The sequence below is a fragment of the Eleutherodactylus coqui genome, chromosome 10 (assembly GCF_035609145.1).
Source record: "Eleutherodactylus coqui strain aEleCoq1 chromosome 10, aEleCoq1.hap1, whole genome shotgun sequence".
In the NCBI taxonomy this organism is placed as follows: Eukaryota; Metazoa; Chordata; class Amphibia; order Anura; family Eleutherodactylidae; genus Eleutherodactylus; species Eleutherodactylus coqui.
This window is the reverse complement of record NC_089846.1, coordinates 67,129,151-67,273,329: the sequence shown is the minus strand read 5'-3', so window position 1 is coordinate 67,273,329 and position 144,179 is coordinate 67,129,151. Positions and strand designations below refer to the sequence as shown.

The 144,179-nt window shown below is 48.4% G+C and overlaps 1 long non-coding RNA gene across 1 annotated transcript; it reads left to right on the top strand.

Moving 5' to 3' along the window:
- The first annotated feature begins 54,760 nt into the window (after positions 1–54,760).
- LOC136580576 (uncharacterized) lies at positions 54,761–139,049 on the top strand. The gene is made up of 2 exons (XR_010786969.1): positions 54,761–55,424; positions 138,901–139,049. It is a non-coding gene; the product is annotated as an uncharacterized lncRNA (long non-coding RNA).
- Positions 139,050–144,179: the final 5,130 nt, after the last annotated feature.

Here is a 144,179-nt window from a genome sequence, read left to right as displayed (position 1 = left end):
TTTATTTTGCTAATTGACAAAAATAAACTATTAACATTTTTATTATTTTAGGCATTCTTACATTGCAGCATTAATTCCACACCTACGTGAAACTTTTGCATAGTACTGTACATTGGCCGATCCAGCCAATTATTAAATGTATATGGCAGCCTCATGATTTTCCCACTTTAGCAGATGTCGGAGGAGATGAGGAAGGATCAGACTGATGGATTTCCACTGCCCCATTCTTCTGTTCTCGGGAGATGAGCTGAGTCCAGAGTGCGCTGTGTATTTGGGGTGAGAAATAACTACAACTATCTAAGGTGTATGGTCACCTTTATTGTGATATTCCAGGTCTTATGGGTATTTCGCATTGCTAATAATCATCTGTATAAGTGTGCAGTTCTTTTTATGACATGTAGATACCCTGAGGCGGATTTCTGGCCCTTGTCTAGACTGCAGAACCTGATGTTCGTCTTTTGAAGTAGTATTGGGATGGGGGGGCTGGGTCTTCACAGGTGAGATCCAGGTGTTCTGTAGCGTCTGGATTGCATCTTTTCAAGAGTTAGTGAAAGAGAAGAAAACTTTATACAGCCTATCATCACTAGATAAACAGCCCTCATCTTCTAATAACTCAGCTCCTAATTACTTCCCGTATGTCTACAAGCAGAACAAACTATGACTACCTGGTACCCGCACTGTTTTGTGTTCACTGCTCTACTCTGACAGTTTTACTCTGCCAATGCTATCGTCACCCTATGACAAGCTCACGCTAACAAGCAGCTTATTTCATGTGCGCTCTGGGGATATCACATGCTTTGCCACATGTTACTTATTGTACCTTGCTGGAGCACACTCACTGCGGCATGCTCACACTCACTCAACACACACTGACGTTCACTTTATTATATTACATTACTTCATTATATATGTTCTTCAGTGTGGTCGGTGCATGTAATAGCATCTATCAACTAGTGCATACCTCAACTGTATTGTGCTACTGCCGTATGAACAAAGTCAGGAGCACAACCCCTGCTAATAGCTTATTAGGGCATATAACACCATAGAGTGGGGTCCCCCGCACAGGACCCCTCTCTATGATCAAGATTGGAGAGACACTCAGTAAGAGAGGCTCCCATTATGTTGGACCTTCTGCCGTACTGGTATTATAGGGACAGAGAAAAGGGAATTTGTAGGCAGAAAATGCCCTATTGTTTACAATCAAGGTTTTTTACGGTAAAGATATTTTTTTAAAATTATGATTTTTTTTTTTTTTATTTTTAAATGTCACAATCTATATTTTATAAAAAAAATCCTGTAGTTTTCACACTGACAACTGAGCCCAAGAATGCTTTCACACCTGGGCTGGGGATTCCGCTTTTCTGCTTCGTTCGGGGAGCAGGAAAAGGGAATCCCCATGGCCAACCAGTTCCGCCTCTGGACGGAACCGAACAGTGCCAGACGGACCCCGTTAATTATAATGGGGTCCACCTGCTTTCCGCCCAGCATGCAGTGCTTTTTCTTCTCTCATTTTCAGTCGTGTCTGTGACGGAACCTCTGGCCGGAGATTCGGACACAGATGTGAAACGACCCTAATAATAGTCTGACACCCCTGCAGCTTGTGGATGAGATTTTCAAAATCTTGTCAACTTTGCTGTTACTGTAAATGCAGTGGAATTTCCATGCAGAACGTCTGCTCGGAAATTTCACAGCAATTCCACCCTGTGTGGACCCCACCTCAGGGTTGTGTAGCAGATTTCTGATGTACAAAAATCACAAATTATGGTTCAGCATGTCAGATATACTACAATTTATGCCAGACATTGATGTAGGTGTAGTATATTTCAGTCTAGGGCAGTGAGGGGCTGCCTGATGTGACAGATGAATACATAGTTCGCACTTAGGCTGCCACAAACTGAACTGGCATATGAAGTGCTGGTGCAAGTAAATATTCCCCAGATTGTGCAACCTTGTCGCTTATTATTTTTCATCAATAAGGAATATTCAGCATTACTTATCTGCCCGTATTGTTACTCCTCCAGAAGTACTGCTGTCCTAGCATCCAAACTATGGACTTTGGTGGTGACATCAGCTCAATCTGAGAAATGTGATGTGCCCAAAACTAATTAGAGGACTTTGCTTTGGGTCCTAACAGTTTTGCACGCCATTACAACTTCCAGTATATCTATCTAGGTTGTGTTCTGTCTTAATATCAGTTTGTAAGTTTAAGTGTCAAATTATATTACAATCATTAACCCTATTATAGAAATAAATTTACCAATCCTTGAGGAGGACTTGAAAAGTGCTGATGATCATGGCAGATTTTATGTTGGATGAAGCTATGACGGTAATGATATATAATAATAATAATCTTTTTTTGTATAGCGCCAACTTAGTCCGCAGCGCTTTCAAAGCATTGGGAAACACAAACAAGACAATTACGTGTGGTATTTCTTATTTGGAGAGAGACGGGGTGTGGGGTGGGGTGCTGCTGCATTATGTCTCCACCGAAAGTATGGGTGGAGACATAGATGTACGGTGGTCTGGCGCCATGGAGAGCCCTGTGGGTGAGGAGTTTGAATTGAGTTTTGTAGTGGATGGACAGCCAGTGCAGCGACTGACATAGTGCAGAGGCGTCTAAGTGATGGCTGGATAGGAAGATGAGTCTAGCTGCCACATTTAAGGTCCATTTACACGGGATGAATGTTGGGCAAGCGATGCCCAACACTCGTCCCTGTGTGTCCGCGCTCCGTGCTGTCACACAGGAGCTAGCACAGCTGGCTGGTTCACAGAGCGTCCAGCAGGGGGGCAGTGTAGAAGATTTCTCTCTTCTCACTCCCCTGCCCCTCTCCATTGAGGTAACACAGCAGCCGTTCACTACGGAATGGCCGCTGTTTAAACTGAATGATGAGCAATGAGCTAGACAGCAGCAAAGCATACTAGCGAATATGCTGAGGACTGGAGGGGAGGGGTCAGGAAGAGAGGAAGTGACCAGGGGTAGGGGTGGAGTTAGCAGGGTTAGAGGAAGAAGAAGGAAGAGGAAAATCAGTCTGGACCGGGAGAAGAAGAGTGAAGACGGACCCAGAACAGCTGAAGAATAGAGGAGCTTATGCAGAGGATCAAGGACGTGGTGGACAGCCAGGGCACAACCTGGCTCGTGAAGATGGCTGAAGACCTTTCTGGGACGACAGCGGTGGAAGAAGGAGCAAGTACCAGCCAGCCAGTTTTGTCCAGCAGTGAGGAGCCACGTGGAAGACCAACCTGGAGAAGAAACCCGCCAGCGCGGCTGAGCCCCAGTCCGGTGGCGAAGAGAGGCGGACGTACCAGCAGCCCAAGACCGGAGCGACTCGGAGGGAACAGCGCCGTGCGGTTGCAGCGCGGTAGGGAAGAAGCGGAGCCAGCGGAACGCATGGGAGTCGGTGAGCCAGAGGTAGCAGAGAGGACAGCACTAACCCGTGGAGGTACGGCAGGGTCCAGGTCGGGTAAGTCCAGCACGGGAGGAGGTATCCCCGCGGCTGACGGCAGAGCGAGGAGCGAGGTCCCGGAGCGATCGCCACGTGGAGCAGCAGGCGCGCGTAGGGTTCCGCGCACAGGATATAGATCCGGCCGCGGAGATGCAGCGACCGTTAGGAGGGAGATGCCAGAGAGTGCATCTCCCTCATCGTGTGCCGCGAGTAGCGGGGGGGAAAGTGGGTGGGGAGGGAGGGAAACCAGAAAGGGCCAGCCAAGTGGAGGGCATAATATTCGCCACCAGCACTCGGGGGGGAAAAGGGGGGAATATGGTAGGGGGGGGCAGCGGCCAGAATCGAGGAGGCGGATAATTTTCGTGCTACTGCGCGGAAGGGGCGCTCATCCCATCACACAGAAGCGGCGACTTTTCGCACCACAGTGCGGGATGGGGCGGTCGCCGGGAGCGGAAAAGCAGCGCATTTTCGCGCCGCAGCGCTGAGTAGGCCGGCAGACAGTGAGGAAGAGGCGGCGAATTTTCGCGCCACAGCGCGGGGGGGCCAGGGGCACCCATTAGTGACTTCAGCCAGACGTAGTGAGTTTAGGATTTCAACCAGCAGTAGTGTAGAGAGGGACTCCCCAGAGGATTGCGCAGCGCACACTAGCTTAAGCCGCCCCCATTATAGCAGCTATAGGGATATAGGGCAGGATAGGCGCAGGCAGTTAGAGGGGGCAAATAGCAGACGTACAGCTAGGGCGCGAGAGGAGCGCAGCTGCTCATCGTCATCAGCAGAACGAGAGGAGATTAGGAGGAGCAGATTCGCACGGAGTGGTCAGGCAGAAGCGGTGACTTGGAGGGATGAGCAGAGCAACCGAGATGTGGAGATGCAGGTCATGAGGCATTTGTTTTCACGGTCACCGGCTTCTTCTGCAGATATCAGACAAGGAGAGCGTGGGAGCAGACCTGGTAACAGGATGTCAGCCTGCGGGGCTACAATGTCAAGGAACCCGAGGAGCCGGGGTGTCCTCCAGGAAAGTGGCACGGCACGACACGCATGGGAATACCAACAAGCATCACTGCCCGCCCCTAACGTTCCCTTGGCTATGCCGGAGGTCAACGAGGCGGGTGAGTCGGTACAATTAAATAAAGTTTGGGATAATGTGCCCAGCGCGAGCCGAAAGGATGAATTTATGGTGGCTCTCAGAGCCTTGGTGGATAAATACGAGATGGATAAAGGGCTTCTAGTGTCCTATGATCAACCGGGGAGGTCGGCCTCGCCCGAGGTTGGTGGTCCAGTACAAGGACAAAGGTGCCTGCCCTCGGTGGCAGGGGTGAGCGAGGGTCTGAAATTAGCAGACTCGCTTTTTTGTGGTGTAGCCCCGTTGGATGCGGGGCTGGAGAACGAGGTGGTATCAAAAATTATAAATGGAAACTATGTGGACATATGGTCGCTGTTATCAGTCGAACACGTGTCAGTCGACAAGGAACGGTTCGCGGAACGTGGGAGTGAGAAGAAATCCAAAGTAGCCAAAACATTTGGGAATTGGCTACAGGCCTTTTTGATTTTGGCACATGTAGTGTGCAAGCAGCAGCCGCAGAAAGGACCTGAATTGCTCGTGTACATCAACACGATCCACAGTGCATATAAGTTGCACGGGGGATCGGCTTGGTGGCGATATGATGAGGATTTTCGTCGTAGAATTTCGGGTTCACAGCATATCAGCTGGGCGTCAAAGGCGACAGACGTGTGGATCCAGCTGATCCTGGCGCAGAAACCCGTAAAACATAACTTTCAAGGAACGGCTACAGGAGCCAGTGGACAACAGGCTGCTGTGGCCCCAAAACCGTCCGGGTCATGCTGGGCCTTCAACGAAGGCCACTGCCGTTTTTATGCATCGTGCAAATTTCGGCACGAATGTTCAGTCTGCGGAGGTTCACACACGGCGCTGCGTTGTTTCCGACGCCAACGAGCGACGGGAGTTCCCGGCACAGGGGCGAACGCCAGTGAGCGTACAGTTCCTGGAACAGTGGCTCGACCGGTACCCCCGGAGGCTGGAAGCAAACCTGCTTAGGTCGGGGTTTGCTGAAGGTTTCTTTATCCCGCATTCCCCGGTTTCGTCGGCGTCGTTTTGCCAGAATTTAAAATCCGCTCGCGATAACAAAGAATTGGTGATGGAGAAGTTGCTGAAGGAGGTAGAATTGGGTCGAATGGCGGGCCCGTTTCGGGAACCGCCTTTCGGGAACTTGCGGGTTTCCCCTTTGGGGCTGGTCCCGAAGAAGGAAACTGGCAAGTTCGGACTTATCCATCACCTATCCTATCCGTCGGGTGAATCAGTCAACGACGGAATATCAAAAGAGCAAGCGGCGGTGTCTTATGCGTCGTTCGATTGTGCGGTTGCGTTAGTTAGACAGGCGGGAAAAGGCGCCTGGTTAGCAAAGGCCGATATTGAATCGGCTTTCCGGCTTTTGCCGGTGCATCCGCAGTGTTTTCATCTGCTGGGATGCAGCATCGAGGACCAGTTTTTTGTTGACATGTGCCTACCGATGGGTTGCTCCATCTCCTGTTATTATTTTGAGGTTTTTAGTTCATTTTTAGAATGGATGTTAAGAGTGGAGACGGGCATCTCATCGGTATTGCATTATTTGGATGATTTTCTTTTTGCTGGTCAGGCAAATTCAACGGTCTGCGAGTTTTTACTTTCGTCTTTTCGTAGGTTGATGAAAAAAGCCGGGGTTCCACTGTCGGACGAGAAGACGGTGGGCCCCGCGTCGAGGCTCGGTTTTTTAGGTATAGAAATTGACACAGAGGAAATGATTTTCCACTTGCCGGATGAAAAAGTGGCGCGTTTGCGCCAAGTCGTGGAGTTGGTGGGCAGTTCTCGGAAGGTAACACTGCACCAACTACAGGTATTATTAGGTTTACTGAATTTCGCGTGCAGGGTCATTCCGATGGGGCGAGCTTTTTCCCGGCGGTTGTCGCTGGCAACGAAAGGGGCAAAGGAACCCCATCATTTTGTCAGGGTGACAAAAGGGATGAGGTCAGACCTGCACATATGGAAAGTTTTTCTGAGTTCGTTTAACGGTCAAGTAATATGTCTGGAGGAGGAGAAGCAGAATGAGGAGATCGGTTTGGTATCAGATGCAGCTGGTTCATATGGATTCGGAGTAATATTGGGTGATCGATGGTGTTGTGCTGCATGGCCTAAAACATGGATAGAAAGAAAGTGGATAAAGAACACAGCGTTATTGGAGATTTTCCTGTTAATGGTGGCAATGGAAATATGGGGCCAAAGGTTGGCCAACAGTAATATTTGTTTTTGGTCGGATAATCAATCGGTGGTGCAAACGGTCAACAAGCAATCGTCATCTTCAACGTTGGTGCTGGCAGCATTACGCCATTTGATCTTACGGTGTTTACAGCACAATGTTAAGATTAAAGCGAGACATGTACCAGGATATTTGAATGCTACTGCTGATGCTCTTTCTCGTTTTCAGATGTCGCATTTCAGGGAGCTGCACCCGACGGCGGATGTCGAGGGGGTATGTTGCCCTGCTTTCTTGTGGGAAGTGATAGAGGAGAGCTGTTAGCTCTCGTAAAAGCGTCAGTAACAAGTACCACATGGAGTCGATATAACAAAGTATGGAAAGAATGGTTAGCAGCGGCGGGAGAAATTTTTCCAACAGAAGAAAGAGCAAGGGCGGTAACGTTAGATATCCTGTCGGCGATGCGTAAAAGCGGGTCATCAGCGGATGCGGCGAAAAAACGACTATTGGCTATAGCATTTCTGTTACGCTTACACGGGTCAAGAGACGTGACAAAGGATTTCGTTTTCGGGCAAATAATAAAAGGGTGGAAGAAGGACAGGGTGACCAAGGACGGCAGGCGCCCGATCACGTTCGAGTTATTAAACGCTATACTCGACGTGGTGGAGTCAGTCTGCACGGAAGTTTCCGAAACAGAGCTTTTCCGCGTGGCCTTTTCCCTCGTCTTTTTTGCGGCGTTGCGCATAGGGGAGTTAGTATCTGCATGTAAATCGAGACCCGGGGGGCTGCGTTTCGCAGACGTGGTAGTTGACGAGGACTGTATTAAGATAGGTGTTAGAAGATCGAAAACAGATATATACGGGATGGGAGAATGGATCAGGGTAGGCAAATTGGGGACAAAGTGGTGCCCGGTGTTACTGGTAAAGGAGTTTTCTAGGAGACATCGCGGGACGGGCCCGTTTTTGTGCCATGCGACGGGTTTTCCTCTAACAAAATACCAATTTACGGCGGTCATGCGGAATAGTATAAAAAAGCTAGGTCTTAACCCCACGGAATTCGGATCACATTCGTTTAGGATTGGAGCTGCGACGTACGCTTTTTCGTGTGGCATGGGTATTGAGGGTGTTAAGAAGGTGGGCCGTTGGAAATCAGATGCATACCGGTCATATGTTCGGCCAGATCTGAGAGTTTTATAAATAATGTTTATGGTGTTGCGATTTCTGCTTTGGTTTGTTATTTTATTCACAGTGTCGGATTGGACAGTATGGGTGGTAGGCCACTCCTATATATACTGGGCGGAAAAAAGAGCCAGAAATAGGCCCATTGGCGTGAATTTAGGCCTTAATGTTCAAGTGCGTTGGCATGGTATTAGAGGCTTACAATGGCCCAGGCTGCTTCAGGAGGTTCTAAAAATCAGCAGCTGGAAGAATGACAGAGTGATATTAGTTATTCACGCTGGAGGAAATGACATTGGGAAGATAAAGGTAGCTGAGTTGATCGCATTGATGAAGGCGGACACTTTTCGGTTCAAGCAATTTTTTAGGAGGGTCATAATTGTTTGGTCAGACATCGTGGCCAGAAGAATTTGGAGAGTGGCAAGAGATAACGAAGCCATCGAGCGAGTACGGAGGACCGTTAATTTTAGGATGTCCAAGCATGTGCAAGCTTTAGGTGGGATAGCCATACGTCACTGGGAGCTGGAAAGAAGAGAGCGCGGGATGATGCGAGGTGACGGAGTGCATCTTAGTGACATAGGGCTAGATACCTTTTTGTCTAGGTTGCAGGATGGGGTAGAGTCGGCTCTTTTGCTGGCATGTGGGGGGCGGAGTGCAGCATAGTAATATGCTGCATCCTTCGTGGCGGAATTTGAGGACTTCCATGCCAGCAAGGAATGGAAGGGCTTTTCAGGCCGAGAGGGGCCTTCTTACGCCTCAGTTATACGGAAACCGTTTAGAATCGGACATTTTTGTATTTTGGCATGGAAGGAGAGAAATAGAGGATTAACGTTTTAAAAGTTTATACAGTTAAATAAAGGCTGTGGCCTACCCACAATAAGCCAGCATATAATCGTATGGTGTCTTTGTTTAATGGGGAGCGGGGTTAATGGGTAAGTCCCTCCAGTCTAGACAGCAGCAAAGCATACTAGCGAAGATGCTGAGGACTGGAGGGGAGGGGTCAGGAAGAGAGGAAGTGACCAGGGGTAGGGGTGGAGTTAGCAGGGTTAGAGGAAGAAGAAGGAAGAGGAAGATCAGTCTGGACCGGGAGAAGAAGAGTTAAGACGCCCGCCCACCCGCCCTCTGAGCTGAGGGGGGGGGGGGTAAGAAATTATTAGAGAAGGGGGGGGAAATGTTACAGGAAGTTGTCACAGCCGGTTAGGCGGAATTTGAGGACTTCCATGCCAGCAAGGAATGGAAGGGCTTTTCAGGCCGAGAGGGGCCTTCTTACGCCTCAGTTATACGGAAACCGTTTAGAATCGGACATTTTTGTATTTTGGCATGGAAGGAGAGAAATAGAGGATTAACGTTTTAAAAGTTTATACAGTTAAATAAAGGCTGTGGCCTACCCACAATAAGCCAGCATATAATCGTATGGTGTCTTTGTTTAATGGGGAGCGGGGTTAATGGGTAAGTCCCTCCAGTCTTCATCGCTCATCGTTTATGCTGCATAAAAGATGAGCTATGAGCTCATTGCTCATCGTGCAGTTTTTAATCAGCGGCTGTTCAGTAGTGAACGTCCGCTGTGTTATCTCAATGGCGAGGGGTGGGGGAGCGAGAGGAAAGAAATCTCCTCCACTGCCCCGCCCCCCTGCTGGCCGCTCTGTGAACCAGCCAGCTGTGCTAGCTCCCGTGTGACAGCACGGGAGCGAGAAAACACAGAATATGTTTGATCAAAAATGTGATCAAATAAATGTAAATGCGCAATAATCGTTACTTTAAATGCAAAAGCATTGTTTACTATTCATTTACTTTTCTTATCAATCATTTTTAAACTAGCGTAAAAATTGTTGCTGGATCGCTGACTTTTTGATGTGTGTAAATGCTCCCCCTCAGTGAGAACATGAGCACCCAACAATCGTTCCAATGACAATCGCTCCTTTGCTATTGCTCGTGATGGAGGCAAAGCGTGACAGAGATCTCTTCCAGCCACCCGCCCTCCATTCACTGTGAATAGGAAATCATAAGTGTGATAAGTCACTCATTAGTCGCTTTGTTTCAGGGAGCCATAACGGAGTGACTAGCAACTTCTGAGCAATTTGTCTCTTAGTGCTGTTACCATACAGTGCGGCATGGGGTCCCACGGTCGGCGCGCGTCGCTCCGGCGTCGGCTCCAGCAGCCTGGAGCCCTGTGTCGAGGTCATCCCAGCAGCTTGGGTTGGCCAGTGGGCGGCGGCGTGGGCGTGCCCGCCCGTAGGGTGCCGCCCGCACTCCTCTGTGCTTCTCATACAGCAGTGGGTGGAGTTGCCTCCTCCCACTCTCCGCCCCTGGGCGGAACCTTGTGGTTAAAAGACTGGCAGTGAAGTGAGCTCATTGCCAGTTATTGGTTCTGCATGCACCTAGCCAGTCTGTCTGTGGTCCCCCTCAGTCAGTCCCTAGTTGTCGGTCAGCTCCCTCTGGTCCCCTATCACTCTGTCTGTTTGTGTTGGTTCTGTTTGCCTCTAACCTGGTCTGGCCCAGTCAGTACTAGTTGCTATCCAGCACCCTGCCAGTTTGCCTGTGAGTCCCATCTCCAGCCTTGTAAGTTTTGTTGGTCTGATCCATCTGCCTCCTCTGTCGGCACTCTGTTCCCCCCATTAGGTAGTTTCCTGCTTGTCAGCCGCCAGGTCCCTAGCCAGGGCAGGGACCGCCGTCCAGTTGTCCGCCTGGGGTTAGCCAGGGCCGAGGCAAGTAGGCAGGGACAGTGGGGGTGCGGGAGATCAGGGCACCCCAACTGGCGCTCGGGGGGCAGAGTGCCGTAACAGTGCTCTGTCAGTGGCTGTGTCCCTGGGACGACTATTGCCAATAATCGGTGTTTAACATCTGGGCAATAATTTGCTTCACATTTGGGCAATAATCACCCTGTGTAAGGCTACCTTATGAAAACAAAGTGAGAAAGCAACCTTTTGATGTCAATTGGAGAGTGTATTAGGCATGACCCGGGAAGGACAGACCCACCTATGCTGTAGCCCCATCCCCAATAATGACACAACAATTTTCTTTGGATAAATTGGCCACAGCAGCCAGTTTATTACTAACAATAAATAACATTGAAATTATTACTCAGAAAAAAACAATTACGGGGGAGGGTCCTTGGAGCCACAAAATCTGGTGCAACTATACCACTCTGAAAAATACTTCGCCCCACAGCCGGACTACCAGGCTTAAGGGCAACATTAACCGCCCATTGGGTGGCTAACACTCCCATTACTTAAACTGGAGGGAGTCTACTGCCCCCTCCACCAACCAAGTAACCGCACCAGATAGCATCCAATATACTAAGGAGGGAGTCTAAGCAGGTGAGTACTTTGCCCACCCAACTCCCCCCCCCCCCCCACACACACGCACACACACACACACACACACACACACACACACAATTTCCACCGACTCCAAGGACCCGCCAAAGCAAGCACGGCTTACCCCTAAGCCTGCGCTGCCCCCAACAGACCCAAGGCCCTCTCTATCACTTCTTGAATCCCAACTACCCAAATGTCAATCCCAATATCATTGAGGTGAACACCGTCTCCAGCCCAATAGTTACCTTCCCCTTTCTCCAAATCGATATGCCTAACACTGACTCCTCCGTTCCTTGCCACAAACGCTGATACATGCCTATTGAGCTTCACCCTTGCCCTATTGATTCCTACTAAGGAACGGGCACCCCTCCAACTCTTTCTTGGTGTGATCTCCGACCATACCACTATCATCTGAGGGAACAGGCAACGTAAACGCAAAAAATCGTACTGTATGTCACGGCGCAATTCTCGCGCTGGACGATTCCCCAAGTCGTTCCCTCCCACGTGTAGTACCAAAATATCTGGACTCCTGTCCATTCTGGCATAAGAGTCCACCTGCCTCAGCACCTGGCCCCATTTCATTCCCCTCTCTCCTAGCCAACGCACTACGACCGCTTCTTTGCTAAACCCCAACTGCCTCCCCATGGGACGAACCTTTGCCCTCTCTGCAGCCCAATAAACGTACGAATGGCCCATCAGCCAGACCAACGCTGGATCTCTGAGACCTGTAAATGGAATAAAACCACAAATAATTCCACAAATCACCCGACCAACTGCAAAACCCAAATATATATATATATATATATTTTTTTTTTATATATATATATATATACATACCCTCACATTCACTGCCACTTACACCAGATCCGGACGAACATATAATTGAAATCTCTTCGACTTCCATCTCCCAATCCTCTTCACAACCTCTCCAGATAAACCCAACCGTGTCGCCTCAGTCGTAGCCCCAATACGAAATGAATGTGACAAATATCCTCCTCCAACTAAACCCAAAGCCGCCACAATTCCCTTTAACACCGCATTAACCCCTTAGTGACGAAGCCTGTTTGCGCCTTAGTGACGGAGCCAAATTTTGGAAATCTGACATGCGTCGTTCAACGTGGCATAACTCCGTAAAGGCTTTACATATCCCAGCGATTCTGACATTGTTTTTTCGCCACATGTTGTACTTCATTTAGATTGTAAAAAGAGACCGATATAATTTGTGTATATTTCTTAAAAGTACCAATATTGGAAAAAGTTTGAAAAAATTGTAATTTTTTCACATTTTCAACCGTAATATCTCAAATATGTCCAAACATACTGTACAAATTTTTGATAAGATATGTATTTCCATCTGTTTACTTTATTCTGAATGCACACTTGAAAAACTTTTGTGTTTTTTTTTTAACCATTTAGAGGACGTACAAATTTAACATTACTTTTCAGCATTTTGAGGAGCACTTTGTTTTCCTGCACCAAGCCAAGTTTGCAGAGGCTCATAAGTGTCAGAATAATAGATACACCCACAAATGACCCCATTTTAAAAACTACACCCCTTAGTGTATTCACTGAGGGGTGTCATGAGTATTTTGACCCCACCAGTTCTTTTCAGGAATTAGTTCAATTTAGGGGACAAAAAATAAAATTTCATATTTTTGCAAATATGTCATTTTAAAGACATATTTTTTTCCTATAGAGCCCATGAAAATGAGGATTTACACACCAAAATGGATACCCCCGTTTCTCCCGTGTTCAGAAACATACCCATTGTGGCCCTAATCTTATGTCTGGATGCATAACGGGAGCCAAAATGAAAGGAGTAGTCGGTGCCTTTCAGAACATAAATTTTGCTTGAAGGCGTTTTAGGCCCCATAGCACTTTTGTAGAGCTCTTGAGTGGCCAAAACCAAAGAGAACCCCCATTTTGAAAACTAGACCCCATAACAAATTTATCTAGGGGTGTACTGACCATTTTGACCCCACAGTTTTTGAATGAATTCAAGCCAAGCAAAAGGAAAAAATTGTGATTTTCATTTTTTTTGTGAATTCTGTCATTTTAAAAACAGCTTTTTTTGTACAGCACACGCATGAATGAAGCCTTTCATCCCAAAATGGATACCCCTGTTTCTCCCGTGTTCAGAGACATACCCATTGTGGCCCTAATCTTATGTCTGGATGCACAATGCGGCCCAAAACGAAAGGAGTAGTCGGTGGCTTTAAGAACATAGATTTTCCTTGAAGGAGTTTTAGGCCCATAGCACTTTTGTAGAGCTCTTGAGCGGCCAAAATCAAAGAGAACCCCCACAAATGACCCCATTTTGAAAACTAGACCCCTTAATGAATTTATCTAGGGGTGTACTGCCCATTTTGAGCCCACAGTTTTTGAATGAATTGAAGCAAAGCAAAAGGAAAAAATTGTGATTTTCGTTTTTTTGGCAATTCTGTCGTTTTAAAAACTGCTTTTTTGGTACAGCACACACATGAATGAAGACTTGCACCCCAAAGTGGATACCCCTGTTTGTCCCGTGTTCAGAGACATACCCATTGTGGCCCTAATCTTTTGTCTGGATGCACAACGGGGCCCAAAATGAAAGGAGTAGTCGGTGGCTTTCAGAACAGAAATTTAGCATGAAGGTGATTTAGGCCCCATTGCCCACTTGTAGAGCCCTTGAGCGGCCAAAACGACAGAGAACCCCAACAAATGATCCCATTTTGAAAACTAGACCCCCTAACGAATTTATCTAGGGGTGTACTGTGTATTTTTACCCTACAATTTTTGAATAAATCTAAGCAAAGCAGTAGGAAAAAAATTACAATTTTCATTTTTTTGGCAGTTGTATCAATTTAAAAACAGTTTTTTTTGTACAGCACACATAGGGATGAAGACTTTCACCCCAAAATGGATACCCCCGCTGTCCCGTGTTCAGAACCATACCCCTTGTGGCCCTAATCTACTTAAAGGACGCATGGCTAGGCCTATAATGGAAGGAGCACCCGTTGGATTTTAGGGTACAACGGAATAAATTCCAGGCCCCATTGCCCACTTATAGAGTCATTGAGCGACCCCCACAAATATCCCCATTTTAAAAACTAGACCCCTTAACGAATTCATCTAGGGGTGTACTGCGTATTTTGACCACACAGTATTTGAATAAATTTCAGCAAAGCAGAAGAAAAAAATTACAATTTTCATTTTTTTGGCAATTTCGTCAATTTAAAAACTGTTTTTTTTTGTACAGTGTACATAGGAATGAAGACATTCACCCCAAAATGGATACCCCCGTTTGTCCCGTCTTCAAAAACATACCCATTGTGGCCCTAATCTACTTACAGGAAACATGGCAAGGCCTGTAATGGAGGGAACACCAGTTGGATTGCAGGGCATAACTGAATAAATTCCAGGCCCCATTGCTCATTTGTACGGAATAAAAATTGACTCCCTAAAATCCCCCCCCCCCCCCCCCACGCCCTTTTCGGCGTTCCCCAAATCTTAGATAAAAGTAATAATGTGAACTGTGTAGTATTTCCAAAGACGGGTAATTATGGAGGCTGGTTGGGATGGGCACATGGGGCAATAAAACCGGGTATCCCCCCTCCTCTCATGCTTTTTGGGAGTCATTTTTTGACCTCAGTGGCGGGGATGGGGTGTAAAAAGTGGCCCTCTGTGAGTTTCCGTAAGCTTGCTGCGGTGCAGCGGTCTCACACAGAAGGCGCTCAACAAGCTGCTCCTGGAACTGCAGGAAGGAGAGCGTTCCCGGGGCTTCTTGTAAATTGCGTATTACAGGTAGCGGTCTGAATAACGCCGGGCTCACACAGCCGTAGGTGGATCCCGGCTGTGAGCCCGGCTGTGATCCTGCGTATGGCCGCGTAATGTACTGCGCATAACTGCGTACTTACACGGGCGGTCATGCGCAGTACACTTTTTTTTTTGTTGTTTGTATTTCCCGCACCGTCGCTTAGCGATGACACGGGTACCCGCAGTCCGTATACAAAGTAGTTGCGTATGGGCTGCGAGTGTATCCACGACCATGGAGCACAATGGGGTCTATGTTGCGGATATCCGCGGTAAAATAGAACCTGCTGCGTTCTCTTTTCTGCGAGTGGATTACGCAATTCCAACCCGCTAATGTGAGCAGAATTGTGTAATCCAATGCGATTGATCTGCGTATTACCGCTAATCAAACGCATGCGGAATCCGTAATTCCTATCCGGTCATGTGAGACTGGCCAAAGGTAGATCGCTACCATTTTTTCACGTGACCGCGGACCGCTCGACGAGGCCACCCGTCACTGCTCCAGGCTCTCGGTGACCGTTGGTCGCCGAGAGCAAGGAGATATTAAGTTTCCTGGGCTCCCCGACTTCTGCGCATGTGTCCGGTGTTTTGCCAGCGGTCGCATGCGCAGAATACGGGAAAGTTCACGGAAGAAGATTGCGTCGGGGTGCAAATACGGAGGCCTCCGGTAAAAATTTTTATCTCCTCTCACCGATCGCATCAGTGAGGGGAGATGAAGCTTCACCTTTTTTTAACTTTTACGTGATCGCCATTATTCTTTGGATAACGGCGAACACGTGATCAGGAACCGCTCACCGCGGCCCTCCGTGAAATCTCCAGGCTCTCGGCTAAGTTTTGTAGCCAGGAGCAGGGAGATTTTAAAAAACCACGGCTTTTGCGCATGCGCCTGCCACATTGGTGACGGGCGCGTGCGCAGAAGCTGGGTTGAGGTCCGCGGATAAATCCGCAGGCCTTAGGTACGTCATTTCATCCTCCCTCACGGATATGATCCGTGGGGGGAGATGAAACGCAAGCTTTTTTTAACTTTTTAAAACTTTTTTTTTTACTTTTTGCACTTTTTTTTTTTACCTTTTACCCCTTTTTTTTATTTTTATTTTTTTACTTTTTGCACTTTTTTTTTTACTTTACATGATCACTGTCATCCATTGGATGACAGTGATCATGTCCTGGTGACATCCCTCTGCTCTTGGCTACACATGGCAGCCAGGAGCAGAGCAATTTTGAATTTCCCGGGGCTCGAGCCCCTCTGTGCACGCGCCCGATGTCAATCATCGGGCGCGCATGCGCAGACAGGGATTTCGGGTCCCGGGACATCGGGACATCGCAGAGGACCGGGGGTGAGTATCTTCACCTCCCCTCATGGATCCGATCCATGAGGGGAGGTGAAACTTTACTTTTGTTTTACTTTTTAAACTTTTTCGCGATCGCCGCTATCGCAATGGATAGCGGCGATCGCGGGCCCGGGGACCGCTCACAGTGGTCCCCGGTAACACCTCCTGGTTCCCGGCTACCTTCAGGAGCCGGGAGCCAGGAGATTTTAAATTTGCCGGGGACACCCGGGCTTCTGCGCGTGCGCGTGATGTCATCGTCAGGCGCGCATGCACAGAAGGCCGCCGGCGGGTCCGGGAGGACCAGATCTCCGGGGGACACCGCCGACAAGCCGTGTGAGTATTTTCAGCTGCCGTGATGGATCCGATCCATCATAGCAGCTGAATTACTACTTTTTAACACTGTTTTCTTTACTTTTTTGCGATCGGCGCTATTCATTTTATAGCGCTGATCGCAATGCCGGGGGGGACTGCCCACATCCTGGGATGACAGCTCCATGCTGTCGGCTACCTGCGGGCACCGACAGCATGGAGCTGTCACGTCCTCAGGCCAGTGGGCATCAATCCAAAGAGGATGCATAAAACTACGTCCTCTAGGATTAAGGCCCACTTTCTGAGGACGTAGTTTCCCGATGGGGCCGTCGTTAAGGGGTTAAACTGATAGCACAACAAGAAGGCCCCATTTCTGTGACATAAAAATGGTCCCCTTGCCGCAACTCAGAATATTCCTCAAAGCAACGTACTGGACACATCAATGCACCCGGTACATGCGCCAAACACACTTTTTTACCTTTTCCAGTTTGATCTGTTTTTGACCGTCACAACCAAATATGCAACACTCTGTCTACCAAACCTACGTCTCCAAAATCTAAACCCCCTTTGACCAACTTACTGGGTGACACCAATTCACTCAACCTGAATGCCCCAAAAAATGCAAAAGAAAATGCACAGCGAAACAACCGCCTTTCGTAAACATCGGAACAAAAACTCCCCAACTCTGCCCCCATCCTCTCCAACAACTCAAAAGTAATGGGACGCCTCCTATCCTTCTCCCGCCTACCCCTCCGGAACCCTTTCAATGCCTGCTGCACCAAAAAGACTCCCGCAGCCCTCTAAACTTGAAACCGAATGCTAACCCTGCTATAAATCGATTGACTCTCGCCACAGACCACCGCATAATAGCTACGTTTCCCAACCAAGCCAATAGCGCATTAACCTGCTCATCTTCTGACAAATCCTCCCCCAAAGCCCCCAACCAACGCTGCCAGTCCTCCCAGGCTGCAAGATAAGCTGTCCATGTGACCTGTGTCAACGACCCGGCAATCAGCTGCTCCGCCACACGTCGACCACGTTCCATAGCTCCGGTGGACGTTCTGCTTCCGGCGCCAACCTCAAACGATCCCACTGAAAACGAGAAAGGGAATCTGCTATATTGTTGTCCACCCCAGGAACATGGACCGCGACCACCCACGCGTTCAACGACAAGCAAAGCAAAACTAACTGACGCAATAAATCAACTACTGGCGGCGACAGAGCTGACATGCTGTTAATCACTTGTACTACTCCCATGTTGTCACAATGGAACCGAACCTTCTTGTTCCTGAACCATTCCCCCCAAACCGACACCGCCACCACAATTGGAAACAGCTCCAATAACACTAAATTTTTCACAGCCCCGTATCGCCGCCATTCCTCCGGCCATTGACCGGCACACCATTGCCCCCGAAAAAATGCCCGAAACCGAAAGCCCCTGCCGCGTCCGTAAATAACTCGCAGTCAAAATTATCCACCTCCTGGTCTATAAACAACGACCTCCCATTGTATTTTACCAAAAAAAAAGACCAAACCGCCAAATCTGCGCGGGTCTCCGCTGAAATCCGCACGAAGTGATGACCGGCCTTCACTCCCGCCGTCGCTCCCGCCATTTTTCTGCAAAACACTCGCCCCATTGGCATAATCCGACACGCGAAGTTTAACTTCCCGAGCAACAACTGTAACGTTTTTAAGGTAACCTTTTTAGATCGAGACACCGTCTGCAAATCTAACCAAAGTGAATTCAATTTATCCTCCGGCAGGTGACATTCCATCCTTTCAGTATCAATTGTGATACCAAGAAAATTCAAACTCATAACCGGACCCTCGGTCTTTTCTGGCGCCAGCGGAACACCAAATTTTTTAGCCACCCACTGCACCGTAGACAACAGGGCACTGCACACACCGGAACCTGCCGGACCAACACACAAAAAATCGTCCAAGTAATGCAAAATAGATTGCAAACCGGACACGTCCTTAAAGGGGTTGTCCCGCGCCGAAACGTTTTTTGTTTTTTTTTCAACCCTCCCCCCCCCCCCCCCCGTTCGGCGCGAGACAACCCCGATGCAGGGGTTAAAAAAGAACACCGGACAGCGCTTACCTGAATCCCCGCGCTCCGGTGACTTCTTACTTACCTGCTGAAGATGGCCGCCGGGATCTTCTCCCTTGGTGGACCGCAGGGCTTCTGTGCAGTCCATTGCCGATTCCAACCTCCTGATTGGCTGGAATCGGCACGTGACGGGGCGGAGCTACACGGAGCCCCATTGAGAAAAGAAGAAGACCCGGACTGCGCAAGCGCGTCTAATTTGGCCATTAGATGCCGAAAATTAGGCGGCTCCATGGAAACGAGGACGCTAGCAACGGAGCAGGTAAGTGAAAAATTTCTTATAACTTCTGTATGGCTCATAATTAATGCACAATGTACATTACAAAGTGCATTAATATGGCCATACAGAAGTGTATAGACCCACTTGCTTTCGCGGGACAACCCCTTTAACAACCTACTCCAGGAAGGAACTAAATGCCTCAAAAAGGGCGCAAGAAATCGAGCACCCCATTGGCAGGCATTGGTCAACAAAAAGCGTTCCCTCCCAAACACACCCCAATAAATGAACACTATCGGGATGAACCGGGAGCAAACGGAACGCTGATTCAACATCTGTCTTTGCCAGCAGTGCCCCTCTACCGCATCTCTGCACCCATCTTGTGGCTGCGTCAAAAGACATGTAAACTACCGAACAGAGTCAGGAGCTATCCCGTCATTCACTGACTCACCTTTTGGAAAAGACAGATGATGAATCAATCGAAACTTTCCCGGTTCCTTCTTCAGAACCACCCTCAATGGAGAGATTACTAAATTGGGAACCGGAGGAGATGAAAACGGCCCCGCCATGCGTCCCAACAGCACCTCCTTCTCTAACTTATCTCTAACAACCGACGGAAATTGTAACGCTGAACGCAAATTTTTTGACGCGCAGGGCACCCGATGCGTAGGCCCCGGAATTTTAAAACCTTCAGAAAAACCCTGCAACAACAACCGGCCCTTTTCTACATCAGGATACCTATTTAGAAAGGGGGCCATCTCGTGAACCCTCACCGGCGTCCTCCCTTTTCCCGTCTGTCCCTCCGGTCTTACCCTTTCCCCATTTAAAACATTTGGAGGCCCCATGGGACGTTCCGCTACACACGGAGCAATTGTGTTTAAAACGACAACTTGCTCCAAATTTACACTGGCCTTCATTATATTGCCAGCAGAAACCCGCCTTTCGCACTCCCGACGTCCCGCCACTCGCGGCAGAGCTTCCTCCACTGCTTGCGCCGGACGGACCGGCGCTCCCAGGAAAGGACTGCCCATACCGCGTTGGGTCCATCACCCTGAGCCACAAGCCAATATCCTTGTGATCCCACCGGATATTGGGGCGCACTGCTTTGCGCTGATGAAATTGTTCGTCATAGCGCAACCACACCTGACCACCGTATGTCCTATATGCCTCTCTGATAGAGTCCATATGGCAGAAGAGGGCCGAACAATTTTCGGGCGCCTTCTCTCCAATGACCCCGGCCAAAATAGCAAACGCCTGCAACCAATTTGCAAACGTTTGGGGGATAAGTCTCCACCGTTTCTTCTCCTCCTCCTCTTTTTTTGACTCCGTTCGCTTTCCTTTCTCTAGATTAAATTTTTCCAGAGGTAACAATGAAAAGATCTTGCCGTACTCGTCTTTCCAGATCTTTTCACGCACCTCTTTCTTCAAATGGGCCCCCAGCGGACCTTCGAAGCAGACATAAACTTCCCCTTTGGCCCTGTCGTCTAACCTAACTGCTTCCCCATCCTTCTCCGTCTGCACTGCCACTGTAACCCCCCCGGCGCGGTGACCTACTGATGTACCCGGGCCGTCCCCTACCCCCGACGCACTTCCGCTCCTTACCGAAACCCAAGCCACCACCGGAGTCGGAGTTAATAAACCCGCACCGCTGTCCCTATCACAACGCTGCAACAACACCCGTAGCATCCCTAACAACTCCCTCAATTCACCCCCAAATTCACCACCCACTCCAGCAGCACTAGCACCCCCCTTTCATTCACAGCAACACAATCACGTAAAGCATTTGACATATAAGACATGACTCTATGCTCACCAGGCTGCATGGCCGCTGTGTCACCACCAGCCGGATCCACGGATGTCATCGCCTCGGCGTTGCTCCCCGAATCTTCAACTTCTCCTTCCTCCAGCCGCCGTACCTCCAGCTCGACTGCTGCACTCCTACTGGTCCCCGCTCGTTGCTCCTGACCCGGAACAAACACTGCTGACCGGACTCTGTGTGCGCTGCTCCCGCTAGCGCCCTCTGCATTCTATCGCTGACTGACCGCAGGTTGTTGCCCCTTCTTGTTCTGCCTGGTCCGACCCCTGGCCAGTACATCACCACGCGGGGCCACTGAAGGGAGGCTCCTCCTTCCACTGCTCCCCTCGCTGACACCGGCCCCAACGGCCGTTCTTCTGCTCTCTGGCTGCTTCCCAGAGGCTCCCCCAGCCGGTACATCCCTAGGGGAGACCTCTGTTCTGTCCTGCTGCCTGATGATGTCAGATGCTGCAGCCCCCGCCCGGAGCGAGGGCCCCTGCTCACCGTGCCCGCCGGCCGCCTGAAAGGATTCCTCCTGACCTGCTGCTCCCTGCCCTGGTCCTTAGGGAGAGAACCGCAGCCCCGAGGGTCCCCGGAGGGGCTCTGCAGCCGCCGGCGAGTTGGAGGGGTGACCTCATCCTCCCTCAGTCGCCACGGAGGTCTAGCTCGCCGCGACCTCCTCTCCTGTACTGCCGGAACCACCGCACCGCCACTGCTCGTGCCTAACATCCCGGCCACCTGCTCTTGCAGCCAGTACTGACCGTGGATACTGGCCGCTGCCCTGAGCTCCTGAAGAGTGTTTCTATCCCAGACATGGTAAGTGTCCCACTTGTCACTCTCACTTCTAGCTCTAAGATGGCGCTGCCTCACACCCCTTAACTTATATATCCCCCACCTCCTAAATTTTCTACCAATCACTGCCATACCACCCCTTATTCCAGAAGATTCTCTACACTCCCCTAACTCTAGTTAACCCTTTCCAACCTCCCCCCTTTCTAGGTGACCTGCCCCCCCCCCCCCCCGTGTCATGCCCGGCATCCGCTCTAAGGGTCCCTGTTCCCTTTGCTGCTGCCTTAACCTTACTCTGTGTGATGTGTACAGGGCTTAGGCTGCTTTCACATCTGTGGCGGAAGTTCCATTTTCCTGCTCCGTTTACGGAGCAGGAAAGAGGAATCCCCTAGCTCAATTCTTCTGTTTAATGATGGAACCGAACAGCACCAAACGGTCCCCATTGACTATAGTGGGGTCTGTTCGGTTTCCACTCGGCTGCCAGGCATTGAAAAAGCACTACAAGCAGCGCTATTTCTTCCAGTATTTTGTGCCGGCCTTACTCTGTTCACATGACATTTTTTTTCTACATTTGTCATGTATACCATTTAAGGTCTTGGTACATACTTTGAACGTTTCCATAGGGCTCAATCGACCTGCGCCATATGCAAGATATCAACTGCATTCTAGGGAGTAGAGAGGCTTTCTTTTATGACCCAGACAGATGAAGAAGATGAGAACTGGTTCTAATAAAATATCAGTGTGTGAACGCCAACTCAGACCTCTTTTGTCATCTATAAGACAATTATGATTGGTCAGAAATGTGTGAGAGAAAACTAATCTTAAAAGGTTATGTAGCTTTAAACAAACCAATTATCCTCTGAATAGTTGCTCGATGAAGGGGCTGTAAATGACAGTTCCGTGTAAACAAGGCCATCAACTGGGTGACGAGCGACAATTAGAGATGAGCGAGCACCAAAATGCTCGGGTACTCGAGACGAACTTTTCGCGATGCTCGAGGGTTCGTTTCGAATAACGAACCCCATTGAAGTCAATGGGCGACCCGAGCATTTTTGTATATCGCCGACACTCGCTAAGGTTTTCGTTTGTGAAAATCGAGGCAATTCAAGAAAGTGATGAGAACGACACAGCAACAGATAGGGCAGGCGAGGGGCTACATGTTGGGCTGCATCTCAAGTTCCCAGGTCCCACTATTAAGCCACAATAGCGGCAAGAGTGCCCCCCCTCCCAACAACTTTTACTTCTGAAAAGCCCTCATTAGCAATGCATACCTTAGCTAAGCACCACACTACCTCCAACAAAGCACAATCACTGCCTGCATGACACTCCGCTGCCACTTCTCCTGGGTTACATGCTGCCCAACCCCCCCCCCCCCCCCCACGACCCAGTGTCCACAGCGCACACCAAACTGTCCCTGCCCAGCCTTCAGCTGCCCTCATGCCACGCCACCCTCATGTCTATTTATAAGTGCGTCTGCCAGAGGAACCGCAGGCACACACTGCAGAGGGTTGGCACGGCTAGGCAGCGACCCTCTTTAAAAGGGGCGGGGCGATAGTACACAATGCTGTACATAAGCAATGAGAAATCCAATCCTGTGCCACCTCCATCTGGAGCTGCACATGTGGGCATAGCAATGGGGAACCTATGTGCCACACACTATTCATTCTGTCAAGGTGTCTGCATGCCCCAGTCAGACCGCGGTTTTTTATAAATAGTCACAGGCAGGTACAAATCGCTATTGTGAAGTCCCTGTGGACCGACAGCATGGGTGGGTGCCAGGAAGCCACCGGCGGTACATAAATATATCCCATTGCATTGCCCATCACAGCTGAGGTAATGTCATGTTTAATGCAGGTGGGCTTCGGCCCACACTGCATGCCCCAGTCAGACTGGGGTTCTTTAGAAGTGGACACATGCAGTTACAACTCCCTGTGGACCCACAGCATGGGTGGCTCCCTGGAACCCACCGGCGGTACATAAATATATCCCATTGCATTGCCCATCACAGCTGAGGTAATGTCATGTTTAATGCAGGTGGGCTTCGGCCCACACTGCATGCCCCAGTCAGACTGGGGTTCTTTAGAAGTGGACACATGCAGTTACAACTCCCTGTGGACCCACAGCATGGGTGGCTCCCTGGAACCCACCGGCGGTACATAAATATATCCCATTGCAGTGACCAACACAGCTGATGTTACGTCAGCTGTAATGCAGGTCGGCAAAAAATTAATTGGATTACACTGTAGGCGAGGGCCCACAAAAATTGGTGTACCAACAGTACTAATGTACCTGAAAAAAATTGCCCATGCCCAACCAAGAGGGCAGGTGAAACCCATTAATCGCTTTGGTTAATGTGGCTTAATTGGTAACTAGGCCTGGAGGCAGCCCAGTAAAAATAAAAATTGGTTGAGGTGAAAGTTTCAACGCTTTAATGAGCATTGAAATGTATAAAAATTGTTTAGAAAAATTATATGACTGAGCCTTGTGGGTCTAAGAAAAATTGCCCGTTCGGCGTGATTATGTGAGGTTTCAGGAGGAGGAGCAGGAGGAGGAGGAGGAATATTATAGACAGATAGATGAAGCAAAAAGGTCCCTGTTTTGGATGGTGATAGAGAACGATGCTTCCATCCGCGGGTGCAGCCTACGTATTGTTTAGGTATCGCTGCTGTCCGCTGGTGGAGAAGAGAAGTCTGGGGAAATCCAGGCTTTGTTCATCTTGATGAGTGTAAGCCTGTCGGCACTGTCGGTTGACAGGTGGGTATGCTTATCCGTGATGATTCCCCCAGCCACACTAAACACACTCTCTGACAAGACGCTAGCCACAGGACAAGCAAGCACCTCCAGGGCATACAGCGCGAGTTCAGGCCACGTGTCCAGCTTCGACACCCAGTAGTTGTAGGGGGCAGAGGCATCACTGAGGACGGTCGTGCGATCAGCTGCGTACTCCCTCACCATCCTTTTACAGTGCTCCCGCCAACTCAGCCTTGACTGGGGACTGGTGACACAGTCTTGCTGGGGAGCCATAAAGCTGGCAAAGGCCTTGGATAATGTTCCCCTGCCTGCGCTGTACATGCTGGCTGATCTCTGCGCCTCCCCTGCTACCTGGGCCGCGGAAATGCGCCTTCGGCCACTAGCACTGTCGGATGGGAAGTTTACCATCAGTTTGTCCACCAGCGCCCTGTGGTATAGCATCATTCTCGAACCCCTTTGCTCTTCGGGAATGAGAGTGGAAAGGCTCTCCTTATACCGTGGGTCGAGCAGTGTGTACACCCAGTAATCCGTAGTGGCCAGAATGCGTGTAACGCAAGGGTCACGAGAAAGGCATCCTAACATGAAGTCAGCCATGTGTGCCAGGGTACCTGTACGCAACACATGGCTGTCCTCACTAGGAAGATCACTTTCAGGATCCTCCTCCTCCTCCTCTGGCCATACACGCTGAAAGGATGACAGGCAAGCTGCATCTGTACCCTCAGCAGTGAGCCAAGCTGTCTCTTCCCCCTCCTCCTCCTCCTCCTCCTCCTCCTCCTCCTCCTCCTCCTCCTCCTCTGGCCATACACGCTGAAAGGATGACAGGCAAGCAGCATCTGTCCCCTCAGCAGTGGGCCAAGCTGTCAGGAATGGTGACGCTAATGATTGCAGCATCTCCGCTCAGCATCTGGGTAGACTCCTCAAAGTTTCCAAGGACCTGGCAGATGGCTGCCAACCAGGCCCACTCTTCTGTAAATAATTGAGGAGGCTGACTCCCACTACGCCGCCCATGTTGGAGTTGGTATTCCGCAATAGCTCTACGCTGCTCATAGAGCCTGGCCAATATGTGGAGCGTAGAGTTCCACTGTGTGGGCACGTCGCACAGCAGTCGGTGCACTGGCAGATTAAACCGATGTTGCAGTGTCTGCAGGGTGGCAGCGTGCGTGTGGGACTTGCGGAAATGTGCGCAGAGCTGGCGCACCTTTCCGAGCAGGTATGACAAGTGTGGGTAGCTTTTCAGAAAGCGCTGAACCACCAAATTAAAGACATGGGCCAGGCATGGCACGTGCATGAGGCTACCGAGCTGCAGAGCCGCCACCAGGTTACGGCCGTTGTCACACACGACCATGCCCAGTTGGAGGCTCAGCGGCGCAAGCCAGCGGTCGGTCTGCTGTGTCAGACCCTGCAGCAGTTCGTGGGCCGTGTGCCTCTTCTCTCCTAAGCTGAGTAGTTTCAGCACGGCCTGCTGACGCTTGCCCACCGCTGTGCTGCCACGCCGCGTGACACCGACTGCTGGCGACGTGCTGCAGCTGACACATCTTGATTGCGAGACAGAGGAGGAGGAGGAGGGTGGTTTAGTGGAGGAAGCATACACCGCCGCAAATACCACCACCGAGCTGGGGCACGCAATTCGGGGGGTGGGTAGGACGTGAGCGGTCCCAGGCTCTGACTCTGTCCCAGCCTCCACTAAATTCACCCAATGTGCCGTCAGGGAGATATAGTGGCCCTGCCCGCCTGTGCTTGTCCACGTGTCTGTTGTTAAGTGGACCTTGGCAGTAACCGCGTTGGTGAGGGCGCGTACAATGTTGCGGGAGACGTGGTCGTGCAGGCCTGGGACGGCACATCGGGAAAAGTAGTGGCGACTGGGAACCGAGTAGCGCGGGGCCGCCGCCGCCATCATGCTTTTGAAAGCCTCCGTTTCCACAAGCCTATATGGCAGCATCTCCAGGATGATCAATTTGGCAATGTGCACGTTTAACGCTTGAGCGTGCGGGTGCGTGGTGGCGTACTTGCGCTTGCGCTCAAAGAGTGGCGCTAGCGACGTCTGGACGCTGCGCTGAGAGACATTGCTGGATGGGGCCGAGGACAGCGGAGGTGAGAGTGTGGGTGCAGGCCAGGAGACGGTAGTGCCTGTGTCCTCAGAGGGGGGTTGGATCTCAGTGGCAGGTTGGGGCACAGGGGGAGAGGCAGTGGTGCAAACCGGAGGCGGTGAACGGGCATCGTCCCACCTTGTGGGGTGCTTGGCCATCATATGCCTGCGCATGCTGGTGGTGGTGCCTCACCAGCTGATCTTGGCGCGACAAAAGTTGCACACCACTGTTCGTCGGTCGTCAGGCGTCTCTGTGAAAAACTGCCACACCGTAGAGCACCTTGACCTCTGCAGGGTGGCATGGCGCGAGGGGGCGCTTTGGGAACCAGTTGGTGGATTATTCGGCCCTGCCTCTACCCCTGGCCACCGCACTGGCTCGGCCTGTGCCCACACCCTGACTTGGGCCTCCGCGTCCTCGCCCGCGTTCACGTCCTATAGGCCTACCCCTACCCCTCAGCATGGTGTATTACCAGTAGTGCAGAAACAGAACGCTGTAATTAAATGTGCCGCTTATTGGCCTGTGGTTGGAGGCTGACTTCGTTTACGGAATGCCAGGAAATAATTTGGCGCAAGCCTGCTGTAACACTTAGCTGGCTGCGTATGATTTTGTAGAACTACTACACCCAGCACACACAGACCCAGAACACTGAGCACAGTGACAGGCAGGCCAAATAGATTTTTTGCCCAAATTTTTTTAGCAAAGGCCCACTGCCTATAATCATTGAATATGTCTTCTGTCCCTGCCTCCACACTTCTGTCCCTGGAGTATTACTGCAGGGCGCAATGCTCTGCACGGCCAATATACCAAAAAAAAAATGTGCAACACTGCAAAAAGCAGCCTCCACAGTACTGCACACGGTTAGATGTGGCCCTAAGAAGGACCGTTGGGGTTCTTGAAGCCTAAAATACTCCTAACGCTCTCCCTGCCTAAGCACTTCTGTCCCTGGAGTATTACTGCAGGGCGCAATGCTCTGCATGGCCGATATACCAAAAAAAAAAAATGTGCAACACTGCAAAAAGCAGCCTCCACACTACTGCACACGGTTAGATGTGGCCCTAAGAAGGACCGTTGGGGTTCTTGAAGCCTACAATAACTCCTAACACTCCTATAGCAGCTCCAACACGATACCACTGTCCCTCAGCTATGTCAGAACGCATCTGTGGCGAGCCGCGGGAGGGGCCGATTTGTATACTCAGGTGACACCTGATCTCGCCAGCCACTCACTGCAGGGGGGTGTTATAGGGCTTGAACGTCGCAGGGGGAAGTTGTAATGCCTTCCCTGTCTTTCAATTGGCCAGAAAAGCGCGCTAACGTCTCAGAGATGAAAGTGAAAGTAACCCGAACATCGCGTGGTACTCATTACGAGTAACGAGCATCTCGAACACGCTAATACTCGAACGAGTATCAAACTCGGACGAGTACGTTCGCTCATCTCTAGCGACAATCCATTTGCTGTTCACTTAGTTTCAGCTTACATGAAAATAGTTGTTCGTTGATCAATTATCTGGTGAAAACAGGTAATCATTACCTTTTAACTACTAGCCAACAACTTTGCAGACTGGTGTACACTTGTTCTGCAAGCACCTCCCAATGAATGCTGATTTGGCTCTCACATTTTTGAATATTTCCCCTCCCACTGAATGCTGATTGTCTCCTGACTTTTTTAAAATAAATATTTAGCCCTCCTACTTAATGTTCACTGGTTCCCGAAAACACATGTATACGTGCCAGTGATCCTTGACTGAACAGTCCCTGCTTGTCTTTGAAAGGAAGATTGGTATCTTATAGTGTGCCATCTGTAACAGGCAGTGGAACCGGTGTGGCGTTATTACTTCTGCCTGGTTCATTTGGTTATGCTTTGAACTCTGCTGTTTGCCTCTTACCTGTCGCTGTAAAGGTCCCTGTGAAATACTTGGAAATACCTCACTAGGGCCTTCCTCGTCACTCTGCTGTAACATCTCCTATGGTGTATGGACTGATTGGTGGACAGGGAGTTTTGTGTCCCCTGGCTGGCCAATCAGCCCTAGTGTGAGTATATTTAATCAGGTCACACCGATTCTTGGGTGTGGATCATTCTGTAGTCTACTTGTTTGTGGGAAGATGGCTGCAGTGCAGCTCGGTTTGGTGTGTGAGTCTAGTGCTATGTTGTGACAGATGGGTGTAATCTGTTGGGGTTGTGGCTAGACGCGATCTCCTGTCAGTGTCTGCCTGATTTCAGATTGGAATCCATGTCCTATTTGGTGTTGAATGTATGCTTTACATCTGTAGGTGCGGATATGCCCTACCTAAATGTATCCCCTCCGCGCGTCGCTGTGCGGACGCCTGAGCCCCCTCCGCGCGTCGCTGTGCGGACGCCTGAGCCCCCTCCGCGCGTCGCTGTGCGGACGCCTGAGCCCCCTCCGCGCGTCGCTGTGCGGACGCCTGAGCCCCCTCCGCGCGTCGCTGTGCGGACGCCTTTCAGGATGAGCCTCCTGCTTGTGGGCAGGGTCGAACCCCCACCCCTCCCAAAAGTTAGTTAGGGATAACTTTCCCTGTTATGTATGTAGGTGAGGTCTATCCTGGACCATTATGTCTTGGTGTGACGTCTTTCTTAGTTCATCCATGCAATAGATAATGCTGCTATGGTCTCTGGCTCGTTTTCGCCCAGCAAGAGACCGCAGCTGCAAGCCTTCACTGAAAGATCGCTCGCATATATTTATGTCTGTCCAGTGGACTTAGCAACCAATGAGCTTGAGTTGGGGAAGGGTTGAAATTTTAAATACACGCTTGCCAAAGTACCTCACACCCCCAGCTAGTCAATGATATTTCGGCCTGTGTAAATGCTCCCAGGAATTCATTCAGCAATAGCAAAATTGAATAATCGCTCTGTGTAAGAGCATACATGGGCATTTGCACGCTTTAGCGACTATTTCAAGTAACTATTCAGACAATACTTATCCTGTGTAAAATCATCCTTGTTCCTAGATAGCTACAAAGCAAGTAGCGAGGGAGCAAGGGACTGGGGGGCGGGATGTTAGGACAGGAAAGGGTAGGTAAGCGACCGGAGTAGGTAGGAGGAGTTAGTACAGGAAGAGGAGAAAGGAGGAGGAGGAGGAGGAGGATCGGTCATTCCACATGGAGCAAAAGAAGAGAGAAGACGTGCAGAGGACAGCAAGAAAGAAGCAGTTATGGATCAGCTAATACAGCAGATAAAAGAAGCGGTTGCCAGCCAGGGACCGGAATGGCTGATGCGGATGGCGCCGAAGTTGGAGCGACGCCGACAGGAGAAGCCGGGGCAAGAAGGGACCCTCCGGTACAGGCCGCGAGTAGTGAGCCCCGCGGAAGACCCCAGAGGAGAAGGATTCCCCCTACCAGGCTGAGCCCGAGTCCAGCCGCGAAGAAGGGGGGCCAGAACGAGAGCCCGAGACCAGCGAGAGCAAGTGCCGGCGGCGGAGCGCGGTCGCAGCGCACAACGGCGGGAAATAGCCAGGGCGCTACCGGAAGAGGCGCCGGAGGGACCTTTGAAGAATCCCCAGGACTTAGCAGGAGCGGAGCGGCGGTATCCGGGACGGGTAAGTCCAGCGTGGGAAGGGCTTGCCCCGCAGCTGTCCAGCGGCCGTTAGAGTGCGAAGTGAAACGGCCCTCGCGCCGGCGGAGGGCGGATGGATCCGCGGGCCGGAAGAAGTTCCAGCGCCGGGACTCTCGAGCATCGGGAGATTAGTGACAGCTGCGGGAGCGAGTCCCTCAGCAGCGCGGGCGTCAGTAGCAATCGCAGTAGGGGACATAAGAGCAAGAATGCAGGGGGGGGGGACAGTTAGGAGGAATAGGCTCATGGCGGGAAAACAGAGGGGAACCGGGGGGGGAGGGGGGGAGATGCAGCTAGCACGGCTTCAAACTCGCCCCGGGGCTCATGCCCTGATGTGAGGGGCACGCCAACACGGCTTTATGAGGTCACTACAAGCCGGCAGAGGGCTTACGGGGCAACGCAGAGGGAGCAGACTAGGCGGAGGATGATAAGGGGGAAGGGGGAAGCTACACGCCCGGTAGTCAAGGGGCCAGTAGCGGGACAGTTAGAGGATTAGAACACAGGCAGGGTGAGTTTAATGTGGCAGGCAGGGAACGGCGCAGCGAGGCAAGGCAGGGCAGTTCGTCGTCAGCGGAGTCAGGAGAGTTTTGCGCAGGCCGGGAGGTGCCCCCCTTTGGCAAGGGGCGCAAGCCATCAGAAGCGGTGCAAAGGAGCAATAGGCGTAGCGGCCAAGGGGCATCGGCTTGGGCTACGCGGCAAGCTTTACCATATTCACCGGCTTCCTCCGCAGATGAGAGACGGGCCGTCCGCACCAGCAGGCAGAGCGAATCGGTCGCGGCCACCAGAGCTTCACATGGCTATAGCTTGCTTCCCCGTGGTGTCTCCCGCAATAGGGACAGGGTACGACACGCGGTGGCGAGTCCGTCGCGGAGCCAGCCTGGACCGAGTGACCCGTCTTTTCCCTCGGCAAGGCCGGAGGACGAATTGGAGGATGAGTTATCATGTGATAGAGTGTGGGGTGACTCGTCGCCCGGTAATATGAATAATTTTATGGTAGCGCTGAGAGCGCTGGTGAATGATTTTGAGAAAGAAAAAGTAACAGTGTCCTATGGTCATCCGGGGAGACGAGACTCGCCCGTGGTTGGTAATGTGGCTCACGCTCCCGGGTACTCGTCAGCGGTGGCGAGCGGGAAAAGCGAAGAGTCGGTAAAAGATGGTTTACGGTTTTCTGGTTCACTGTTTTGTGGACATTTGGTCGCTCCTGTCGGTGAAGCATGTGGCAGTCGACAAGTAGCGCTTTTCGGAACGTGACAAGAAGCCTAAAATAGCAAAGACTTTTAGTAATTGGTTGCAAGCCATGTTGACCCTGGCTCACGTGATATGCCAGCATCAGCCGTGTAAAGGTCTGGAGTTGCTGGTATATATAAATACGATTCATAGCGCTTACAAGCTGCACGGTGGTGCAGCATGGTGGCGTTATGACGAAGATTTTCGTCGTCGCATTTCGGGATTAAAAGAGGTGAGCTGGGCGACGAAGGCGACGGATGCCTGGATCCAGTTAATTCTGGCACAAAAGCCGGCGAAGCCGCTTTTTCAGACCAACACCACGGGAGCCGGAAATGGGCAACAGGCACCCGTGGTACACAAGCCCTCGGGGTCCTGTTGGGCATTCAACGAAGGGCACTGCCGGTTTCTTGCCGCTTGCAAATTCCGGCATGAATGTTCCTTCTGCGGCGGCTCGCACGCAGCAGTACGTTGCTTCCGTAGACAGAGACAAAATGCGCCTTCAGGCACACCCGTGCCCGGGGGCAACGCCAGTGAACGCCCAGTTCCTGGAGGAGTGGTTAGAGAAGTACCACAGGAGATGGGAAGCAAACCTGCTTAAAGCAGGTTTTGCTTCGGGTTTCATAATTCCGCATAATCCAAGTTCCGCGTTAATGCTTAGTCGCAACCTAAAATCGGCATACGGCCAAGGATTTAGTGCATACGAACAAGGATTTAATGATGGAGAAGCTGCTAAAGGAGGTGGAGTTGGGTCAGATGGCGGGGCCTTTTCAGGAGCCGCCATTCGAGAACTTGCGAGTTTCACCATTGGGCTTGGTACCAAATAAGGAAGCGGGCAAGTTCCGGCTTATCCATCACTTATCCTACCCGGCGGGCGATTCAGTAAACGACGGGATCACAAAGGAACAGACAGCCGTATCGTATACTACTTTCGATAGGGCGGTTTGCCTAGTCCGGCAGGCAGGAAGGGGTGCGCTATTGGCGAAGGCCGACATTGAGTCAGCTTTCCGGCTACTGCCGGTGCATCCAGATTGTTTCCACCTGTTGGGCTGCCGCTTGGAGGGCCTTTATTTCGTGGACATGTGCTTGCCGATGGGATGTTCCATCTCGTGCTATTACTTCGAAGTTTTCAGCTCGTTTTTGGACTGGATGCTACGATACGAGACGGGCATACGATCGGTGTTGCACTATTTGGATGATTTCCTTTTCGTCGGGCCCTCAGATTCGGAGGTATGCGGGTTTTTACTTTCTTCATTTCAGAGTCTGATGAATAAAGCGGGAGTGCCGTTATCGCGTGAAAAAAACGTCGGTCCGGTCACATGCCTAACGTTTTTAGGTATCGAAATTGATACAGTGTCAATGGTCTTCCGGCTACCTGAAGAGAAAGTAGCGCGACTGCGTCAAGAAGTAAAGCTGGTCGGCAGTTCTAAGAAAGTTACACTGCACCAGCTGCAAGTACTCCTAGGCCTGTTAAATTTTGCATGCCGGGTCATTCCGATGGGCCGCCCATTCGCGAGGCGGCTGTCTTTGGCAACGGCAGGAATAAGAGAGCAGCACCACTTTGTCAGAGTGACAAAGGGCATGCGGGGGGACTTGCACGTATGGCAAGTCTTCCTCTGGGCATTCAACGGACAGGTGATTTGTCAGACAGCAGAGGTTGCGAACGAGGAACTTGGCCTTTTTGCGGATGCATCGGGCGCGTGCGGTTTTGGCGTAATTTTGGAAGACAGTTGGTGCAGTGCATCATGGCCCAAAAAATGGGTTGAAAAACGGTGGGTGAAAAATATAACACTTTTGGAGATTTTCCCATTGATGGTGGCTGTGGAGATCTGGGGTTCGGTTTTGGAAAACAAGAACATCTGTTTCTGGTCGAATAACCAGGCAGTAGTGACAGCGGTGAACAAACAGTCATCCAGATCTCCCTTGGTTTTGGCAGTGATACGCCATTTGGTTTTGAGATGCTTGCAAAATAATATCAAGCTGAAGGCGAGACATGTATCCGGAACAAATAATAATACGGCTGACGCTCTTTCTCGTTTCCAGATGGAGAGATTCAAGGAACTTCACCCGACAGCGGATGTTGAAGGGGTATGTTGCCCGTTGTTCTTATGGGAGATAATTGAAGAGAGCTCATAACTCTGATTCGCAATTCGGTTGCGGAATCGACGTGGAAACGTTATAATGCGATATGGAAAGCATGGTTGGCCGTCGCGGGGGGTCATTTCCCCGAAGTAGCGCGGGCGAGAGCGGTTACGCTGGACATATTAGCAGGGCTGCGGCAACGGGGCGCATCGGCAGATGCGGCACGCAAGCACTTATTGGCAATCGCCTTTTTGTTGTGCATGCACGGTCGGCACGACGTGACAAAGGAATTTGTCTTTGGACAGATCATAAAAGGTTGGAAGAAAGAGAAGTCGTCAAGAGACGACAGGCGGCCGATAACTTTTGAATTGCTGAATGCGATGTTGAGTGTTTTGGAGGCGGTGTGCAAAGACGAAGGAGAGGTGCTGCTTTTTCGGGTCGCGTTTTCACTAGCATTTTTTGCGGCGCTAAGACTGGGCGAACTGGTAGCCCCCAGCAGAAGGAAGCTGGGGGGGTTGCTTTTCGAGGATGTGTTGTGCGGCGAGGCGGACATAAAATTACGTATTCAAAAGTCTAAGACGGATGTGTATGGCGCAGGCGAGTGGCTGCGCTTAGCCGCGTTGGGGTCAGCTTCATGCCCAGTTTCATTGCTAAAAAAGTTTTTGGCGCGTCACAGCGGAAAAGGACAGCTGCTGGTGCACGCTTCCGGGGCCCCGCTAACTAAGTTCCAGTTCGGGGCGGTCATGCGCGCATGTCTGCAGAGGTTAGAGTTCGAACCCAGCGAGTTTGGCACGCATTCTTTTAGGATTGGTGCAGCAACGTTGGCATTTGCATGCGGATTGAGAGTAGACGAAGTGAAACGGGTCGGACGCGGGAGGTCGGAGGCATACAAGTCGTACGTCCGACCTGACTTGCGAGTTTTATAATGGTTGTAGATAACTTTAACCGTTGGTGTTCCGTTATTGTGTTTGTTTTGCAGGTTCGGAATGGACAATATGGGTGGTGGGACATTCATTTATACACTGGGCTGAGAAAAGAGCGGGGACCAGGCCTATTGGCAGGAACCTGGGCCTGAGAGAGGTCCAGGTAAAATGGCATGGTATAAGAGGACTGCAATGGGCCAGGCTGCTTCATGACATTTTGTGTGTCAGCAGGTGGTCCCAAGGAAAGGTGATTTTAGTAATTCACGCAGGCGGTAATGACTTGGGGAGGGTAAAAGTTGCGGAGTTAGTTGCGCTCATGAAAGAAGACATGCTGCGGTTCAGGAAGTTTTTTGAGGAGACCATTCTGGTATGGTCTGACATAGTCGCAAGGAGAGTTTGGAAGGATGCGAGGGATGTGGAAGCTATTGACAGGGTCAGGAAGAGCGGTAACTTTAAAATTTCGAAATTTGTTAGGGCATTAGGAGGGGTAGCCATTAGGCACTGGGAGTTGGAGAAGAAGGTGCCAGGGATGTGGAGGAAGGATGGTGTTCATTTAAGTGACATAGGTATGGACACATTCCTATCGGGGCTGCAGGACGGGGTCGAGGCGGCTCTGTCGCTGGCATGTGGGGGGCGGAGTGCAGCGTAGGTAGGCTGCATCCTTCGTGGCGGTAATAGGGGAATTTCCATGCCAGCTGGGGAATTGAGGGTGTTTACAGGCCGTAATGGGCTTTCTCACGCCTTGAAAGAATTTGAGCGTTAGCAAGTTAAGAATAGTTGATAGGCATGGGAAGAAAGCAAGATAAGTTAAGGTTATAATAATAAATAAATAAAGCTGTGGCCTTCCCACATAGTTTACGCCAGCATTAAACAATTGGATGTTTTTTCAATAAAAGAAGTTTTATCAACAAGAAGTGGTCCTGTGTATTTATCAAAGGGAGCAGGTAAAAGGGTGGGGAGTCCCCCCAGTCCAGAACTGACCTTTTGTCATCTATTCACAGGGTAGAAAAAGTGATAAAAGTCTGATTCACCTTTTAGACGGCCACTGATCCTGAGAATGGGCCTCCCGTGTCCCCCTCTCCTGCTCACTGCACCCTCTGGAGTGTTGGTCAAGTATCTGCACTGCTAATCTATTTATTTCATTGGGGCTGATGGAAATAGTTGAGTACAAGTTGGCGAGATCTCCAACCAATCAGACTTTTATTACCTATAATGTGGAAGACAAGTGATGTCAATTCAGGGGAGTGGGATTCTCTTTACATCTTGTAGATTAAAGACCTGAGAGGGGGAGCCATTCCTGGCGCTGCTGATACAAGATAAACGTTGATAAAGTAATGTGAGTTCATTTCTTTAGCCAGTAACAATATGTAATGCTGAAGGAATTCAGGGGTCCGCAGTGCGGCTATGATATCTTTTCTTCATATTTGTTGGTCTGAAGCCATCACCTACAACTCAGTGTGCTGAAACTGCCAATCCTCCTCGCCCTTCCTCTCCCTCCTTTCATCCAGCAGCGGGTGCATTGTTTGGAGAGGTATTACACTGCCCCTCTTAGGTGGAGGCCCTCCAGCAGTAATTAGAGAGATAGCTTCCTGTAGTTAGCTGATGAAAGGTGGCTGAAAGCAGCCCACCCAAGTACCTGCAGGAGGTTGATTTTTAGCCAAAAGGCTACAACAATATTTTCATACCGTGACTCCGTATAACAGTCCTCACCTTTATTTTCCATAGCAGAGGTCACACACTGGAGCTTGCACTGCAAACTTCATTTTCAACCACTTATTACTTCATACTCTCTTTATGTTTAATACAATGAGGGAAATTTACTGAGCTCGGCATATTCCCGGGAGCACAGTGCACTGAATACATGAGGAGGGGCACTCCGCTTTATGTATTCAGCGCAGCTCTATGTGCCAATACAGGTTGGACCTGATGCACATTTCTGGTATAATTTACACCAGTTTCTGTCATAATTTATATATAAATCTGTTGGTCTGGGATATCTAAGCCCCATCCCAACAAGGCCTTCTCACTTTTCGAAAAAAGCGAAAGGGTTAGCGCAGAAAGAAGTCACAAATTTTTGTGCAAATTCATGTTTGTGCAAAAAATTTTGTATGCCAGAAGCTTCTGTAAAAAGCATCATAAATGTGTCCCTATGTGTGTAAAATTTCTATTTTTCTCAATCACTAGCTATCGCCACTGAAAAAACGGAAATTGTCATTTGTGGTGCTTCAATGATAAAATTCTTGCTTTTCCTTGGGATGCTATACAGCAGTATACACAGTAAAGAGGGAGGCCTGTGGTTACCATCAAACTGGGCTATTGAAGAGATACCCCAGGCAGGGGGTCTCTCTGACAGGGATATTGTTAGATTTGCTGCAGGGAGGGGTCCGCAGGGCTTAGCAACCCCTCTCTTCTCCTTATGTGAGTAAAAGAAATGAAAAAGGAGGGTGGAGCAAGACCCAGTGAGGGTAGTGGAATATTTATGGAGTACAAAGAGTTTTCAATGATTGAGTATTTTGAATGGTGGAGGTGCTGCCAACCAGATGACGCTCCACCAGTGTGGGCGTAAGTGTAGCGAAAAGGATGTGAAAAGCACTTTTTTATCCCCTGTCCTCCTGCAGGTTAAAGCACTTTTTGCTCCCCTGTCCTCCTGCACACAGGACCTCCGACACATCCTATACATCTTTGGAATCGTGTCACCCCTAGGCATCCTGTTGTCCTATCCAGCCGAACTGACGAAGGGGTTCTTCCCCGAAACGCGTATTCCATTGCTGGTTTTTAATTTCTGAAAAAATAATAAAAAAGAAGTGCTTTCACCATCACACATTGGACTTTGATCTACATCTTCTAGTAGCTTAGAGTGTTGCGCCTCCATACCAGTTCTTTTCACATCCTTTTTTCTTCTCCTTATGACCTCAACAGGGATGCACTTGGCAAAGGCCCGGTCACAGCCTTTTCCAAGAATTCAGCAGCAGGTCAGTCCATCACCACCGACAGACCACACATTTGCTGAAATAACGTTAACTTTTATTCAACAGGAACAAACACTGGCACTTTATTGCGGTAGGCAATTTGGATCATCCAGTACTGCACTTGCGTAAACGGATGGTGCAAGGCTTTCAATCACTGGCAGCATAGTACTTGGTTATACTTTTCGGTCCATTGACATTCAGTTACACCACTTGAGTTAACAACACTGGTCTTTACAAATTTCTGCAGCCATTGGGAGTATAGATCATTACTTTCTGACCAGACCAATTACTGCTGCATCACTACACTTACTTTTGCTACTCCGCGGAACTTTGCAATCTTGTTGTTAGCTAGTAACAAGAGGTACCACCTCCCTAGCTCCCGCTCTGCACCATCAAGCCACTCGTCCAGCACCTGGGGGCACATAAATTTAAAGAAACAGTTTCACAAAAAAGTAAACATTTACTTATCAAGTATTAAAGCATATTGGGTGGACAGATGCTCCAACTATATAGACAATAACACTGTGTATATTAAGCGGAATTCGGTATAGGATCAGTCTAGAACTCGTCAGAAAGTAATTACGTTCCAGAACAAGAACCTCCATCAGGCAACAAGGCCCCCAAAACCCCATTACACTATCATTTATGATGTTTGGCTCCTCCACCCTCTTAGGCCAATTCCCCATCTCCTTTCTTGATAACAACACAGTTCCTCTAGAAAACAGAGTCCTAGATAGGTTCTTGCGACTAAATTCCAAAGGGATTGGAACCAACCAAGAGTAGACCTCTTTTCTCCAAGTCCGCCATAGCAGCTGTATGGGCTGTCTCCGTGGTATGTGCACCCTTGGGGCTATATAGCAGCATGGTGACTCAGTGGTTTGCACTGTTCCCTTTGTATATTCCCCATGTGTTTGTATGGGTTTCCTCCTGGCAATTTGGTGTCTCCCACATTCCAAAAACCTACTACTAAGTGAATAGAGATTGTGAGACGGCACCCACTGTAAGTTAGGGAAATCTGCGTATGGTGTTGCAGAATATGTATGGGCCACATAAATAAAATAAGTATGACTATTGTTCCAGTAAACAATAAATGTATGAAGATTAGCTAGAAGGGGTGCAGAGGGAGCAGCTGAGCAAGAGCCCTGTGTGTGGCGAGACCTAGAGCCACTGCCACATAAGGGGGACTTTACACTGACCAATTATTAGCCGAAAAATCACTCAAATTAGTATTTTTAAGCAAGAGTTGTCCCATGGAAATGCAAGACCCGACAGGGTACTGGGCCTGAAATGGCTCATTAGTCGCTAGTCGCTAGCTCACTGAAATGAAGCAACTAGTGAGCAACTCTCACTCAGTGTAAACAGGCAGTCGTAAATGACTACCTGTTCACAGTGAATGGAGGAAGGCGGCCAAAAGAGATTTTGATCACGCTCTGCCTCCATTCACTGAACACCTGCCTCTCCTGTGTAAAAAGAACAGCAGCGATAGTCGTTGGACAACCGTCGCCCGCAAAAGCACCCGACAGTCACCCATGTAAAGTACCCCTAAGAAGACAGCAGTATTATAAATGGTAGGTTGGGGACCTGTTAGGGATAATTCAGACAGGCGTAAGCTTATTTCATTAGAGTGTGAACGCTGTATATTTATGCAACGGAAAATCACTTCTGCCTGCATATTTTGCCCTGCGGTCTTTTATGCGTGCAAATATAGTGCAAGTTTGAGCACACAAAAAGTACACAGAAAGACCCATGTATTTGTGCCAGCCCATTCACTTCAATGGCGTATGACGGTGCGCAATACACACAAAATTAGGACATTTCGTATATTTTTTCATGTGATTGAATGTCGCATGAAACAATAGAATCGTGATCAAACCCATTGCACTCAATGGGTTCTGTTCACTGCATGTTACGCACACAAAAACTGCACACATAATAAACTGCACAAATACGCTCATGTGAATGGACCCTTTGAGATTTAGCTTTAGGGCACTGTATCTTAAGCCCCATTTACACGCAGCGATTATCACTCAAAATTTGCTCAAACGATGGGTTTTGAGCGATAATCGTTGCGTGTAAATTCTACCATTGTTTGATTTTTGTTTGAACTATGATTTTTAGTTGAGTTTAAAATCCATCCTTTGGACGGAGAGCTGATAGCAGGCACACTGTGATTCTCCATGGGAGCGCTGATTAAATTGTATTCAGCGGCAGAACAAAGGGGCTGTATGCAGATAACAGACCACCTGCTGTTCTCTGCATACAGCACATGGAGGCTCATTTACATGCAAATGAAGGTAATAAGCTGCTAATGGGCATTAGTGCCCATTAGTAGCTTATGCAAAATTATTGCTCAAACTATCATTCTCCCTATTTTTTAATGAATTTTGAGTGATCATCTTTGCGTGTAAGTGGGGCTTTACAAGCAAGGGTCCTTTTACTTGTGCCAATTTTTGGTCTCATATAAATGAACGCTGATTGACAAGCATGTCAATTTGTTTTCTTTTATTTTACATGGGCCGAGAATCACTGCTGAGGACGAATGATCATTAGTATGATTAATAGTCCTCATAGGCTGGCTGGCTCATATCTCTCTGTTCATACTGGGAAATGTACCACCAATCAGTGAGCAATTTTATGTTGCAGTAGCTAAAAATCAACAATTAGCCAATGAATTAGTGCTCATTTGTTGGCTGTTCGTTGGCCCTTTTAGGTGGCCCAATTGTCAGGCAAACGAACATTCGGAGCAACATTCAGGCCTGATAATCAGGATGTGTAAAAGGACCTTTACTCCTCTGGCCTGCAGGAAACCTTTATATCTGTGTCTACTCAATGCAATCAATCCTGAAAGAACATTTTGGCTACAATTGATGAATCTGTTAGTCTGCAGATTTAATATGTAAGTGATCCCTGCACTGAACACCAGAGGGCTCTGCAAGTGTATGAATGTCAGTGTCCTGGCTCCAGCCCACAGCCCTGGTGTCTGTAGTATTGGGAAGCTGAACTTCGGTTCCGGTTAATAAAATGTGCTTCTTGTTAATTATTTTATTGTTGGCTTCAGTTAGGTATTTTATCTGTATTCTGATATAATTGGTATTTACTCCTCAATTGCCGTGGAGATACAGCATGACGCAGGTATGTATTCTAGGTAAAAGCCGCTTCTAGTTTGGTTAAAAAAAATCTATATATGTTTTACACCTCACCTAGAAATTCATATGGACTCTGCTTGTCTCCTGTGGGACTTGTTAAACTAAAATCAAGCTGAAAAAAAAAAAAACATCAATTCTTTACCCCATTAATTTCAATGGGCTTTTAAAAACACGCAAAGGCTTCTGTTTGCGTTCAATCTGTCAGGTTTCCTTTTTTTGGACAGAAAAATAGCGCAGCCTGTGGGCCTACATGTGCAAAATTGAAATGCTGTGTAACTTGAAGAGGCAAAGGGCTCCTCTGAGCACGCGGTAGAAGAGCAAGGTGCACCATGTTTAATTAGACAGAGTAAAGCCTGGTTTAGACACAACGATTATCGCTCAAAAAAACCTTTTGAGCGATAATTACTGTGTGCTTTTTACAGTGCAAGATGATCGCTCAGACATTGAGCGATCACCTTGCGCTCCGAGTGAGGGATGCAGAAGACAAGCGGGGCCGCTTGTCTTCTGCATCCAGCTGTTCCTCACTCCGAGCGCCCGCTGTGAATTCCTGATAACTGATCATGACTAGGTACAACGAAGTCGTCGCTGTGACCTCTTACCCCCCTTTACCCCTTTTAAGCTAGCTTATCTAAAATAAACACCGACAACTTCTTTTTGGATTAAATTTGGCCACAGCAGCCAATTTATTATAACATACAACAATAAATCCTGAATAACACTTTTTAACCCTGATCCTAACTACTATGGAGAGATCCTTGGAGTCCTAACAACACTATCTGTCGCCTCAACAACCAAGGAAAAAATAGGTGTAACTGTCTCCCATCTCCTACAACTCCTGACTCGGGAGACCCTATTTTTTCCAACCACGCCTCCCGTCTCCAATCACCTGACTCAGGAGACTCGCCATTTACCTCGAGTCACCAACCTCCCGACCCCGAGGTTATCTAGCCATACCACGGCTATCAACAACTACAACTTTAGCAGGTAACCCCCTGCCAAAAACAAGAGGCGACAGACCCACCTACAATTTAAAACTAACCAGAAGGGGGGAGGAGGTAACTCTACTAACCCCTGCCTCCCCCCTTACCCCCTCGTATATTGACTCCAAGGACCCCTCCCTAACCGCCACAGCCAGCACGGCTTGAAACCTCAAGCCTGCGCCGCCCTCCACAACACCAAGGCGCGCTCCACTCCCTCCTGAACTGCCTCTAACCACAAATCCAAACCTATCTCATTTAAATGCACACCATCTTGTCTCCAATAATTCCCCCTGCCAGACTCCAGATCTATATGTCGCACCGCGACCCCCCCATTCCTTCCCACAAAGCGAGATACTTCTCTATTAAGCTTTATTCTCGCTTTGTCTAATCCTCTTGCAGTCCGCACAAACTTCCATATCTGCCTAGGCCCAATCTCCGACCACACCACCACCATCTTCTTGTGCGCCGCTAACAATCTCAGGATATCATACCTGATATCCCTCGATAAATCCCTAAACGGCCTTTTTCCCAAATCATTCCCCCCTGCATGAATAACAACTATGTCCGGGGCCCTGTCTAAACCCACCATCCTCTCAAACTCCTGCAACACTTTGCACCAAGACATCCCCCTAATTCCCATCCATCTCAAGACCGCCTCCGACCTAGGAAACCTCAACTGTCTCCCATCCTGCCTTACGCTAGCCCTCTCCGCCCCCCAATAAACATATGAGTGGCCCATAATCCACACTAACGCCGATTGTGGACCTGAAACAAAAAGGGAAAAAACAAAATTGACCAACACCCTTTATTATAATTAGACCCCCCTTTTCCCAACGCTTTTACAGCAACTGGGGGCGAACATACAATTTTTATCTCCCAGATTGCCACCTGCCGATTCTTTTGATCGACTCGCCCGACAAACCCTGCGCCTGTGCCTCTGTAGCCGCCCCCACCCTAAATGAGTGTGTCCCAAATTGCGACTCATCTAAACCGAGCTCCCTCAGCGCCTTCTTAAAGATCACTGTAAACTGGAAGCGCGACAAAAACTGGCCCCCCTCATGCTGCAATAAAGGACCTAATCTCTTGCCCGCTACCCCAATATAGTCAACCCACGCCGTCACGGGGCACATTACTGACCCGCGAACCCTACCCAATCTAAACAACTGTCCCCGCCCGGCCTGATCAGTTTTAGATCGGCGAATTACCAATTCTAATTGGTCATCATCAACTTTCCTTACATCCCCCACCTGCAAACCTCCCCCAACTAATTTACTAGGGGAAACCAACTCCCCCACCCTAAATGCCCCAAAAAATGCCAGTGAAAAAGCAAGCCTGAATAACGATCTTTCGAACAACGCATCGCAGAGAACTACCAATACCCCCCCAATCTTTTCTAACAACTCAAACGAGACTGGCCTACGCAAATCCCCACTCCCTTTTCCTCTCTTAAAACCCTTTAACGCTTGTCTCACTACAAAATTCTTTGTTCTATCCCCCACCCCCCTTAACTTGCACCCAAACGCTACCCCTGCCATAAATCGGTTAACTCGTGACACCGAAACATAATCCTGTTCTACCTTTCCCAACCAACTTAACAACACCCCCACTCTATCCTCCTCCCTCTCTCCTACCCTAAGCTGTGCTACCCAGCCTTCCCACTCTTCCCACGCCGCGATATACGCAGCTCTGGTACCCCGAGCCAGTGACCAGTCGATTAGGTGCCCCACTGCTCTCTTACCACACTCCAAAGATGAGACGGGCACGTCCTCCCTCGGTCCTCCGTCTGGGGGGCCAGGGTCCTGAATCGCTCCCACTGAAACAGAGAAAGAGCATCCGCGATTGAATTCTCAATCCCCGGCACATGCACCGCCACTATCCAAATATTCAACTTCAATGTTTCCAATACCAGGTGGCGCATCAAATTCACCACCGGGGGTGATGAGGCCGTCAAAGAATTAATCACCTGCACCACCCCCATATTGTCGCAATGGAACCTCACCTTCCTGTTCTGAAGGCGATCGCCCCAAAGCGCCACCGCCACCACTATTGGAAACAGTTCCAACAATACCAGATTCTTTGTCCAACCTTCCTCCCTCCATGCGTCCGGCCATTCCCCGATACACCATTGCCCTTGGCAATATGCCCCGAATCCTGCACTCCCTGCCGCGTCCGTGAATAGCTCATAGTCCACGTTCTCACTTACTTCGGAGATTATCATGGACCTCCCATTGTATGCATTTAAAAAGGATGCCCAGACTCCTAGGTCCCCTTTTAAACTCCTCCCCACTCTGATGTAGTGATGCGGGGCTTGAATCCCCGCCGTGGCCGACGCCATTCTACGACAAAAAATTCGCCCCATAGGCATTATTCTGCAAGCGAAATTCAACTTGCCCAATAATGACTGAAGCCCCTTTAGCGTGACTTTCTTAACGCTCCGTATCTTTTCCACCTCGCATTTTAGGTCCTGCAACTTATCTTCCGGTAGCTGACATATCATCGCCTCCGTATCAATCCAGATACCCAAAAACTGAAGGGAAGTTGCGGGACCCTCTGTCTTATCGGGAGCCAAAGGCACCCCGAACCGGTCCGCCACCCACTGTAACGTTCCCAGCAGAGTCGCACATGTCGGCGACTCTGCTGGGCCAATACACAAAAAGTCATCAAGGTAGTGAATTACTGACTGCAGCTTTGCAGTGTCTTTCACTACCCATTCCAAAAAGGTGCTAAAGGCTTCAAAGTATGCACATGAGATTGAACATTCCATGGGCAGACACCTATCGGCGAAATACTTACCTCCCCAAAAACAACCAAGCAAGCGAATACTATCCGGAAAAACCGGCAAAAGACGAAATGCCGACTCAATGTCAGCTTTCGCTAACAGCGCCCCCTTCCCGTACCGTCTTACCCATCTTAGTGCTGCATCGAACGATGTATAAACCACCGAACAGAGCTCAGGATCTATACCATCGTTCACTGATGCCCCTTTCGGGTAAGAAAGGTGGTGTATTAACCGAAACTTATTCGGTTCCCTCTTAGGGACTACTCCAAGAGGAGACACCACGAAGTTCCGGAAGGGAGGCTCCTGAAAGGGGCCTGCCATCCTTCCTAAACTAATCTCTTTTGCGAGTTTCTCCGAAACAACTTCTGGATTCCTCAGGGCCGAAAGTAAATTCTTTTTTGAGAAAGGAATTTTGTGCATCGGGGGAGGAATATGAAACCCCTCCCGAAAACCCTCTAACAATTTTGCCTTTTCCCTGTCAGGATACCTATTTAGGAACCTGACCATCTCTCCCAGTCTCACCGGCGTCCTCCCTTTTTCCACCCCCCACCCCCCCCTGCGGCCTTTCCTTTTCCTTTCTTGAAGCATCTAGATGCTCCATGAGACCCAGCATTACAGTGTGAGCAGATATGCTTAAATCTGCAGCCTGGCCCAAATTTGCATTGGCCCTCGTTAAATTGCCAACACAATCCGACTCTGTTACCCCCCGTCTGACCCCCCTGGTTTCCCCCCTGTGAGGTAGAAGCCAGGCCTGATGGCCCGGCTCCCCCGTGAAAAGGCTGCCCAAATCGACTAGGTGCCATAACCCAAAGCCATAGACCAATATCCTTTTGGTCCCACCGGATTGACGGCCTCACCGCCTTACGTTGCCTAAATTGTTCGTCATACCTTAACCAGGTTTGACCCTCGTAAAACCGATACGCCTCGCCTATAGAATCTAGATAACAGAAGAGGCCGGAACAGTTCTCCGGCGCCTTCTCCCCTATTACGCTGGCCAATATAGCGAACGCCTGCAACCAATTATTAAATGTTTGAGGAATTAAACGCCATCTGCGTTTTTCTTCCTCTTCCTTCTTATACTCTGTCCTTTTGCCTTTGTCCAAATTAAATTTCTCCAAAGGCAAGAGGGAGAATATCTCTACAAATTCGTCCCGCCATATCTTCTCCTTCGTTTCCTTCTTAAGATGTGCTCCTAATGGGCCCTCAAAACACACATATACCTCCCCTTTCGCCCTATCGTCCAACCGCACTGCTTTGCCATCTCTTTCCGTTTGTACGGCAACTGTCACCCCCGACGCCGTTTCCTCCGCCCCCCCCCCCCCCCCCGAGCTGACCCCTAGCGTACTTACCCTACTGGAAGGGGTTGCCATTGAAGTACTCCATGCTGCCACCGGCGATGGCCCCGCGCCCGGCCCTCCCGCTCCCCTTGCCTGCACTCCCCCAGTCGCCCCAGCGGGGGAACCCTCCCCCCCAGACGACACACTACCCGGCGCGTTGAATGCCGATCCAGGCAAAGCGACCGACCCCATTTCCTGCCTTCGCAGAAACTCCCACATACAACCTACAAGTGCCCTCAAATCGTTATCCCCCCATGCGCACCGGCAAAACCGACCGCACCACTACCTATACCCCCCCCTACAGGCACAGATGTAGCAATAACATTTAAAGTGTTTTGTGTGGTAAACTCACCGGGCTGCGCAGGTGCTGTGGGCCCACCAGCCGCCGCTCCGTCTTCCTGGCGTCTCATCCTAGGATCCATCCATGTCCCGCTCGGTCCATCTAATTCCTCTGCCGACTGCCGCCTCTCTGCTGCGCGCGCAGCCGCCCCGCTGGAACTCAAAAAACCGGCATTAGTAACATCCTCCGGACCAGCCTGCTGCTGTCCCCCTCTTTCTCCGAACACCTGCTCCGATTCCCCCCCCCCCCCTGGTCCCCCGGCTAACCCTCCCACTGAGTCCACACTGCTCACCTCCAGCAGCTCTGGACCCTCTGCTCTGTCCTGCCCCGGATCCTCTCGACGAACTGGGACAAGGGCGCTCCTCTCTGCTACCCTCACCGCTGGAGCGCCTCCCCCCCCCCTCTAACTGCTCCTAGAGCCGACTGAGCAGCCGCAGGTCCCGGCCCCCTCGCAGCCCGGGTACCTGCGCTGCACGCAGCGCCACACCGCCGATTAGGATTCCTCCCAGCCCTGGCCCCCCCGCCTGCCGCTGCAGGGGCTGGCCCGGCTGGAGGTTCCACGGATGGGCTCCCTGTGCGGCGCCGGCGCACGGGAGCGTGCTCGGGGCTAAGCCTCTCCGGCGCACGCGCCCGACGCGGCCTCCTCTCCCTCTCCGGAACTGCCGCCGCTCCCCCCTCTCCCTCACTTGCCAGTCTTTCGAGCCACCCGATTCCTCGCTCAGCTGCCGCTGCCCGGATCCTCTCCATCAGCGCTTCCATCTCTTCAGGCTCTTCTTGAACGGCTGCAACCTCCGATCTTCACAGGGGCGGTCTTCTTTCCTCCGGTCTTCTCCCAAGCAGTCCTCTTCCTCCGGTCTTCTCACCAGCGGTCTTCTTGCTCCGGTCTTCTCACCAGCGGTCTTCTTGCTCCGGTCTTCTCACCAGCGTTCTTCTTGCTCCAATCTTCTCACCAGCGGTCTTCTTGCACCAGTCTTCTCCCCAGCGGTCTTCTTGCTCCGGTCTTCTCCCCAGCGGTCTTCCTGCTCCAGTCTTCAGGTAAGTCTTCTAATTCTTCTGTCTTCACCCGATCGTCCTCTGCTTCAGGTCCTCCCGTTCTTCTTCAGCTGCCACGCTTCTATTCTTATACTGCTGTCTTCCTTCTTCGGTCTTCACTCTTCTCCCCGTCCAGGCTCCAGGTCCGTCTTCTTCCTCTGCTGGTCCCGGAATGACTCCTCCCCCTTTTCTTCCCGCTCTTTCTATCCCATAATCCTTCTGCTCCCTCATTACCCCCTCCCTTTTAACCTCCACCTCACCTTATTTACGTTTAAAATTATTAACCCTTTCCTCCCCGTTAACCCCGTCATGTTCGCCTTAACCTACAGCCCTGCGGGCCCCGGTTCCGGCCTCCCTCTCATCTTTCAGCATGCTGAAAGACACCGATAAGCGACGGCCTGATGAAAACTGAACGATGTCAGCGCAGTTACACACAACGATTAACGCTCAAAAGATGGCTTTGAATGATTTTTGAGCGAAAATCGTTGTCTAAATCAGCCTTAAAGGGGTTGTCTCGCGAAATCAAGTGGGGTTATACACTTCTGTATGGCCATATTAATGCACTTTGTAATATACATCGTGCATTAAATATGAGCCATACAGAAGTTACTCACTTACCTGCTCCGTTGCTAGCGTCCTCGTCTCCATGGTTCCGTCTAAATTCGCTAGCGGCTTGCTTTTTTAGACGCGCTTGCGCAGTCCGGTCTTCTGCTCTGAGCACGAGCCGCTTCAGTGTGCTCGCCGCTACAGCTCTTCTGCGCATGCGCAGACGAGCTGTATCTTCTCGGGAGCGCGCTGGAGCGGCCACTCTGCTACCATCCTCTGTCAGAGGAAGGTGGAGAAACTGGAGCCGCCCAGCCGAGAAGCCCAGCCGAGCCGCCCAGCCCAGCCACCCAGGTAAGTGATGGGTGACGGACTGACGGGGGTGACACGTGACTGACTGCCGCTGTGGCCCCGGAGCCTACCGCTGGGCCCTGGAGCCTGCCGCTGTGGCCCCGTAGCCTACGGCTGGGCCCCGGAGCCTACCGCTGGGGAGCCGGGGCCTACCGCTGGGCCCCGGAGCCTACCGCTGGGGAGCCGGGGCCTACCGCTGGGGAGCCGGGGCCTACCGCTGGGCCCCGGAGCCTACCGCTGGGGAGCCGGGGCCTACCGCTGGGGAGCCGGGGCTAGCGCGGGGGAGCCGGGGGCTAGCGCCGGTTACCTGCTGCCTGGCGGTGGGTGACTGGTCGGCCGCGTTCAATCCCGGGGTCCGGTCGGCGGCTGCGGGGTGTCTGGTTGTCAGGGAGACACAGCTGGTAGCGTCTTGGGAGCGCGCACGTCGGGCTACAGCAAGCGACGGGAAAAGAGCTGGCGGCCATCTTGGGGAAACTTTTTATAAGTTGCTGAAACGCTGGAACTGTAAGTACAAACCAGCTAGAAAAGTCATTTACAGGGGGGCTTAGTATTGTATGCTTATTTAGGGGGACTGGGCAAAAAAAAAATTTCACTGCTTCCTCGAGACAACCCCTTTAAGAGAGGACACCTACCAAGCTGGACACATCATGCTTTTTCTCTCCAGGGGAACACAGAATACACCTGTTGACACCGGCTACTCTATGAGGGAACCGTGGTATACTTTGCTTATATCGAACCAGAAGGTGGGAATGTAATATACAGACAGTGTCCCAGCCTTATGGCAATAGGAGTGCTGCTTCTGTGCATATACTTGTCCTAATATACAGCCCAATGATGTGCCAAGTTCCATTTGTTTAAACTGTGTTAAAGTTGAGTGTATATGTGTTTCTGTGATTCTGGTCAGCAGCCCCTGCACTGGGAATGTGATGCTGGAGGGACACACCCCTATGAGGTCAGCCTGCCTGTCTGCAGACACAGTATGAGAAGGAAGCAGGATGTGACGACAAACAGAGAGCAGCAGCCATCTTTGCAGAGAGAGAACCAAGTGTCTGTGCTGCATGGAGAGTGTGTGGGGATCTTATAGGACTTTCCTGTGCAGCTAACCTGTGTGTAATTCAGTCCAGAGGCAGACAGAGAATAAAGAGACAGTATGTTCAGTGGAGCCATGCTGAAAGGACTGTGCCCAGTGGCTAACCAGTAATACTGACATTGTGGCTGTGGACATTGCCACCAAAGTTAAAGACTGGCAGTGCTGTTGAGTACCGGACGGTAACTGCACAACCCTGGCTTATATCACCCCGCGGTGTATGGATTCTGCAGGACTGTTAGTGTGCTGAGCTACTTGCTGTTGGATCCCATTTCATCCATTTTGTTTTCCTGCCTGCTGAGAAGGATCTTATTGCCTCGGATGTTGTGATAACCGTGAGGAGAGGACGCTTCGCTATACAAGGAAAGAACGACATTGGGCCCCAACGCGCGCTTCTACACACTGTAAGCAGTCCACCCGGACCACTGGTAAGAGGGGTGCGCACCCAAATGTGAAGTTAGGGTCAGTTAGGGTTAGTTTTGGGACTATTGTTCTTTCAGTGTCCGTGCTGTGGAGGTGGACATAGTAAACGTGGAATATATTGTGAAATCTAACTTGAATTGTTCCAACTATACTGTGTATTGTGCTTGTCCTTATTCCTGTTCTTTTACCACTAACTTTGCCTTTATTAACCTGTAGTAAATACATTTTTCTTAACTTGACCACCCCGTGTGCGTCCTTTCTGGTTGCGGAGACCAAACCACCTGCCTTGCTCTCGGTTCACAAATTGGCGTTAGTCGGCAGGATCCGCTTTCCAGAATGGACGGCAACGCACCAGTTAGAGGGGATGGTGCCATAGGAGGAATGCCAGCAGGAGCTATAGTGAGTCAGTTAGTTAAATTTGATGGCAATAATATGTCTGTGAGTATGTGGGTGGAGCAGATAAGAATGGTCCAGCGAATGTACCAGACCGCACCAGAAGTACTAGTAGAGCTAGCAATATTGACGTTACAAGGTGATGCTAAGACCACAGTGATATTAAGGCCATTCGATCAAAGGCAGACATTTGAGCAAGTGGTACAGATTCTAGAAACCATCTACGGGGAAACAGCATTGCTGGGATCCCTGCAGGCTCGATTCTTCCAGAGAGTGCAACAGCAGAATGAAAGTCTCCCCCAATATGCAAATGCTCTACAAGAACTGATCCGAGATATTCAAGGGAAGGAAAGAGGCTCACCGGCCTTCTGTAACCCTGATCGGACTCTCCGTGACCAGTTTGTTCTGGGGATCCGCGACGGCAGTTTGACTGTTGCTATGCAGGACTTTATACGACGAGAGACTAATGCTAAATTTCATGACGTGCAGGTAGAGGCCATCTCACATGCCAATAGTATTGTCCCAAAGCCCCAGACCGCAGTTGGAGTCACTTTGTCGCAGGGGGCTAGCTCCAGCCTAGAAACAGTAGAAAGAGTGCCAGCTAAAGAAATTCTAACAGTAATGCAGAAATTGCAAGAGCAAATGGAACGCTTGCAAACCTGTTGTGATGAAAACTCTATGAGAATTGCAGACTTCCAGAGAACTAGAGATGAAGGAGTGGGCCGTCCACACCAAGAAGGTCAGAACCACCCACAACCCCGCTGGAGGGATGAGAACAGGACCTACCGAAGGGCTCCCAATAATTTAGTACAGTACTCAGGAGAAACCGAAGGGGCTTACCGAAGGGGCCCAAATCGATGTCCAGAACGACGGGAAATACGTTGCTGGGAGTGTGGACGGATGGGCCACGTTGCTGCCAGATGTCCAGACCAGTGACAAGCTTATGAGAGACTGCCGTTAAACTAAGGTCCCCTGCTGCTGTAGGGCACGGAGTAGGGGAGACTGAGAAGGAGATTATGTGGGGAAAATGCCCTGATGATGACCTAATTGCTGCAAGTCCTGTCATCCAAATGGAATTAGAAGGTATTCTGGTTATCGGGATGATTGACACGGGTTCTCAAGTAACGACTCTGAGTAGAGATTGTTATGTACCGTACTTCCGACAACATGTGAAATATGATCCCCATACATTCGTACGAGTGGTTGCAGCCAACCAGTTACCAGTCCCAGTAGTGGGAGTGACCTGGATGAATGTCTGGTTATGTGGTCAAGATCTAGGTAAGAAAGGCATTGTGGTGGTACAGGAGCCACATGAAGTAAAGGCCCCTGTCATTTTGGGGATGAATGTGCTAAAAGAATTGGATCAGATCCTCTTTGAAAAGAAAGGTCATGGTTATTGGAAACAAACTACCACCCATCGGCCTACTCGAGCAGCGCTCCAGCGGCTGATCCGGATATGTGGCTTACAGGAAAGCTCGGATGCACAGCGTCGTCTGGCACGAATTTCTGTCCCTATGCATACAAAAGTTACACTGCCACCCCGTCGGGAGATGATAGTGTCCATGCCTGTAGGCACCTGTCGGAAATTAGAAGGCATAGCTGTCTTGGTAGAACCACTGCCGGCAGCCGAAGGAGGTATTGATCCGCTAGTAGCCCGTTCCTTGGCAATAGTTCGCAATGGGAGAATACCACTCCGATGTGTAAACACCCAGGACCAGAGTGTAGATCTGACACCAGGAAGGATGCTGGCTAACATCTATGTAACTCTGGAAGAAGTAAAGAACGTAACGCTGATGCATCTGAAGCCGGCTGAAAGAGATGAGTGGACCATAACCGTGTCTATGGGAGAAGATGAGGGTACCTCCTCTGAATGGAATGGCTGTGCAATTCGAGAACAGATGAAGATGGAGACTTATTCGTGTTCTCCAAAACAGGTCCAGAAGATAGATGAGCTGTTGTGGGAAAACAGAGCCACTTTCACACGTTACGCTGAAGATTTTGGATGTACAACTGGGGTCTGCCATGAGATTCCCACAGGAGACACCCCTCCAATTAGAGAGCACTACTGACAAATTCCTCCATGGTTGTATCAGGAAGTGAAAGAACTGTTGACTAAGATGCTGCAAGGTGCGATAATCCGAGAAAGCTAAAGTCCCTGGGCAGCTCCAGTGGTGTTAGTAAAAAAAAAAAGGATGGGTCTCTTCGGTTTTGTGTAGACTATCGGAAGTTAAATGCCTGCACCGTGAGAGATTCCTACCCCTTACCCCGGATTGAGGAGTCCCTCTCGGCGCTAGGGAGAGCTCGGTACTTCTCCTCACTAGATCTGGCTAGTGGGGATTGGCAGGTGCCGATGGCTGAGAAAGACAAGGAGAAGACAGCTTTCATCTTGCCCATGGGACTATATGAATTTAACCGGATGCCCTTCGGGCTGACAAATACACCCGGAATGTTCCAGAGATTGATGGAGAAATGTCTCGGTGACTTCAACTTTGAGTTCACTCTCATCTACTTGGATGACATTATTGTGTATTCTGCAACCTTTGAAGACCATCTCTACCAACTGGGTCAAGTATTTCGACGATTGCGGGAACACGGGCTAAAATTAAAACCCAGCAAATGTCGGTTGTTCCAATCTGAAATTGATTACTTGGGTCATCGCGTATCAGGAGAAGGGGTGAGACCGTCGAGGGACAAGATAGCGGCTATTCAGGATCGGCCGACACCATCTACCCTGCGAGAAGTGAGGGCGTTTCTTGGAGTAGCCGGTTACTATCGGCGGTTTATTAAGGATTTTGCCAGGGTAGCAGCACCACTAAATGCCCTCCTACGGGGCACATCCGGTGGTCCGAAGAACCGGCCTGTGAAATGGGGATCTGAACAGGAAAAAGCCTTCCGGGAATTGAAGGATGCTCTGACAACGACCCCAATCTTGGCGTACGCTGATTACCACTTACCGTTCCAGCTATATACGGATGCGAGCCTGTATGATCTCGGAGCAGTGCTTTCTCAGGTTCAGGATGGCCAGGAGCGGGTTATAGCATACGCCAGCCGGTCTTTGCGGGATTCTGAAATAAATCCTGAGAATTATAGTTCATTTAAGTTGGAGCTGTTGGCACTAGTATGGGCCATGACTGAGAAATTCTCTGAATACTTGACTGGGGCTGAAGTTTTAGTACTGACTGACAACAACCCATTAGCTCATCTGGAAAATGCCAAGCTTGGGGCTTTAGAGCAGAGGTGGATAGCCCGAATGTCTAAGTTCAATTATCACATTAAGTATCGGTCCAAGACAGAGAATCAGAATGCTGATGGACTTTCTAGGGTAACTACCCAGACCCCCACAGGAGATGTGGATCACGAGTTGGTGCATGTGGAGGTGCCTGACTTCAGCAGATTTTCACAGGCCCTGGCCACTGCTAATCAGTGTGAAATGGAAGGGACTGAAGTGGCTCCTTTCTGTGGTCCCTCAAGACAGGAATGGGCACAGATGCAGCAGGCCCATGAGGGGCTGGCACGGATGATCAAGTTTGTTGAGGAAGGCAAGAAGCCCTGTAGAGAGGAAAGAGAATGACTGACACGGGAGATATTATCGGTTCTGAATCAGTGGGAGAAGTTGGAGATGAAAAATGGAGTTCTATGCCGAAAGGTTTATCTACCTTCTGAAATCGATGTTCGATACCAAATTGTGGTGCCTAGTGAACTGGCTCGCTCATTGGCGATGGAGGCTCATAACAAGAATTGTCACTTTGGTCACGAGAAGACCTTTCGTTGGTTACAGCGTCTGATTTACTGCCATGGTCTCCGTCAAATGGTTGAAGAAGTATGCCGCAGCTGTCGAACTTGTGAGATCCATAAGGCAATAGAAGAGAGGGCTCCCCTGCAAACCATAGTGACCCAAGAACCTTTGGAAATCGTCACGATAGACTATCTAATGGTGGGCCCATCCAACAGCGGGCATCAGTATTGCCTCGTAATGGTGGACCACTTCACCAAATTTGCAGTGGTAACTGCCACCAAGGACCAGACAGCTGAGTCAGCAGCTCAGGCTCTGTGTCAAGACTTCATTCGAGTGTATGGGTGTCCTCAACGCATCCACTCCGATCAGGGAGCCTGCTTTGAGGGCCACGTAATGAAGGAAGTTCAACGTATCTATGGAATAAAGAAGTCGCACACAACTCCATACCATCCGCAAGGGAACGGGGCCTGTGAAAGATTCAACAGAACTCTGCTACAGATGATGCGGACGCTGGAGGAAGACAAGAAGTTACAATGGCCTCAGTTCTTGTCTGAGATGGTCTGGGCCTATAATAATCAGGTCCATTCTACAACAGGGTACTCCCCTTATACTCTCTTCTTTGGGCGTTCTGGGCGAAGTATGGGAGAATTACAGCTGACTGATTTGGATAGGTTCCCTCCAAGGGATCCAAACTCCTGGGTACGAGCACATCGGCAGAGACTTGAGACGATCCATCGATTGGTGCAGCAGCGTCTACGAGAACATTCTCATTCTGATAACACCCCAGTGCAAGAAGCACCATTGCAGTCAGGCGACCTGGTTCTGGTGCGTGTCAAGAAGCCCCAAGGGAAGCTGGAAAGCAGATGGGAGGCTGTGCCATATCGTGTTGTTTGCCGCAAGTATGCCAATGGGCCAGTGTACCAAGTCCAGAAGGAAGGAGCTGATTGTGTTCGAGTACTTTCCAGAAATATGCTGCGCCTATGTCATTCTGAAGAAACAAATTGTACCAGAACTGCCAACATCAACGAGCTCCCACAGTCAGAGACTGGTGGTGTGGAATGGGCCTATGACGATGAGGATGATTGCTGGCCGATCCTTGCTCCTGAGGATGTTCCACCGGTGACTACTGAGCCTCCAGCCTGTGCCCCCACTGGTGCGAAGTCTGCTAGTACTTCTCAGCCCATGGCTGAAGTGCCCCAGAGTATTTCACAGGTCCTCAGACGGACCACTAGGACAAATGCTGGCACCCCCCCTGTTCGGTATTTGCAGGATGAGTTTGTTTGGCCTGCCATACAACGGTACACTACCACTTTGCGCATAAAAGTACAACCCTCTGGATATTCAGTCATTGGCAGGGACTGCCAATCTTAAAGGGGGGGGGGGCAATATGTAATATACAGACTGTGTCCCAGTCTTATGGCAATAGGAGTGCTGCTTCTGTGCATATACTTGTCCTAATATACAGCCCAATGATGTGCCAAGTTCCATTTGTTTAAACTGTGTTAAAGTTGAGTGTATATGTGTTTCTGTGATTCTGGTCAGCAGCCCCTGCACTGGGAATGTGATGCTGGAGGGACACGCCCCTATGAGGTCAGCCTGCCTGTCTGCAGACCAAGTATGAGAAGGAAGCAGGATGTGACGACACACAGAGAGCAGTAGCCATCTTTGCAGAGAAAGAACCAAATGTCTGTGCTGCATGGAGAGTGTTTGGAGATCTTATAGGACTTTCCTGTGCAGCTAACCTGTGTGTAATTCAGTCCAGAGGCAGACAGAGTATAAAGAGACAGAATGTTTAGTGGAGCCATGCTGAAAGGACTGTGCCCAGTGGCTAACCAGTAATACTGACATTGTGGCTGTGGACATTGCCACCAAAGCTAAAGACTGGCAGTGCTTTTGAGTACCGGACGGTAACTGCACAACCCTGGCTTATATCACCCCGCGGTGTATGGATTCTGCAGGACTGTCAGTGTGCTGAGCTATTTGCTGTTGGATTTCATTGCCTCTATTTTGTTTTTCTGCTTGCTGAGAAGAATCTTATTGCCTCGGATGTTGTGATAACCGTGAGGAGAGGACGCTTCGCTATACAAGGAAAGAACGACATTGGGCCCCAACGCGCGCTTCTACACACTGTAAGCAGTCCACCCGGACCACTGGTAAGAGGGGTGCGCACCCAAATGTGAAGTTAGGGTCAGTTAGGGATAGTTTTGGGACTATTGTTCTTTCAGTGTCTGTGCTGTGGAGGTGGACATAGTAAACGTGGAATATATTGTGAAATCTAACTTGAATTGTTCCAACTATACTGTGTATTGTGCTTGTCCTTATTCCTGTTCTTTTACCATTAACTTGCCTTTATTAACCTGCAGTAAATACATTTTTCTTAACTTGACCATCCCGTGTGCGTCCTTTCTGGTTGCGAAGACCAAACCACCTGCCTTGCTCTCGGTTCACAGGAACGCAGTTACGCTGAACCAAACTTTAGAGCAAGTTTGTGTCCAAAAGCGGCGTCCTCTCTATCACATATCCTTTGTGAGTCCTGCTCCTTCGCTCAATAGCATTGCTAAACATCAACGCTCTGTGCCACATTACTCAATGGATGGGTATTCCATCCAGAGACTGTGTTACACTGTGAATGCTGCTGCATTGATCTTGTTAAAGGACCGAGATCAACTTGGCATTGCACCCATTGTGCCTACTGAAACATTATTGTTGATGAACTGTGCCCCGGTAAACACACCGGAGATACCCAAGCTGCCTTGTTTTATTTGTTTGGGAGATAAAGATCTGTGGTTTAAGAGCAATTATGCACTCGCCTAGATTAATTTCTCTCACTAAGCAAGAGTTAGCCAGTGCTCCAGTTCATGAAGTGCAGCTACCCTGACAAGGTTAAGGCCACGGGCGAGCTGAGGACATGCCACCAGTTATCCCACCAGCATGTGGCTAGCCCGCCTCCAGAAACGGCTGTGCCCATGCTGAACCACTGCCTTAGGTGCCGTTTCATTTTATACTATTGATGACCTATCTTTGACAGGGGGTCTTTTGCCCGGGACCTGTGCCAATCAGCTGTTTGCTGGGCTGCTGTCACAGAGTACAGACCCAGAAGCAGACAGCTCCCTACACTTTGCAGTGGCCTAGCAAACAGCTGAACAGTGTAGGTCCAAGCGGTGGACCCCCCTGATTAACTAATGATGACCTGTTCTGAGGATCAATAGTGCAAAGCTGAACAACTCCTTTAAATTTAGAGATCCTACAGGAAAAGATGATTAATAAGTGAGCCACTCAGAATAAAAGATTCCTGAATTACACTGTAATGAGCTATGTGCTGATGACTGCAATCTTCAATGGTCACTAACATTTCAAACAATTGTCCTTATATGGTAGCCACTGTGATAACTGCTATTTACTGTATTTATGATGTTTTTGTGCTAAAAAATCCCTTCCTTCCTTCCTCCTAATTTGCTATCCACTGTCTGTTGTCATGTGATGCTTTTCTCCAGTAACAGTGATAACACAACATGGAACAGTAGAAGAGGGTGGAGACTCATGCTGCCCATAGGAGTCTTTAGAGAGGAGAGAGTAGGAGGGAGGAGGAAGGAAAGAGAAGCAGAAACTCACACACAGATGTTGCAGCAGCTAATGTTCAGTTATTTAATGCCTTACAGCTAGTGCAATCACATCTACACTGCTCAGTACTACTATACTGTCCATCATGTCCTTCACGCTGTGTATTGCATAGATTCATTGAGCTGAATATTCTGTTTTCTCCATGTGCAGTGTATAGAAGACATCATAGAAGCTAGTCTACACCCACCAGCACAGAGAAAACTGAGAATTAGAAATACATTCTTCAGAGGGGAAAACTGGTGATAAATGCAGGAAACAAGCCAGATATACTGCATACCTCATGTAAACGCATGGCAATTTATTTTAAAAAGTCATCTGCAAAGCTCACATTGGATGATTATTTGCTATCTGCGCAACGTCTACATATTTAGGTAACAGTCGTTACATCTATGGATAGCATCACACACTTCTGGGCCAATAATTTGGAAATAGGCAGCTAATAGGGGAGTTGGCGGAATTGGGATTATTGTTCCAGTTTTAGTGTTCAATTAAGTGGTTCCAATCCTGACTGGTCACAGGGTAATATATACAGTACAGCTCTAAGGTTTGTCCAAAGGATTTTACTCTAAAGAAGGATAGAAAATTGGTTCTCCACAGTAAACAAGATTATCTCCAGACCCTGGGAAAAAGAGCTTTGCTAAGCAAACTGATTTGCAGTCTGCAGTATTTGAAATTGTGGAGGGCCTGGGTCCGGCTTCATGTCAAAACTGCTGTCACCTGTCAGTTGCGTAGCTTTGACATGTGCCCCTGTTGACGTGTTGCAGATATGCCGCCAGCTTGGGTGGTGGATTATATACTGTCAGCCCTCCACATAGAAGGTGCTGATACTGTTTACACTCGTGCCACACATGGTCACTGTTTGGTCGTGGGTGGTTTCTGACCTCTGGCTTGATACTAAAGGGACAGGTCATAGTTTGGAAAAACTTCGATGTGAACCCTGAGTGAGGCCTCCTGTCACCAACTCCGTTAGTCCACATTGTTATCATAGAGCAGAATGTACTTTGCTCATACATGTATACAAACACATTTTGCCTGCTTTTCCAACCTTTATCACGCAATATCCATTGCAGATTATTTACCATGCTAGAAGATGCCAACCCTGGGAATATTGTGCCCTAAACCAAACAGCACAGACACTTTAGCAATCTTTTTATGTAGGATTATGTTTGTGCCTTTAGCTCAAAACTTTATGGTGCCCATACAAGGTGCATCCCAGCCACATGTATTTTACTGCAAATTGTCGGGCTGCACCTGTACTTGCCATTGTTTCCATTTTGCAAATACAGATGGAGTCAGGCAATCAACACTTGCACTACCTGCAGCGGGATGCATCGTGTTAGGGCAGCCTTTGTCTGGATTTATTTTTGCTGCAGTCTTCTGAAATTGCAGCAAAACTACGTTTTTTTTGCAGCGATTTCCAAAACCTGTGAACATAAGGGGGCTAAGGTTTGAAGTGGTTTTCCAGAACAACACTACTATCCTCAGGATAGTTCATCAGAAGTAAATCAGCATGGGTCCACCACAGGGAATTCCCACCGTTCAGCTGATTGAAGTGGCCATTGTCACTTCAGTCCTTACCCAGCACAGCACTGTACATTGTATACTGACTGTGACTGGTATTCTAGCTCTATCCTTTTTACTGGAATGGGACTGAGCTGCTCTCAAGCCATGTGACTGATCAACATGACGGGAGGCCAGAGAAAGGGCAACAGAGCTCACCTGAGCGCCATTGCCTCTTCAATCAGATAACCAGTGGTGGAACCATGAGGCAGACCCCGCTGATCAACTTCTGATGACCTACGCTGAAGATAGGTTATCAATGGTGTTGTCCCAGAAAACCCCTTTAACCCATATTCAAACTCGGGAAAGCAGAATAATTCATCCCGAAATGGAAAAAATACTGTTCTGATCTGGCACTGTGAAGGTCATAGACTTTGACAGCCGTAGCCAACAGAAGATGGAGTGGAAACCACATAGCTATAGCTCATTTAGGCTGGAAATCATGACTATTGTGTGCGTGGTAACTGAGCGGTTTGCTGGATTTCCCACTGGCAACCTTGTGGAGGTCTAAATGGAAAATAACCTTCTGGCACAGCTACGTTGGGAGCTTTAGAACAGATTTGGGCAGTCAAAGAGGTTTCGAATGTATCATCTGCTACAAACCCAGAAGAAAGAATATAAGAGCAGATGAGTTAGGGGGACACACTCTGGTCTAAAACCCATAAGGACTGACACCCTTACATTTTCATTCAATGAATCATTAGGGCTCCAATTTTTGTGTGTAAAGTTGGCCATACATGGGAAAAAAATCCTGCAGATGAGATTAAAATTGGAAACTGTAATTTACTCTAATTAACCCTGTGCGGCTCACAATCTAACTTCCCTATCTCAGTACACACTGCATTAACTTATTAAGGTGCTCATACACTACTGTTCGGCTGACCGCTGTTCCTCCAGCTCCGTCATAGGCCTCAACGTTTGGCTCGCCCAAAGATTCACATATTTAGGGAGGTCTGGTTTTCGTTTATCTGTCAGGGAGCAAAAGGTTTATGCAATGAACATAGCATGCTTGCTACAGGCCGCCAATCATGGGAACTATCTTGGTGTGTATACCCACGTAATACGCCAAGATAGACCATGCTATGATTTATCTTGCACTTGTATTTCACGCAATATATGTGAGCAGCACAATGTAAGTGTATGGCTTCTTGCTATAGTGTATACGAAATATGCGGAGGTAATATGCAATTACAATATGGTCCTGTGAGAGAGCCTTAAAGGAGATGTCCCGCGCCGAAACGGGTTTTTTTTTTTTTAAACCCCCCCCCCGTTCGGCGCGAGACAACCCCGATGCAGGGGTTAAAAAAACCACCCGCACAGCGCTTACCTGAATCCCGGCGGTCCGGCGTCTTCATACTCACCTGCTGAAGATGGCCGCCGGGATCCTCTGTCTTCATGGACCGCAGGGCTTCTGTGCGGTCCATTGCCGATTCCAGCCTCCTGATTGGCTGGAATCGGCACGTGACGGGGCGGAGCTACACGGAGCTACACGGAGCCCCATAGAGAAGAGGAGAAGACCCGGACTGCGCAAGCGCGGCTAATTTTGCCATCGGAGGGCGAAAATTAGTCGGCACCATGGAGACGAGGACGCCAGCAACGGAGCAGGTAAGTATAAAACTTTTTATAACTTCTGTATGGCTCATAATTAATGCACAATGTACATTACAAAGTGCATTATTATGGCCATGCAGAAGTGTATAGACCCACTTGCTGCCTCGGGACAACCCCTTTAAGGCTGCTTTCACATCTGCGGTGAAGGTTCCGTTTCTCTGCTTCATTCGGGGAGCAGCAAAGGGGAATCCCTTGGCCAAACAGGATCTGTCTTATGACGGAACCCAACAGCACTGAACAGGCACCATTGACCGTAATGGGGTCCGTTTTGTTTTTTGGTTCAGGCGTCCGGCATCTTGCCGGAAGGAAAAGCACTGATGTGAAAGTGGCCTAATACAGGTTATCGTATGCATATTCACTGCATTTAGACTGATGGTTAGAAATGTGTTTGTCTGCCAGCTGTATACTTCTGCCCATAGGTCTTCTGGGGTCATAAATGTGCGTGCATTATTCATCTGTTATCACCGAAGGTCCTATCTTGTTGTGCTTGTGAACTTCAGCTCACAAGTAAATAGGGATCAGGTGACCATCTGGACACGTAGACACCAGGACAAAGTGACTTCATAAAGATTACAGTCATTGCAGAAAATTTGTTCACTGGTGCCAAGATAAAGTTATGCTAAGATCCGGATGGCGTCTATTACTGAGTAATTAACTGAAGAATATATATATATATATATATATATATATATATATATAATAATTTTTTTTTTAATTATTTTATTTATTTTATTTTTTTTAAATCATCAGGAGAAAATGTTTTCGGAAAATATAAATTCAATAACAGAGGCTCATAAATAATGTCAGACAGAGGCTACCGTAATAAACAGTGCCAGCTACAGTGTATCCTCAGTACAGGAGTTCACACTAGCGTTTAGTCTCTATTCAGGACCTCCGTCACTGTGTTCCTAATTTACTAGAGCAAAAAACGTAGTCTCCTGTAAAACTTGATAAATAAAACAGAACTGAAGCAAACCAAGTATTCAGGGTTTTCTTTGTTTTTTTTAAACCCATTGAAATCAATGGGGAAAAAAACCTAAATTGTCTATTTCAGTTTCACTTCCATTTCTCTGCTACAGACAACCAGAAACTGCTTCCGTAAGCATGTCGGGAGAGACTAACCCATTAACGGTACGTTCACGTATGGCATAAACAGTATGGCTTTTCCACAGCGGAAATCCACACCAAAAGCTGCAGCAAAAACCACGACAAAATGTGCATCAAATGGTGCAAGCTTTGACACGGTTCTTGGTGCAGATCCACACAAAAATCTGCATGGCAAAATATGCTGTTGATGAACCGTATCAAAATCCACACCATTTTATAATGATTTTGATGTGATTTTTTTTCTGAAGATCCACAACAGATTTCACCCTTTCAATTGAAAATGTGAAGTCTGCTGTGGATCCGCGGCACATTCCACCCTAATGATGTAGATTTTGACGTATTTTTAATTGTGGAGTTTGTTGTACATTTGGTGGAGATTTTTTCCACTGCAAGCCAGAGGGAAACCCATAACCAGCGTCAATAAGAGATTGTCCCAACAAACAATGTCAACAGTAGCATCCAGACTACCCCATATGCTAGGAAAAGACTATCTCCACTAGCAGTGCAAGCTACATTGTACCTTCATTTACAGGGCATGCTAAAGTGTGCTCCCATGTGCAGTGTCCACCAGGGACTGCCTCCATAAAGAGTGCAAGACAGAGAATGCCCCAATAATATTACAAGTCACTGTATATCCTAATTTACAGAGCAAGACAAAGTCTTCCGCCATATGCAGTGTCAACCAATGCCCCCATGACCAATTCCCCCATAGGCAGTGGAATACAGAGTGTAGTCTCATGTATAGATGTTAAATACTCTTGCATAAAAAAGACAAAAGTATTATAGGTGACACCCTTATAGGCCTACCAGAAAAATGACATTAAAGCTTTCAAAAATGTTTAATGCCCTTTCATCAGGCTGCTGAAGACGTCTAAATAGCCTTAAAGGCTTGACTATGTCATTTTTCTGGTTGGCCAAAAAAAGGTGCTTAGTGCAGGTTGCAGATATTCTAAGGCCCTAGTTAAAAACCCAGATCAGCAGTACGGGAATAGGTAGAGAGGCAGCAGCATTTCCAGCCACCATCTTCAAGCCTGGATCTGAGAGACTGGACTGTGATGCATCTTAACTTTTCACTACCTAGATGCTGAAGGATTGTGGATTAAAGGGGTATTCTTGGTATTTTCAGTTGATGACCTATCTTTTGGGTAGGTGATCAGTAGTTTATGGACGTGAGTATTTAATAACATAGATTTTTTTCTGGATAAAACATAACCGTGCTATTTTTGCTCTCATTTAGGGCTCAAGCAGACGGCCGGGTCGGATCTCGCTGCAAGAATTCTCACATCCTGTGGCATCTCCTACTCCGCTCTGCTATGCTCCAGCTGCCACACATGCGCAGAGCTGGCGCGTCAGCCATAACGTTTCTGTGCGAGCCTCTACGAGGCTTGCACAGAAATAGGGCATGCCGCAATTTGTTTACCCCGCGAGTTCTCACGCGGTCAAATCGCGGCCGTCTGCATAGGATTGCATAAACTAATTTCCGCCTGTGTGCTTTCACACTTACAGATTAAGCCAAAGTGTGTCACCCACAGTCTAATAGTAATAATAATAATAATGTATTGGGCCATTTTCTTTTATGACTTTTTTTATTTGCCAGTTAAAAAAAGCTGCACTTGTTAGACGAAAATGTCAAGAGTTGATCAATAGGGTGACCCAGAGTTGGCAACAACTGAATCGTTAATCATCCTCAGTCACCCAGAATGGTCACTATATAGTGCTAATATATTTCTGGGAAAAGAGGGTATGTGTCTTTAAATGTGTGCCTTTAGTTCTGTTATATATTGTAAGGATGCTATTTTAGTTGTGCTATATACTGTAAGGGCCTAACTTTTATTGTTACGTATGTAAGGGGATGGCGCTTATAGCACTCCCTCTTACTGACAACGGCATGTGGCTGCTCTGACAGTAGCAACTGACACCTGCTCTGTGCAGCCCCCCAAACAAGCAATTAGGGGCGACTGTTGCCCCGTATAAACATAGGACCCAGCAGGGCAAGTGAGTGAGAATCGCCCACTTGTTAAGAGTTGCTTGGTTTTTAGTTCACCTAAAAATTGAGCGACTGTCAGCCGGTGTAAACAGGCAGCCATTCAACTATGAGCGACTACTTGTTTACTGTGAATAGAGGCAGGCAGTCAGAAGAGAACTCAGCTGCACTCCACCTCCATTCACCGAGCGATCATCACGCCTATGGGAAAGCACAGGATACATAATTGCTGGGACGACTGTGGGGCACTGAAGCACCTGACAGTCATCTCATGCAAAAGTATACTATGGTGATTAGCAGAGCGAAGAGCACGACTAGGGTGGTAGGCAGAGATGAGGGAGGAGATATAGGATGGTGCCGCACTCTGGGGGGCTTTATGGATGAGATTGAGACAGGTTTTACACAGGCGATGTGGATTCCGCATGTGAGAGCCTGCAGCAGAATCCGGCTCTGACCCCAGCCGGCGACCTCATGTTCCTGCTATTTCTTTACTGCGGATGAACATGGACGCTGGTCATTGGTCATGTGCAGTAGAGTTTTTTTTAATAAATATTTGTATTTCTGTCTGCAACGTCAATTGCAGATAGGCTACGGGTCAAATGGCCTCCATTGACTTCATTGGAGGTCGTCCGCAGAGAGTCTGCAGCAAAATAGAGCATGCTGCGATTTTTCCTCTACTCGCTTAAATTGCAATTTGTTTCTATGAATGTGAAGGAAAAAGCTAAAGTTAATACCTTTCAAAGCATGCTGTTTGCTGCGGATCCTTCTCCAGTCTGAGAAGTTTAAATTGTATTCTATATTTGATGGGAAATCAGTACAGTGACTGGCACAGGATTGAGGCATCGGTGTAGTGACTGGCACAGGATTGAGGCATCGGTGTAGTGACTGGCACAGGATGGAGGCATCGGTGTAGTGACTGACACAGGGTGGAGGCATCGGTGTAGTGACTGACACAGGGTGGAGGCATCAGTGTAGTGACTGGCACAGAGTGGAGGCGTCAGTGTAGTGACTGGCACAGGGTGGAGGTGTCAGTGTAGTGACTGGCACAGGATGGAGGCATTGTTGTAGTGACTGGCAAAGGGTGGAAGCGTTAGTGTAGTGACTGGCACGGGATGGAGGCATCGGTGTAGCGACTGGCACGGGATGGAGACATCGGTGTAGCGACTGGCACAGGATGGAGACATCGGTGTAGCGACTGGCACAGGATGAAGACATCGGTGTAGCGACTGGCACAGGATGGAGACATCGATGTAGCGACTGGCACAGGGTGGAGGCATCAGTGTAACGGGTGGACAAGAAGATAAGCCTGGCTGCTGTATTTAGGATAGATTGGGAAGAGGAAAGTTTAGTGAGGGGAAGACCGATCGGCAGTGAGTTGAAGTAATCAAGCCAAGAATGGATCAGGGCAACAATAAAAGTTTTTGATGTCTCCACAGTTAGGAGAGGGTGAATTCTGGAGATGTTTTTGAGGTGCAGGTAACATGAACGAGGAAGTGATTCAATATAGGGAGTGAAAGAAAAATCGGAGTCAAATATGACCCCCAAGACAGTGGGCGTGCTCCCAGGAGTCTGGAGTCTGCCAAACTCATGTAACTCATGTGCTCCATATACTGAAGGGTTGTTTGCTTTCCTTGATTTTCCTTATGGAATAAGACTACTCCCGTGTATACTAAACACTCCCTTCTGTACACTAGGATTAATTGTCTCCTTGGTCATGTTAATAGCTGCATGATGTATTAAACTACTGTTTTGGGCAAACAATCAATATTGTGGCTTTCACTATAATTAATACATGTAAATATTTAAAGAAGGAGACGTCTGTCTACAACAAATTGTCTTCTGAGGGCATCCATTAAATTAGGTGAAAGTCAAGCTAATGATGGATGAGTGGCGAATAGGATCACGCTGCATGTCTACTGTACATGGTGCATATAGGGTGAGCACAATGCATTGTGGTTGTCGCTCTGTGGCCCCAGGCGAGAGAACACTACCTGCATTCTCGCACATCTTCCACCCTGCCAGAGGTCGACACTCTATAATCACCGCAATTCTGTATCCTTAAAAAGCTTTCAGTGCTGTGTTTTGGCCCGCGGGCTCGTTACCTGATGTACAGCCATCCATGTGATTTTTATGGTTTCCTACGAAAGCGGCGTACGGTACACAGCGATCTGCCCTTTGTAAAACTTTTTGAAGTTTAATTAATTCTCGTCCCTTATTATTACGTCTTATTACATGTTTTATGTTCTGAGCGATTTCTAATAATGGAAGAAAGACTTTTTAATTACAGACTGGAATATGTTAGTCACATAAAGGAACTGTGACATGCGGTTTCCCGAATCTTTCTCTAAAGCTTTCCCATTTCTGACTGCTGTAAAATTCCTTTAAAGGGGTTGTCTTTCATTAGAAAAAAAGGTCTGCTTTTCCCAGAAACAGCACAACGCTTGTCGATAGGCTGTGTCCAGTATTGCAGCTCAGCATTATGCAATTCAATAAGGCTAAGCCGCAATACCAGACACAGCCTATGCACAGGAGTGGTGCTACTTTGGAAAAATAGACAGAATTTAATTCCAATTCCAGACAACCCCTTTAATCCAATATTAGTGCTACTGATTCCAGATTATCAAATATCCTTTTCTATGGCAGTCCAATAATCTAGAATAGGAAACGGATCTAAGAGGATCTTAAAGTGCTGTTCATCTAGATTTTTCTGGTACATAAAAGAATTCCAGAGTAAAAATAAAAACTGAGGGTGCCCATGCACATTAAATGAAAGTCGTACAAATCCCACCAACTATTTTAAAGGGGTTTTGCCACGATTAAAAGTTACACCCTATCCACAGGATAGGGAATGGCTATTTTACAGTGGTAGTCCAACTGATAGGACCCCAACCAATCACGAAAACAGGGTCCTGTCTCCCCCTGTGTGAATGGAGCAGTGACCGTGGTATTCATGCTGCCACTCCACCCATTTCATTGGGACTGACAAAGATAGCTAAACACTTGGTAGCCCCACTGAAATGAATAGAGTAGCAGGGCATGTGCTCATCTCTCGCTTCATTCATTCCCAAAGTGATAATGAATGGAGTGTATAACTGTTGCAACCATACAAATTCTAGATGTAGATGGTGTTAAAGAAGTTTGATTGGACAGGTGCAATGCGTTTCCGGCCAAAACTGGGCCCTTCATCAGATAAGTATGTATTGGTATCCATAGGCTGTTTACCCCCATCTGCAGTTGCAACACCCCAGAGGGATACCCTTGACTCTTGACTAACGCGAAGAGCTGGGAGGGATAAGTGTTGGCTTGTCGCAGCGGCACTTACCAGGCTCTCTTCCCAGACTAATAATATGTAGCCAAGGCCAGAGCTGGATTGCAGGCCACCTTTGACACCCCTATGATAGGGAATGCCAATAAACGGGAAGATGGGGGTAGTAGTTATCACTCGTGACGCCACAGTTTCCACAGCTACACAGCTGAGAATAAACACAGACACTTGTGTATAGTACCTCTGGTCCCCAGGAACGGTTAGGGCCAGTATAATTTTACTTGCTAAATTTGAGCAAACAATTATCCACAGTAATGCAGGTACAATTCTTCCCAAAGAAAACAGAACAGATATTAAGGAGGATACACAGGATGACACCAGCCCTACAGTCCACGTTATCTGTACAATACCACTACTGAATTGGGAGCACTCCGGAGGAGTAAAAGGGGTAGGGGTCACTCCACAGACACTCTGTAGCAATTATTTACTCAAAAGATTAGTCCCAACACCCCGCACGGAAGACGCGTGGGTGTGACTTGTAGCGTACTTCTGCGCGGTGATCCAAACTCTGGACGGCCGCACAGGAAAAACTTGTAATTTGAATTTGTACCTGTACGGTGGATCTCTATATACAGAATAACTTATGAATGCTCTCTCTAGGGTCTTGGGACTCACTCCTCTCACATCCAGATTTCAGTTGCTACGGGATATCTCTCCTTCTCCTCCATCTTCACCTACATGGAAGCTGAAGGTGAAGGTGCTTCCATGAGGCTCTGTGTTAGGTCAGAAGTTACCACTCGGGTTGAAGACAGAACTTTCTTCCCGCCCTCAAGCACACTTATTTATACCCTCTCTCATACCACATGACATGACAGACTGTTACATTTACACGCAGGTAATGATTTTATTGAAGTTAACCTCTCAAGCTCCACAGCTGTGCAACACACACACTGGATATGACAAGACAAGCCTTGCAAAGTGCATTAACATAGGACCAACATGTATGAAATTTATGGAGGGGACCAGGATGGTGTTTTGGGCCACTACACAGTAGATCTGGACTCGATGTGGTTGTGCCCGATATTCGCTCCATCCATTCTTGCATTGGGACTCCATATAACGACTGGTCACCAGTGACTAAACCCTGAGATCCCCAGATACAGTTAAAAAGCGCAATGTATGTTGCGTCTAACACAGCTTAATAAGGTGATCAGCCTTGACCTACCTATTAACTACATTATGCTTTGTGGTTTGCACATGAAATGCCTTTTTTATTTCTTTATTTTGCATGCTCCATTAATTGGGAACCCCTGTTCTTGTGATCTTGAGGGTCCCGGTGGTTGGACCCCCATCGATCAGATAGTAATCCCCTATTCTTTAGATAGGGGATAACTTTTAATCTTGACAAAACCCTTTTAAGGTAGGGTTTGTCCGACTTTCATTTAATGTGTATGAGCAATTCTTCCTGAATGGTAAATGGCAGAAGACAGACCGATTGAGCATGTTGGATTTCAACCTTGATAATCCTTACTTCCTTCAGAAACTCCAGTGGTTTCTAGCAGCAGTTTCTTCCCTTTCTCCCATCGAAAAGAGGGCGTCAGAAGGAATAATTGATGGCTAAATGAGCATTCGGCCAAACACTATTGTAAGTGAAATGGACAACTTGACACATAGGAAGAAGAGAGGAAGTAGTGGGTGGTGTAACTGCATACACAATGCAGAGCTACATGCCCTAGGGCTAGGGTAAATTGGGTGACAATCCCTATTGGAGCTATAATGGGTGGTATTAGAAGTTGTCACCTGTAGTAAGTAACACCAGATACATTATTAAAAGACTTCACACAAGAGAAGCACTCAGAAACTTTATCAATATCAATGCCGTTTAACAAAGCTGAATGGACACATTGTTTTCAGTGTGTGTACATTTTCATGGTTGGCACATTGTGGCGCTGTGCCTGTTATCTATGGAACATTTCCTCCATGTTCTAGTTGGCTTGTCACTTTCCATTGTGCTACAGATGAAGGGGGAGGTTGTATTATCAGTAATTAACTGATAACATTGATGGCCTGAACCAAGCTGATTGATTGAACACAAGTGACTTGGCTGGCTATAATTAACTTTTCTCAAGACTCCTGTAGATATGGTGTGGGCCTGTACACATACAATAAGGAAGAACTGTTTGCAAATGTCTTTATCTTTACGGTGCTACTGGCATAAATTAAAGAACTATATAATGTAGTAAACCAGATTGGGGTTGATATTTTGGATGGATGGTGTTTAGCCCCATGATGGCCAAACAGCTGCACTACAGTGAAATTTGGAGGTGATGGTAAAGTGCTGGTCTCTGCTCTCTGGTCTGTTGCTGTGGTGTAGTGTGATGCCCCCTGTGAAAAGAAGATTCCAGAGAGTCAGGATGAGAGTAGCAGCGTAACTCACATTGGTACTATTGTATCTTGTCACCACCGGAAGTAGTGGTGGAGACAAGATTGAAGGTGCTTGATAGGCCAGTGATGTCCCTTGTTCCTGATTGGCTGCACGGCTGGCTCCCCTTCCTCGGCCTTACAGGTCCTGGCACTCACCACTTTAGTCTCTGGTGAGAGTGTCCCGCTGCCTTTCACAAAAGCTGCAGATGTGAGTGTGCCGCTGCCATCTGCTGCTGCTGTTGCGGGGCTGCTACTGTCTCTGCTCTGACTGTAGCCACTGGTTGTGCCCTCCCTGCAGCGCTGCTGTGACTGCATCTCCCCTTACCGGCCCCGCTGTCACTCTCGTCCCTGCTGCAGTCTCCCACCTCCGCTGCCCTTACCAGCCACCCCGCTGTCAGTCTCCCACCTCTGCTCCCAGCGTGGCCAATGATTTATTGCTGGGATGGAGGGTTACGGTTAGGGTTAGTTTCTGTGTAAGGCTTACATTATTTGCTGTGAATACTTCGATGTTACTGCGGCCGTACAGCTAATAATGTAAGCCTAACATTGAAACTAACCCTAACCCTCCATCCCAGGCATAACTACATCCCCACACTGCTAGGATCTTCCTGCAGGCAGCCAATGATGACCTTTGGGGGCGTACCCCAGGCCTTAGCTCTCAGTGTAGGTCTCCACCCATTATTGTGGTGGTGACAAGATACAATAGTACCACTCACATTTACTTGATCCAGAAGCACAACAGTTAAACATCTAAATGATGAAGGCATAACACTTAGTAATCCAGTTTCAGTGTCAAGTCCTGAGGATGGTGGCTTAAACAAGTACTCTCTGCTACAAACTGCTTGTGTGGGCTTCTCACCACAGCCCTGGAGTATGTAGCCAACTGTAGCTCCATTCTGCTGATGTGGATTTTTCACCATGACCCTGGAGTCTGCAGCTTTCCCCATACAACACTTCTTCTGTGGGGAATAGATCCAGGAATGGTTGTGAGCTCCTGTTCCCTAAACTAGCTTACTAATTTACACTACATTTTACTTTCTTCTTCTGAATTTTTCAGAAGGCTTCAATAACTTTTTATAACTTTTGCTCCTCCCACTAGCTCAATGCTGATCGATTTGGATATGCTCCATCAGCATCAGTATCCCCTAATAAACAGTCTATGTTCACAGTTACTTTTACACTACCCAAGTTCTCGGCACAATTTAATGAATGCCAATCAACAAGCATGTTGATCGGAGCTTGTTTAATTTTATTTTACACGGGCCAAAAATTATTTTATGAGGACAAATGATTGCATGATCGTCTGCCCCATGGGTTGGCTGTTTATTTCCCCACATGGGAAGATGTACTGCTGATCAGCAAGCATTTGCTTGCTTGCTGAAAATCACCAATCATCTGACAAACAGGTGTTCGCTCATTTCTTGGCAGATTGGCGTCACTTTTACACAGCCCGATTTAAGGGGTACAAATGTGTTCATGAGATGCGTTAAAGGGCCTTAACCCTTTCCAATCCACTGTCTGACCTCTGAAGACATTATGATTTAAGGCTGTACAGCTCCGATGTTGGAAGACGTCCGTCGGGGTTCTCTTACTGTATACTGCCAGCCTCTCTGCTGTCGGAGCCTATCCAACGTGTCACCTCATGCAGTACTGGCTTTAGCCAGCAGATAGCTCTGTTCTATAACAGCAGAAAAAGAGTAAGCCCCCTAGGAAAACCAGGATACTAATTGGATTGGAAAGGGTTAACAATCTGATTATAGATACATTGTAGTTTCTGTTAAAGACAAGGACCACAATGTAGTCTCGGTATGGATACCATTGGTGCGCAATGGACCCTACTGACTTACAGTATTATGGGGTCTGCTCAGTCCGGTCGAGGTAACGTCATTTTAAAGGTCAAAATAGTGCTGCATAGTGCGGTCAGAAACAATGGAATTTTTTAAATGCGCACATACACAGATGTTTTCTGTCAGGCTTCAGTTGGTCTGTGACAGACTAGCATAGCAAGCTGTGGTAGCAGCAAAAAAAGAAAAACTGATACTCGACAGAAACATACATGATCCATCAAATAAATGACAACTCATCATGACGGATTATAATGTTTCATCTGCCATGACTATTGTAAACTCATGATGCCAGTGTAACCCAAGTGGTTGAAATGATTACCTGTCCATTCCTTGGATTCCAGTCATGACAAAAAATGCCAGAGATGTTTGGCAGCCACTTATCTCCTTTCCCTCCTATCTCTTCATATCCAACTGAGCCTTAGGATAGGCCATCGATAGTAGATCAGGAGAATCCACCACTCGGGACCTCCGTGCGATCAGCTATTTGCTTGGCCCATGAGCTACTGACCGGATGCTATTGATGACCTATGCTGATCAGGATAGGTCATCAATAGTTGATCGGCTGGGGTCCGTTGCTCGGGACCCTGACTGATCAGCTGAGCGGGCATATGCTGTCAGCGGCGCAAATACACAGAGGTTGGTGCGGAGACTTCCGCTGCTTCAGCTCCGACCTCTGTGTATTTGCGGCGCTGACAGCATCCTGAGGATAGGTCATCAATAATATTTTCCACGGTAGACCTCTTTAAGTCACAGGCTGCAGGCAGACAGGCGGGTGCTTACCTCTTGAGGAGCAAAAGGATTGGGTGTTGAAATTTAACATTCGCTTTACTTCTTTCCTTCAACATTATATGTTGGGTGAAGTTGAGCCAACCCAATACATATAAGAGAGTTGTCCTACAATGCTGTTATCAGTGAGTTCAAATAACTTAACTCCGAAATGTATGTGGGCCTTTACATGCAGAGTTCCTATTCACTTTAGTGGGCCCCTACTATGAGGATAGGCCAGTGATAGTTTCAAAGGGCTCTCTGATTTCTAGTTATTGATGACCTATCCTCAGCATAAGACATCTATAGCAAATCGGCGAGGGTCCGCCACCCAAGACCCCCAGGGATCAGCTGTTTTCCCGGGTTGGTGTCTTTGTGTACGGAGCTGTTTTGATGCAGGAAGCAGACAGCCCTGTACATTGCGCAGTGGTCCAGGTTGGTACTGCAGCCTGAGTCCTCTTGAAGTGAATGGGAGTTAGCTTTTGCAATATCAATCCAGGCCGCTGTGCAATATACAGAGCTGTCTGCTTCCTGCAGCAAAACTGCTCCGTACACAAAGACACTAGCCCGGGGAAACAGCTGATTGCCAAGAGGTCCCGGGCAGTGGACCCCCACTGAATTGCTCTTGATGACTTGTCATCAATAGCTAGAAGTGGGAGAACCCCTTCAAACTAACAAACGTCACATGGTCAAGTTTGTATATTTTCTTATGTTTGAATGGGTTTCCTCCAGGCGCATACTTGCGTTAGTCAATACAACCCCTGTTCATATCAGGACACTTGGCATCCCCTCTATCATCCAGAACAGAACGCTGCTAAGTAAGAGTCGGTGGATTAGGCACTTTATAAATAAAGGGTAGTGAAAAGCAAAAATTAAACATACATGATTTCTATAAGTTCAGAAAGCAAGGCTGGTGCTGCGGCAGCTGAACGGCTTCGGGGGTTAAAGGGCTTGTTGTGTTCTATATAAATAAGGTGAATCATTGCGTAATAAAATGTTATGCAACTTTATAATGAACGCAGTTTATATAGCCGGGAGGAGAAAAGGGAAAGGGGGCATAGGATTGGTATGTTCCAGGTTTACATAAGGTTCAGGAGTGCTCATAGAAAAAGTACTGCAACCTTCTGTGAAGACTTCTTACCCGATAAGAAGTGAGGAATACAAACTCCCTATGATTCGGTTTGAGTACATTTCATAGAGTTCAGGAGGGAAGAAAGTAAAGACTCCTCTGTGAGAAGTATTAGCTCCGTACAGGCTATATGCATCTGAATGCATCAGGAATGTTTCCATTCATCAACAGCAAGCAAAGGTTTTGGAAGGAGTGAGACATTGAAATACTAAGTATATTCGAAAGTTGTGTAACTTTTCGTTACATAATAAGATGTTGGGCTGCACTTGTGTCTCCGCTGATGTAGAACATGAAATTCTTCATGTTTGTAGCAAACGTCGCGGTGCGGAAGGCAGGAGCTGGTGCTGACGTCCTATGTATGTAAATACAGGGTTTGATGGACTTGGTTAAATATTAGGACATGTTACAATTTGCAAATAGCTCTCAGGTAGACGAGGAAAAATCTGGGTTATGTTCTCTGACGGAAATGCACCAATAAGCAAAACTGATTGCATTGCTGCTGGCTGACTAGTAATGTGATGTATGGAGAGCAGGTTGTGTGGGTCGCAGCTGGGTGGCTCTTAGGGTACTACAACTCCTAACGTCCTACTTTCACCACTGCTGTACAGTGAAGGGGTTAATGGTAGGGAGCTGTGAGATCACAGGCGCCTCTCTCCGGCTTTATAGTTGATCTGTGATATCACAAAGGGTAAAGTCACAGTCAGGCAGAGCCAGCAAGTACAGGCTTGTTCCCAGCACCGAGGATCTAAGCAGGCCTGTGAAATAGCCACACCCAGAAACGCAAGGCGGAGAGCGGCCGCTGACCTTTCTGTTGCACCAAACTGTTGATTTCATTGTCCACACACATTTACAGGAGAATTAGGACAAAGCCGCTCTTCCTCCGTGCCTGACCCATTTTTTTTTTCCACATTCGATGTTTTCCTCGACTGGTTTTGCATTCATTAGAACAGTTGCAAAGAAACTGAAGAATCACTTTGCTCTTTGCATCCGTCGTTGTTTTTAGAATATTCTTAAAGGGAACCACCACATTTTTCTAAAAGGGGTATTCAAAGTGAAAGTTATACATTTCATAAGGCGTTAAAGTAATTTTGCAATATAATGTTCTGACTTGTTTTACAAGCTGCAGAGATATTGCTTTTCCTGTGGCCTCCCCTCCTGGTTAGTTCTCCATTGGTATCCATTGGTTACGTCCTGTACGCATCACTGTTTTACTGGTCGGGCATGCTCAGTGCCTTCAGATTCTCTAATGATGACACAGCTTGTACAGTTGTGAATGCGCACTTGTCAGTAACTACCACTCTGGCTTTGTGCAATAACCACAGAACAAACCGTGGAGGAAAAACAATACTCGTAGGGTCTGCGCTACTTTGCTAATTCAATTGTGAATATAACTGTGAATGCAGAAAATCACTTACTTAGGGCTTCTTCCCACGGATGGATTTCCGCCGTGAAACCGCTTCCCTGCCGACCACCAGCCGCGTCACATGAAGCGACCGGCACGTCATGTGATGCTGTGGGCGTGTCATATGACGCGACTGGCGCGTCACATGACACTGCCGGCGCGTCACGCGCTCTATTGCGCATGCACGCCGAAGTGTCATGCGGGACGTAGGATGCCGGATCCGGAGGTAAGTATTGGGGTCTCTGGGGGGGCGCCGTGACGGGCTCCGCCGCAGAATTCCGCGGCGGAGCCCGTCACGGCCATGTGAAGCCGGCCTTAGAAGAGGGTCTTCAGGATAACCCTCCCCCCCCCTCCAAAAACATGACATGCAGATCAATGGATATGATGATAGTATAATCCAGGGAAAATGCCAAAAAGGTCCACAACAAGCAGGAATGAGATTTTCTGCTTTCTTTTTCGATTTGATTTTAATTAAATTAGAACAAACAAACAAAACAAAGGAAACAAACAAAATTCAGTACAACTGGAAATGAACGTACTGCAACGTGTTTCGGAGCACAGAGGCGCCTTTCTGCGGCATAGGGAATATACATATGAGCACTGAATATATAGTGCAAATGATTAATTATGCTTGCCAAATTTGCTGGGCTTTGTGGGGCTGTAGTCTTTGCACTACCAGATGGTCCAATATTGAAATCTGCAACTGACTGGAATGCAACGGTGACGCAAGTCAGTAAAAAAGGGTAATGGAGTTCAGTTTGATGATTTTAGATGGTCATTTGGAATAATGGTAATAAGTGGAAACATTAGAGAAATTTTGAAAATTTGCCCAGTCACAAGAATACCCTATTAATATCTCGATTAGGCTGCCTTCATACGGCTGCTGTGAAAATCGTGCAAAATGTGTGCGTTGCGACACGCACAAATAGGACCCCCATTCTTTTGAATGGGGTCATATATATGAGCAATGTTTAATGACCCCAATCAAAAGAATGTATGAAATTGCAGCATGTCCTAACTTTTGGCGTTCCCTTGAAACGCATCATCCATTGTTTCCAATGGGGCTGGAAAAAATATCACACGGTGTGCAACGTGCACGCAAGTGCGATGATATACAGAATTATCATTGAAAACAATGGGAAACACTTGCCTATCCTCCAGCTCGGCTGAAACCCATGTCAGAGGATCGCAACTATACTGAAGTATTTCAAGTGATTTTTAACACAAAAATACTTTTAATCCGCCGTTACCTCACACGATGGCAAGCGCGATAGCGGGCCGAGTGTCACGGCCCAATATCACGTTCGCCTGTGTGGAGGAAGCTTTTTTGGACCCCCTGACTCAATACAAGGCTTCATTAGTACTGACCACTTCCAATCTGGTCACAAATAACAATGGCGTGTTGTCAGGATAAGCGGATATGAATCCGCTGTGCCACACACTGGGTTGACTTTGGGCCAAATTCAAAGGTGACACCTGAGGAACCCCAGTCTTCACTCTTTCACGTGACCAATCAGGATCTGTGTTTCACTGTGGGGGCCTTTGAATCGTTGCTTGAAATAGTCACTAAAGCGTATGAATGATTGTTCGTCAACTAGTTGGAGGGTGTCAGGCTCTTTGGCAGGCGTATATTTGAATTTTCAGTGCATGCTCATTGGTTGCTGAGTCCACTAAATGCACGTGAATATGTGCAAGCGATGTTCGAGTGAACACTCCCTGCTGCAATCTCTCATTGTTTCAATTGAAGCCGATGCTGCAGCGAGTTTATCTGCAAATACCAGCAGGGACTGTTCACTAGAGGAGCACTCAAACATATTCATGTGTTTGTGGGAACAGATGAGCAAAATGCAAAAAAGGGAGCCAATCAGTATTCGGTGGGAGGCGGACGCAGAACAAGGGCCCCCCCACTACCACCGCCACCTGTACAGTTGTTGGTTAAGCATTAGACAATGATTACCTGTTTACACCAGACGATTATTCAGCAGGGACCGTTTTTGTGAAATAAAACTTAATGACTAGTAAACAAATTGTGGCTCATCACCCAGCTGGTGGCTGTGTTTACACACAACTGTTACTTACATTCCCCTATCAAGCCACTATTCAGACGACATGGAAAGCCACCCTTAAAAAGCTCCTACAGAAACTGCCCACCTCTGTTGTGTCTCCTACATAGGTTGGACTTACTTTGCATGATGCTCTGTGCGGTACCTTCTGCAAATTACTTTTTTCCTATCGCAAACAGTTATACTAAGTACAAATGACCAAACCATACGGTGAATAATTATAAACACCATACTTACCAAATAAGGACCCCTGCACACAGGCGGAAATTCCGTGGTGGGATTTCCCGCAGAATTTCCGCCCGTGCCCACCTGCATAGGATTACATTGCAAAACGCAATCCTATGCACACAGCCGTGATTTGTCCGCGTGAAAACACACGCGGAAAACAAATCGCCGCATGTTCTATTTCTGTGCGGGTCCGCACAGAAATGTCACTCCCGGCGCCACGGCTCTGCTTTGTGTATGCGCCGGCTGGCCGGTACATCACAGAGCCGGAGGCGTGGGAGAAGGTCCCTGCAGGGGCGCAGGTCGGGTCCTGCTGCGAGATTTCTCGCAGGGGATCCGACCCGGCCGTCTGCAGGCGGCCTAACAGTGCCATACTAAATTGGCCAAATTTGGTAATATTTCCATACATTTGCTTAAATAAACAATGCTATACAGTACTTCCAACACAATACACTGCAAAATGAATATACTGCCCAGCATCTAAGTAGTAGTGCCACATAATGCCTAATATATACCTTCATACAGTGCTCAACTAATACCAACATACAGTGATCATATAACAGCTCCATACATGAAGTGTACTAATAAAGGTTCTATACAATGTCTAGTACTATGCAATGGCGTAACTATAGGGGATGCAGGGGTTGCAGTTGCACCTGGGCCCAGGAGTCTTAGGGGCCCATAAGGCTTCTCTTCTCCATATTGGGAGCCCAGTACTATGAATAAAGCATTATAGTTGGGGGCCCTGTTACAGGTTTTGCATTGGGGCCCAGGAGCTTCAAGTTACACCTCTGCATTAAGGGGTTAAGAGAAGTTAGGGGGCCCCAAAATAAACTTTTGCACCTGGGCCCATGAGTCTTTAGCTACGCCATTGGTACTATGGATATCTAATTAATATTAACATTTATCATGGTTAAAGGCCTCAGGTACCAAGTCATCTGTGTTGCCACCTTCAGGACAGTTGACTTATGAGGCAGTATATCCCTAAGGCAAAATAAATCATAACGGGGGCATCTGCTGTAACAAATAGACGTCCATGCTGATTATTATTCACAAGGAGCATCGCTGGGGTTCTGCAGTGCCAATAGCTTCTTGAATGTGGTTTTTGGCTTTAGCCAATTGGGGGCCTCTGTTTTTGATAAAAGTCAAAAGACAAGGGCTGTTTTAACCGAGAAAACGCAATAGAAAAAGTTGGCCATACGCATTAGATTAATGTCGGCTGAACCTATTGGGATTGGCTGACCATCTAATGTGTATGAGGACCTTCCAACTCTTCCCCAATGGCAGATGTTGAAGAAGAGAAGAATCGGGCAGTTGGATTTCAATATGCCCACTTTTCTTGTTCTATGGGAGATAAGTCACCAACTGTGGCAGTGTCAGCACCTGGGGGTCCATTCAGGGGTGGGATTGATCTTGTCCTTGTTCTTTTAAATCAATTGTATCTGTGTCTTAAAGGCATGGATACAATTAACTATGGCAGCGGCACTGCAGGAAGGACAGTGCTTTCTGCTCTGCTCTCTGGAGCTTTTTCTGTCACGCAGCCAGCGTGATGATGTCATTGTACCACCTGCATTCTTCCACACAATCCTGGCCAGAAGAGGCCAAGGCAGAGGATAGAGGACACCATGGAAGTATGATAGAGGTGAATTATTTTATTTTATTGCTGGGGCATAGTGGGGCCTATAATGACTCAGGTGGCACAGTGGGGTCTTATTAATGACTCAGAGTGCACTGTGGGGACTTATTGATAACTCAGGGGGTATAGTGGGGCCTGTAAATGACCAAAGGGGCAAAGTGGGGCCTATAAATTACTAACGGGGCCTATTGTGATGCTGTTGCCCAAAGGCCCATGTAGACCTGGAGCCCTGGTCACTGCCAGAGCCATCTGACAGCAACTTATTCCTCTCTCTGTAGTCACAGCACATGCATGCTTGGTCGAGCCCATTGTGCATATCTACGGGTAAGTCGGAAGACAAATCTGTCGACCAAATGAGCTTTCTGCCGACATATATCTAAGCTGTATAACCAGCTATAGCACACGTCTACCCAAGTTCAAGCTTTTATATGCTCTACAGTACTTTGCATGTATCCCATGTGAAGACTCTTTTTGTGTAGGAGTGCTGCAAAGACATGGAGACAACCTTCACTTTGAAGACTAGTCAACAATCAGTTAAAATAAAGAAACAATAGGCATGTAGGTAACAAGACACACTGTGCACGCTCTAATTCTGTTTGTTTTCCCCATTAGCAGGCGCCTCTTCCCACGGTGATAAAGACAGGTTGGAGGTTAGCTCCAGCCAACTGAGTAGGACAATAAAAGGCATTGCTATGGGGGGACTATCAGTGGATGATACACAAAGGGAGGCAATCTGCAGTGATATGTTTGTAGGGGTCAGTTACTGATAATGAGACCAGACGTTATTGCCCTTTAATAGGTTCTTATTGGAAGCTAATAGAGCGTAGACATATTGAGAACAAGGTCTACTGCTACCTTTTGTACTGTTGCATTCAGCAACAGGACAAACATTGGCCACAGAGTCAGAGCCATGGAGTACGGAGCTCTCCAATGCAGGAACTGGTGCCTCCTCCTCTTTGCATGTGAAAAGAGGCTCACATTTGAATGAAGGTTCATTTAAGTAATAATGCTAAATATTTATTTAGGGTTCACCGAGGACAACAAGTCTTTGAGGGATCCAGAAACTTGTATAGTGCTAAATGTCTCCATAGCAGGGGTCACATAGTGAAGCTCCAAAGCATATAAGAATAGGTATACAATGTATATAATAGGTATAAAACTGGCTACACTACATAATGACTTTATTAGAGACCCCCATCTAGTAGTGCATTGGACAGCCTTTGACTTTCATAACCGCAGCAATTCGGCGTGGCGTAGATTCCACTAGGAGTTGAAATCGTTCTGCAGGAATATCGGCCTCTGCGGACAGGAAGCATCTTGTAACTGCCACAAATTAGATGCAGGTGCTGACATGTTCTGATCAGCTGCCAGGAAGGGGTCATCAATTCATGCTGCTTGTGCCAAATTCTGACCTCCCATCGGCACGGTGCAACAGAAATCTGGATTCATCTGAAAAGGTGATGTTTTTCCACTGTTCAGTGATGCAGTAATTGTGCTATTTTGCCCACTGGAGTCTTTTCTTTTTGTTGTTCTTAAATAGTAATGGTGCTGGAACTGGTCATCTGCTGCCACAGCCCACCTGTGCTAAGGAACAATAAGTTGTACATTCGGACTCATTCAGCTGCAGTTTGCTTGGATGTGCACTGCATGTTCGTCAGAACGATTCTTGGCATCCTCCTCCGACCCCTTTTGTTGACGAGTAGAGATGAGCGAACGTACTCGTCCGAGCTTGATACTCGTTCGAGTATTAGCGTGTTCGAGCTGCTAGTTACTAGAGGCGAGCACCACGCGATGTTCGAGTTACTTTCACTTTCATCTCTGAGACGTTAGCGTTCTTTTCTGGCCAATAGAAAGACAGGGAAGGCATTACAACTTCCCCCTGCAACGTTGAAGCCCTATACCACCCCCCTGCAGTGAGTGGCTGGCGAGATCAGGTGTCACCCGAGTATATAAATCGGCCCCTCCCGCGGCTCGCCACAGATGCATTCTGACAGAGATCAGGGAAAGTGTTGCTGGTGCCGGAGCTGCTATAGGGAGAGCGTTAGGAGTGATTTTAGGCTTCAAGAGCCCCAACGGTCCTTCTTAGGGCCACATCTGACTGTGTGCAGTACTGTTGAGGCTGCTTTTAGCAGTGTTGCACAATTATTTTTTTTTTGTATATCGGGCATGCAGAGCATTGCGTCCGCAGTCTGCAGTCATTGTACAGAGTATAGGGCCAGTACTGGTGAGGCAGGGAAAGAGATATTCAGGCTGTATAGGCAGTGGGCTTTTTCCAAAAAATTGGGGAAAAATACTATATTTGGACTGCCTGTGACCGTCTTCAGTTTACTGCGTGTCTGCTGGGGGTAGTAGTCCTAATTAATACGCAGCTAAGCGTTACAGCAGGCTTGCGCAAAATTGTTTCCTGGATCTGCTGTCTCTGTTACATCAGCGCCGTCATCCCACCAGAGGGAAACAGTATACATAATATTATACGCTGCCTACAGTATCTATCTGCTGGGGGTAGTAGTCCTAATTAATACGCAGCTAAGCGTTACACCAGGCTGGCGCAAAATTGTTTCCTGGATCTGCTGTCTCTGTTACATCAGCGCCGTCATCCCACCAGAGGGAAACAGTATACATAATATTATACGCTGCCTACAGTATCTATCGGCTGGGGGTAGTAGTCCTAATTAATACACAGCTAAGCGTTACAGCAGGCTTGCGCAAAATTGTTTCCTGGATCTGCTGTTACTATTACATCAGCGCCGTCATCCCGCCAGAGGGAAATAGTATACATAATATTATACGCTGCCTACAGTATCTATCTGCTGGGGGTAGTAGTCCTAATTAATACAAAGCTAAGCGTTACAGCAGGCTTGCGCAAAATTGTTTCCTGGATCTGCTGTCTCTGTTACATCAGCGCCGTCATCCCACCAGAGGGAAACAGTATACATAATATTATACGCTGCCTACAGTATCTGTCTGCTGTATCAGCTCAGCATTTTAAAAAAAATAGAAGCAAAATACTTAAGGCCTACTACTGGCCTTTGGCCACTTGACTGCTTCTGCGCTGTGAATTCCACTAGCTCAGTCATACGCACCTACGTCTCACTACAGGCGTGCGCAAAATTGTTTCCTGGCTCTGCTGTGCGTTCCGTAAGGGAAGTCAGCCTCCAACCACAGGCCAATAAGCGGCACATTTAATTACAGCGTTCTGTTTCTGCACTACTGGTAATACAGCATGCTGAGGGGTAGGGGTAGGCCTAGAGGACGTGGACGCGGGCGAGGACGTGGAGGCCCAAGTCAGGGTGTGGGCACAGGCCGAGCTCCTGATCCAGGTGTATCGCAGCCGACTGCTGCGGGATTAGGAGAAAGGCACGTTTCTGGCGTCCCCACATTCATCTCACAATTAATGGGTCCACGCGGTAGACTTTTATTAGAAAATGAACAGTGTGAGCAGGTCCTGTCGTGGATGGCAGAAAGTGCATCCAGCAATCTATCGACCACCCAGAATTCTGTGCCGTCCACTGCTGCAACTCTGAATCCTCTGGCTGCTGCTCCTCCTTCCTCCCAGCCTCCTCACTCCATTACAATGACACATTCTGAGGAGCAGGCAGACTCCCAGGAACTGTTCCCGGGCCCCGGCCCAGCATGGCCAGCAATGGTTCCTCTCCCACCGGAGGAGTTTGACGTGTAAGAAGGAGGGATTTGGGTTTCTGGAGAACTGGGCTGACTTTGCGGTCGGCTACAGGCTCTACCGTAGGGACGGGCTGCATCTAAATGGGGAGGGTGCAGCTGTGCTGGGGGAAAAGATGGCTAGAAGGCTGGAGGAGTGTTTAAACTAGGGACTGGGGGGGAGGGCAAAATGAGAAATAGTGGGGTAGCCAGTGTAATTAGCGATCTGGGTCCAAGCAAAGGGAATGGGGGACGAGCAGGGGGTGGGGTTAGTACAGTTAGAACTGATAGATCAGCCATAAGTACGAATAGCAACAAAACAAATTTAAAAAACAAAAAAAATGATATAAATTGTATGATCACGAATGCACGAAGTCTGATCAGTAAAGTGGGCGAGCTTGAAGCAAGAATGACTGATGAAAGTTATGACATAGTCGGAATTACTGAAACATGGCTTGATGATAAGTGCGATTGGGCGGTGAATTTGCAGGGGTACAATCTCTTCAGAAGAGACCGAAGGAACCAGAAAGGGGGAGGGGTATGTCTGTACGTCAAATCGAACTTGAAGCCGAGGCTACGGGAGGATATAGGGGTAGGAGACGAACAGGTGGAATCTCTGTGGGTAGAAATACAGGGAGGAAAAAATAACAAAATCCTGATAGGGGTCTTCTATCGACCACCAAAAGCAACAGAAGAAACTGAAGACTTACTACTAAAGCAGATAGAAGAGGTGTCAAAACGAAACGAAGTAATTATCATGGGGGACTTTAATTACCCAGATATAACATGGGAGAACAAAACCTGCAAATCTCACAGGGGTGATAAGTTCTTGAGAGTAATTAAAGACAATTACCTGAACCAACTTGTGCAGGAACCAACAAGAGGGAGGGCCATTCTGGACCTAGTACTAACTAACAAACCGGAACGTATAAGGGGGGTGCAGGTTGAGGGGCACTTGGGGAACAGCGACCACAATATAATCAACTTCCAGCTGTCAATCAATAGGAAGCCTTATCAGGGAGAGACAAAGAAACTAAACTTTAGTAAAGCAAAATTTGATGAGCTTAGAACTACTATCGGTAACATTAATTGGGACAACATCCTCAAAAATATCAGTACGGAGGAAAAATGGGAAAAGTTCAAAAGGATCCTAATCACCTCATGTGAGCAGTTCATTCCCTTTAAAAATAAAAGAAACTCAGCTAAAAGGAAACCAATGTGGCTCGACAAGACGGTACGAGGGGCAATAAACGAAAAGAAGAAAGCGTTCAAACTACTAAAGCAAGAAGGCAGCGAAGAAGCGCTAAAATCATACAGGGAAAAAAACAAAATATGCAAAGATACGATCAAAACTGCCAAGGAGGAAGCAGAAAGACGGATCGCAAAAGAGAGCAGAAACAACCCGAAGCTATTTTTCAACTACATAAACAGCAAAAGGATTTGCAGGGAGAGCGCTGGCCCTTTAAAAAACAATGCAGGAGAAATCATTGATGATGACGAAGGGAAAGCAAATCTACTAAACAGCTTCTTCTCAAGTGTGTTCACCAAAGAAAAGGAAATGCCACACGAGATGCAGGGGAATAAAACGAACCCCTCACAAAATATCTCATACCTAACGCAGGAGGAGGTGCGGAAGCGTCTAAAGAAAACTAAAATTGATAAATCACCGGGCCCAGATGGATTACACCCAAGGATACTAAAGGAACTAAGTGACGAGATAGCTAGGCCGCTATACCTAATATTTCTAGACACTATCAAGACCGGAGTAGTACCATTAGACTGGCGCATTGCCAACGTGGTTCCAATTTACAAAAAAGGGAGCAAAAGGGAGCCTGGTAACTACAGGCCAGTAAGTCTCACTTCAGTAACAGGAAAAATTTTCGAGGGGATTCTGAGAGACGCCATCGATGAATACCTCAAGGAGATTAAGGGAATAACTCCTCACCAGCATGGATTCATGAAGGGTCGCTCATGTCAGACAAATCTGATCAGTTTCTACGATGAAGTAAGCTCTAAGCTGGACCAGGGAGAATCTATTGATCTTGTATATCTGGACTTCTCTAAAGCCTTTGACACCGTGCCACATAATAGGCTAATATACAAAATGAGGCAGCTCGGACTGGGCGAAAACGTGTGTAAGTGGGTAAAAAATTGGCTCAACGATAGAAAGCAGAGGGTGGTAATAAATGGTTCGTACTCTGATTGGACCACAGTCGCTAGCGGGGTGCCACAGGGTTCAGTATTAGGCCCCACTCTGTTCAACATATTTATTAATGACCTGATAGAGGGGCTGCACGGCAAAATATCAATATTTGCAGATGACACAAAATTATACAATATAATTAATGCAACGGAGGACAATGTGCGGCTACAAACGGACCTGGATAAGATGGGGGCTTGGGCAGAAAAATGGCAAATGAAGTTCAATGTTGAAAAATGTAAGACTATGCACATGGGCAGGAGGAACGGATGTCACAAATATTCACTTAATGGGGTACCGCTGGGGAAAAGTGATATGGAAAAGGATCTAGGGGTATTAGTGGATAATAGACTAAACTGGAGTAACCAATGCCAGTCAGCTGCTGCAAAGGCAAATAAAGTCTTGGGGTGCATTAAAAGAGGTATAGGGGCGAAGGACGAGAACATTATCCTTCCACTATATAAGGCACTTGTCAGGCCTCACATGGAATACTGCGTACAATTCTGGACACCGGTGCTCAGGAAAGATGTCACAGTGCTTGAAGGGGTTCAAAGAAGGGCAACTAAACTAATACATGGAATGACGGGACTGGAATACCCAGAGAGGCTATCCAAATTGGGACTATTTACTCTAGAAAAAAGAAGGTTAAGAGGCGACCAAATAACCATGTATAAGTACATGAGGGGACAACACATGGATCTCTCCCGTGATCTGTTTACACCCAGGACCACAAAGGTAACAAGAGGACATCCGCTACGATTAGAGGAAAGTAGGTTTCATCACCAACATAGAAAGGGGTTCTTTACTGTAAGAGCAGTTAGACTGTGGAACTCTCTACCGGAGGAAGTGGTGATGGCAAAATCGATAGAGGAGTTTAAAAGGGGACTTGATGTCTTTCTGGAGAAGAAGTATATTACAGGATATAAATATTAGGTTAAGTGTCAATCCTGGTATACAGGCAGGTAGGAACTATTAGGGGTTGATCCAGGGAACAGTCTGATTGCCATTAGGGAGTCGGGAAGGAATTTTTCCCCCAAAAGGGCTAATTGGCTTCTGGCCTTGGGGTTTTTTGCCTTCCTCTGGATCAACACAGTAGGATAGACAGGCTGGACTAGATGGACAATGTCTTCATTCGGCCTTACATACTATGTTACTATGTTACTATGATGCCCAACCTTTGGAAAGTTCCCAGGGTCCGGGGGATGAGGCTGGGGACTTCCGGCAACTGTCTCAAGAGATTTCAGTGGGTGAGGAGGACGATGACGATGAGACACAGTTGTCTATCACTCAGGTAGTAGTAATTGGAGTAAGTCCGAGGGAGCAGCGCACAGAGGATTCGGAGGAAGAGCAGCAGGACGATGAGGTGACTGACCCCACCTGGTTTGCTACGCCTACTGAGGACAAGTCTTCAGAGGGGGAGGCAAGTGCAGCAGCAGGGCAGGTTGGAAGAGGCAGTGCGGTGGCCAGTGGTAGAGGCAGGGCCAGACCGTATAATCCACCAACTGTTTCCCAAAGCGCCCCCTCGCGCCATGCCACCCTGCAGAGGCCGAGGTGCTCAAAAGTCTGGCAGTTTTTCACTGAGAGTGCAGACGACCGATGAACAGTGGTGTGCAACCTTTGTCGCGCCAAGATCAGCCGGGGAGCCACCACCACCAGCCTCACCACCACCAGCATGCGCAGACATATGATGGCCAAGCACCCCACAAGGTGGAACGAAGGCCATTCACCGCCTCCGGTTTGCACCGCTGCCTCTCCCCCTCTGCCCCAACCTGCCACTGAGATCCAACCCCTCTCTCAGGACACAGGCACTACCGTCTCCTGGCCTGCACCCACAGCCTCACCTCCGCTGTCCTCGGCCCCATCCACCAATGTCTCGCAGCGCACCGTCCAGCCGTCACTAGCGCAAGTGTTGGAGCGCAAGCGCAAGTACGCCGCCACGCACCTGCACGCTCAAGCATTAAACGTGCACGTAGCCAAATTTATCAGCCTGGAGATGCTGCCGTATAGGGTTGTGGAAACGGAGGCTTTCAAAGGTATGATGGCGGCAGCGGCCCCGCGCTACTCAGTTCCCAGTCGCCACTACTTTTCCCGATGTGCCGTCCCAGCCCTGCACAACCACGTCTCCCGCAACATTGTATGCGCCCTCACCAACGCGGTTACTGCCAAGGTCCACTTAACAACGGACACGTGGACAAGCACAGGTGGGCAGGGCCACTATATCTCCCTGACGGCACATTGGGTGAATTTAGTGGAGGCTGGGACAGAGTCAGAGCCTGGGACCGCTCACGTCCTACCCACCCCCAGAATTGCGGGCCCCAGCTCGGTGGTGGTATCTGCGGCGGTGTATGCTTCCTCCACTAAACCACCCTCCTCCTCCTCCTCCTACGCAATCTCTGTCTCACAATCAAGATGTGTCAGCAGCAGCACATCGCCAGCAGTCGGTGTCGCGCGGCACGGCAGCACAGCGGTGGGCAAGCGTCAGCAGGCCGTGCTGAAACTACTCAGCTTAGGAGAGAAGAGGCACACGGCCCACGAACTGCTGCAGGGTCTGACAGAGCAGACCGACCGCTGGCTTGCGCCGCTGAGCCTCCAACCGGCCATGGTCATGTGTGACAACGGCCGTAACCTGGTGGCGGCTCTGCAGCTCGGCAGCCTCACGCACGTGCCATGCCTGGCCCATGTCTTTAATTTGGTGGTTCAGCGCTTTCTGAAAAGCTACCCACGCTTGTCAGACCTGCTCGGAAAGGTGCGCCGGCTCTGCGCACATTTCCGCAAGTCCCACACGGACGCTGCCACCCTGCAACATCGGTTTCATCTGCCAGTGCACCGACTGCTGTGCGACGTGCCCACATGGTGGAACTCTACGCTCCACATGTTGGCCAGGCTCTATAAGCAGCGTAGAGCTATAGTGGAATACCAACTCCAACATGGGCGGCGCAGTGGGAGTCAACCTCCTCAATTCTTTACAGAAGAGTGGGCCTGGTTGGCAGACATCTACCAGGTCCTTGGAAACTTTGAGGAGTCTACCCAGATGGTGAGCGGCGATGCTGCAATCATTAGCGTCACCATTCCTCTGCTATGCCTCTTGAGAAGTTCCCTGCAAAGCATAAAGGCAGACGCTTTGCGCTCGGAAACAGAGGCGGGGGAAGACAGTATGTCGCTGGATAGTCAGAGCACCCTCCTGTCTATATCTCAGCACGTTGAGGAGGAAGAGGAGGAGGGGGAGGAGGATGAGGAGGAGGGGGAAGAGACAGCTTGGCCCACTGCTGAGGGTACCCATGCTGCTTGCCTGTCATCCTTTCAGCGTGTATGGCCTGAGGAGGAGGAGGAGGAGGATCCTGAAAGTGATCTTCCTAGTGAGGACAGCCATGTGTTGCGTACAGGTACCCTGGCACACATGGCTGACTTCATGTTAGGATGCCTTTCTCATGACCCTCGCGTTACACGCATTCTGGCCACTACGGATTACTGGGTGTACACACTGCTCGACCCACGGTATAAGGAGAACCTTTCCACTCTCATTCCCGAAGAGGAAAGGGGTTCGAGAGTGATGCTATACCACAGGACCCTGGCGGACAAACTGATGGTAAAATTCCCATCCGACAGCGCTAGTGGCCGAAGGCGCAGTTCCGAGGGCCAGGTAGCAGGGGAGGCACGGAGATCAGGCAGCATGTACAGCACAAGCAGGGGAACACTCTCTAAGGCCTTTGACAGCTTTCTGGTTCCCCAGCAAGACTGTGTCACCGCTCCCCAGTCAAGGCTGAGTCGGCGGGAGCACTGTAAAAGGATGGTGAGGGAGTACGTAGCCGATCGCACGACCGTCCTCCGTGACGCCTCTGCCCCCTACAACTACTGGGTGTCGAAGCTGGACACGTGGCCTGAACTCACGCTGTATGCCCTGGAGGTGCTTGCTTGTCCTGCGGCTAGCATCTTGTCAGAGAGGGTGTTTAATGCGGCTTGGGGAATCATCACAGATAAGCGTACCCGCCTGTCAACCGACAGTGCCGACAGGCTTACACTCATCAAGATGAACAAAGCCTGGATTTCCCCAGACTTCACCAGCGGACAGCAGCGATACCTAAACAATACGTAGGCTGCACCCGCGGATGGAAGCATTGTTCTCTATAACCATCAAAAACAGGGACCTTTTAGCTTCATCAATCTGTGTATAATATTCATCCTCCTCCTCCTGAAACTTGACGTAATCACGCCGAACGGGCAATTTTTCTTAGGCCCACAAGGCTCAGTCATATAATTTTTGTAAACAATTTTTATACGTTTCAATGCTCATTAAAGCGTTGAAACTTGCACCTGAACCAATTTTTATTTTAACTGGGCTGCCTCCAGGCCTAGTTACCAGTTAAGCCACATTAACCAAAGCGATTAATGGGTTTCACCTGCCCTCTTGGTTGGGCATGGGCAATTTTTCTGAGGTACATTAGTACTGTTGGTACACCAATTTTTGGGGTCCCTCGCCTACAGTGTAATCCAATTAATTTTTTGCCCACCTGCATTAAAGCGGACGTTACATCAGCTGTGCTGGGCACTGCAATGGGATATATTTATGTACCGCCGGTGGCTTCCTGGCACCCACCCATGCTGTCGGTCCACACAGAGTTGTAACTGCATGTGTCCACTTCTAAAGAACCCCACTCTGACTGGGGCATGCAGTGTGGGCCGAAGCCCACCTGCATTAAACATGACATTACCTCAGCTGTGCTGGGCACTGCAATGGGATATATTTATGTACCGTCGGTGGGTTCCAGGGAGCCACCCATGCTGTGGGTCCACACGGAGTTGTAACTGCATGTGTCCACTTCTAAAGAACCCCAGTCTGACTGGGGCATGCAGTGTGGGCCGAAGCCCACCTGCATTAAACATGACATTACCTCAGCTGTGATGGGCAATGCAATGGGATATATTTATGTACCGCCGGTGGCTTCCTGGCACCCACCCATGCTGTCGGTCCACAGGGACTTCACAATAGGGAGTTGTACCTGCCTGTGTCTATGAATTAAAAACCCCGGTCAGGTTGGGGCATGCAGTGTGGGCCGAAGCCCACCTGCATTTAATCTGACGTTAGCTCTGCTGTCCAGGGCACAGCAATGGGATACATTTATGTACAGCCGGTGGGTTCCAGGGAGCCACCCATGCTGTGGGTGCACACGGAATTCCCATTGCGGAGTTGTACCTGCCTGTGACTATTTATAAAAAACCGCGGTCTGACTGGGGCATACAGACACCTTGACAGAATGAATAGTGTGTGGCACATGGATTCCCCATTGCTATGCCCACGTTTGCAGCTCCTGATGGAGGTGGCACAGGATTCTATTTCTCATTGCTTCTGTACAGCATTGTGGGCTATCGCCCCGCCCCTTTTAAAGAGGGTCGCTGCCTAGCCGTGCCAACCCTCTGCAGTGTGTGCCTGCGGTTCCTCTGGCAGACGCACCTATAAATAGACATGAGGGTGGCGGGGCATGAGGGCAGCTGAAGGCTGCGCAGGGACACTTTGGTGTACGCTGTGGACACTGCGTCGTGCGGGGGGGGGGGGGGGTTGGGCAGCATGTAACCCAGGAGAAGTGGCAGCGGAGTGTCATGCAGGCAGTGATTGTGCTTTGTTGGAGGTAGTGTGGTGCTTAGCTAAGGTATGCATTGCTAATGAGGGCTTTTCAGAAGTAAAAGTTGTTGGGAGGCTGGGGGGCACTCTTGCCGCTATTGTGGCTTAATAGTGGGACCTGGGAACTTGAGATGCAGCCCAACATGTAGCCCCTCGCCTGCCCTATCCGTTGCTGTGTCGTTCCCATCACTCTCTTGAATTGCCCAGATTTTCACACATGAAAACCTTAGCGAGCATCGGCGATATACAAAAATGCTCGGGTCGCCCATTGACTTCAATGGGGTTCGTTACTCGAAACGAACCCTTGAGCATCGCGAAAATTTCGTCCCGAGTAACGAGCACCCGAGCATTTTGGTGCTCGCTCATCTCTATTGACGAGTTTACATCCACTGTATCCCCTTTTACTGGATGTTTTTCCTGCATTACACCATTGTTGGTATACTCTCCACACTGTTACATGAGAAAACCTGACAAAGTTGGCAGTGAAATCCTGGCCCTGCCTAGTCCAGCCCCGATGACCAGGTCTTGTTGGAAGTCACTCAGCTCAACTGATTTTCCTATTCTAAAGTGGATTCACACTGAAATTGAGCCACAGAAACTTGTAACTTGATTTTATGCTGCACTCCTATAAAGGGAAACTAATAATGAAAGAGCTGCTGTCTCTAATAAAGTGGCTATTCAGTGTAAACTGTATCTTGGTAAAGTAAATATGAGGCACAAACTGCAACATATATATTCTAATATAATAATAATAAGTAGAGATGAGCGAACGTACTCGTCCGAGCTTGATGCTCGGGCGAATATTAGCGTGTTCGGGATGCTCGTTACTCTTAACGAGTACCACGCGATGTTCGGGTTACTTTCACTTTCCAGTCTGAGACGTTAGCGCGCTTTTCTGGCCAATTGAAAGACAGGGAAGGCATTACAACTTCCCCCTGTGATGTTCCAGCCCTATACCACCCCCCTGCTGTGAGTGGCTGGGGAGATCAGATGTCACCCGAGTATAAAAGTCGGCCCCTCCCGCGGCTCGCCTCAGATGCCTTGTGAGATAGCTGAGGGAAAGTGCTCTTGTGTTGGAGCTGCTGTAGGGAGAGTGTTAGGAGTGAGTGTAGGCTTCAAGAACCCCAACGGTCCTTCTTAGGGCCACATCTATCCGTGTGCAGTAGTGTGGAGGCTGCTGTTAGGAGTGTTGCACCTTTTTTTTTTTTTTTTCAAAATCGGCTGTGCAGAGCATTGCGCCCTGCAGTAATACTACAGGGACAGAAGTGGTGGTTAGGCAGGGAGAGTGTTAGGAGTGAGTGTAGGCTTCAAGAACCCCAACGGTCCTTCTTAGGCCCACATTTAACCGTGTGCAGTACTGTGCAGGCTGCTGTTAGCAGTGTTGCATTTTTTTTTTTTTCAAAATCGGCTGTGCAGAGCATTGCGCCCTGCAGTAATACTACAGGGACAGAATTGTGTAGGCAGGGCCAGAAGACATATATTATTGATTGAATATAGTCAGTGGGCCTTTTCTTTAAAAAAAAAAGGGAAACATTCTATTTGGCCTGCCTCTGACAGTCCTCAGCGTTCTGGGTACGTGTGTGGTGGGTGGAGAACGTAAAGAAATCATACGCAGCCAGCTACGTTTAACAGCAGGCTTGCGCCAATTTATTTCCTGGCTGGGAAAAATCACCGCTCTGCTGCACTTCATATAACACTGCAGTTCTGTGGAACACATTTCTTATCTGATTGAATATAGTCAGTGGGCCTTCCCTTTAAAAAAAAAAGGGAAACATTCTATTTGGCCTGCCTCTGACAGTCCTCAGCGTTCTGGGTACGTGTGTGGTGGGTGGAGAACGTAAAGAAATCATACGCAGCCAGCTACGTTTAACAGCAGGCTTGCGCCAATTTATTTCCTGCCTGGAAAAAAATCACCGCTCTGCTGCACTTCATATAACACTGCAGTTCTGTGGAACACATTTCTTATCTGATTGAATATAGTCAGTGGGCCTTCCCTTTAAAAAAAAAGGGAAACATTCTATTTGGCCTGCCTCTGACAGTCCGCAGCGTTCTGGGTACGTGTGTGGTGGGTGGAGAACGTAAAGAAATCATACGCAGCCAGCTACGTTTAACAGCAGGCTTGCGCCAATTTATTTCCTGCCTGGGAAATCAAATCACTGGTAATACAGCATGCTGAGGGGTAGGGGTAGGCCTAGAGGACGTGGACGCGGCCGAGGACGCGGAGGGCCAAGTGAGGGTGTGGGCACAGGCCGAACTCCTGATCCAGGTGTATCGCAGCTTACTGCTGCGCGATTACGAGAGAGGCACGTTTCTGGCGTCCCCACATTCATCGCACAATTAATGGGTCCACGCGGGAGACCTTTATTAGAAAATGAGCAGTGTGAGCAGGTCCTGTCGTGGATGGCAGAAAGTGCTTCGAGCAACCTATCGTCCGCCCACAGTTCTGCGCCGTCCACTGCTGCAAATCCGAATCCTCTGTCTGCTGCTCCTCCTTCCTCCCAGCCTCCTCACTCCACGAAAATGACACATGCTCAGGAGCGGGAAGACTCCCAGGAACTGTTCTCGGGCCCCTGCTCAGATTGGGCAGCAGTGGTTCCTCTCCCACCAGAGGAGTTTATCGTCACTGATGCCCAACCATTGGAAAGTTCCCGGGGTCCGGGGGATGAGGCTGGGGACTTCCGGCAACTGTCTCAAGACCTTTCAGTGGGTGAGGAGGACGATGACGATGAGACACAGTTGTCTATCGGTGAGGTAGTAGTAAGGGCAGTAAGTCCGAGGGAGGAGCGCACAGAGGATTCTGAGGAAGAGCAGCAGGACGATGAGGTGACTGATCCCACCTGGTTGCAACGCCTACTCAGGACAGGTCTTCAGAGGGGGAGGCAAGGGCAGCAGCAGGGCAGGTTGCAAGAGGCAGTGCGGTGGCCAGGGGTAGAGGCAGGGCCAGACCGAATAATCCACCAACTGTTTCCCAAAGCGCACTCTCGCGCCATGCCACCCTGCAGAGGCCAAGGTGCTCTAAGGTCTGGCAGTTTTTCACAGAGACGCCTGACGACCGACGAACAGTGGTGTGCAACCTTTGTCGCGCCAAGATCAGCCGGGGAGCCACCACCAACAGCCTCACCACCACCAGCATGCGCAGACATATGATGGCCAAGCATCCCACAAGGTGGGACGAAGGCCGTTCACCGCCTCCGGTTTGCACCGCTGCCTCTCCCCCTGTGCCCCAACCTGCCACTGAGATCCAACCCCGCTCTGAGGACACAGGCACTACCGTCTCCTGGCCTGCACCCACACCCTCACCTCTGCTGTCCTCGGCCCAATCCACCAATGTCTCGCACCGCACCGTCCAGCCGTCGCTAGCGCAAGTGTTTGTGCGCAAGCGCAAGTACGCCGCCACGCACCCGCACGCTCAAGCGTTAAACGTGCACATTGCCAAATTGATCAGCCTTGAGATGCTGCCGTATAGGGTTGTGGAAACGGAGTCCTTCAAAAGTATGATGGCGGCGGCGGCCCCGCGCTACTCAGTTCCCAGTCGCCACTACTTTTCCCGATGTGCCGTCCCAGCCCTGCACGACCACGTCTCCCGCAACATTGTACGCGCCCTCACCAACGCGGTTACTGCCAAGGTCCACTTAACAACGGACACGTGGACAAGCAAAGGAGGGCAGGGCCACTACATCTCCCTGACGGCACATTGGGTGAATTTAGTGGGGGCTGGGACAGAGTCAGAGCCTGGGACCGCTCACGTCCTACCCACCCCCAGAATTGCGGGCCCCAGCTCGGTGGTGGTATCTGAGGCAGTGTATGCTTCCTCCACTAAACCACCCTCCTCCTCCTCCAACGCAACCTCTGTCTCGCAATCAAGATGTGTCAGCAGCAGCAGCACGTCGCCAGCAGTCGGTGTCGCGCGTCGTGGCAGCACAGCGGTGGGCAAGCGTCAGCAGGCCGTGCTGAAACTACTCAGCTTAGGAGATAAGAGGCACACGGCCCACGAACTGCTGCAGGGTCTGACAGAGCAGACCGACCGCTGGCTTGCGCCGCTGAGCCTCCAACCGGGCATGGTCGTGTGTGACAACGGCCGTAACCTGGTGGCGGCTCTGCAGCTCGGCAGCCTCACGCACGTGCCATGCCTGGCCCACGTCTTTAATTTGGTGGTTCAGCGCTTTCTGAAAAGCTACCCACGCTTGTCAGACCTGCTCGTAAAGGTGCGCCGGCTGCGCACATTTCCGCAAGTCCCACACGGACGCTGCCACCCTGCGGACCCTGCAACATCGGTTTACTCTGCCAGTGCACCGACTGCTGTGCGACGTGCCCACATGGTGGAACTCTACGCTCCACATGTTGGCCAGGCTCTATGAGCAGCGTAGAGCTATAGTGGAATACCAACTCCAACATGGGCGGCGCAGTGGGAGTCAGCCTCCTCAATTATTTTCAGAAGAGTGGGCCTGGTTGGCAGACATCTGCCAGGTCCTTCGAAACTTTGAGCAGTCTACCCAGGTGGTGAGCGGCGATGCTGCAATCATTAGCGTCACCATTCCTCTGCTATGCATCTTGAGAAGTTCCCTGCAAAGCATAAAGGCAGACGCTTTGCGCTCGGAAACAGAGCCGGGGGAAGACAGTATGTCGCTGGATAGTCAGAGCACCCTCCTGTCTATATCTCAGCGCGTTCAGGAGGAGGAGGAGGAGCATGAGGAGGATGAGGAGGAGGGGGAAGAGACAGCTTGGCCCACTGCTGAGGGTACCCATGCTGCTTGCCTGTCATCCTTTCAACGTGTATGGCCTGAGGAGGAGGAGGAGGATCCTGAAAGTGATCTTCCTAGTGAAGACAGCCATGTGTTGCGTACAGGTACCCTGGCACACATGGCTGACTTCATGTTAGGATGCATTTCTCGTGACATCGCGTTACACGCATTCTGGCCACTACGGATTACTGGGTGTACACACTGCTCGACCCACAGTATAAGGAGAACCTTTCCACTCTCATTCCCGAAGAGGAAAGGGGTTCGAGAGTGTTGCTATACCACAAGACCCTGGCGGACAAGCTGATGGTAAAATTCCCATCCGACAGCGCTAGTGGCCGAAGGCGCAGTTCCGAGGGCCAGGTAGCAGGGGAGGTGCGGAGATCGAGCAGCATGTACAGCACAGGCAGTGCAACAGTCTTTAAGGCCCTGGACAGCTTTATGGCTCCCCAGCAAGACTGTGTCACCGCTCCCCAGTCAAGGCTGAGTCGGCGGGAGCACTGTAAAAGGATGGTGAGGGAGTACGTAGCCGATCGCACGACCGTCCTCCCTGACGCCTCTGCCACCTACAACTACTGGGTGTCGAAGCTGGACACGTGGCCTGAACTCGCTCTGTATGCCCTGGAGGTGCTTGCTTGTCCTGCGGCTAGCGTCTTGTCAGAGAGGGTGTTTAGTGCGGCTGGGGGAATTATCACAGATAAGCGTACCCGCCTGTCAACCGACAGTACCGACAGACTTACACTCATAAAGATGAACAAAGCCTGAATTTCCCCAGACTTTTCTTCTCCACCAGCGGACAGCAGCGATACCTAAACAATACGTAGGCTGCACCCGCGGATGGAAGCATCGTTCTCTCTCACCATCCAAAACGGGGACATTTCTGCTTCATCAATCTGTGTATAATATTCCTCCTCCTCCTCCTGCTCCTCCTCCTGAAACCTCACGTAATCACGCCGAACGGGCAATTTTTCTTAGGGCCACAAGGCTCACTCATATAATTTTTCTAAACAATTTTTATACGTTTCAATGCTCTTAAAAGCGTTGAAACTTTAACTTGAACCAATTTTTCGTTAAACTGGGCTGCCTCCAGGCCTAGTTACCACTTAAGGCACATTAACCAAAGCGATTAATGGGTTTCACCTGCCATCTTGGTTGGGCATGGCCAATTTTTTCTGAGGTACATTACTACTGTTGGTACACCAATTTTTTTGGGCCCTCACCTACAGTGTAATCATAGTAATTTCTATATTCTTCGCCTGCACTCATGGTACAGAAAGGTGTGTGGGGTTGGCCTACACTTTAGCTACATAAATGTAACTGGGGCCTTGTCTATACTGCAGCTACTGAAATGTGAAAGAGACTGTTATCTCCCTAAACTGCTGCAATGGGAATGTTACTGGGGCCTGTCTTGAGTGCTACTATTACTGAAATGGAACTAAGACTGCGCTCCCCCTATACTGCTGCTAGTGATATGTTAGTGGGGCCTGTCTCTAATGCTACCGCTGAAATGTTAATAATTCTGGGCTCTGCCTATACCGCTGCTAATGGTATGTCACTGGGGTGTGGAAACAGAGGCTTCACAAAGACATGATGGCGGCGAGGCCATTTCCCACCAACGCTGTTACTGTTAAGGTGCATATAACCACGGACACGTGTAGAGGACACATAGTGCCTCCAAAACATCCCCCTCCTCCAACAATGAAAACATTCTTGGCAAATACCTTTGCATTGGTCCGTCTGGTGGCAGTCCAAGAATTTCACCTTTAACGACACAACAAGAGAGCACCATCACCATCCCCCCGCCACGGCCCACTTAATCCTGGCCACATTCCGAAAACCAACTACATAAAACCGCGCTACCAGGTCCGCAGTCACCACCACATTACCACCAACGAGGTGACTGTTAAGGTACATATTACCAGTCAGACTGGGGCATGCAGTGTGGGCCGAAGCCCACCTGCATTAAGCACGACATTACTACCTCAGCTGTGTTGGGCAATGCAATGGGATATTTTTATATACCGCCGGTGGCTTCCTGGCACCCACCCATGCTGTGGGTCCACAGGGAATTATAAATGCATCTGTTTCCACTTCTAAAGAACCCCAGTCTGACTGGGGCATGCAGTGTGGGCCGAAGCCCACCTGCATTAAGCACGAAATTACTACCTCAGCTGTGTTGGGCAATGCAATGGGATATTTTTATGTACCGCCGGTGGCTTCCTGGCACCCACCCATGCTGTGGGTCCACAGGGAATTATAAATGCATCTGTTTCCACTTCTAAAGAACCCCAGTCTGACTGGGGCATGCAGTGTGGGCCGAAGCCCACCTGCATTAAGCACGACATTACTACCTCAGCTGTGTTGGGCAATGCAATGGGATATTTTTATGTACCGCCGGTGGCTTCCTGGCACCCACCCATGCTGTGGGTCCACAGGGAATTATAAATGCATCTGTTTCCACTTCTAAAGAACCCCAGTCTGACTGGGGCATGCAGTGTGGGCCGAAGCCCACCTGTATTAAGCACGACATTACTACCTCAGCTGTGTTGGGCAATGCAATGGGATATTTTTAGGTACCGCCGGTGGGTTCCAGGGAGCCACCCATGCTGTGGGTCCACAGGGAATTATAAATGCATCTGTTTCCACTTCTAAAGAACCCCAGTCAGACTGGGGCATGCAGTGTGGGCCGAAGCCCACCTGCATTAAGCACGACATTACTACCTCAGCTGTGTGGGGCAATGCAATGGGATATTTTTATGTACCGCCGGTGGGTTCCAGGGAGCCACCCATGCTGTCGGTCCACAGGGACTTCACAATAGGGAGTTGTACCTGCCTGTGTCTATGAATTAAAAACCGCGGTCTGACTGGGGCATGCAGACACCTTGACAGAATGAATAGTGTGTGGCACATAGGTTCCCCATTGCTATGCCCACATGTGCAGCTCCTGATGGTGGTGGCACAGGATTATATTTCTCATTGCTTCTGTACAGCATTGTGGGCTATCGCCCCGCCCCTTTTAAAGAGGGTCGCTGCCTGGCCGTGCCAACCCTCTGCAGTGTGTGCCTGCGGTTCCTCTGGCAGACGCACTTATAAATAGACATGAGTGTGGCGTGGCATGAGGGCAGCTGAAGGCTGCACAGGGACAATTTGGTGTGCGCTGTGGACACAGGGTCGTGCAGGGGGGGTTGGGCAGCATGTAACCCAGGAGAAGTGGCAGCGGAGTGTCATGCAGGCAGTGATTGTGCTTTGTTGGAGGTAGTGTGGTGCTTAGCTAAGGTATCCATTGCTAATGAGGGCTTTTCAGAAGTAAAAGTTGTTGGGAGGGGGGGGGCCCACTCTTGCCGCTATTGTGGCTTAATAGTGGGACCTGTGAACTTGAGATGCAGCCCAACATGTAGCCCCTCGCCTGCCCTATCTGTTGCTGTGTCGTTCCCATCACTTTCTTGAATTGCCCAGATTTTCACACATGAAAACCTTAGCGAGCATCGGCGAAATACAAAAATGCTCGGGTCGCCCATTGACTTCAATGGGGTTCGTTATTCGAAACGAACCCCCGAGCATCGCGATAATTTCGTCCCGAGTAACGAGCACCCGAGCATTTTGGTGCTCGCTCATCTCTAATAATAAGCTTAATAATAGCACTATTCTAAGTACGACACCAACAACACCCATGGTTCCCTTACTAATCCTAAACCTAATGAAGATCCAGGGGCTGGCTGGCAGATTTTAGCCCGGGGCGCCCATATGTAGCGTCTCAATCCTAACCTTTTTTAACCATGCTTGACTTATAAAGGCAGCAGAGGTAACTCAGCTTTAACTCTAGCTGCTATTAAAAGAAGGCGACTGATGGTGTTGTTTTCATGTTGAACTGGCAGACATATGTGTAGTGACCCAGAGTTGTCACTGCATAAAGAATCTACATAGTTAATATACGTTTGTAAAATTGTATACAGTTTATAATAAAAAGGGTATGTCACTTTAAATATATTTACGTAACAATGGATTTGGTGACTGGAGGAACCAGCAAGACCTAACTAGTGGGCAGCCTAGACTCTTATCTAGCCCCAGAGCTCTGTGCTCATGGGAGGATCTAGCATCATGAATATTTCCACCTAATTCCAAAAAGTTCAGTAGCTGCTAGTTGCTGTGTTAAGGCCCATTTAGACTGGACGAATCTCAGGCAAGCAATGCTCGATACTCTTCCCCGCACATACTTGCTCTCGTGCTGTCACACGGGAGCTAGTATACAATAACTGGAGAACACCATCATACCATGACAGCATAACACCACAATACTATGACTGAATCCTACCACAATAAGATGACTAGACAACACCAGCATGCCATGACTGGATAACACCACGTACCCTACTGGATAGTACTACCCTACCATGACTGGATAATACCGACATAAATTAATAATACCACCATACCATTACTGGATAACACCACTATAACATGAGGGGATAACACTAGCATACAATGACTGGATAATATCACCATACCCTACTTTTTAACACCAGCATAAGTGTATAATATCACCATAACAGCACTGGATAACACTGCCATATTACAAAAACAATGGGCAAAGTCGCAGAAAGTTAAGACATGCTGCGATATATTTCCTGCATGGTATTGCAACACGGTGTCATACAGGAAAACATCGCTAATGTGAATGAACCCATTCTAAAGAATAGGTTTCATATTTGTGAATCTCGCAATGCACAAATCTTGCACCGTTTTCTCACCAGTGTGAAGGCCCTCTTAGAGGACTCGAACTTGCAATTGTGTGATCACTTTCCTCAATATACTGCAATATTTCAGTATTACAGTATATTATATTTTTTATGCTCCCATATTAAAGGGGTTGTCCCGCGGCAGCAAGTGGGTCTATACACTTCTGTATGGCCATATTAATGCACTTTGTAATATACATTGTGCATTAATTATGAGCCATACAGAAGTTATAAAAAGTTTTATACTTACCTGCTCCGTTGCTGGCGTCCTCGTCTCCATGGTGCCGACTAATTTTCGGCCTCTGATGGCCAAATTAGCCGCGCTTGCGCAGTCCGGGTCTTCTGCTTTCTTCTATGGAGCCTCTCGTGCAGGATGCCGGCTCCGTGTAGCTCCGCCCCGTCACGTGCCGATTCCAGCCAATCAGGAGGCTGGAATCGGCAATGGACCGCACAGAAGAGCTGCGGTCCACGGAGGAAGAGGATCCCGGCGGCCATCTTCACCGGTAAGTATAGAAGTCACCGGAGCGCGGGGATTAAGGTAAGCGCTCCGGTAAGCTTTCTTTACGTCCCTGCATCGGGGTTGTCTCGCGCCGAACGGGGGGGGGGGGGGGGGTTGAAAAAAAAAAACCCGTTTCGGCGCGGGACAACCCCTTTAAGCCCTGCTGCAGAAAGTAGGCTTAGGGTGGCCATGCAACTATCGACACCTCTCAGTGTTATCAAAAAGGGGCGATGGTGCGTTGGAGGGTAGATAGCCCCCTCTTGCTGACAGTTTACAAACCTCGAAGATAGTTTACAAACCTCGGCCAGGATTGACCATGGATGTAAGCGGTCAAACAGCCACAATCAGAGCTATAGCTCTGACTGTTTGTGGCGGGTGCCAGAAATAGCCGGCACCCCTAAAGTATGAAACAGGCTCCCGTACATGTACATCACAGAGGGGTAAGGGGTTGAGGGCTTCATGAAAAGCGTACTGTAGGGAATATAAAGTGACGGGTCCTCCTGGTGTCCGTGATGATATAACGGCAGTATCTCCAGCCATATCAGATTCTTATGATTGCCTCAGGTCATTCTGACATGATAGGGAGAGGGTGAGGCTGATTCTCCATTACTATTTGGTGTGGGGATGACTTGTAGTTTGCTTCATTGCCCCATATAGAAGGCAACCAGACAGGCGACACCGCCTTATACACAACCTGGCCACTTTAGGAACAGCTACGGTAGGAGGTGTAGTTGTGACACAGGGAGAGGTCTGCTCATCGCAAAGAAGAAATTGTACAGCTGCGGGCATCATGTCTTATGTAAGTATGTGTCAGAAGTTGGCAGCGTGATTTGTGAGGCACGAACTGTACCTGATATGAGTGGATTAATTAAGCGTGTGCATGCGGCCTGCGCCCTCTTCCAACTTCAAAGAACTTCAGTTTTCTTAACACTTTCCATATGTGACATCTCAGTAGCGCACTCACCGGGTCACCAAAAGTAGATGAAAGAGCCGCTGAAGCTACAACACAAGCAGGTTTATATAAGATAACTACTTACTGCAGTCATTTCATATGGAATAACATAATAGGAGCCTGTAGGATCTTTAACCCCTTCCTGCCACTTGTACGTCATGGTAGGGAAGCAATTTGCATGAAATGCCAAACGTGTACAGCATGTAGTCAGCCTGGGCTCAGAAGCTGATTTACTGCCATCCACAGAGGGAGTTGGCTGTGACTAACAGCCAGGATCCTGCTGTAATGAGTTGGATCAGAGAGAACACCGATCCCAGATGTTAACCCCTTACATACTGTGTGGTTGTGTGACATCATCAGCCTCCACCATCCAACGGTGGAGGTCCCATGGGTCTGCCATGGGTTGTGATGGTAAAGTTAGAAGATAATAAACAGTTGTATGGAAGTACTGCAGTGTATTATCTAAGCGATTATTGGATCGCAGATTTAAGTTCTCTACAGGAAAATAAAAATGGTTAAAACAAATGGCAAAAAATATCCAAGAAATTTTTTTTTAAAGTTATCATGTCATTTATACCACATAGTGAACACTGTAACAAAAAACAGTGGCAGAGCTGATGTGTTGCTTCATCCGACCCACCCCACTAAAAATGTAATAAAAGTTATACCATGCATTATATATACCCCAAAATGGTACCAATAAAAACTCTAACTCACAGCAGGGGCCGCGGCTTCCCTGCCAGGATTCACTCACAGCGCTGCTAGCCGCACTGATCCCGGCGCACACTGTGACGTCAATGTGCAGCCAGGATCCTCCTCCCCCGACGTCTCCTCTTAGGTTCTGCGAGAGCAGGGGGAGGAGGCGTCCGGCAGCACACTGACATCACAGTGTGTGCCGGGATCATCGCCGAGCAAAAGAGGAGCAGAGCTTCCAGAAGGAAGAGGAGTGGGTAAGTATGTGGGTCTCGGGTTGGGTGGGCGCTGTGAGTTGTCACTAATACACTGGGGGCTGCTGTGGTATGTCAGTGGTACACTGGGGGCCGCTGTGGGGTCTTACTATTATACTGGGGGCCACTGTTGGGTCTCACTAATATACTGGGGGCTGCTGTGGGGTCTCACTAATATACTGGGGGCCACTGTGGGGTCTGAATAATGAACTGGAGGCCGCTATGGGGTGTCACTAATATACTGGGGGCCGCTGTGTGGTGTCACTAATATACTGGGGGCTGCTGTGGGCTCTCAATATTATACTGTGAGCTGCTGTGGAATCTCACTATTATACTGGGGGCCGCTGTGGGGTCTCAATAATGAACTGGGACTGCTATGGAGTGTCACTAATATACTGGGGGCCGCTGTGTGGTGTCACTAATATACTGGGGGCTGCTGTGGGGTCTCACTATTATACTGTGAGCCACTGTGAAATTTCACTATTATACTGGGGGCCGCTGTGGGGTCTCACTAATATACTGGGGGCCGCTGTGGGGTCTCACTAATATACTGGGGGCCGCTGTGGGGTCTCACTAATATACTGGGGGCCGCTGTGGGGTCTCACTAATATACTGGGGGCCACTGTGGGGTCTCACTAATATACTGGGGCCACTGTGGGGTCTCACTATAATACTGGGGGCCGCTGTTTGGTCTCACTATTATCCTTCAGGCCGCTGTTGGGGTCTCATTATTATACTGGGTGCTGCTGTGGAATGTCACTATCACACTGGGGGCCACTGTGGAGTGTCACTATTATCCTGGGGGGGGTGTCACTATTATACCTGGAGGGTGGTGTCACTATTATCGCTGGGGTAGTGTCACTATTATCGCTGGGGGGGGGGTGTCACTATTATCGCTGGGGCCGCTGGGGAGTTCACTATTATCGCTGGGGTCGGTGGGGGGGTCACTATTACCACTGTGGTATTTTTAAATGTGGCGGAAATGGGCAGGTCTGTTTCACAATAGACAGCGTGCAGATTTTGACTGGTTTTTGGATGCAGAAATGCTGTAGAATTCTCCACAGAAGTTTCCGCTGAGGACATTCTGCAGTATTTCCTTATCCAAAAAGCAGTCAAAATCTGCACGCTATCTATTTTGAATCAGCCCTGTCCTTTTTAGAACAACGGGGATAAAATCATACATCATGATAAGCCCCGCCCCCTGTTGTTTTGGGCACTTTGCGATAAATAAGTGGGTTTTGGGTTGCAGTTTGGGCACTCGGTCTCTAAAAGGTTCGCCATCACTGCTATAGGACAGTAGAAACATAGCTGTATGTCTTGCTTCATTATGTATGGGACTTCTCCTTTGTGGTGCAATAAAGTGTCAATTTTTTTCATATACAGTACTTTGGGCTAAACATTAACCAATACTTCAAGTTTATCGGTATTTATCATTATTTTTGCAGCAAGTAGTCTGGCTTCAAATACTGGGGGAGCCAAAAGAGACATTACCATTGTGGTTCACTTCTGAAGTGCAGGGCATCCCACCAAGCTGAATCATATGTGGCAGTATTAACAGGTTGTAAGTCTGCATGGTGCACTACAAGTATCAGTTGGTTTGGCACCCTTTCTATGCCTTTTCTATGTACCAGTATAGTACTAGGCAGCGTCTTCCCTCAATATGTAGTAGATGTGTGAGTGGTTGTACATCAGTATTTTACACCGATGCAATGCTCCTACATGTAGCAGTTTGGCTACCTGCATGCTAAGGGCTCATGTCCACGGGGAAAATAGGATTTAGGATCCGCAGCGGATCTCCCGCGCGCGGATCCGCACCCCGTAGGGATGCATTGACCACCCGCGGGTACATAAATACCCGCGGATCGTCAATAAAAGTGATTTTTTAAAAAATGGAGCATGAAAAAATCTGGACCATGCTCCATTTTCATGCGGGTCTCCCGCGGGGACGGCTCCCGCGGGCTTCTATTGAAGCCTATGGAAGCCGTCCGGATCCGCGGGAGACCTAAAATAGGAATTAAAAGCATTTACTCACCCGCAGCGGACCGCGAAGCTCTGCTCTTCCTCACGGCCGCATCTTCCTTGCTTCGGCTCGGCGGATGTGCCCGGCGCATGCGCGCGGCACGTCTACGACGTGCCGGCGACGTGCCGCTGGCGTCAGGAATTCATCCGCCGGCCGAAAATGAAGATCCGGCCGTGAGGAACAGCTGACTTTCGTCGCCCGCGCCGGAAAGGTAAATTCTTTTAAATTGCTATTTTCGGAGCTCATGTCCGCGGGGCAGGAGGGACCCGCTGCAGATTCTCCATGGAGAATCTGCAGCGGATCTGATTTTCCCCGTGGACATGAGGCCTAAGGGATGTGGTTCTATACTTGTGCTTCTATTTTGTATCAGTATATCACTAAGTATGGCCTCTTTCTGTGATTTGTTCACAACGCAAAGTTCTGACAGAAGATGTTCCACAACTGTAATAGAATGCAAGTATTTATTATAGGAGACATTTGAGGAGAGGTGACAGGTCCTCCTCAACCAATACTTAAATGCATTGTAGTGGTCCAGAACAGCATCCTGGTCCCCTTCATAAATGTCATACATGTTTTGCTTTATGTAGATGCGCTGTGCGAAGGCAAGGTACAAGGGGTTAGGCGAAGGCAAAGTCAGGTCTGAGCAAGCAAGTCAACACAGGAAATCCAATACAAGTAAGGCAGGTGTAGCTGGAGACCAAACATACACTGGCAACACAAGACAGAAACTGAGCAGTTTAAATGCTGTCAGAACTCCTGGCCCAGCAGCTGATTGGGCTGGGGAGCCTGAGAGCAGCAGGGCCCAATCACCAGACGCTGGGAGAACAGCCCCTAACGCCTGCTAAGGAGAGGCAGAGACTCAGACATCAGGCAGCGAGTGCACAGCAGAGACCCAGACCTCAAGCAGCGAGTGCAGAACAAGCGTGTGTGGGGAAGTAACCCACCGCGTTTCCAGCAACCCAGCTAACTAGGCGAACGCTCCCTGCACACGGGAGTGCACGCCCGGAGCTGGTGACCAGAACTACAGCGGCCAGGGCAGGTCACCAAAACCGGGGCTTCCCTGAGCTGCACCCCTGCAGCTTGGATAATAGGACCGGTAGTGCAAGCACGGAGACCCTCAGAGCCGCCAGACCTGACAGTAGTCTTCCATCTTGTCTACCTGAGAGAGTGCTAACACAGAGCCTCATGGTAGCACCTTCAACTTCCATGTAGGTGAAGATGGAGGAAGAGGAGAGATATTTCGTAGCGAGTGAGGTCTGGATGTGAATGGAGTCCCACATTTAGAGACATAGAGCAATTTCCAACAACCCTGTATATAGAGAGCTAACGTTCAGGTACTAAATCACAATTTACTGAGACACACCCACGCGCCTGCCATGCAGGGTGTTATTGTTAAAGGCCAATTTAGACATAACGATTATTGTTCAAAATTCCCTCAAAAGCCGTCTTTTGAGCGATAATCGTTGTGTCTAACTGCACTGACATCATGCAGTTTTCGATAAGCCGTCGCTAGAGATGAGCGAGCACCAAAATGCTCGGGTGCTCGTTACTCGGGACGAAATTATCGCGATGCTCGAGGGTTCGTTTCGAGTAACGAACCCCATTGAAGTCAAAGGGCGACTCGAGCATTTTTGTATATCGCCGATGCTCGCTAAGGTTTCCATTTGTGAAAATCGGGGCAATTCAAGAAAGTGATGGGAACGACACAGCAACGGATAGGGCAGGCGAGGGGCTACATGTTGGGCTGCATCTCAAGTCCCCAGGTCCCACTATTAAGCCACAATAGCGGCAAGAGTGCCCCCCCCCCCTCCCAACAACTTTTACTTCTGAAAAGCCCTCATTAGCAATGGATACCCTAGCTAAGCACCACACTACCTCCAACAAAGCACAATCACTGCCTGCATGACACTCCGCTGCCACTTCTCCTGGGTTACATGCTGCCCAACCACCACCCCCCCCCCGCACGACGCAGTGTCCACAGCGCATACCAAAGTGTCCCTGCGCAGCCTTCAGCTGCACTCATGCCACACCACCCTCATATCTATTTATAAGTGCGTCTGCCAGAGGAACCGCAGGCACACACTGCAGAGGGTTGGCACGGCTAGGCAGCGACCCTCTTTAAAAGGGGCGGTGCGATAGCCCACAATGCTGTACAGAAGCAATGAGAAATATAATCCTATGCCACCGCCATCAGGAGCTGCACACGTGGGCATAGCAATGGGGAACCTATGTGCCACACACTATTCATTCTGTCAAGGTGTCTGCATGCCCCAGTCAGACCGCGGTTTTTTATAAATAGTCACAGGCAGGTACAACTCCGCAATGGGAATTCCGTGTGCGCCCACAGCATGGGTGGCTCCCTGGAACCCACCGGCTGTACATTAAGGTATCCCATTGCAGTGCCCATCACAGCTGAGGTAACGTCCGATTAAATGCAGGTGGGCTTTGGCCCACACTGCATGCCCCAGTCTGACTGGGGTTCTTTAGAAGTGGACACATGCAGTTACAACTCCGTGTGGACCCACAGCATGGGTGGGTGCCAGGAAGCCACCGGCGGTACATAAATATATCCCATTGCATTGCCCATCACAGCTGAGGTAATGTCATGTTTAATGCAAGTGGGCTTCGGCCCACACTGCATGCCCCAGTCAGACTGCGGTTCTTTAGAAGTGGACACATGCAGTTACAACTCCGTGTGGACCCACAGCATGGGTGGGTCCCAGGAAGCCACCGGCGGCACATAAATATATCCCATTGCATTGCCCATCACAGCTGAGGTAATGTCATGTTTAATGCAAGTGGGCTTGGGCCCACACTGCATGCCCCAGTCAGACTGGGGTTCTTTAGAAGTGGACACATGCAGTTACAACTCCGTGTGGACCCACAGCATGGGTGGGTACCAGGAAGCCACCGGCGGTACATAAATATATCCCATTGCATTGCCCATCACAGCTGAGGTAATGTCATGTTTAATGCAAGTGGGCTTGGGCACACACTGCATGCCCCAGTCAGAGTGGGGTTCTTTAGAAGTGGACACATGCAGTTACAACTCCGTGTGGACCCAAGGCATGGGTGGCTCCCTGGAACCCACCGGCGGTACATAAATATATCCCATTGCAGTGCCCAACACAGCTGATGTAACGTCAGCTGCAATGCAGGTGGGCAAAAAATTAATTGGATTACACTGTAGGCGAGGGCCCCCAAAGATTGGTGTACCAACAGTACTAATGTACCTCAGAAAAATTGCCCATGCCCAACCAAGAGGGCAGGTGAAACCCATTAATCGCTTTGGTTAATGTGGCTTAATTGGTAACTAGGCCTGGAGGCAGCCCAGTTAAAATAAAAATTGGTTCAGGTGCAAGTTTTAACGCTTTAATGAGCATTGAAACGTATAAAAATTGTTTACAAAAATGATATGACTGAGCCTTGTGGGCCTAAGAAAAATTGCCCGTTCGGCGTGATTATGTGAGGTTTCAGGAGGAGGAGGAGGAATATTATACACAGATTGATGAAGCAAAAATGTCCCCGTTTTTCATGGTGATAGAGAACGATGCTTCCATCCGCAGGTGCAGCCTACGTATTGCTTAGGTATCGCTGCTGTCCGCTGGTGAAGAAGAGAAGTCTGGGGAAATCCAGGCTTTGTTCATCTTGATGAGTGTAAGCCTGTCGGCACTGTCGGTTGACAGGCGGGTACGCTTATCCGTGATGATTCCCCCAGCCGCACTAAACACCCTCTCTGACAAGACGCTAGCCGCAGGACAAGCAAGCACCTCCAGGGCATACAGCGCGAGTTCAGGCCACGTGTCCAGCTTCGACAACCAGTAGTTGTAGGGGGCAGAGGCGTCACCGAGGACGGTCGTGCGATCAGCTACGTACTCCCTCACCATCCTTTTACAGTGCTCCCGCCAACTCAGCCTTGACTGGGGAGCGGTGACACAGTCTTGCTGGGGAGCCATAAAGCTGGCAAAGGCCTTGGAGAATGTTCCCCTGCCTGCGCTGTACATGCTGCCTGATCTCTGCGCCTCCCCTGCTACCTGGCCCTCGGAACTGCGCTGTCGGATGGGAAGTTTACCATCAGTTTGTCCACCAGCACCCTGTGGTATAGCATCATTCTGGAACCCCTTTCCTCTTCGGGAATGAGAGTGGAAAGGTTCTCCTTATACCGTGGGTCGAGCAGTGTGTACACCCAGTAATCCGTAGTGGCCAGAATGCGTGTAACGCGAGGGTCACGAGAAAGGCATCCTAACATGAAGTCAGCCATGTGTGCCAGGGTACCTGTATGCAACACATGGCTGTCCTCACTAGGAAGATCACTTTCAGGATCCTCCTCCTCCTCCGGCCCTACACACTGAAAGGATGACAGGCAAGCAGCATGTGTACCCTCAGCAGTGGGCCAAGCTGTCTCTTCCCCCTCCTCCTCATGCTCCTCCACCTCCTCCTCCTCCTCAACGCGCTGAGATATAGACATGAGGGTGCTCTGACTATCCAGCGACATACTGTCTTCCCACGCCTCCGTTTCCGAGTGCAAAGCGTCTGCCTTTATGCTTTGCAGGGAACTTCTCAAGAGGCATAGCAGAGGAATGCTGACGCTAATGATTGCAGCATCGCCGCTCACCATCTGGGTAGACTCCTCAAAGTTTCCAAGGACCTGGCAGATGTCTGCCAACCAGGCCCACTCTTCTGAAAAGAATTGAGGAGGCTGACTCCCACTACGCCGCCCACTATAGCTCTACGCTGCTCATAGAGCCTGGCCAACATGTGGAGCGTAGAGTTCCACCATGTGGGCACATCGCACAGCAGTCGGTGCACTGGCAGATTAAACCGATGTTGCAGGGTCCGCAGGGTGGCAGCGTCCGTCTTGGAGTTGCGGAAATGTGCGCTGACCCGGCGCACCTTTCCGAGCAGGTATGACAAGTGTGGGTAGCTTTTCAGAAAGCGCTGAACCACCAAATTAAAGACATGGGCCAGGCATGGCACGTGTGTGAGGCTGCCGAGCTGCAGAGCCTCCACCAGGTTACGGCCATTGTCACACACGACCATGCGCGGTTGGAGGCTCAGCGGCGCAAGCCAGCGGTCGGTCTGCTCTGTCAGACCCTGCAGCAGTTCGTGGGCCATGTGCCTCTTATCTCCTAAGCTGAGTAGTTTCAGCACGGCCTGCTGACGCTTGCCCACCGCTGTGCTGCCACGCCGCGCGACACCGACTGCTGGCGACGTGCTGCTGCTGCTGACACATCTTAATTGCGAGACAGAGGTTGCGTTGGAGGAGGAGGAGGAGGAGGGTGGTTTAGTGGAGGAAGCATACACCGCCGCAGATACCAGCACCGAGCTGGGGCCCGCAATTCTGGGGGTGGGTAGGACGTGAGCGGTCCCAGGCTCTGACTCTGTGCCAGCCTCCACTAAATTCACCCAATGTGCCATCAGGGAGATATAGTGGCCCTGCCCGCCTGTGCTTGTCCACGTGTCCGTTGTTAAGTGCACCTTGGCAGTAACCGCGTTGGTGAGGGCGCGTACAATGTTGCGGGAGACGTGGTCGTGCAGGGCTGGGACGGGACATCGGGAAAAGTAGTGGCAACTGGGAACCGAGTAGCGCGGGGCCGCCGCCGCCATCATGCTTTTGAAAGCCTCCGTTTCCACAACCCTATACGGCAGCATCTCCAGGCTGATCAATTTGGCAATGTGCACGTTTAATGCTTGAGCGTGCGGGTGCGTGGCGGCGTACTTGCGCTTCCGCTCAAACAGTGGCGCTAGCGACGTCTGGACGCTGCGCTGAGAGACATTGCTGGATGGGGCCGAGGACAGTGGAGGTGAGGGTGTGGGTGCAGGCCAGGAGACGGTAGTGCCTGTGTCCTCAGAGGGGGGTTGGATCTCAGTGGCAGGTTGGGGCACAGGGGGAGAGGCAGTGGTGCAAACTGAATGCGGCGAGCGGCCTTTGTCCCACCTTGTGGGGTGCTTGGCCATCATATGCCTGCGCATGCTGGTGGTGGTGCCTCCCCAGCTGATCTTGGCGCGACAAAGGTTGCACACCACTGTTCGTCGGTCGTCAGGCGTCTCTGTGAAAAACTGCCACACCGTAGAGCACCTTGACCTCTGCAGGGTGGCATGGCGCGAGGGGGCGCTTTGGGAACCAGTTGGTGGATTATTCGGTCTGGCCCTGCCTCTACCCCTGGCCACCGCACTGGCTCGGCCTGTGCCCACACCCTGACTTGGGCCTCCGCGTCCTCGCCCGCGTCCACGTCCTCTAGGCCTACACCTCCCCCTCAGCATGCTGTATTACCAGTAGTGCAGAAACAGAACGCTGTAATTAAATGTGCCACTTATTGGCTTCTTGTTGGAGGCTGACTTCGCTTACGGAACGCACAGTAGAGCCAGGAAATAATTTTGCGCAAGCCTGCTGTAACACTTAGCTGGCTGCGTATGAATTAGGAGGACAACTACACCCAGCACAGACCCCGTACACTGAGGACAGTCACAGGCAGCCCAAATAGATTTTTTTCCCAAATATTTTTGGAAAGGCCCACTGCCTATATTCAGTAAATATGTCTTCTGTCCCTGCGTCACCACTACTGGCCCTGGAGTATGTAAAATAACTGCAGACTGTTGCACTGTGGACAGGAATACAGCGGTGATGTAACAGCCAACACAGAGCCAGGAAATAATTTTGCACAAGCCTGCTGTAGCACTTAGCTGGCTGCGTATGAATTAGGAGGACAACTACACCCAGCACAGACCCAGTACACTGAGGACAGTCACAGGCAGCCCAAATAGATTTTTTTCCCCAAATGTTTTTGGAAAGGCCAACTGCCTATATTCAATAAATATATGTCTTCTGTCCCTGCCTCACCAGCACTACTGGCCCTGGAGTATGTATAATTACTGCAGGGCGCAATGCTCTGCATGGCCGATATACAAAAAAAAAAAGTGCAACACTGCAAAAAGCAGCCTGCACACTACTGCACACGGTTAGATATGGCCCTAAGAAGGACCGCTGGGGTTCTTGAAGCCTAAAATACTCCTAACACTCTCCCTATATACAGCTCCGGCACCAACAGCACTTTCCCTCCTCTATGTCAGAATAAATCTGTGGCGAGCCGCGGGAGGGGCCGATTTTTATACTCGGGTGACACCTGATCTCTCCAGCCACTCACTGCAGAGGGGTGGTATAGGGCTTGAACGTCGCAGGGGGAAGTTGTAATGCCTTCCCTGTCTTTCTATTGGCCAGAAAAGCGCGCTAACGTCTCAGAGATGAAAGTGAAAGTAACTCGAACATCGCGTGGTACTCGTCACGAGTAACGAGCATCTCGAACACGCTAATACTCGAACGAGTATCAAGCTCGGACGAGTACGTTCGCTCATCTCTAGCTATCGCTCATCATTGTCTTTCAGAATGCCGAAAGACAACGATGAGCCTTATCAGAGATTCACAGCAGGATACAGCTGATACTATTGTTCCAGCTATATCCCGCTCCCTGATGACAGGCTAGGTATGAAGAACAGAGCGGTCCAGTTGTGTTCTCCATACCCCGCTCGGAGCGCTCTGCTGTATAACAGCTGAGCGCTCTGAGCGGGGAACAGCTAGATGCAGAAGACAAGCGGGGACAACCCACTTGTCTTCTGCATCCTCCGTTTGGACCGCTCAGCTGTATAACAGCCGGGTGCTCTGAGCGGGGAACAGCTGGATGCAGAAGACAAGTGACTCCACTTGTTCTCTGCATCCTCCGTTCGGAAAGCAAGGTGATCGCTCAACGTTTAAGCAATCATCTTGCACTGTAAATGACACAACGATTATCGCTCAATAATCGTTTAAAAGACATCTTTTGAGCGATAATCGTTTTGTCTAAATGGGTGTTAGGTGTTTTACTTTGAATAATTGTCTGCCACTCTGCGGAGTGAACCCTACCCCCTTCCTCCTCTAGAGTGCTCCCAATCCAGGACCAGTGACATACAGATAACGTGGACTGTAGGACCGTATTCATCCTGTGTTTCCTCCCTGACCTCTGAGCTCTAGCCTGCTGACACTTAAAGAGAACTGTACCTGCATTGCTTTGAATACCTGTTGTGTAAAGATTATCCTTAAGTGTAGTTATACCGGGCTCCAAGCGTTCCTGGGGACCCGAGGTACGATACACAAATCTCTGTGTTCTTTTCTCCGCTGCATAGAATACCAGTGTGTGGGAATGGTGGCGTCACGAGTGATAAGTAGTACTACCTCATCAACCCGTTTATTGGCATTCCCTACCCAAGGGGTGTCGAAGGAGGCCTGCAGTCCCGCTCTGGCTTTGGCTACGTGATATCCCTCAGGGACCAGAGCCTGGTAAGTGCCGCCGTGACAAGCCAACACTTATCCCTCCCAGTTCTGCACAGTAGTCACGTGTCGGGGTCATCCCTCTGGGGTATTACAGCCGTGCCTTTTTCTTGCATCACTTGGCACAGGATCTAATCTGCTGTGCCAAAACAAGTCTAATAGACTGCCACTTAAATTTCAATGGGGCCACTCAAGATGGCGCCCATTTCATAGTAATGTTCTCCTCTATGGCTCACTCCCGCCAAAGCTGCTTGGCGCCAAAACGACAACGCCCTGGTCTGGCGCAAAGTAGGATGGGGGGGACTAGGCCTACTTTATGGACTTGCTGGTGCCCAAAGTAGAAGGAGCTAACTGTGGCTGCAGATTCCTGGGTTCAGAGCATTTTTGGCCAGGCTGACAACAAAATGAACCCCACTGAGAGAACACAGAGGCTGCTCCGACTTCCTGTGGCTGCTGTGGAGCCGGTTCCTCGGAAGCTGCCATTGTACTGGGAAGAGGACACACAAATCACTAGGCTGCCCACCTTCCCAACGCCAGAGGATATAGAACAGGGGTGTCCAACTCATTTTCACAGAGGGCCACATCAGCCTTATTGCTGCCTTCAAAGGGCCGATTCTAATTGTAAGACAGTATAGTAAAAGTGAACCCCATAGTGGCCCGATTGGTAATAAGGTCCCCCATAGTGGCCAGTGGCGCACACTATTATACATATATATATACACACAGACGCACACTATTATTATACATATATATATATATATATATACACAGTCACACTATTCTAAATATATATGCACAGACGCACACTGTTCTACACATATACGTACAGGCGCACACTATTCTACATATATATACACAGACGCACACTATTCTACATATATATACACAGACGCACACTATTCTACATATATACACACAGATGCACACCATTCCACATATATACACACAGACAAACGCCATACTACACATATGCGCACACCATTCTACACATATACGAACAGAAGCACACTATTCTACGTATATACACACAGATGCACACTATTCTACATATATACACACAGATGCACACCATTCTACACATATATGCACAGACGCACACTATTCTACACATATATGCAAGACGCACACTATTCTACATATATACACACAGACGCATACTATTTTACACTGTTGTCAGTGTTCTATCAGCACTCCTCTATTACTGTCTGCACTAGACAGAACAAGCCGATAGAAGATTGCATACTGACAACAGCACGGAGGATGAGGGAACTTACTGCACAGCTAGCGGGCCACAGAAAATGAGGTCGTGTGCCGGATTCGGCCCGCGGGCCTTGTGTTTGACACCTGTGATATAGAAGGTTCTACAAGGTCCCCTCCAATGCAGCACTTCTTCAGGAGAAATGAAGTGACAGCCAAAGCGGGACACCCGGTTTGGATCCTGATTCCCGGGGGCAATGAAGTCGTCCGGGAGTATATCGCAGAATTGCTGCGTCTTTTTGTGCTCACTTATGGGGACATTAACTTCAGCTTCCACTTCATAGGATAGAGATAGACTCCAGCCCGTTTTCTTCCACAGACGCCAAATGACCACAGACATGAGATGAAAACTAACCATCATATGGACAACCAATCAAGAATTAAACTCAGCAGATTCTTTTTTCATAAACTGTTTGCAGACACGCAGATTTTTGAATGCAACAAATTAATGACTGACAATAGCAAAAGTCAAAATCATGCATTTTTGGTTATCAGATATCTCATGTCCTTGAATTGAATTAGCCATTTCTTTATCCAATTTAATGTAAAGATGAATAACCTCCTCTACGGCCACTGCTATATCTCCGGCACTGGCGTAACTATAAGGGATGCAGGGGATGCGGTTGCACCTGGGCCCAGGAGCCCTATGGGGCCCATAAGGCCTCTCTTCTCCATATAGGGAGCCCAGTAGTATGAATAAAGCATTACAGTTGGGGGCCCTCTTACAGATTTTGCATTAGGGCCCAGAAGCTTCAAGTTACGCTTTTGATCTCCGTCATGGGTTGCCTGCCAGACTTCTTAAGTTTCTGAACAAGCAAAACTTTCTAGTTATTCTCCTGTCATCAGGGCTGACTCTAGGTGTATGTGGGTCCCTTTAATAATTTATTTGCCCCCTTTCTGCCCCTATCATTTATAGTCTCCATTGTGCCCGATGAGTCAATGATTATGCTTGAATGTGCTTGCCGAGTCATTTATAGGTGCCACTATGACCCTGTGTAATTATTTAGGGTCCACTGCATCCCAGAAATAAAGTACTAAACTTACTCCCCTCCATTATGCTCCCATGGTGTCCTCCAACCTCTGCCTTGGCCTTTTCTGGTCAGAGTAATACAGAATGGCACAGGTGGTGCAATGACTGCATCACGCCAGCTGGGTGACACTAAAGGTACCGGACAGCATAGCTGGAAGTGCTTGGTTTCCTGTGGTGCCATTGTCATAGTCCACTGTGTCTGCATCTTTAAGATACAAATACAATTAAAGGGGTTGTCCAGTTTTAAACTATTGACACCTATCCTCAGGATAAGTCATCAATAGTAGATTGTCCAGGCTCTTTGATGATCAGCTGTTCGTTGAGCTGATGTAGCCATGTGCTGAACTGAATTGTGCAGAAACCAGGCAGCTCCGTTCTTACTGTAGTTGCCAAGTTTGGTATTGCAAGCCAGGTTCCCATTAAAATGAATTGGAACTTTGCCTGCAATACCAAGCCTGCCCACTGCAGTGAGAATGGAGCTTTCTCCTTTCTACAGAAATCAGCTCCATGCACAAACACGTCAGCCTGACAAACAGCTGATTGACAGGGGTCCCAGGCAACAGAGCCCTGCCAATCTACTATTGATAACCTATCCTGCAGATAGGCCATCAATAGTTTACAAATTGACAACCCATTTAATTTCAAATGAATTGATCCTGTCCTTGAGTGGGCTCCCCAGGCTCAGTGAGCCCCGGCACCTACCCGAGTTTGCTGAGTGCTGACACCAGCCCAGCCTCTGAAGTATTGATATCGATTATTTTGAAAGGTGAGAACGATAAGATCCGACTTGTTTACTGCAATGGGAAGACATAACGTAGTCACATTGGGCTGTCTAGTGACGGGTCTACCTTAAACATGCCTGCTGAGATTATCTTAAGAAACTTTTGTACTTTCATCATTTCACATAAAACTTTGTTGTGTCTAGGTCTACCTCAACATCCAGAAATACATATGTAAAAGTCTCAGCAGGCTATCAGATCAGAAGATCTTTGAGATAAAGATGTGTTCTCAGAGGAAAGACTTCTTTCCTTTATAGTCAAGGCTTCCTGTTTGGACTTTTTTTTTCAAAATATGCCTAATTGAGGAAACCTTAGTCGATGTTGACTTGTGGTAATGTGTGTCTCGCACTTGCATTGATAAGTACTGCAAGCAGAGGCGTAACCTGAAGCTCCGGGGCCCCAATTGCAAAACCTGTAATGAGGCCCCCAGCTATAATGCTTTATTCATAGTACTGGTCTCCTTATATAGAGAAGAGAGGTCCTATGAGCCCCCTAAGGCTCCTGGGCCCGGGTGCAACCGTATCCCCTATAGTTATGCCAGTGACTGCAGGTCATATGGTAGGAGGTGTAGTCCTAGCCTACAGTGGACCATAAACTTTAGATCCATGGATTATGCTGCTTGCAATGAGGTTCATCTATAGTCTGTCTATGAGGTCTAGTAGAAACTTGATTGAGGGCTATAATAGAAGGTAAAGAATCATCCAAAAGGATGGGCTTTCCCTTAGGCCTCCTGCACACGGGCATATTTGCATTGTGGAGTCCGTGGCAGGCGTCCGCCTCCGGACTCCACAGTATAGTATTCAATGGCTAAACACCATTTCATTTCCACGAGTGGAAATCGATTGCGATTTTCTGCATGTGGAGAATAAATCGCAACATGCTGCGATGTTGTGCGTGTTATGCACGTCCGGCTTCCATTGAAGTCAATGGAAGCTTTTCGTCCTGCGGCATTTCCACAGTGAGCACTGCGGAAGTATCGCGGGATACGCGTCACCCACCCAGCGCCGGTGGCTACTGCGCATGCATGACGGAGTGCCAGCCGACACATTCGCAGCATGTGCAGAAGCCACCGGACAGGTAAGCTGGGGTCACCGGCCGGGCATCGGGTCGAACTCCGCTGTGGGAATCCCACATACGGGGTCCGTCCCGCCCGTGTGCAGGAGGCCTTAGGTTAGATGGCACCCTGTGTGGATTTGTTTTGTTTGTGCTTTCCCCACATTATAACAAAACAATATATATTGCACTGATATGAAGTCTGCATGTATTCTGATGCAGAAAGTAGAGACATAGCAGCATATGCACATCAGAACAGCTTAGTGAAGACTCTGTCAGAGCCAAGCTCATGACATAAATACAGCAAAAGAACCAAGTTCATAATATAAATACAGCACCAGAACCAAGTTCAGTACATAAATACAGCATCAGAACCTTGCCCATAATATAAATACAGCATGACCCAACCTCAGTACATAGATACAATACCAGAACCAAGCTCTTAACATAAGTATGGTAGCAGAACTAAGTGATTGTGTTGCGTGGGTGCCAATGGCCTGACAGTTCCCACTCAGAACATCAGAAGGGAGGAGATGGAGCCAGAAAGAGGATGATTCATATAGCTCCACAAGATGCTGCTGCATGGAGAAATAAAATAATTTTTCTGGGGCAGATCTAAGGCGAAGTTTGCTCCAGACTCCTTTTCCCTGGTGCCCCGCTATAAGCTGGTAACTGGCGCTCTGTGCAGATGTGGCATGAAGCTAAGGCAAGCCATGGCCTTTCCTTCGGCAAATCCTTTTAGTTTCATGCTAAATAAGCAGCATACAGTTGTCATTTTATTTGTAACACATCCATAATACTGATCCGTATTACAGAAGTATTACCATACTCTTGTCTGGGACCGGCCTCAGACAGACATAAATATCTGTACTACAACTTTTATAACCTATGAAAACCATCACTACAAAGCCTGGCTGTACGGGAGGGTTTGTTTTTTTCAACCCGATACATGTTGCAATTTGTTAAAATTTCATAGCAACCAGTGAGGAACCATCAAATGTTACTTTATTGTTTTTGAAATCTATTAGGTTATTTGAAATCATCCCATAAAAATACACTGAATGGCTGCTTTATTAGAGACACTTTCTCCTTTCACAATCAGAAACCGTGATCCCTGAGTGCCGCATAGAATCAAGTGAGCAAGTTTTCAGTTTCAGTGTGAATCCACATTATAATGGATTTGGCGCTCTGAGTAACTTCCAATGATGCATGGTCACCGTTCTTGTACTAGCTGGGCCCAGGATTTCATAATCTACTAACCTTTTGGGGGTTTCTTGTGTAGCAGTGTGAAGAGTATACTGAGAATGGCTTGATTGAGGGAAAATATCCAGTGTAAGGGGATCTTGTGGTCATAAAGAATTTGTCACCAAAAGGGGTCACAGGAGGATGTCAAGAATTGTTCTAATAAACAGGAGATGCACAGCGAAGCAAATTGCAACCTAATACAACACTGGTGCTCCAACTAACATGTCCAAAAACATAACTTGTTCTTTAGCACGGATGGGCTATAACAACACACAACTAGTTTAAGTGCCATTGACTATGACACATTCGAGAAACAGAAAGACTCCAGTGGGTAAAAAGGCACAAAAAATTAGATCACTGACTAGTGGAAAAACATACACAGATAAATTCAGATGTCTGTTGCACCATGCTGATGAGAGGGTCAGAATTTGGCGCACGTAGCATGAATAAATGAACACTTCCTGTCAGCAGTTCTGATGGCCTAAGGAGGTCCTACATGGTACTCCATGGTGGTCTCTAATAAAGTGGCCATTCAGTGTATACCCTACTGAAAAGTGATCGCCTCCAAATGGGCCTCTGGAGCCCACTATTGTGTTAGAGCCAAAGCCCACTGGGGGATCCTCTGGTGAGCCCTTCTAACCTTTACTGTGTATAGCACCAGACAATTAGCTATAAATTTTGTCCATTTCCATTACATTTAGATGTGACACACTGACAATGTTATATCTGAACAAGACGGGCTTTGGGGGGGAAACACAGATCAGGCTCGCTGCATTCTAACCTGTGCCATTTGGTCCCCTATTCATAATGACCCCCGTGTTCACAGTCCACCTTTCAAGTTAATGGTAGGGTTGTCTACAAAATGACTATAAACACAATAGGATAATCTCATTATTGCCTTAAATATACATTAGCCTATTAATTTCTCAATATAGTCAGGCGTTGTCATTTGCCTCCTACCAGTTTCGACCCTGAAGATGTGAAAATATAATACTTAACCTATTCTTTCCTCCATTTTTAAGTACCTGCTGTTAAACCTCCTTGACATGTATCCCTGTCATTAGACAACTTTAGCTGCTGGGAACAGTTTTCCTCTTAAGTCCATTAAAATGCTGATGTTAAATGGCCGCCCCCTGTGGCCGTCTCACATTGACCACTTTTATTGTGTGCTGTGGGAACTTGTAAAAAGCTTGCATTAATGTCAGTCAAACCCCAAACACACGCCGACCCCTCGCTGTGTTTTATATTACATTGTCCTGTTACTCTAAAACCTTCATCCGTTTGCCTAAAGCATAATTATTCCTGTATGCATACATTCACTTTCCGGTAGCTGGGTGGATATTCTGCGCTTAGGCTTCAACCCATGATAGTGGCCAAATGCTGAAGCCGGTTCTAAGCCAAAAGTCTATACTTAGAGCTTATTTACATGGGTGATTTTAGCATATGAGTTCTGTACCAGTTGGGAACTGCAAGAACTCGGACCTATTAAAATCAATGATTGTATTCACGTGTGTCATTTTTTTACGGACCAACAGACCGTGTAGAAAGGTCTCAGTATGTTCTATACTGGTGCATTTCTCAGACCAGAATCGCCCATTGAAGTCAATGGCTATGTTAATAAAACGGACGGCATGCGGATGGAATGTGTTTTTGCCTTCAAAATCGCTGTTTCCAGCGATCATTTGGGCATTATTTGGCCTTTGTAAATCTACCTTTTTAGGCTGGCTTCACACGGGCACATTTGGGCACTCATAATTTGCATGCACAATTCGCAGATTTCAATGGGTTTGATCACATGCACATACATTTTCTGCTCATTTCAGTCACGCAAAAAAAGTAGCATGCTCTATTTTCCTGCACATTTGCACACCAAAAGTCTCCATAGAATTAAATGGAGATGCGCAAATGCGTGTTCATTACACTAGGAAATGCGTGAAACACTGCGTAATTGCGCAGGAAAAAGAACACATCTTGAACTCAGAATAATTAACCATGTTAATGGCTGATAGCATCGGTGCATTTTTTTTGTGCAGTCTTTTATATACAAAAAGTACAGCAAAATATACAGATGAGTGCGCAAAAAAAAACTTTGTTCCATAAAAATGCGCAAATACGTATATGCTCATGTGAAGCTGGCCTTTAAACAAGCGAATGCTGAGACTTGTATTTCCACAAAAGCCATAGGGTTGCATTTTGCTTAAACTTAGAGGCATAACTATGGGGATGCACAGACACAAGTTGCACCCTGGTCTTGATATCCAAAGAAGCCCTCTGCCTCCTAAGAGGACACCACCGCTATAACTTAAACCGCTAAAAGTTCAGGCGTGCTCTAAAAACGCACCTCTTCAGGGAGACATACCATATCCCCTAAACCAAACCCCTCTGTACGCCACCTGATAACATGCTCCCTGTCCCACAGACTGCAATCCATGATAGCCGTAATCAACCGGCACCTGCAGCCATACTGATTCCGCCACTATACGACCTGACCACTGTCTGTGTGTATAGCATCCCTCACTCTCCACCTCGCCATACAGTGCACATCTCCAGCCCCTTTACCTTCTGTATCACCCCATTATCTGTAGTTTGTAAGCTCGTTGAAGCAGATCCCTCACCCCTACTGTGTCATCAATTGATTACTTCATGTAACCGTGGTCTTGTTTTATTTCCCCTGTATTGTAAGCGCGGCGGAATATATTGGCGCTATATAAATAAAGATTATTATTATTATAACTGGTTGGGTACAGATTTTGTATAATGGCCTCTGCTTCCCCTTGTTCGCCGTTGTTATGTATAATAAAGTTATTCCTTATGACCTATCAAGTCATATAGAGGTAATAGAGGGGACCCTCTCATGACCCTTCTAGAAGACGAGCTAGAAAGAAATGTTCTCACTATTTTGGAAGTGACTTCAATGGAAACCATGAAATGCTAGAATTCCCATTCAGTGGCATCAATAGCGCCTCATCATTGGGAAAGCAGATGCATTTTGGTCCCTGCTAATATATGCTTGGGGTGAGGGTTGACATAGTAAGCAATAGCTATCCCCAACTCCCCTCTAAATATGCATAAGGAAATCAGCTGTGCATGTTGGATTTCATGCTCCCGTACACATTAGATTATGATCAGTTCCCACCAAATATGTCAAATCTTCCAATGTATGCAATATGTACATCCTGCATTAGGTAATCTATGGATTGAAATGGGGTATGCATGTGTCAGAAGTGTTAAGGACTAGAGATGAGCGAACACCAAAATGTTCGGGTGTTCGTTATTCGAAACGAACTTCCCGCGATGTTCGAGGGTTCGTTTCGAATAACGAACCCCATTGAAGTCAATGGGCGACCAGAACATTTTTGTATTTCGCCGATGCTCGCTAAGGTTTTCATGTGTGAAAATCTGGGCAATTCAAGAAAGTGATGGGAACGACACAGCAACGGATAGGGCAGGCGAGGGGCTACATGTTGGGCTGCATCTCAAGTTCACAGGTCCCACTATTAAGGCAGAATACCGGCAAGAGTGGGGCCCCCCCCCCCTCCCAACAACTTTTACTTCTGAAAAGCCATCATTAGCATGGCATACCTTTGCTAAGCACCACACTACCTCCAACAAAGCACAATCACCGCCTGCATGACACTCCACTGCCACTTCTCCTGGCTTACATGCTGCCCAACCGCCCCCCCTCCCCCCCACAGCGCACACCAAAGTGTCCCTGCGCAGCCTTCAGCTGCCCTCATGCCACACCACCCTCATGTCTATTTAGAAGTGCGTCTGCCATGACGAGGGACCGCAGGCACACACTGCACAGGGTTGGCACGGCTAGGCAGCGACCCTCTTTAAAAGGGGCGGGGCGATAGCCCACAATGCTGTACAGAAGCAATGAGAAATAGAATCCTGTGCCACCGCCATCAGGAGCTGCACACGTGGGCATAGCAATGGGGAACCTATGTGCCACACACTATTCATTCTGTCAAGGTGTCTGCATGCCCCAGTTAGACCGGGCTTTTTAATTCATAGACACAGGCAGGTACAACTCCTTATAGTGAAGTCCCTGTCGACCAACAGCATGGGTGGCTCCCTGGAACCCACCGGCGGTACACAAAAATATCCCATTGCATTGCCCAACACAGCTGAGGTAGTAATGTCGTGCGTAATACAGGTGGGCTTCGGCCCACACTGCATGCCCCAGTCTGACTGGGGTTCTTTAGAAGTGGACACATGTAGGTTAAACTCCCTGTGGACCCACAGCATGGGTGGGTGCCAGGAAGCCACCGGCGGTACATAGAAATATCCCATTGCATTGCCCAACACAGCTGAGGTAGTAATGTCGTGCGTAATACAGGTGGGCTTCGGCCCACACTGCATGCCCCAGTCTGACTGGGGTTCTTTAGAAGTGGACACATGTAGGTTAAACTCCCTGTGGACCCACAGCATGGGTGGGTGCCAGGAAGCCACCGGCGGTACATAGAAATATCCCATTGCATTGCCCAACACAGCTGAGGTAGTAATGTCGTGCGTAATACAGGTGGGCTTCGGCCCACACTGCATGCCCCAGTCAGACTGGGGTTCTTTACAAGTGGACACATGTAGGTTACACTCCGTGTGCACCTACAGCATGGGTGGCTCCCTGGAACCCACCGGCGGTACACAAAAATATCCCATTGCATTGCCCAACACAGCTGAGGTAGTAATGTCATGCTTAATGCAGGTGGGCTAAAAATTTATTTGATTACACTGTAGGCGAGGGCCCACAAAAATTGCTGTATCAACAGTACTAATGTACATCCCAAAAATTGGCCATGGCCAGCCAAGAGGGCAGGTGAAACCCATTAATCGCTTTGGTTAATGTGGCTTAAGTGGTAACTAGGCCTGGAGGCAGCCCAGTGTAACGAAAAATTGGTTCAAGTTACAGTTCCAACGCTTTTAAGCGCATTGAAACTTTTAAAAATTGTTTTGAAAAATTATTTGAGTGAGCCTTGTGGCCCTAAGAAAAATTGCCCGTTCAGCGTGATTACGTGAGGTTTCAGGAGGAGTAGCAGGAGGAGGAGGAGGAGGAATATTAGACACAGATTGATGAAGCAGAAATGTCCCCGTTTTGGATGGTGAGAGAGAACGTAGCTTCCATCCGCGGGTGCAGCCTACGTATTGCTTACGTATCGCTGCTGTCCGCTGGTGGAGAAGAGAAGTCTGGCGAAATCCAGCCTTTGTTCATCTTGATGAGTGTTAGCCTGTCGGCACTGTCGTTTGACAGGCGGGTACGCTTATCTGTGATGATTCCCCCAGCCGCACTAAACACCCTCTCCAACAAGACGCTAGCCGCAGGACAAGCAAGCACCTCCAGGGCATATAGCGCTAGTTCAGGCCATGTGTCCAGCTTCGACACCCAGTAGTTGTAGGTGGCAGAGGTGTCACGGAGGACGGTCGTGCGATCGGCTACGTACTCCCTCACCATCCTTTTACAGTGCTCCCGCCGACTCAGCCTTGACTGGGGAGCGGTGACACAGTCTTGGTGGGGAGCCATAAAGCTGTCCAGGCCCTTAAAGACTGTTGCACTGCCTGGGATGTACATGCTGCTCGATCTCCGCACCTCCCCTGCTACCTTGCCCTCGGTACTGCGCCTTCTGCCACTAGCGCTGTCGGCTGGGAATTTTACCATCAGCTTGTCCGCAGGGGGCCTTTGGTATAGCAACACTCTCGAACCCCTTTCCTCTTCGGGAATGAGAGTGGGCAGGTTCTCCTTATAGCGTGGGTCGAGCAGTGTGTACACCCAGTAATCCGTTGTGGCCAGAATGCGTGCAACGCGAGGGTCACGAGAAAGGCATCCTAACATGAAGTCAGCCATGTGTGCCAGGGTACCAGTACGCAACACATGGCTGTCTTCACTAGGAAGATCACTTTCAGGATCCTCCTCCTCCTCCTCCTCCTCCTCAGGCCATACACGCTGAAAGGATGACAGGCAATCAGCTGGTGTACCGTCAGCAGCAGGCCAAGCTGTCTCTTCCCCCTCCTCCTCATCCTCCTCATGCTCCTCCTCCTCCTCCTGTACGCGATGAGAAATAGACAGGAGGGTGCCCTGACTATCCAGCGGCATACTGTCTTTCCCCGCCCCCGTTTCCGAGCGCAAAGCAGCTGCCTTTATGCTTTGCAGGGAATTTCTCAAGATGCATAGCAGAGGAATGGTGACGCTAATGATTGTAGCATCGCCGCTCACCACCTGGGTAGACTGCTCAAAATTACCAAGGACATGGCAGATGTCTGCCAACCAGGCCCACTCTTCTGAAAGGAATTGAGGAGGCTGACTCCCACTGCGCCGCCCATGTTGGAGTTGGTATTCGACTATAGCTCTACGCTGTTCATAGAGCCTGGCCAACATGTGGAGCGTAGAGTTCCACCGTGTGGGCACGTCGCACAGCAGTCGGTGCACTGGCAGCTTAAAGTGATGTTGCAGGGTGCGCAGGGTGGCAGCGTCCGTGTGGGACTTGCGGAAATGTGCGCAGAGCCGGCGTGCCTTTACGAGCAGGTCTGACAAGCGTGGGTAGCTTTTCAGAAAGCGCTGAACCACCAAATTAAAGACATGGGCCAGGCATGGCACGTGCGTGAGGCTGCCGAGCTGCAGAGCCGCCACCAGGTTACGGCCGTTGTCACACACGACCATGCCCGGTTGGAGGCTCAGCGGCGCAAGCCAGCGGTCGGTCTGTTGTGTCAGACCCTGCAGCAGTTCGTGGGCCGTGTGCCTCTTATCGCCTAAGCTGAGTAGTTTCAGCACGGCCTGCTGACGCTTGCCCACCGCTGTGCTGCCACACCGCGCGACACCGACTGCTGGCGACATGCTGCTGCTAACACATCTTGATTGCGAGACAGAGGAGGAGGAGGGTGCTTTAGTGGAGGAAGCATACACCTCCGCAGATACAACCACCGAGCTGGTGCCCGCAATTCTGGGGGTGGGTAGGACGTGAGCGGTCCCAGGCTCTGACTCTGTCCCAGCCTCCACTAAATTCACCCAATGTGCCGTCAGGGAGATGTAGTGGCCCTGCCAGCCTGTGCTTGTCCACGTGTCCGTTGTTAAGTGGACCGTGGCAGTAACCGCGTTGGTGAGGGCGCGTACAATGTTGCGGGAGATGTGGTCGTGCAGGGCTGGGACGGCACATCGGGAAAAGTAGTGGCGACTGGGAACTGAGTAGTGCGGGGCCGCCGCCTCCATGATACTTTTGAAGGACTCCGTTTCCACAACCCTATACGGCAGCATCTCAAGGCTGATGAATTTTGCTATGCGGACGGTTAACGCTTGAGCGTGCGGGTGCGTGGCGGCGTACTTGCGCTTGCGCTCAAACACTTGCGCAAGCGACGGCTGGACGGTGCGCTGAACTACACTGGTGGATGGGTCCGAGGACAGCGGAGGTGAGGGTGTGGGTGCAGGCCATGAGGCGGTAGTGCCTGTGTCCTGAGAGGGGGGTTGGATAGCAGTGTCAGGTTGGGGCACAGGGGGAGAGGCAGCGGTGCAAACCGGAGGTGGTGAACGGCCTTCGTCCCACCTTGTGGGGTGCTTGGCCATCATATGTCTGCGCATGCTGGTGGTGCTGAGGCTGTTGGTGTTGGCTCCCCGGCTGAGCTTTGCGTGACAAAGGTTGCACACCACTGCTCGTCAGTCGTCAGGCGTCTCTGTGAAAAACTCCCAGACCTTAGAGCACCTCGGCCTCTGCAGGGTGGCATGGCGCGAGGGTGCGCTTTGGGAAACAGTTGGTGGATTATTCGGTCTGGCCCTGCCTCTACCCCTGGACACCGCACTGCCTCTTGCAACCTGCCCTGCTGCTGCCCCTGCCTCCCCCTCTGAAGACCTGTCCTGAGTAGGCGTTGCAAACCAGGTGGGGTCAGTCACCTCATCGTCCTGCTGCTCTTCCTCAGAATCCTCTGTGCGCTCCTCCCTCGCACTTACTGCCCTCACTACTACCTGACTGCAAGACAACTGTGTCTCATCGTCATCGTCCTGCTCACCCACAGAAAGTTCTTGAGACAGTTTGCGGAAGTCCCCAGCCTCATCCCCCGGACCCCGGGAACTTTGCAATGGTTGGGCATCAGTGACGATAAACTCCTCTGGTGGGAGAGGAACCACTGCTGCCCAATCTGAGCAGGGGCCAGAGAACAGTTCCTGGGAGTCTTCACGCAGCTGAGCAGGTGTCATTGTAGTGGAGTGAGGAGGCTGGGAGGAAGGAGGAGCAGCAGACAGAGGATTCTGATTTGCAGCAGTGGACGGCGCAGAACTGCGGTTGGACGATAGGTTGCTCGAAGCACTTTCTGCCATCCAGGACAGGACCTGCTCACACTGCTCATTTTCTAATAACCGTCTCCCGCGTGGACCCATGAATTGTGCGATGACTGTCGGGACGCCAGAAACGTGCCTCTCTACTAATCGCGCCGCAGTCGGCTGCGATACACCTGGATCAGGAGTTTGGCCTGTGCCCACACCCTGACTTGGCCCTCCGCGTCCTCGGCCGCGTCCACGTCCTCTAGGCCTACCCCTACCCCTCAGCATGCTGTATTACCAGTGATTTGATTTCACAGGCAGGAAATAAATTGGCGCAAGACTGCAGGCCAAATATAATTTTTTCCCTTTTTTGAAAACGAAAGGCCCCACTGCCTCTAGTGAATGAATAATCTAAGTTTAATAACTGTGCTGTGGCCCTGCTAATGTGTCACAGAACTTGAGGGTAGCAGAGTTATTATAACTCTGGCAGAGCAGGTATTTTTTTCCCAATTAAGGAAAGCAAATGGCGAAGCCAGGAGTAAAACGTAGCTGGGTGCGTCTGATTTTTAAACGTTGCACACGCAGCCGACACGTGTCCACCGCCCTAAGGACGGACAGAGGCAGGACAAATACAATTTTTTTCAGTTTTTTTCCACCAAAAGGCAGCACTGCGAATATTCAATGAACATGAGAAGTTTAATAACTGTGCTGTGGCCCTGCTAATGTGTCACAGAACTTGAGGGTAGCAGAGTTATTATAACTCTGGCAGAGCAGGTATTTTTTTCCCAATTAAGGAAAGCAAATGGCGAAGCCAGGAGTAAAACGTAGCTGGGTGCGTCTGATTTTTAAACGTTGCACACGCAGCCGACATGTGTCCACCGCCCTTAGGACGGACAGAGGCAGGACAAATACAATTTTTTTCAGTTTTTTTCCACCAAAAGGCAGCACTGCGTATATTCAATGAACATGAGAAGTTTAATAACTGTGCTGTGGCCCTGCTAATGTGGCACAGAACTTGAGGGTATCAGAGTTATTACAACTCTGGCAGAGCAGGTATTTTTTTCCAAATTAAGGAAAGCAAATGGCGAAGCCAGGAGTAAAACGTAGCTGGGTGCGTCTGATTTTTAAACGTTGCACACGCAGCCGTCACGTGTCCACCGCCCTTAGGACGGACAGAGGCAGGACAAATACAATTTTTTTCAGTTTTTTTCCACCAAAAGGTAGCACTGCGTATATTCAATGAACATGAGAAGTTTAATAACTGTGCTGTGGCCCTGCTAATGTGGCACAGAACTTGAGGGTAGCAGAGTTATTATAACTCTGGCAGAGCAGGTATTTTTTTTCCAAATTAAGGAAAGCAAATGGCGAAGCCAGGAGTAAAACGTAGCTGGGTGCGTCTGATTTTTAAACGTTGCACACGCAGCCGACACGTGTCCACAGCCCTTAGGACGGACAGAGGCAGGTCAAATAGAATTTTTTTCACTTGTTTTACAAGCAAAAGGCCGCACTGTGTATATTCAATGAATAATAACTGTGTTGTGGCCCTGCCTACACAATTCTTTTCCTGCAGTATCAATGGAGCGTGCAATGCTCTGCAGAGGCGATTTTGAGAAGAAAAAAAATATGCAGCACAGCTAACAGCAGCCAGCACAGTACTGCACACGGTTAAATATGGCCCTAGAAAGGACCGTTGAGGTTCTTGAAGGCTACACTCACTCCTAACACTCTCCCTGCCTATGCAACACTTCCGTCCCTAATGCCGGGTGCAACGCTCTGCAGAGGCGATTTTGAGAAGAAAAAAAAAATGCCACTGCTAACAGCAGCCAACACACAGCTATCAGTGGCCCTAATAAGGACCTTTGGGGGTCTTGAAGCCTACACTAACTACCAATTCTTTCCCTACAGCAGCTCCGGTACAAACAGCACTGTCCCTCATCTAACTCACAAGGCATCTGAGGCGAGCCGCGGGAGGGGCCGACTTTTATATTAGGCGGACACCTGATCTCGCCAGCCACTCACAGCAGGGGGGTGGTATAGGGCTGGAACAACACAGGAGGAAGTTGTAATGCCTTCCCTGTCTTTCAATTGGCCAGAAAAGCGCGCTAACTTCTCAGGGAAGGAAGTGAAAGTAACCCGAACACCGCATGGTGTTCGTTACGAATAACGAACATCCCGAACACCCTAATATCCGCACGGATATCAAGTTCGGACGAACACGTTCGCTCATCTCTATTAAGGACCATTGCACAATGTTGGAAAATATTGCTAGAATTGAATGTGTATGCCAGGGACTGGTGGCACACGGGCGTCCAGGATTCTCTGTGCTCTGATATCTTACTTCCATTGTATTTCTTGCATGCAGCGCTCGGCTTCATTAGCAGCTCCTTCCCACGTTCAGAATTTATCGCTGCAAAAGAGCCGAGAGAGTTGAGAGATGATGTCACTAAAAGTAGGGCTTTGCAGCGTAGACAGCAAATCGTTTGATCTATATCCATAGGGGGACGGCAACGTGGTTGGCAGGAAATGCTTCCCATAAAATGGTGCAAATGGGAAATTGAGAAAGAAGGCGTAGTAGGGGTGATATATGGATGAGGCGGTGGGGGCATGTAGATGAAAGCAGAGATTCGGATGGTAATAATCCAGACATAAAGAAGCTGCGGAGAAAGTGAGCGAGAAATGAATAATGGTAATGAGGAATCGGAAGGATGTGAATTAGGCTGTAGGGAATAATTGCACTGCGGTAGTAGTTGAGAAGGTGATGTGTAAGGAAAGGGTATGAGGTGTAGATATGAGGAAGAATGGGAGTCAATGGAGTAAAAAGGGACAAGTGAAGAAATGCAGAAATGCCGTGATAAGGGTGTACAAGGGGGACATTCTAGATCTAGAAAGAGGGTAGGAGTATTCATGAGTGGAAAGGAGGAGATCGGGGGTTATAATAAGTGTGTGTTGGGGATGCCTTGAAATAGGAAGTATGGAAGTGAGCAAGGAAGATTGGGAGCCATGCGATATGAGTAGAGTCTTGGTCTGGAGGTCTTATTAAAGGGATTTTCCATGTCTGGTTATCGTCAGTATATAAGATTAGTATAGTCTGACCTGCTGCTAGAAGGAAAGGGCACAGCTCTTGGTAATGCAGATTAAATAGGGCCTTATTATGGGAGCAATGACGGCTGGGGACATTGGTGTGGAATAATAAGTAGTCATTGGAATAAGAATAAGGAGCTCAGTTTGGGACTTAATGAATGGAGATAAATGAGGGAAGATAAGCAAGAATATACAAGATGATGTAGAGACAGATGAAACGTGACGGAAAAAAAGACATGTATATTTAGAAACTGAAGCTCTCCTTGCATCAGCGATTGTCCTGAAATAGCCTGTTATCTTTCCCAAACCCTCCCAATCTGATTCCTTCCCCCCTTACAATGTGGCCCCCAGAACAATACTCGGCCTCTCCAGTCTCACTGTGTTTTGTCTCTTCTGACCATCATCTGACGTGTGATTAATGAGGCGGCCCGCCTCACACAAAGCACTGGGGGCCTCACAGGTACTTCCCGCAGTTTTCTGCTTCACAAAAAACATTATTACTGCAAACAATAGCTGCCCTAGTGTGATCTCCAGCCGGAGGAATATGACTGCCCTCTAGTCACAGCCCTGTAGTCTTCGCCGATGGTATATTGCCGGGATACATGGGAATGACACTGGCCTGTGCCGATGGATCCCAGTCTGATGGGCTACCAGCAAGACCCTTTATAGGTTTACATTTTAATCATTTTGGATTTTCCAGATCAGCGAAGTTGAAGATTTATGCATTTTAACCAGATCCCCTGGTAATAAGGTCCTTGCCCCCTAGAGTTTGTAATAATGGCAACTACAGAGGATATGGCCTAAGCAAGTGAAATAGGATTTGTTTTGCCTAATTAAAGGGGCAATAGCCTGGAAAATATTTGTCCGACTGCTAGGAGCCCCTCATGATCAGCTTTTATTACCATAGTGAAGCTTTGCATGGAGCCCATTTATGTCCATGTAATGTACTGATGCCAATAGCCTTCCAGAATGAGAGTCACTCTTTGCAGTTCCTCAACCTATAATAGGATCCAAATTAGGGAACCCCTTTCTGTGACCTACTATAAGGTGTTGTTCAACATGGACAATTCCTTTAAGGACAATTGGAGACTTGCTACAAAGTGCCTATGTACTAGTAAGGACATATATCGCCTAGTTGACTATATCACTTATTTTTGGACTATATTGCCAATTCATTCCTATGGCTGTGAGAAACATGCAATATGCAGAGGATAGAACCCATTGATTTCACATTTCCATATTTGGTGGGCACATTTCGGTCACACAAAAAAATAGAACATGTATTTTTTTGCGTATTTGTGCACCAAAGGTCCCAATAGATGTTAATGGGGAGGTGGGGGGTGCGCAACTGCAAGCACAATATGCAAGATGATACATGAAACACTGCATAGGAAGACCAACACATCTGGAACTCATTAGCTGCTTCATTCGGTGCGTTTGTTTGCCAGGCACAAATAAACATGTCCTGCAGGCAGAAAAAGTACAGTAAAATACGCCGACACATGTGAAGAAGCCTTGTTCATAGCGCAAAACTGTTCATAACGCACTCACCCACTATCGCTTCACAATAAACAATATTTAAAGGAACATCCCCCTAAAATTATATTGCCAACTATTACACCTTACACCTTATGCTAGCATGAACTACTCTTGTCCAAAGTGATGACATCCACTACCAGTTAGAGGTTCCATTTTAGTATTTGGGGTCCCCTATTCTTTAGGCCGCCTGCAGACGAGCGGAAATCCCGCCGCGGGATTTCCCGCGGGATTTCCGCCGCTGAAAGTCTGCATAGGAGTGCATTACAATACGCACTCCTATGCAGACGGCCGCGGTTTGGCCGCGCGAAATCTCGCGCGGCAAACAAACCGCGGCATGTTCTAATTTTGTGCGGAGCACGCACTCACCTGGCCGCCGGCTCCGGTCTGCGCATGCGCCGGCTGCGCGGCAGCCGGCACATTAAAGAGCCGGGGCCGCCAGGCGCGGGTGAGTACGCGCTCGCCCCTGCAGGCTCTGGGGTCGGATCGCGCGGCGAGATTTCTCGCTGCCGGATCCGACCCGCTCGTCTGCAGGCGGCCTTAGGTACGCTACTATTTACTAGTCTAGAATTAACTATAGACGATGGGTTGTTGGGTGTTTGCTACATATGATGTTTTTTCTTGTGTCAGGCTGTACATCATGTATGAAAGCCAACATGTGTGGTTGGCCTTTAGGTCTCCATCTACGATCTTTTAAGTATGGCAAATGGAATGCCAATACAATTTAAAGCCACAGTATTTGGCACCACAAATCGCCCTACCCATTGCACAATGGCAAAGAGAAGAAGGGGTATGGGACATGACGTCCATCTCTCCCACAGAGGATATATGTAGTTGGACACTCGTTGCAATGAGGCCTTGTTTTGGGAATTATATTTTTCCCCTGCATTATGCCAAGATAAAGGATTTAACATCTAAAGCCGCACACTGAAGACTCTTTGTTGTGTAAATAGTGGATTGGCCGAGAGGCCTTCACAGGGGATTAACTTCCTAATTTATTTGTAGACTTAAGTTCTCTCATTTTATTCTTGACAAAAAGCACAAAATTCATTGAGGAAAGCCCAGTCCAAGACTAAGGATGGTAAGAGAGATAGATTTGTGGGACCATAGACCCCTGTATTATTGGGGGACCCTCATTGTGGTAAATAATGAGGAATCACAGGGGTTTGCATGCTCCACATCCACTAGACCCCTCTATTGGAAAGCTTATGAGCTAAAGGGAATAGCTGATTACTGGGGGGGGGGGGATCCTAAAAGTAAACAATGAAGCAGGGTTGTTTAAGGTTGGCATCCCTTTGAAGTAATGTAAAATGCAGGTAGGATGTATGTAGAATGGCGTCACAGTGACAGACGGAGGTGGGGACAGTTCAATAGCAAAATCAGAACTTTACTAGAAATACAAATCTTATTTATGGACCATCACTCCATAGGAGGGTATTACACTTAAAGGAGTTTTCTGGAACTTCAACCATTTTTTCTATTATTGACCTATCCTTGGGATAATTTATCAATAGATGATCAACAGGGATCTTTAACACTCAGCATCCTTGATGATCAGCTGATTACCAGCACTGCTGTCAGTATAGACAGATCGCACTATCTGCACTGCAGCAGCCTGGTTTGGTAGTGCAGACACAGCTACTATTGAAATCAATGGGAGCTGTTCCTACACTTCCAACTTGGGTCACTGCAGTATGGACGACATGATCTGCTTCCTGCAGTGACAGCAGTGCCTGGAATCAGCTGATCGGTGGGGATCTCTATCGACAGACCCTCGCTGGTCATCTATAGAAAACATGCATGAAAAACTTCTTTTAAAGTTGCATAACATGGTACAGTGCAAACTATTCAAAGCTAATGAGGGTGTGAGCCTACCACCCACTCTGCCACAATCTCTTACATCGGGGCTGTTTTTCCCAAAGGAACTGGTGTAGCTCCAGAGTCACACTCAGCAGGATCTGCTTCCTGCAGTGACAGCAGTGCCTGGAATCAGCTGATCGGTGGGGATCTCTATCGACAGACCCTCGCTGGTCATCTATAGAAAACATGCATGAAAAACTTATTTTAAAGGGGTTGTCCCGCGCCGAAACGGGTTTTTTTTTTCAACCCCCCCCCCCCCCCCCCCCCGTTCGGCGCGAGACAACCCCGATGCAGGGACGTACAGAAAGCTTACCGGAGCGCTTACCTTAATCCCCGCGCTCCGGTGACTTCTATACTTACCTGTGAAGATGGCCGCCGGAATCCTCTTCTTCCGTGGACCTCAGCTCTTCTGTGCGGTCCATTGCCGATTCCAGCCTCCTGATTGGCTGGAATCGGCACGTGACGGGGCGGAGCTACACGGAGGCGGCATCCTGCACAAAAGGCTCCATAGAAGAAAGCAGAAGACCCGGACTGCGCAAGCGCGGCTAATTTGGCCATCGGAGGGCGAAAATTAGTCGGCACCATGGAGACGAGGATGCCAGCAACGGAGCAGGTAAGTATAAAACTTTTTATAACTTCTGTATGGCTCATAATTAATGCACAATGTACATTACAAAGTGCATTATTATGGCCATACAGAAGTGTATAGACCCACTTGCTGCCGCGGGACAACCCCTTTAAAGTTGCATAACATGGTACAGTGCAAACTATTCAAAGCTAATGAGGGTGTGAGCCTACCGCCCACTCTGCCACAATCTCTTACATCGAGGCTGTTTTTCCCAAAGGAACTGGTGTAGCTCCAGAGTCACACTCAGCAGTCCACGGACACACACTTACAGTCTCTCGGGTGCTATGGCTTCCAGCAATACAGAATCAATGACTGGAGCTCCCTCCCCTCTTATGGTAGTTGCAATCATATACCACTGTGTTTGGTGAAAGTGGGAGAGCCCTACAACACAGGGGCTGTGCGTGTTAACGTTGTGAATGTGGTGAGTGTCCACGGAGCCACGAGACGTCTGTTATGTAACTAACAGACTGTGAGTAACTAAAGTGGCCTATAATGTAACTAAGTGACTGTGCATGTGTAGCGGGTGGTGGTGCGACACAGGTCCAGGATACGAGGCGGTCACCAGACTACAAAAATACAGCTTTTTATTACAACTGCTAACAACAAGTAGATGTGCTAGAATGACATAAATGAATGATAGGTAACTGTTATGGAACACTTTAGCATTTAGTAATAAGGCCTGACTATCACTATCTAATGAACACAACACTTGGCAAACACAGTAAGCAACGTATAGTTGGTGCAAATTTGTCCAGAAGAATACCCGTGCGACAGCAGAGTAACGTCTCTAGAGAAAGGGATGATTCCACAAAAACAGCGGCTCTCCGCGGACAGTGTATATTTAACGAAGAGGTTGTGCACAATCAGGGAAAAGATAAGTTCCTTTAAATGCAAAATTCCAATGATGAATAAAGTGATACTGTATATCGGAGTCTTTACCTAGCAGGCCTGCTTACTTGTCTGTCTCTAGTTGTTTGTGCGCACACTTAGTTTTTATTGAGCTACTTTCCTCACTTGTGAACTCTTCACGGTGATGGAGGTAGAGAGATTTCCAATATCCGTCGTTGGTCTCCAAGCTTATAAGCTGTAGAGTGATGGGTCAGTCTCTGTTACGCCTCCAGCACCGTCCCTACGGCTGTGGCTTTTGTGATTTTGCAGTATGAACTCCTGTAACATTACAGACTGAGCAACCCCTCCCAGCCCAACTGGCCCACTGAGTCTCCTAGCTGTCCCTACTCTCAGACAGCTACATGAAGTCCTCAGCGACTCTCTCTGCTGTTTCCTCTCTGTGGCGCACTTCTCACTTACTTCTCCCATCCTCAGGAAGTCTGCATCTGTCCCAGGGGACGTAGCTTCATTTTGGCACAAACAACATTTGCTTGTGCAAATTAACGTTCGCGCTAATTTAAAAAATATGTGCAAATGCATTTACATTTGTGTGGATCCGCCTTATATGTATAATAAACTTACAGAATCTTCCAGGGAAATACCATTGATGACCTATCCTGATGATAGGTCATCAATAGTATTTCACTGGAAAACCCCTTTAACCATTTCCAGTAACTGCCCAGAAACTGAGACTTGTTCCTGCAAAGGCTGGTGAACCAAAGTAAGGTTGCCAAAGAGTAAATTCAGCATTACTGGAGTGGTTGAAACTGTGTTGCACCGTTCTACAACTGTGTGCCTTCTTAAACGGAATGTACCGTTGTTCCTGTTAGGTAAAGGTACCACTGATTCAGCCCCCAGGTGAAGCTTATTGCTTCTTATCCCACCTGTGCGTGGGGGGCTGCTAGACATTCCTAGGCATGTGAGGGCGGGGCTTATAATGTCCTGAGATTTACATGTTCAGTATGTGAAAACAAAGGCATTACTGGTTCATGGAGTGGTTTTACATGTAACATTTTTTGTATAATGCAACCATTTTCTATTGCACCTTATGGAAGATACTGTGTAACTATGCCGCTGTGATCACGACTAGTGACTGTTTTTTCTTTCCAGGAATGCGCCACTCTTTAGTTCATGGAGTGTGTCTGGTATTGCAGCTCAGCTATATTCAATTGAGTGCTGCAGTACCAGGAATAGTCTACGTACAAGAGTGGCACTGTTTCATAAACCACTTTGTTTTATGAGAAAAATCAATACTATGTTGTGGGTTGTTGATATCGCAACACATTTTCAGGGTACAATGCAGACAAAGAAGTTACAAAAATACACAATATTTATTTCTGAGCAAAGAAAACAAAAATGGGTAACATTAAAAAGCAAGAAAGCAATTTAGCTTTTATGTTTAACTAAGGCCGGACTTACATGAGCGTGTGGTAAAACACTCCGTGTGGTAACGCAGTGTTTTACCATGGTATGAACCTGCGTATTTTTGCCTGCACAGGCGTCCTGGTTTAATTTTTTTTTAAATTCTCCCTCCGTCGCTTGGCAACGTTGCATATAAATGGAATTGCGCATATACAGCGTTTTGAATGCCCCCATAGAGAACAATAGGGCTCTATCGTGTATATTAAGCAGTAAAATATAAGGTGCTGCGTTCTTTTTTACCTCCATATTTTTCGCAATGGAAAAACCCTAGTGTGAGTGTGACAGCGAAAATCAATGTATTTGAATTGCCGTGATGTACTGCATATAATACGCGCATACATCACGCTTGTAATACGCAATTCAAATATGTTCGTGTGAGCCTGGCCTAAGACTGACTACCACTAGCTAAATCTAGAAAGCAATACTACTGGGTGAATCACGCAAAATAACCGTAATATTCTTTTAAGAACACTACCCATAATATTTTGCAAAGAACAGAAGAAAAACAGTCCGTTTACACAATAATGCAGTTCTCTTGACGCAGCGCACAGTTCTGCTTTGTAGGGTTAAGACTTCACTTCAATCAACACAGTCTTATGTGACTATAATATTTGAAACTCATTAAAAATGTCCGTCCTACAAAGGCTCAAGTTCCTGACAGTAACTCTGTCCATAAGCCTCAAGCGAATATAATTTACTAACAGTCCAGATCTGTTGGCCCTACTGTACAACAAGCCTGTTGACTATCTAATAAAGTCCTAAATGGTGTGCATACCTACAGGAGATTGAGGCTGGCCTCACTTACGGTATGTCATGTAGGAATAGTAGCTTCTGGCTAATGCGGAGTTCGGTGTATTTCTCAACCATGGATACCAGAAGTTCTTGACACTGTCTAGGATCTTTTTTCATTTGGTCCCCTGTAGCTAGACAGATCCTCTTGGGATGGCAGACCTCACAGCAGCAAGATGTCAATCCCTCTACATGGCTGCTGCTGTATGCTTCAGACATTTCCTTGTCTCTCATACCACACTGTGTCTCTCCTTGCACAGCCAACACTTTCCTCTGTAGTACATCGCTTCACCAGGAACTCCTTTTATACCCACACTCTCATTTTTCTCTCTCAGTCCTACTGCTATCTCTTGCTGTGGCTCCATGATCAATCCTTTTATAGTCCTGACCGTGTCCCATTGGAAGATTCCCAGGGAGCATTCTCCGTTCTTTAGAGCTAAAATTTTGGCGCATGGGGCAATTTTGATGCAATGTTTGGCGCAAGTCACGGGGCCATTGCCATGGCAACCATTTAACCCTTTTGAGTACCCCCTTACAATTAATTGAAAAATCACTGCCTGTAAACACTTGCTGAACTACCATATCAACTTCATCATCCTTCCTTTCATTGTAAACTGCTGACTTGTGGTTACTGGACACTGCTGACATTTACCACCACTTCGTCCTAATATCTGAAACAAGTGATGTGCCTCCCATACCGGTCTATGAACTAACACTCTATAATTACCGTCATTCCCTCCACCCCATCCTGCTGACACCGCCATACATGCCTCTTCCAGTGATAATGAATAATGGGTCATACAGAACCTCCTTATCTCAACGGATGTCCCCAAGATTTCAGGGCATCTTCACGCTTGTGTTGGTGGCTCCCTTCCATCCCATTGCCTAGAATAGTGAAAGAAATGAGAAGGGGAACAGCACTTCCAATCAATATGTTGTAGCACTTACAGGCTTGCAGGGTGCACGATCCACAGCCAAGGTCTGGACCCAAAGACCGGAAGAAGTAGGAAATCCTTACAAAATGTGTTGAATCAGCACTCCAGGGGTTAATCATGAATAAAACAGCACTTTATTCCTCAATGGTAAAAGACATAGCTGCAACGTTTCGATCCTACACACAGGATCTTTGTCAAGCATAAAGCAGCATACCAACCCCCCTAGTTAAATACCCCCACATATAACACACAAAACCAATCAAAATCCCAGGGTAGGTTCACACCCATCCCACACAGGTAGTCATAGGGCCAGGATCATGCAGTGCAGCTGGAGAATAAACATCAACAAACGAGCAGCAAAGACAAAGATAAAGTTTAAAAAAAATAAATGAATAAATAAATAAAATAAATTTTTTCTAGGAAACTGACAATAACCCAAATGGACTCAAAAGCGCTGCTGCGCATACGTTAATGACACAGCTCGGCGGCCATATAGTAGGGAATTAAACATTGGCCCAAACGAACTCAAAAAGATCACTGAGCATGCGCTAAAAGCGCAGCCATACTCTGAGAGATTTATATTTGCCCTTACGGGCTCAAAAAGACTACTGCGCATGTGCCGATGCCGTAACGCAGCGGCCATATAGTGGGGAAATTGTAAAAACGTTTTTTCATATGACGGCAGTCTCTATAGGCAGCAACGGGGGACTGCCATGGGGTCTAATATGGCCCCCAATTATGCCAACCTGTTTCTCGCCCATGTGGAAGAACTGTTCATCTATACCTCCCCAGCCTGGACCTTTGTCCAGGCCTGGTGGAGGTATATTGATGACATATTCTTTATTTGGAGGGGCTCGGAGGACGATTTGAAATCTTTTCATGCCGAATTAAATGCACTGTTGCCGTCACTCAAATTTACCTTGGTATCCAAGGAGGCGGCAGCATCAACGGTGTAGAGATTGTAAAAAAAAGGGTTTTATTGCTCCATAAAATGGCGACGTTTCGACTTAATCTAAGTCTTTTTCAAGAGGCTTGAAAAAGACTTAGATTAAGTCGAAACGTCGCCATTTTAGGGAGCAATAAAACCCTTTTTTTTACAATCTCTACACCGTTGATGCTGCCGCCTCCTTGGATACCATTGCATTTATTTGGGGTTTGGTTCATGACCCCACAGGTGGCTTGGCATATACAGACTGGAACCTCTGCACTGAAGTGCATGTGTTAGGTGTGCTGCGGGACTTTCCTATTTCTACTCAAATTTACCTTGACACACTCACGTGAGGAGATACAATTTCTAGATGTCAAAGTACTGAGGCAGAATAATACACTAATTACTGACATCTACCGAAAACCGACAGACAAAAACAATGTTTTACAATATTCTAGTTTCCATCCTCCAGGCACTATAAAGTCCCTTCCATGGAGCCAAATGCTCCGTGTAAGGAGAATCACAAACGATGAATTTTTTGAAACCAGACTTGAGGAGATGGCGGCCAGATTTCTGAATCGGGGATTCCCTTGCGAGCTGGTACATGAATATAAAGATAGGGTAAGAGCTAAATCGAGAGGGGATTTATTATCCATTAAGGAATCTAAGAGGGGTTGTTTCCGTATGCCTTTTGTCACTACCTTCTCCAGGGTAAGTCCATCTATCTCAAACATTCTGAGAAGACACTGGCATCTCCTGAAGATTAGTCATCCTACTATTCAGGAGTTCCAGGCGCCTCCCCTCATGTCATACCGAAGAGGACCTAACATACGAGACAAAGTAGTCTGTACTAACAGAGTGATTTCTCACAATACATCTGATGTTCAGTATGCCCGTAGTCGGGGGTGTTTCCCCTGTATGGGCTGCGCCTCATGTGGGAATATGATTAAAGGAGATGTGTTCACACATCCCAGAACGGGACGAAGATATCGTATTAAGGGCTCCTTTTCGTGTCGTTCAACGCACGTAATCTACATGATTGTGTGTCCGTGTGGGCTGATTTACGTTGGGGAGACAACGATGGAGATACGCCAGCGTATCTCCAAACATAAAAGCACGGTCCGCACAAAAAACAAGGATGCTCCGGTATCGAAACATTTTGAAGAAGCTGGACATAATGTGAGTCAGCTCCGCTACCGGATCATAGACGAAGTTCGTGACTCCCCTAGGGGGGGTGATCGAGAGGGGAAGTTAAAACTCCTCGAACTTAAATGGATCTACGAATTAAACTCCTTGTCGCCTGAGGGCCTGAATTTGGAATTCAATATGACACCGTATATATAAGACCTGATCAACTCCCCACTGATATCTTGTCCAGTCTAGCTCATTTGTTTCCATCTGCTATTCTTTGATAACCATCTTGAATCTGTGTATGTTATAATTCTAATCATTCCCGTATATATATGCATCTTGCTACGTGTATAATATAGTATATAGATTCTAATCATTCCTGTATTTATACGCATCTTGCTACGTGTACAATATAGTATATAGAATATTGATAAACAAAAAAAAGGGATGTCTATTTGATTACTATGAAATCTTGTGATTTTATATTTTAACAATATGTGTCTTTGTTTACTTACAGGTGGTGATAGGGAACCAGTACCATGCAGCGGGCTGATTACCTTTTTTCTGTCTTTGGATAATTTCTATACTTATTTTGGATATTCTTTTGAATAAAATACTTCATGTTTTGAGCAAAAAATTGTCAATAAAAAATCTCTTCGAGCAGCATCTATGGTGTAACACTTCTATTTTTGGGCTATCTGAGTTGGGTGCCGATCTCCCCCCTTCTTTTATGGGGATTACAATAGGACCAACTTGGTGTGTAATGTAATGGATCATGTCCCTTGGGATTATTACACAATATATGTACATGCGTATGTATCTTATGGATGTATACGCATGGGGACATATACAAATACAATCAGGCATGTATTTGTCCTAGTATTGTCTAGTATGGGCCTCAATTTCATATTGGACGTGTACATTATAAAACACAATGAGTCACACATTGTTGTAACCATGCTTCAGCTTGAATGAATTCTGCGTACACTGATAATGCATGCATACATAGAAGATGTTATCAGCGATCTAGCCATGCTAATTTATTAGCCCATCAGAGTGGATGTAAATTTCCCCACTATATGGCCGCTGCGTTACGGCATCGGCACATGCGCAGTAGTCTTTTTGAGCCCGTAAGGGCAAATATAAATCTCTCAGAGTATGGCTGCGCTTTTAGCGCATGCTCAGTGATCTTTTTGAGTTTGTTTGGGCCAATGTTTAATTCCCTACTATATGGCTGCCGAGCTGTGTCATTAACGTATGCGCAGCAGCGCTTTTGAGTCCATTTGGGTTATTGTCAGTTTCCTAGAAAAAATTTATTTTATTTATTTATTTTTTTTTTTTTTTACTTTATCTTTGTCTTTGCTGCTCGTTTGTTGATGTTTATTCTCCAGCTGCACTGCATGATCCTGGCCCTATGACTACCTGTGTGGGATGGGTGTGAACCTATCCTGGGATTTTGATTGGTTTTGTGTGTTATATGTGGGGGTATTTAACTAGGGGGGTTGGTATGCTGCTTTATGCTTGACAAAGATCCTGTGTGTAGGATCGAAACGTTGCAGCTATGTCTTTTACCATTGAGGAATAAAGTGCTGTTTTATTCATGATTAACCCCTGGAGTGCTGATTCAACACATTTTGTAAGGATTGCCTAGAATAGTGTCAAAACACTTTAGAAACCGCAACAAACGTCTGTCAAGATTTGTTGCATGAACATTAAAAATGGAAGTCATGATGTCTATGTGAACAGGGCAGATTTGTGAAAACTGTCTAAAAACTTTTTGATACCCACAGCAACCAATCACAGCACAGCTTTCATTATACCTCAGCAGTAAGAAATGAAGTAGCAACAAGAGTAACTGACAATAAACAACCTGAGCTTCACTGTATGGTTACTGAATGCTGTGCGCACCAAGGCCTCCCTCACAAAGATGTTTTTGTGCAGCGCTCAGTTCTGTGCTAAACGCAGTACAACGCTCCCATTCATTTTAATGGGGCTGTTTACACAAGTGTGAAAACGCTGCGCTTTGACAGCGATGTATGTTCTATCTTTGGCTATTTTCAGCCCGGCAACGCTCATTGAAATAAATACGCAGCGGTTTCAGTGCTGCTGAAAACTTGGCACAACTTGGGTCCACGGTTTTGGCAGCACTAAATGCAAGTGCTAACTGCACTATTTAAAAAATAATAATAATAATAATAATAATACACACCTAGCAGGTGCCGTTCAGGCCCCACCGCTGCTCTCCAGATCTCCAGGCAGGCTGCCGGGCACTTGTCAGCGCTGATAGACCATCTATTGCTGGTGACAGGGATTGTAATCCCCGCCTCCAGCAAGAGATTGCTATGATTTGTTCAGGAGCGCCGATTCTGATGGCTAAGTCGGCGCACCTGAACCAATCAAAGCAATCTCTTACTGTTCTGAAAATGCAGCCAAAACGCTGGCAAAATGCATGCCAGCTCTGCTGAAACTATAGTAAGTGCAGTGTTAAAAACGCTGCGTTTCTGCTAACGCCTGTGTGAGGGAGGCCTAACTCAGTTCTGTGTTACTTACTATAAGCGATAAATCAAAACAATATGACCAATTTTGCAAGAGTTTGACTGGTATCAGTGGAATGTAGATACGGGAAGCGGTACACAAGGTTATTACTGCCCTACTTTGAATGCGCTAGAACTAAACACAGCATCTGTACTTCCAAGGCAAAAGTGGTGTATTGCTTTAAGTCGCTGTTCATAACTAGAGAGCGCTGTCTCTTTAACTAGAAATCACTACAGCTTTTCCCTATACAACAGAACTGTTGTGAGTCTGTACTAGTGTGCACACTTATGATCCGGGTTGGAGACAATCTCACTTACAGTTTGTAGCTGAATAGTACAAGCGTCTCTGTTCCAGTATTCCAATAAACAGTTTCCGATTACGCAACCCGTAGCACAAAGGCCTTTTAAAAAGCAGCTCCAGCAACTGATCCCCCCCTCTGCAGATTGTGGCTCCGTTGTCTCCTTGGGGTACATGTAGGTTCAGGGAGCTCTCGGTGTCTCCCTCCAGATATTGTGCCCCCTCTTCTCACTTAGGGATGTGTCCACAATGTTCTTAAGTCCTAGCAGCGTCTTCTCTTCTCAGGCTCCCACCTTCAGACTGTCTCCACACAAGCATCTCTCTCCAGCCACCACCCTCTAGCCTTGCACCACTTCCAGTCAAGCTCTAATGTCTGTAGGACCTGTGAAGGGTTTGGGCTCAAAGGTCCTTCTCCTCTATCCCCTATGTGTAGGGCTGACTTATGACATCATAGACTCTGTGTTGACCCTTGTGGGTAGACCCCTTATAGTATGGATTCGCCATTAATTTTATCCTTCATTTAAAGAGGTGAAATGCATGGTGAAAATCTACAGCATGAATTGGCATGTCACATATTTAAAAAGCACATCACAGGTCAATTTACGCTGAGAGTTCTTGGAATCTCATCCAATTGGCCTGTGCGGTAATATACAGCTTATTTTCTGCACACAAGCTGCTGTATTTCATCTGGCAGGAAACAGAATGGACCCCATTATAGTCCACGAGGTCGGTTCAGTGTTGTTCAGTTCCATCATATGACGGTTACGTTCGGCCACTGGGTTCTATCTATCTGCTCCCATAACAGTGCAGGAAAACAGAATCCACAGCGCTAGTGTGAACTCACCCTTAGAGATGCCACAGATTTCATCCTTTCAGATCCTTACTGGTTTCTCAAAACTAACAACCATATATAGCGCTTTTATGGGGTTTAATGCAGCTTTTCCAGACTCCTGAACGGCAGCCATACTGATTGCTACTTATTTTTTCCCCCATTCAAGAAACTAAAATATATCTTAATAGAATTTCTTCATAATCGCACGTGGGAATGAACTAGAAATCTGGACAAGATTAAGACCACATGGGTGAAGGCATTGACCATGGTGGTCAAGATTTAGTAGGATTAGGGTAGAAAATGGGAAAACGAAAAGGGGATTTGGGGCCCCTGTGCTGTGTTTATATGTTCAGAAATGAAAGTGGAACTATGTAATCTGCCGAAAAGACCATTAATGACCATAGATCAGGAAAATCTGTTGACCTTTCCGGGCTGTTCTTTGTGCATGACACATTGTGTGCCATTGGCTGACCCCAGAGAGCACTTTACCTAATCGCTGGCCTCAGGCTCTGAACTTGAAAGACAACCTACCTGCCATCCAGATGTGGGAAATTCTGACCTCATCTCATGAGAATTCCTCTTCTTTCTAACATTTTCCACATTATTATTTTCACAGCAAACTATCATTCTTCCTGTTATGGGAACGATGGAGCTTTTTGATGTAGCTATCAACTTGTTAACAGTTCGGGTGGTCGACTCATAAGCATTAGCCCCCTCCACAAATTACCTACAATCTCATATCTATTCTCACTAACCAGATTTTTTTTTAAAAATCACATTTTCTCTTTTACATGGTCTGACCGAATCTTGGAAAGTTTGTTCTATATAATTGAACAAGGGTGGCAAACTTTTTCAACAATGTGTCAGAATCTCAGAGACAGACAAAGACTTCCAATAGCAGGGATACTCAGTACAATCCATCAGCCATAACATTAAAACAAATATTATGTAGGTCTCCCTTGTGCTGCCAAATATTCTCTGACCAGTCAAGGCATCAAGTTCACAAGAGTTCCGAACTTGTCCTGTGGTATATGACACCAGAATGTTAGCAGCAGATCCTTGTTAGACCTGTAAGTTGTGAGGTGAAGCCTGCATGGATCGGGCTTGTGTTTCTAGCACATCCAACAGATTGAGATCTGGGAAATTTGGGGGCCAATCAATACCTTGAATTCTTTGTTATGTTCCTCATCCATTCCCTAACAATTTTTGCAGTGTGGCCGGGCGCATTATCCTGCTGAGAGAGGCTAACCATCTTTAGGTAATACTGGGGGAGGTACTTGCTCTGTACAACAGTTAGGTGGGTGGTATGTGTTACATCCACGTGATGTCAGGACCACATATCAAGCAGAACATTGCCCAGAGCACCACACTACCTCCGCTGGCTTGTCTGCTTCCCATAGGGCATCCTGGTGCCACCTCTTTCCCAGGTAAGTGATACATACATCTAGCTATCGACATGATGATTTATCAGACCAGGCCACTTCTTCCATTTGCTCGATCGTCCAGTGCTGTCCCTTATGTGCCCATTGTAGGCGCTTTTGGTGGTGGACAAGGGTAAACATGGCCACTCTGACCAATCTGAGATTATGCAGCCCCATAGACAACAAGTTGCGATGTCCTGTGTGATCTTCACTATTTCAGTACTCTACACTACAGTAGTTCTTTTGTGGGATCAGACCAAGCAGGATAGCTTTCACCCCCCCCCCCCCCCCCCCAAACGTGTCAATGAGCCTTGGGCCCACATGACCCTGTTGCCAGTTCACCGGTTTTCCTTTTTTGTACTACTTTTAGTAGGTATTAGCTGGCTCTGTTATAGATGTCAGTGGCAAGTTCTATTGTAGGGGCACTGTGACTGGCACTATTATAGTCACTTTAGTTGGCTTTGTTATGGGAGTATTATACTTAGACTTGTTCTTGGTGACATATGGTGGTTTAGCAATAGATATAGGGTGACAGTCTGTGCAGTGAAGGAGTTAAGGCACTATTATGAAGACAATGAAGCTTGCTCTGTTATGGACACTACCACTATTAGGTAGGCACCGTGCCATTTGGTAGGTGCAACTGGGCTGCGCATAGGTGAAGTTAAAGAGGTGAAATGAAGGTAGGTCAGTTCAATAAGTCAGTAATAGTGG